The sequence below is a fragment of the Homalodisca vitripennis genome, chromosome 2 (assembly GCF_021130785.1).
Source record: "Homalodisca vitripennis isolate AUS2020 chromosome 2, UT_GWSS_2.1, whole genome shotgun sequence".
Classification (NCBI taxonomy): domain Eukaryota; kingdom Metazoa; phylum Arthropoda; class Insecta; order Hemiptera; family Cicadellidae; genus Homalodisca; species Homalodisca vitripennis.
Genome location: NC_060208.1, coordinates 69256081 through 69400259, shown reverse-complemented (window position 1 = coordinate 69400259; position 144179 = coordinate 69256081).

Below are 144179 nucleotides of genomic sequence, written 5' to 3'. Positions count from 1 at the left end.
TAAGAGCCAAATGGGGCAATCCGTATCCCCGATCCCACAACAATATGGCCACCATGAGCTAACTAGTCATATTCTAGTAACACGTGCACTTACGGTATCGGCAGTTTGAAATAAATATGACATAATATTTCCCTGTGCATTAGTATAAATATTATTTTAGGATGAGTAAAATAATTTGGCAACCTGAGCCCCACTAGATGAAAGAAAATACAGTGTGACTGCCGGGAACTGGACGTATTTTAAATGAATAGTACAACCTTATTTTATATAGTAAAATTATTTAATTGTGGAATATATATTGGTGAAAACATACCATTTCAAAAAACATATGTTTTATGGAACCTTTTATCCTAGTTTGGGTTTATTTCTTAAAGATGATATCATGCACGTGATGGCCGTTAACCTGGATACAGGTTTCCAACCTCTGGAGAAAATCATTACGCACTCTCATCAACATGTCTTGTCCAATCAAATTCACCTCTTCGGTGATTGCATCTTTCAGCTGCAATAATGTTCGTGGTTTGTGAACATAGACACGAGCTTTCAAATACCCCCATAAGAAATAGTCACAGGGCGACAAATCTGGTGACCTCGGTGGCCACGGCACGTCACCAAAACGTGAAATCAACTTGCCAGGGAACATCTTCTACACAACTCGCATCGATGCAGCGGCAGTATGCGCTGTAGCCCCATCTTGTTGGAAGTAAACATTTTTCACGTTTATTCCTCGCCTCCGAAGTTGTAGCTTGAGATATGTTTCCAACATGTGAACATAGCGTGCAGAATTCACTGTCACTGTGACTCCATTTTCCTCAAAAAAATACGGACCAATTATCCCAAAGTGGCCTACAGCACACCAAACCGTTACTTTTGGGGAGTGGAGTGGTTTTTCATGAAAGTTACATGGATTTTCAGGAGCCCAATATCGTAAGTTTTGTTTGTTCACTGAACCGTTTAAGTGGAAGTGAGCTTCGTCGCTCATTAACATCATTACATCAGGATTATCAGTAAACAACACCTGCATACGTACTGCGAAATCTTCTCTTTGTCCATAGTCCCTCTCTTTCAGTTGCTGTACCACCTGTATTTTATAGGGATGAAATTTCAAATCTGATTTTAAAATTATTCTGACAGAATCGCGCTTCATGCGTAGCTCTTGTGCGTGTCTTCGTGCAGAGCGACCCGGGCTCCTCATCAAAGCAGTTCTCACTCTAGCGATGTTGTCTGGTGTTCTCACTGTTCTTGGTGGACCGGGTGGCTTTTTCTTTGATACTGTTCCTGTTGTTCTGAACTTGTGCACCCATCTTAGCAATGTATTCCGGCTTGGAACCGTGTCATTTCGCGCAATATTAAAGTGGCGTCGGAAGATACGCTGTGTTTTGATAACGGATTCGCCATTTTTAATAAATGTGTCATATGCAAAAACACGATGCTGAACTGACCACTGATCCATCGTGACTAAAATGGTAAAGCTCACTCAAAACAATGACATAACCTCAATCTCCCTAGAACGTGTAACAACAATGTAACAGCTGTTGCAAATTCGTCCGGTTCCCGGCAGTCACCCTGTATTTAAAACTAAACAAAATATTATTATTTACTAATTTGCTCATTAAAATTAATATTTTAAAAATAAGCATGGTTAAGCCCACTCTATAAGAAAAGTTCATAAACGGCTTTTGTAGTAAATTTTAGAATAATTTTAGTTAAATTTTCACCTCTCGGTATGTTATTGAAGAACATAAAAATAATTTATTGGATAAAAATACCCTCAATACTGTATAAAAAAATGGCAGACAAAAGATAAACCTAAGAAATAGGTACTATTGATTGTTTGGCAGTGGTTTCCAGCCTCCTTCATATTCTGTCAAGTTCACAAACCGAAAAAATTTAAACTTTTAAATATTTCGTGTTTTCAAACTTTCAATAATGGACATCAAAATTCTCTTCAACAAACTTTTGTTATGACATTCTATCTTCGATCTTATTTTTTTTTTTATTGAAATCACATTAAGACAAAAATAAGTGCTTTATAAATTGGTATTATCAAGATAACCACGGAGGTCTGATACTGTAAAGAAATACTTTTTCAATGTACGTTGGACCTACTTATCTAAAATATGGCCAAAGATCTTAGATAGGTTCTTTAAAAGCACTATATGTACCAGTTTGCGAAGAAAACAAGAGCAGTAACTTCCAGAGTAAAAGTATTGTTATACATAGTTGGCACCATGCTCAATAAAGGGTTCTTGCACCCTACGTAATCAGGATTGTCAGTTATAAGAAAATCCCAAACACCTATTTTGAGAATTTAATGACCAACACAAATTAATTTTGGTGACCGCGACCATAGATCATTATTATTGAAAGAATTATTTCGACATAACTTTTTTCCCCTACAGGCATTTCTGAAATACAGTCTTTTTGGAAAATTTTCTGTACATTGGCTTGATTTTTTTCCCCCATAAGTTCTAAAGTGAGTTAAGAGCAGCATAGCCGATATAAAATATCAAACATTTCAAAAGGTATATTAGTATAACAATAAAAAATAGAAACATAGACCATGTGCAATTTTATAGTGTATAATTTATTTTTGTAGCTTAATAAATTGAAATACACGTGTATTATTTATATATCACAGTATAAAACAACAAAAAAACAACAAAATTATAACATCAGAAAGTGACTCCCCAAGTCTGGTCATCTGCCATTATCATGTGTGACAAAAAACACACACACACACACACACACACATATATATATATATATATATATATATATATATATATATATATATATATATATAAACACTGATGACAGCTATAAATAACCCAGTTCAGGGCAATAAAATTATTTTCTTAAGGTTTAAATATTAAATAAAACAATTACCATAATCAAACTGGGATTATGTTCCTAGTATTTCATCTTTAGTACAACACAGTCATCAATTCATATCTGAAACTACACGACTACCGGTATATTCCAGTATCATACTTATGTTCAGGAGTAATTGAGACATGTTTCCCTTAACACTATCAAATCTTGTGGGAAACCCCGGTTCGTGTAACCGGCCGGATAAAGACCTACGTTCGTGGCTGATAGTGCCATAATCCTCAAGTGGAGTCGAGATCCGCACGAGGGCGATACTAGCGGACATAATCGCAAATAACTTACTCTGCTTCGTGATCTTCTGATGTTTTGGCATTTCGATAAACGTGGTGGAAACACGAAAGTCACTTGCAGGGGCACTTTTACTGTGGGAGCTCTAGGTATCGGGGTGATCCCGTTCTGCACTTACCACTGGGATACTCTGCGACACTCCTCTATTACCTCAGTAGAGGCGATGTATTGTGAAGTACGTGATTCGTGAATTCTGAACTTAGAGCGATTGGAAGGACCAATTTCTTTTAACCATGGGTAAAGTTGGGATAGCAACCCATAAATCACATCTTTTAAGGAGTTAGCACATTCACCCGCAAGTGAGAGATCCGAGTTCGAGCCACGGCGGAGCAGGTACTTTTTGTGATACAATGTGATTGTGATATATATATATATATATATATATATATATATATATATATATATATGATATATATATATATATATATATATATATTATTGGGAATATTGTTTATTTATTTATACGGCAATGAACTATTTCACATACGTATTTTATATTAATTGAGCTAAGTAGAAAAAAATTCGAAAAAAAGACAAAATAACAATTAAAATCATAAAAATAATAAATAACAGAGAAAAATAACACAACTAAAACTATTGTAATCTATCAACAACAGCAACAATCACAAGTGTATATAAATAAATATATGTGTAATAAAAATAACAGCAATAATAATAATAAGTATGGAATAACAACGATGATAGTAATAGACATAAAAATTTTGTGGAAATTTGTTATTACGATCAATGTAATAACAATAGTAATTTTGTAATAATAATAATAAGGTAAAAAAACAAAAAGAATGAAAATAGTGATAATAATATTATAATATTAATTTGTAACAACTAAAGTGATAACAGCAATGATCGTAATAATAGTAAAATTACCTTGTAACAAACATAAATAAGTAACTGTTAGAAATAGGTCAGTTAATTAGTTGAATTAGTTATTTACGGTATTTTCAGCAGTAGAATCGTGTCATCCACAAACATTAGTAATAGTAGTAACAGTAGTCTTCAAGATACATATTAATGATCGTTAAAATAGAAAGAAAAATATCGAGTGCCGAGACTTGAGTTACACTCCGATAGCTTGACAGGGATCTGAACTGAATCCTTTTGTTGTTCTGAGTACATTTGTCTTAGTTCTACAATTTTTATTTTCCTTCGACTTAGCTTTTTGACCGGCTTGATCTATTATGCCCAATTTGAACAGCTTGGACTGGATTAAATCAAACACCTCAGTGAAATCTGGCATAGTACTCGTAGTTGTTACCAAGTGTGTTGTCCAACATTGTTAATAATAAATCAACTGATTTAAAAATTGTTTTCTTAGTAGATTTATCTTTAAAAAAACTAAGTGGTAAGAATTAAAATTAATTGCAGTATTATCGCTCATGTAACAAGTATGACCTGTGTGTGTCAAAATGACTTATATCGAGCTATTTGGACAACTTAAAACATTTTTCATATGAAATTTATCATAAATTACCATAAATGACACTCATAAAAGTAATGTGTGTCCAATGAAAGGATCGGTGGATACAAGTAAGTTGAATTGATGGTATACTACTGCCATTACATAAATATTATCCGCTAAGTTAAAGTGAAACATCTCAATTACAGGCATTAAAGATATTTTCTCTTTTTGTAAATACAAAACTGAAATTTAATTATTCGTCTGGCATAGAAACAATTTAAATCTATAAATATATTACCACTTTTAAATAAACTATGATTGCTAAGAAACTTAGTAAGAATCTAATAAACTAATTGGTAACATTAACAGTTATAATAACGAGAAATGCCTCACTACAAATACGTTAAGGATGACTGTTTTGGTTTTTAATGAAAAATGTTTTAAAGGTCAAACGTTTAGAATGATACGATTACTTTGTGAAGAATTAAATCTGATGAGAAACGAAAATGACTACAAGCATTGTCGCAAAATTGTTTTGCCAAAAATCCAGACAGTTCTAAATGGGAGTAAAAATGCCGTGCTCTAATGGTAAATTAACCGTTTAATGCCCACATTTGTTCATAGAAATATTTATTTTCATATAAAAGATATATAAAATAATATTAAGGCATAGTACAGTTTTTCAAAACTGTATAAGATAAAATGGGTTAAGTCTTGTACCCAGAATCAGTCGGTAGTATTCGATAATGATATCATAGGTCCTGTCAGTGGTAGTTCTTAGGTCTGGCCGTTGGATCGTGCTGTGAATAGTGTTCCAGTGAGACAGTATATGATCTCATCAGTTCTATTATAAAGACAACGTAAACTGTATTGTTACTTTACTACTTTTTTTACGTTTTATTATTTACGTTATTACTTTTATCGTGAAAATCAACAGTTTCTATTGAGTTTTTGACATTTAAATCGACCATTAAATCATATTATTAACGATGGACATGTTACATTTTCTAATAATTTAAAATATTCTAGCTTTAAGAAAATATAAATGAGTGTGCGTAATGTTTATACACATTTAAGCGACATTATGGAACAAAATTGCACTGGTAAAAAGTCAAAAGACAAAAACCCCTTACTTTTTAACATAATATTGAGTTTTTCAGAGGAAAATAAACACTTTTCTCAGCTACAATATTTTATATCACTTATAACAGAATATTTTTATTTTTATGATATTTTTTATTATTTGTCCAATCAGCAGTTAGAATACACATTGTAACTTAATGTATAAAGTTAATCAAAGCAGTAGTTATTGAGTACTGCAACGCTCATACAAGAATATTGATACAAATTACAGTATCTAAATCAATATATCGTCTGATTTCAAACAGTCATCTCTTTATCTCTCTCCATCATAGCACAGCTGGTTTATATTATAAATGAAAACTAAGTTTTTATACAACGTTTCGGAAGTAAGTATGAGAACATTATTTTTACTAATCAGCCACCTTAAAATTACGTCATATTTACACCGCCAACTACAAAACACTTTTGCACCAAATTTAAATCAACTCGATATTGATGTATTATTTATCACAGTATGGCCCAACGCGGCTCTAAGTGCCGCTTACGATAATAATGGGATCAAAAAGTAAGTGTAAGTTAATTGGTACTGAATTTACTATTTTATGGTGAATTTGTATAAAATAAAAAATATTGTTCATTAGACTAGTCCTAAAATAATAATTTATATATATATATATTTTATATATATATATATATATATATATATATATATATATATATATATAGACTCCCGGCGGAGCAAGTACTTTTTGTGATTCAATGTTTATTGAATTTATATATATATATATATATATATATATATATATATATATAATTTCAATAAACATTGAATCACAAAAAGTACTTGCTCCGCCGGGAGTCTATATATATATATATATTATATTTATATATATATATATATATATATATAAAATATATATATATATAAATTATTATTTTAGGACTAGTCTAATGAACAATATTTTTTATTTTATACAAATTCACTATAAATAGTAAATTCAGTACCAATTAACTTACACTTACTTTTTGATCCCATTATTATCGTAAGCGGCACTTAGAGCCGCGTTGGGCCATACTGTGATAAATAATAAATCAACATCGAGTTGATTTAAATTTGGTGCAAAAGTGTTTTGTAGTTGGCGGTGTAAAATATGACGTAATTGTAAGGTGGCTGATTAGTAAAAATAATGTTCTCATACTTACTTCCGAAACGTTTGTATAAAAAACTTCATATAATATAAACCAGCTGTGCTAAGATGGAGAGAGATAAAGAGATGACTGTTTGAAATCAGACGATATATTGATTTAGATACTGTAATTTGTATCAATATTCTTGTATGAGCGTTGCAGTACTTAATAACTACTGCTTTGATTAACTTTATACATTAAGTTACAAATTGTATTCTAACTGCTGATTGGACAAATAAAAAAAAATATCACAAAAAATAAAAATATTCTGTTATAAGTGATATAAAATATTGTAGCTGTGAAAAGTGTTTATTTTTCCTCTGAAAAAAAACTCAATATTATGTTAAAAAGTAAGGGGTTTTTTGTCTTTTGACTTTTTACCAGTGCAATTTTGTTCCATAATGTCGCTTAAATGTGTATAAAAATTACGCACACTCATTTTTTATTTTCTTAAAGCTAGAATATTTTAAATTATTAGAAAATGTAACATGTCCATCGTTAATAATATGATTTAATGGTCGATTTAAATGTCAAAAACTCAATAGAAACTGTTGATTTTCACGATAAAAGTAATAACGTAAATAATAAAACGTAAAAAAGTAGTAAAGTAACAATACAGTTTACGTTGTCTTTATAATAGAACTGATGAGATCATATATACTGTCTCACTGGAACACTATTCACAGCACGATCCAACGGCCAGACCTAAGAACTACCACTGACAGGACCTATGATATCATTATCGAATACTACCGACTGATTCTGGGTACAAGACTTAACCCATTTTATCTTATACAGTTTTGAAAAAACTGTACTATGCCTTAATATTATTTTATATATCTTTTATATGAAAATAAATATTTCTATGAACAAATGTGGGCATTAAACGGTTAATTTACCATTAGAGGTATTTTTACTCCCATTTAGAACTGTCTGGATTTTTGGCAAAACAATTTTGAGACAATGCTTGTAGTCATTTTCGTTTTCTCATCAGATTTAATTCTTCACAAAGTAATCGTATCATTCTAAACATTTGACCTTTAAAAATATTTTTCATTAAAAACCAAAACAGTCATCCTTAACGTATTTGTAGTGAGGCATTTCTCGATATTATAACTGTTAATGTTACCAATTAGTTTATTAGATTCTTACTAAGTTTCTTAGCAATCATAGTTTATTTAAAAGTGGAAATATATTTATAGATTTAAATTGTTTTCTATGCCAGACGAATAATTAAATTTCAGTTTTGTATTTACAAAAGTAGAAAATATCTTTAATGCCTGTAATTGAGATGTTTCAACTTAACTTAGCGGATAATATTTATGTAATGGCAGTAGTATACAATCAATTCAACTTACTTGTATCCACGATACTTTCATTGGACACACATTACTTTTATGAGTGTCATTTATGGTAATTTATGATAAATTTCATATGAAAAATGTTTTTAAGTTGTCCAAATAGCTCGATTATAAGTCATTTTGACACACAGGTCATACTTGTTACATGAGCGATAATACTGCAATTAATTTTTAATTCTTACCACTTAGTTTTTTTAAAGATAGATCTACTAAGAAAACAATTTTTAAATCAGTTGATTTATTATTAACAATGTTGGACAACACACTTGGTAGCAACTACGAGTGCTATGCCAGATTTCACTAAGGTGTTTGATTTAATCCAGTCCAAGCTGTTTCAAATTGGGCCATAATAGATCAAGCCGGTCAAAAAGCTAAGTCGAAGGAAAATAAAAAATTGTAGAACTAAGACAAATGTACTCAAGAACAACAAAAGGATTCATTTCAGAATTCCCTGTCAAGCTATCGGAGTGTAACTCAAGTCTCGGCACTCGATATTGTTCTTTCTATTTTAACGATCAACGATATGTATCTTGAAGACTACTGCTACTACTATTACTAATGTTTGTGGATGACACGATTCTACTGCTGAAAATACCGTAAATAACTAATTCAACTAATTAACTGACCTATTTCTAACAGTTACTTATTTATGTTTGTTACAAGGTAATTTTACTATTATTACGATCATTGCTGTTATCACTTTAGTTGTTACAAAATTAATATTATAATATTATTATCACTATTTTCATTCTTTTTGTTTTTTATACCTTATTATTATTATTACAAAATTACTATTGTTATTACATTGATCGTAATAACAAATTTCCACAAAATTTTTATGTCTATTACTATCCATCGTTGTTATTCCATACTTATTATTATTATTGCTGTTATTTTTATTACACATATTTTATTTATATACACTTGTGATTGTTGCTGTTGTCGATAGATTACAATAGTTTTAGTTGTGTTGTTTTTCTCTGTTATTTATTATTTTTATGATTTTAATTGCTATTTTGTCTTTTTTTCGAATTTTTTTCTACTTAGCTCAATTAATATAAAATACGTATGTGAAATAGTTCATTGCCGTATAAATAAATAAGAAATATTCCCAATAATATATATATATATCATTATATATATATCACAATCACATTGTATCACAAAAAGTACCTGCTCCGCCGTGGCTCGAACTCGGATCTCTCACTTGCGGGTGAATGTGCTAACTCCTTAAAAGATGTGATTTATGGTTGCTATTCCCAACTTTACCTATGGTTAAAGAAATTGGGTCCTTCCAATCGCTCTAAGTTCAGAATTCACGAATCACGTACTTCACAATACATCGCCTCTACTGAGGTAATAGAGGAGTGTCGCAGAGTATCCCAGTGGTAAGTGCAGAACGGGATCACCCCGATACCTAGAGCTCCCACAGTAAAAGTGCCCCTGCAAGTGACTTTCGTGTTTCCACCACGTTTATCGAAATGCCAAAACATCAGAAGATCACGAAGCAGAGTAAGTTATTTGCGATTATGTCCGCTAGTATCGCCCTCGTGCGGATCTCGACTCCACTTGAGGATTATGGCACTATCAGCCACGAACGTTAGGTCTTTATCCGGCCGGTTACACGAACCGGGGTTTCCCACAAGATTTGATAGTGTTAAGGGAAACATGTCTCAATTACTCCTGAACATAAGTATGATACTGGAATATACCGGTAGTCGTGTAGTTTCAGATATGAATTGATGACTGTGTTGTACTAAAGATGAAATACTAGGAACATAATCCCAGTTTGATTATGGTAATTGTTTTATTTAATATTTAAACCTTAAGAAAATAATTTTATTGCCCTGAACTGGGTTATTTATAGCTGTCATCAGTGTTATATATATGTTTTTGTCACACATGATAATGGCAGATGACCAGACTTGGGGAGTCACTTTCTGATGTTATAATTTTGTTGTGTTTTGTTTGTTTTATACTGTGATATATAAATAAATACACGTGTATTTCAATTTATTAAGAGCTACAAAAATAAATTATACACTATAAAATTGCACATGGTCTATGTTTCTATTTTTTATTGTTATACTAATATACCTTTTGAAATGTTTAATATTTTATATCGGCTATGCTGCTCTTAACTCTCACTTTAGAACTTATGGGGGGGAAAAAATCAAGCCAATTGTACAGAAAATTTTCCAAAAAGACTGTATTTCAGAAATGCCTGTAGGGGAAAAAAAGTTATGTCGAAATAATTCTTTCAATAATAATGATCTGTGGTCGCGGTCATCAAAATTAATTTGTGTTGGTCATTAAATTCTCAAAATAGGTGTTTGGGATTTTCTTATAACTGACAATCCTGATTACGTAGGGTGCAAGAACCCTTTATTGAGCATGGTGCCAACTATGTATACACAATAATTTTACTCTGGAAGTTACTGCTCTTGTTTTCTTCGCAAACTGGTACATATAGTGCTTTTAAAGAACCTATCTAAGATCTTTGGCCATATTTTAGATAAGTAGGTCCAACGTACATTGAAAAAGTATTTCTTTACAGTATCAGACCTCCGTGGTTATCTTGATAATACCAATTTATAAAGCACTTATTTTTGTCTTAATGTGATTTCAATAAAAAAAAAATAAGATCGAAGATAGAATGTCATAACAAAAGTTTGTTGAATATTATATATATATATATTTATATATAATATATATATATATATATATATATATATATATATATAATTTCAATAAACATTGAATTAACAATGAATAAACATAATTTATTGACAATGATATTGATATATATATATATATCAATATCATTGTCAATAAACTTTGAGCAATAGACAAAAAGTTACGATTCGTATTGGAATAAACAAGTTAGGATTGGTATTGATTCCTATGTTTACGACATTAAAGTAAATGAAAAAGTTTTGGACATTACGAGCGGGATTGAGTTATTAGAAGAGTACGGTTTGCTGGTAAAACCATTTGAACGTTTTGGAAGTTGGAACAGCGTTAGGATTAAGACCACCGAAAGTAGATGGAGAAATAAGGTGGGCTATAGACAAATTACTTGACCCTTTGGAAGATATAAAAACAAAGAGAGACAATTTTAATTGTGTGGAGAGTTAATTGGACCATTTTCCTGTAGCAAGTTGGCTCCGGCTTCTTGTAGCTTTGTTAAGAGATATCTGCCTGAAATAGGATGGGAGGATAAATTTGAGAAACAAGCCTGAGATATCTCGTTACTCAAAGTATGGTCAACATACCACACTGTCTGTCCACCTCCCAGAGTTTAACCCTTTATATAATCTAAGATAAACTTAATTTGTCCAACGCTTTGAGCGCCGTCTTGGTCAACTCGCGGTTCATAGTTGTGACGCATACAGCTTTAATTTGTTTGTTTTTGCTGTAGTCATCCCATGTTAAATAGCAATAAAAATTGATGTGGCTAGCAAGAAATAGACAGACGTAACAGCTTTCTCCTCCTAGAAGATATAGTGGCTATACTGCAGGCTATTTCAAAATCCATTTGTCATATATATATGTTTTCCACAAAATGATCCTCTTTTTGGGTATATAGATAATATTCATGGTGAAGGCTTGTTAGTAGAAGGAAAACTAGGAAAGGATGATGAGAAAAGTTTCTTTGTAATATATCCGATTCCCACATATGTCACAGTACCTGACCCCATTAGCCACCAGTTTTGATTATTGCCTTGTTCTACCTATACGTGTTATCCATATGAACATACAGGAGAATCCGCATCCCGATTCCCCGAACAAATTATAAATGAAGTCAAATCATTAAAACCCCAAGAAGTTACGGTTGAAAATTGGCAGTTTCATAACATTACTCGATCATGTGATCCTATACATTCATGTGATCAATGATGCTATAGATTTTTCTGGAACGTTAATAATGTTTAATGGTCCAAAGAAAGATACACAACAAACTAAATCAGTACTCTAAGTTGAAACGCTATTTTCAAATTTCTAACAACAGCAATTGTTAATAAACAAATGTCAAAGACAACCATTTTTAGTATAAATTAAGATAAGCATTTTACAATTTTATATTAACTCATACAAATTTAGTTTGATACAAACATAGTAATAGTACAATTATAAAAGAATCTGTTATGAGTACTGTTCTAGTGTTGTACAGTTTTGTACCGAATTGCTGTATACAAACATACAACGGTATTGATATTGCAATATTCAACAGATTTCTCATAATACGAATACATTCGCGTTGTAGCAGATTGAAGGATATGGAAGAGATGGGTGGGTGTAGCACGATCCGAAGACAAAGTAGACCACTATAAAGCGCAGAGGAGCTGATAGAGATAGAGAGTGCCGCTATTAGGAAATGATGGCAGGCGAGGATGATGTGACCACCGTCGTTATCCTAGAGAAAGGACAAGGATGCAGGATGGGCGGTGGAGAAAGGATTCTTCAGTCGGCGCCTAAGGACTGGACGCCCACGCCAGCTTAAAGTCACTAATTATAGGCAACATTAAACACGGGTTCACGAGATCAAACTATATAATTTTGCAATAATAAAGAGAATTTATGTTTAAGAGCTGGATAGATATAAATAAATCCCTGCCCTCGAGAGAGTTTGACCCTGGAGTCTGTCAACTACACTAATTTATTATACGTTGCATAATTTCATTTACTTCCACAATAATTAAATTTATGAAATCAGACCAAATCTACATTGTATTTTATAAGTGTTGGATTTTTACTTTCATCCTTGCTGCTTCTGTCAAAGTTATAAAAAGATTTCTTAGAATTTTTGTAAGCTTAAAGAATGAAATTGTCATTTGTTTCATGAGAATATTGAGGTATTTTGACCTATTGCAAATAGCAGCTGATTTGTAAGTGATATTTAATTATCAAGTATATTGATTTATATACTTCTTACTCGAATGTTATGTGTACAAAATGAATATTTCCACAGAGAGTTCTTTTACGGCCTCTACTAATTAAAGCATAGGGAGATAGTGCTATGGATTGAGCTATGCTGTGTTGATTACCCTAGTATTGTAACATAACGGATGTGTCAAAAACTGTCTTTGAAAAATGTAACAGCAAGCGGATATATCCTCAACTGTCCGCGATGCTTTTTCACACATTTTTCACACGAATTTTGCAACATGGCTGGATCATTTATATTGTTAGAGAACAGTATCCATGATGCAATATCGATACTTAATGGATGTATCGAAAAGTCGGAGCAAAACTTTATAGTTTATTTCTTTATGCAAAACTGTTTCACACGTATTTATCACAAGTAATTTACAAAAATATTTCAAATGTTCTTGAAACATGAGCTGAATGATTATTATTGAGGTTTTTGTGTTGGCAGCACTGCAGTCTTATTCCGCAAGTCTTTTTGCCAGTAAAAATGCAAAAACATTTTTGTTGCAAATTTACTATCACACTCCTAGACTTATATAAAAGTGTGTCAAAAAAAAAAACGTGCATAAATAAAAAAAAACTTTTGCCTCTATCTAAAAATTTTTTTGTATTTTGCCGATTTAGGCTTAAAACTATGATTTTATCTAGAACAATTACAAACCATTGATTATTAATTCTTACAATATTATTGATTATTAAGGTAATAATCGTTCATAGCCGTATCAAGGATGACCTAATGGGTGGGGGGTTGCCACTAAAACTTTTCCGTACCTTCCAGTCACGCTGAGATACGGAAGCACCCCCCCCCCAACCCGGTATACTCGTATGTTAAATGCTAATACAATTTACAAAAACTTTTTAAGTTTGACAGGCAGCCGTCTGCCAATATTATTCTTATTACTTTATGCACTACAAACCGACAATAACATAAGCGAAAATATACCCTTTTGGAGACCGCCGATAACAAAAAAGAATTTCATGAAAATTACGCTGAATTAATAAGAATAACAGAGACTTAGGAAAATGTCTTTAAGAAATATAAGACAAGTCCTCCACCTAGAATTTATACATTCTAATTTGAGCTTCCAGGATACATATCTTTTATATATTTTTTTACATGAAAGTATGGGCGTGTATTTGCTTTACGTAATTAATATGTATTTAGATTTAAATGTTTCATTTTTATTTCGAACCTTGTCAATCCCGATAAAAATATTGGGACATAAATTGATATGTATTTTTTTATATAGGTTATATTATCCGTGTATACAACTACACAAATTTTGAGACATGAGAATAGTAATTGTTTCTTTTTACCGCAGCTGAGCGGATGACGTTCACTGCGTGCATTGCACATAGACTTTAGACATGAACTTTAAGTTAGATATTATTTACAGAGAACGATTTTCGTTATTTTGGTTCTGTAATTGTGGGTTTTCATACACGAAGTGTGACATAAACACATTATAGTGATCGGTTAATAAATATCGTAATAATTGATGAAAGAACAAGCCTGTAAATCGGCAAAAAATATATATATTTTTATTTCTTTTTAAATTTTAATGTTATCATACTAATGATGATAAAGACTATTGCTATATTAGACATTCTTTTGGGTTACAGCTTTAGACAAACCATTGCAGGCACCAACCTGAGATCTGACAGTGGAGCGCGGTGTAGAACATGAAAATTGGAATAAAGTGTTCAGTGAAAGAGATGTTAAAAGACAAATGAAAATTTTTATATTCAAAGTTTTTGAATAAAAACATTTAAATTAACAGACGAGAACTTCAAGATGCTTATATTTTATACATCAATGGCTGAAAAATTAATAGTTTTGATAAATTAAAGAAGTTTTAACATAAACATTATTGCTATTGCAAAAATGTTATCAAGCTAGAGGCTTGATTGTTGCTATTAAATTATAAAGCCTTTTAAATTATAAATTATTTATTTTTATATTTTATTCCTGAAATTTATGTAAACAAAACATGTTTTAGTGTGTAAAATAAAACATTACAACATTACCAACTTCTACTCAGATAGTAATTAAAAGACCATAATCTTTCTTTACTTTGACTGTGAGTTTTGGTGAAAATTTTATTAAAATAAACGAAATGGGTTATTACATAACCTCAGATGTATCAGAAGTTCACCACCAAAGGGTTGAAAGTTCATTATTTTATTTTTATATATAGGTCAACTAAACACGTTTTGATAATCTAATTTTATATGCGTCTTACAAAATTTTGGTTGAACAATACCGTAGAAGTGTAACAGTAACAGGAAATATAATTTAATCACTTTTAGGAATTATAATATTTTTAAATGGGAAAAAACAGCAATCTAGACGTTTTGAACTGTTATAGTATTTTTGTTAGCAAACACTATCGGCATTCGTTAATAACACGTCACTAATACATGACTAGCGCCAACAACGACAGCGTTGAGAACTACCTGTACGTTAAGGTTATAATAATTAGCCGTTCAAAGAGATGACTGGAAGACTTTCATAGCCATTGCTCGCTGTCGCTTTCGCCCAAAGCGCGGGAAGTGAAGTATGTATTATATTTTTAACCCCCCCCCCCAGGTCGCAAACGGACTCGTAATTCTGAAAAATGAGTATGAGTCTTGTGTTCTACTATATGTCAGCTGTTATAATAAAAATATAAAAACAAAACTGAACGATGATATATTGTTCGACTACAAGTATAATACTTTCAGTTTAAGGTAAGAGAAAATATACCTTGAATATTTGTATCAAAGGGGGGGGGGGGTTTGCAACCTCCCAATCCCCTCCCCCCTAGATACGCCTCTGGAATCGTTAAACTAAGAGGCCTACTACTCGTACAACCAAAAAGCGTCTACATCCAAGCTTCTATTTCAATTCAAGAATTAGAGCTAGAATGAAAAATGTTTTGGGTGTCATGCTGTTCGACAGATCTACATTGATGCTAAGTCTCCTTGACATATGTTACATTTTCGGTTTTATGTTCGACATACTATCTCGGTTTTCGAGAGTATGTGTGGAAAAACCAATTTGTCACACACACTTTGCACACAAACACATAAAATTATTAAACAGTCCAGTTTATTCTCTCCCTTCAATTCATGTTCGTTACATATTCTATTTCCTTGGTTTAGTCAAGGCATTAATCAATATTTGTATACCTACTCAGTATTACAAGCCTCATCAGTGAGAAACAGATGCGGTATCCCCTTAACGATTTTCTTTCATAAGAAGTTGTATACAGTGCCTGGTGTATTGCTTTGTGGTTTCATTTGATATGGTCACAGGTCCGTTCAGATACTGTAAATATGCAGTCCCACAAAGTGAACAATGTCATAGGAAACCCATTTTTAGGAAAATAAAATCAAATTGAAATTCCATCAAATAAATATGTAGTTATCTAACCTGTAAGTTATCATAAAATAAATTTAATTGTAACATGTCATAAAAATAAAGACAAGCCAGTCATATGTTATAAAAGTGGTAGCAAACGCTACCATTCGACGGACTGGAAAAATTTCATTTCAGTCTGTCTATTAGTCTGTTTGTCCGCACGATATCTGTAGACTAGAAATTGTGCACCAACCTCATTTCTACGTGACTAACACTGAGTGAATGATGCTTGTCGCAAAATAGGATTTGGCTGAGCGTCAGCGAAACTTTTACATTGGTATTATAGCTAACCATGTACATCCATACGTGATTTTTACATGTGACATATTACCGCATGAAGCCTTACTATCCCAACACGTATAACATAGTTTTATGGTTACTTGGTGAGCAGGCTTATTATTTACAAATTGATATGATGCTCAATTTAATCCGTAAATGTTCATGTAACATGTTCCAAGAAACAAGAAAGGTTTCATCTTTAGACTTTACATTTTGTATTAAACTACATCTTTACATAGACAATAATTTGGCTGAGCGTCGTTGAAGCCTATCACTCAGTAGATTGTGTTCTGCGGTTAGATATACAGACAATTATACAAAAAGGGAGAAGACAAAAATATAACGCAATATAAAAGTGATTCTTGTAGAAATGAATTTTCATACATCATTTGAAGTATATATAAATAAATCTTTCTCGACATATTTCGTCACATGATACATTCAGAGTGTTATATCAGAATCATATCTGTGTTTAAATTATAAAGGTCTACACACTAAGTTGCTATGAAATTATGATGCATTTGTTGGGAGAGTAGAGCTCATGAGTTAATAGTTGACATGTTTGAACTTTAATGGTTGTATTGAGTTGGTTTTACATTTTTTTTATTTTGCTATTTTTACATTGCCGTCATTGATACTCATAAGATTTATGTAAAAATATTCACTGACGCTCAGCCAAATGAAACGGAGTGATAAGCACCATCACAGAACTCATATATAATTGTTTGTTCCACACATAGAAAATAAATTTTGTTCACAATTTCAAGCTTATAGATCAGTTTGTTTCCGAGATGTCGTGGGGACAGATATACAACAGGTAAATAGATAAACAGACAGACATGAAATTGTTTTAGGTCCACGATTGAAATGCTTCGCTAAAGTTCAGCCCATTCGCTATTCCATTGAATAAGGTACAGGCTTAGAATTTTTCATTGTACCTGAGCTAAGCCTGTTATATGGCACGTTGTGTGCCCTTCTCCTACTTTGTATATTATAATCAGTACCAAAGTTCATGAGTCCAGCGCCAACAGAATTATCTCGCTTAAATATAAAAAGGCTTTAATAACATCAGACGCTGTATAAACAACTTACAAAACGTATTTATTGTAATTTTACGTTTCTCAATTTCAATACGAATTTACATTTGATATCTAGTTTTGTGTTAAATATGAAATTATTGTAAAATATGTTAGTCAAAATATGAATATATTTTATGTGTTTCATAAAATACCAATCGAGTTTGGTAGGGTGTAACGCAAATTTAGATTTTTCTTCTATATACCTCTCTCAAGATTTTATAATTTATGAAAAATGTACGTATATTAATATAATATTAGTAAAATGTTCTGTGATCACATTGGATTCTTTTCTGCATACTATTGCTATTGCAGTAACTCTTATAACCCTGTAGAGTAGCAAAAGTTCTATTTTCCATTCCTCATCAGATGATTTTCAGCCTAATTATTTTCAGATAATTGTATAGCGGTTGTCAAATTTCCTCACCATGTGGCAATAAAAATATATTACTCAGTATATTCGGATTTACACGATTCCAATAAAATTTACTATCGTGATAATTTAAAGACAATAGTAAAAATGTCCAGGCACCCATACAGATTAGCTCTGGATTGACATCCGACTATAAAAATACATCTAGAGAGGTAGGCAGGTCCCGACTCTAAAGAGCCGCATCTTCAAGAAACTTAAGGAGCCACTAAAATAAATATTACCTCGTAAATACCTGAATCGTTACTAAAGTCCTGGGAGTCAATAAGGGTGAAGGTCAGTAACTAACTGGAGTCCTGGACTGACAAGTCCAGCTAGAGACGGTGAGACCAGAGTTAATTGGTTGGCAAGGTCAATCTCATATTGCAGGCCACTAGCCACTGCATGTTTATTTCTATAAATATCCACTCTAGAGCAATAAACTATGAAGTATCCTGTTAGAGTCCGGTCTTAGTCAGTTCCGGTATTTCGCGTTGGCATTTCCGTCAATGATTTTTCTGGGTTATAGTGGACTTATATACGGTCTACTTTAAAGGTATCGCAATAGGTTTTCAACTAGTTCTGGTTTTGTATTACAGAGAATCGATGAATTTGTCAAGTTTTGGTTTGCTATTTAAGAACATTAATACTTTCAAAAGTTTCAGTACCTTATTATTGTGTTTATCGCAATCATTTTATAGTAACTTAGTGCGTAGGTGTTTACAATTTAAACACTGATATGACTCCCTTATATCACTCTGAATGTATCATGTGACAAAATATGTCGAAAAATATTTATTTAGATAGACTTTAAATGTTGAATGAAACTGCATTTCTACAAGTATGTGTTCTATGATGCGTTATTTTTGTGTTTACTCCTTTTTTGTATGATTGTATGTCTATCTGACCGCAGGACATATCGAGGATGGAATGAGATGTAGATTTGAAAACTCATGCGGCGAAGCCTGTTACGACGTGGCGTACTTCTACGTTGTTATTGACAGATAACCATACGCCAAAAGAAGTATTACATATCTTTACATCTCCCAGCAAACAAAAGAAAAATTGTATTAACCTACTGAGTGATAGGCTTCAACGACGCTCAGCCACATTTTTGTCTATGTAAAAATAAAGTTTCAGGCAAAATGTTAACTGTACAGATGAAATCTTTCTTGAGAATCTTTGAAGTGTTTGAATCTGTTTACGACCGTTTGGTTTATTTATGAATGTTTCCAAATGCTCTGCGTACAAAAGTACAATTGTTTCATAGCCACTATGATTTACTGCGTTTCAGATCTAACTACAGATATGTCTGTAATAGTTATTCAGTATGATTAAAATCAGCATTAAAAGCATTGTGTCTTTCGTGTGTTTCCATGATTGCATTGCTAAACTTTCAAAATTGCTTTTAGTGATTCCATAAAATAAGGTAAATTATATTCCTTATTTTAGTCCTCAGCACGTAATATTCACCAAAACTCATCATAATCCAATAAGTGATTGCAATTCCGCTTTGCGAACGTTTCTGTGATCAGTTATTAATATATGGTAAAATGGCATGAACATATTATAAAATTCTACAGCTTGTTAAGATGTCAAAAGTGACAAGATAACGTAATCTGTGGTTAAAATCCACTACGAGATTCACGTATATAGAAATGTATAATATTATATACCAGACATAATAGCGCCTATCTAAGGTTGAGAGTGTCACTCAATAACGTAAAACTACTAGACCGATTGTACTTAAATTTTACATGGACATTCGCAGGGTCCCTAGTTAACATGTAGGTCTAATCCTATTGAGCTACACTCTTATTGAAAACTCCCTTTTTGGCTTAATCAGCAGAGAGAAAATGATTTTTTTAATCACATGTCAAAGTCAAGAATAGAAATATAATAATTGATGCAGATGTAAACAGATGTTTCATCTGTTTCATCAAGTCAGTTACACATTACATATTCCACGTTACGTGCAGAAGCTTTTCTTTGCCTGGGGGTCTTTAATAGCATTTTAATCAGCTACGATAAATTGCCATTATTATACTTACTTTATAAGTGAAGTTATCTGTAAAGCTAAGGACAAAATTGTTCAAGTTGTTTACTGAAATTGTTGGAGCTATTCAATAAATATAATGAAACATAGAAGAGAAATTGGAAAATTTTAAAGCCAGATATAGATTTATATTTTTACTCTTCGACTTCAGAGCTCCATCTTTAATCTTAAATATAAAATAAATCTATAAAAAGATATCTTTAAGTGAAAATCATTGATGTCAAGATTAAATGGAATGATATTTAAAAAGAATATGGTCATAGTCTATCTGTTTTTCAAAATTCAATTGCGTTTAAAACCACACATATATAATAAATTATACATATATATATATAAAAGTACAGTATATATATATATATATATATATATATATATATACATATACATATGTGTGTGTGTGTGTGTGTGTGTGTGTGTGTGTGTGTGTGTGTGTGTGTGTGTGTGTGTGTGTGTGTGTGTGTGTGTGTGTGTGTGTGTGTGTGTGTGTGTGTGTGTGTGTGTAATAAAGTTAGTGTATAGTAAAATTAAAATAATAAGGATTTAAATAAATTTCTAATCTACATAAATATAGCAGGTACTACTTTAAATTAGCTGAAGACCTTTCAATTGTAGCAAATAATAATGACTATCATTAATTTATCTGCGGAAAGTTGGAAATCTTGAACAACATTGCAGTTTTCATGCATATGAAAAGTAGTGTGTTATCCAAGCAAAAGTCAATGTTTTTTAATCTTGCTGCATATTATAGGTACTGTATGAAAGGAATAATCGTGCAATATATCATATTCACAAGCGGGCATAACGAGAAAAAGCTAACAGTTTATTTTTACTATTTGGAAGAAAACCATTGTCTTAATCCTTAAATCCAGCTTTATTTTACATATGGGCAAAAGAGAAACTACCGTGCAAAATTATAGCTTCATAGGCATTGTAATTCTGAATATTTTAAATATTTTCTTTAAGTTTTTTTCTCTTATTTAAAAAAGTTCTGTTTATAAAATTAACGCAAATTTAAAAATTAGAGTGTTTCTGGCCCTTTTGATCCGTGTCTTGCAGTAATAATACTGCAATGTACAAAGATTTTTTATGTTTTTTCCCATAGAGCCACATTTTCCAATATATGTATGAGATCAATCAAATAAATAATTATACTTAATAGTAACTAAAGTAGCGTAATTGAGTCTGTCAAAAGTTACCAATAAATTGACCAAAATCGAACCAATAATTACATTAGAGATTTATAGAATATACAAACTTATTTCGTATGTACTGCATGTAAAGAACCGCAATGGCAGATTTAAGCACCACATGCATTGCGTTCTTCATTTTGGAAAAGATGGATACGTCTCATCATTGAACAATAAGGCATAGCCAAGTGTAGCGACAACAGTATTTCTATGTTCAGTTGTATACAAATTACAGACAATACTTTTCTGTCTGCGTAAAAATGGGGCAGTTGGTAAGTTGGGATTTAGATTTTTATATAATACATCTCTTTATACAAATTATATAGCATTAAAATCTCTTAGTACACCAATTACTTTCGGAACTGGTGCCATATATTTACCAATTCAAAGCCTATTCCAACCGATGCTTCAATTAGTCATACATTCCATCGGTCGATGTAGGACTACGGAGTACTTCGAAATGGGCTGCGATCGAGGAGTAATTGTTATTTATTATAATTGCCCTCTATCGGGAGGCAGATGGGCCATCTAAATGCAATCACTACCCAAATCCAATCGGCCAATTTTGACCTTTACAGGGCCAGCTGGCGGGCCGACGCGACGTTGGTGGCAGGAACGTTGCCGCACCAACATTTGAGATCTACCAACTCTATTACTCTGGCAATAAATTAAACAGCTGATTACTATTTCCAAATTGGTAACTTCTCGTTGCGTAACTACCGTGTTTAATTGCCCGGCGAAGATCTTCAGGCCGGGATTGAGACCGCAGGGTATCGGGTATCCTGAAAGGATTAAGGGACGAATTTCATAATTACGGCTAATACAGACATCTGAGAGAACATCGCCGGTTAGATCTGCCTTGATGTTTCTATTTGCGTATCAATCCTAGAAAACGACTTCCATTAGATGGTTTATTGCTATGAGTGATAAAATAGGAAATGAGTTAGGTTGGCCTGTCTAATGGATTGGTTTGTTTTGAAATATTTAGTATGTGCGTAATTGTTGGTTTTGGTTATTTAAAAGGAAAATTATATTTTGTACACATATAATCAAACAAATTGAAACTCTCTGAGAACAACTTAATTGCTGTTTTCTATCTGGTCTACAACATTGAATCTACGATCTCGTATAATATTAAACGAATCAATTAACTTTGGTAGGGTGGTTCTAGATAAATCTATTATTTTATATACATGTTTGGAACACATCCCCTTACAGTTCTTACATTCTATATGTGAACTTAAAATACATGCGACTACAGGGCTCTGCTCCACGGGCTTCCAAAGTTCCTATGTTAATCTTATGATAATATTTTTTTACGTTTAAAGTGGCTTATTACTAAAACTCATATATTACGCAGTTAATCTCAACCCATTAACTAAACGAACATCAGCTTATTTTGTTATAAAAACTAAATAACATTTGAAAATCAAAATTTCCCCTTTTTACAATTTGTTTTAGGAAAATTATTAAAAACATATCAGTGCTCTGTGTACAGGTACTGTTTAAGGATAAGGCCTACGGTTAGATAAGGGGATAATTTAGCTACAGTAAAATATAAATTAATAAGTAAGATCACACAGAGTAAAATTTTAAAAGAATTATCAAATGCTAGTGCTATCACTGGTTGAGTTTAATTCTAAAGCACTGCTCATAATTCACAATATTTATAGTATTGTATAAAAATCAAATAACGTAGCTATAGTTGGAAGGGTTGATTCAATTGATCTTTGAGTTTAGCTCTAGTTCACCTTCCTTTCATTGCAGCGTCTGGTATCTGTCATTGTCTCAGACTTGAGTGTACCTGATGAGACGACGAGACTACCACTTCACATATTTATAGGTGTCTCTGATGTCGAAACAATGTAGATGTTCCGTTTTGAGCTTCTTCGTCACGAATTTCTTAGGATCTTTCCAGACGATCGTGACTCCAGATTCCAGAAGTCAAGTATGGGACAGTGTCAGATACCAGACACTGTAATGAAAGGAAGGTGAACTGGAGCTAAACTCAAAATTCAAAAAGAAAATGATATCTCTTTGTGAGTTTGTGTGTATTACTTAATCAAATAAACCTATTGAACCGACTGTACTGAACGATTACATATACATTCTCAGAGTCCCTTGTTAACATATAGGCTTATTACTATTTCGAAAATCCCTCCGGGCTACGCCCACCTAGCCTCTAAAGTTGCGAAGTATCCCATCTTTGTCTATTTAAAGTTAGGTCCCATAAGACATACATTATAGCTAAAACATGTTATTAATTAAAAGATCCTGTTAGATGTAATCAACTGTACTGTGTAAATTGCTTATGGCAGCACAACCATACGTTTAATGAATTTAACCATATTTTAAATATGTTAACATTTATAGTCTTAATTAGTACTACAGAAATATCTCTGAATGTATCTGAAAATAGTGGTTTTATGTTTTTACACTGTATACATAAAAAGTGTATGAAATGTATTTATTTAAAACAAAAATCTAGTTTTCTTAAGTAAAATATTAGTACAGTGAAAAACGTCAGTTAATAAAATTGTATTAAAAATAAAGTAAAGTATTTTTCATAAAGTAAAAAATAATTAAACTAATTAGCATTAATTTTGCATGAAGCTTCATTTCTACATAGGCAAAATTGCGTTCTTTGATGTTTATTTGGGTGTGGCTAAGTGTTAGTGAACATGTTTACAATGGTCTTATTGTTAACGATTAATCCAGCAATAAATTTACAGAATAAATAAATTTACAAACAAACTATGTACACTCGAATGAAATGTCAACATGCGACATAGTATAACAGACTTTATTAAGACTTTACATTAAGAAGGGCAATCTCAGAAAAGCAAGTTACGCGACATCTGAAGTGACACACAGGCAACGTCTACCTTGTTGGTTTAGCGTTAGCAAACCATCACTTGAACAGCTGAAAGATTTCATTTCTATCATTCTGTATATCTATTTGTTCACGTATTATATCGAGAACGAACTGACTGTAGTGTACATCAGTGTAAGTGTATATTTCTCTGAATTTTAACGTTTCAGATGGGGAATTTTCTCAAAAATCTACGTTTAAAAAGGAAAGATTAAGTTTTTGTAGGAAAAATTTGCACCGATTATTCATGGATTATATAAATACTGAAGGCCTTTTAATCATTCAGATCCCCTATTTACTTACGGAGTAAGAATTTGTGAATCAGATAAACTGAATTTGTGTTTATAAATTAGTGTACTGAAGGGAATTTTGGAGTTAGATGAATTTTTGAAAATGTCCAAAAAGTAGTGCAAGTATGGTCGAGGAGTGTAATATTCTTTTTGATCTACTAACTGCATTGATACAAATCTGAGCAAGTAAATTCAAATATCCAGAAAGGCTTTTGAAATATTTCCTTGGTAAACCAAAGTTACAATCGTAAACACAATGTCAGCAGGTTCTCTCTCAATCCTGCAATCGTATCCCTCTTTATGCACTTTAAAGTCAATTAAATCTATACCTGAATAAGGCCAAGCCATATGTAGGAATGCTTTTCGCAATTCAACAATTTAAAATACGTTAACAAGCATAATCTCATTTTCGTAGCTCAGTCATCAAAAGCTCGGAATGTTCAGTACAACTACAGAAATTTGAGATGATTTGGAAGAAAAGTAATCACAAAATATTGAAAATGGATGTCTTTTGAATCCTTTGGTTGGAGTATGGTGAATCTATTTTTTCAGATTAAGCCCTTCATTGAATATTGTAGTTTAATGAAGATTTTTTTAAGGTGTTGGTTTTGGTTCTTCTGTTACTTGCCACTACAGTATTGTATTTAAATATTTTATACAATAAGAATTAGTCATCTTGTTTAACATCAATAACATCATTCCGTCTTGTAGAGTTAATATTGTAAAATAACAGTATGAAATTAAAATAACTATGACTGCAGCTATTATGTAACCGAAGACGTGTTGCCGTGTAGAAAAGAGCATGAGCTTGTGCATGACTGGCCGACATGACCACAACAATTATCAGTGATATCGGGTAGCCTGACGAAGGTTGAGTCGTGTCTAGGGGAAACCCTTCCCGGATCTGAGGCACATCTTCCGCCTGCAGCGACCTTGTAACACTGACTTGTCCGCGGTCAGTTGCCCAACAGCTACTAAACACTCTACGGTGCTAATTGGGCAGTAAATGCTAAATGTTAGAGTTTAGACAGATGAGAGATAATGGATTTTTAGATTGTGAAATAAACCCACAAATATTGCTCAAATGTTATCAACGCAATTAATACAAATTATGACTAGTCTCTACTCACAAGTTACAATTAGTGACCTACAATCCTTAGAGGAGGAACTTGAAAAGAATGATTTGTCTTCTTAATTTTAACGTTTTATATAATTATTGCCTCGTCAATTGTTATAATACCTTAACATAAACCAAATACTAAGAGCAATTGAAACTTCTATTATTTAATTGATTTTACGCTTAGTACAGTAACTTACCTATACCTAAAGAAGTAAAAAATATTGTGTGTATATTAAAATTATGTTTTAGATTAAGGTTTTGTTAGTTTAAATTTATCCCGATTAAGGGATTGCTTTCCTAACAATAGTCCTTCTTCCTATTCCTACATATTTGGTTCGGTAAGTTCTTCGGGAATTCCACGATAAAGGAAGAATGGTTTGTGATATTTTGCCTTAGCAATATGGAGATTCCTCTAACCCTTGACATATTTGGGTGGTATTTCCTGACAAGGAAGCATCTATCCTCAATTTATTGTCTTAGTGACAAGCAAAAATCTCAACTTAACGCTATTTCCTTGTTTTAAACAAACAGCAAGCATTGAACACTAGCCAACGATTATCAGAGAGAGATCTGTGCACATTAATTGTTTTTCCTTCCACAATGAGCTACTGTTAAATTCTACAGCTTTTCATCGCTTATCCTTATAATATTAAATAATCAAGGTAAGATCACTTCTGATTGTGTAGTGATGAAAAGGATACAGAATTTGGATGATTTTTGAGAAACAAAATGACGCGGAGGAGGTCCTGAGTTACTGTGAGGTAAGTGTGTCAGGACCGCTATTGTCGTGTCGGGCGTAGGGTGCTCCCGCAGTATCTGATCATGTCCGGCCTAACTTAGGGTGGACAAGTGCCACAAACCTTAGCTGAGATACGAGCTCACTCCTTACTCCACACTCACGTCTCTACAACAGGGTTATCACTTGTGTTAATTACTGTTCACTACCTCTGTAACCTCTCCTGTCACTGTTATTTATTACTTCAGCTTCTCAACTTTGATTTTTCCAAGACACCCGCTTAAAACTGGGCAGGAGGTGTTTTTATTTCTTTAGTTCGATAGAAAAGCTACTAGCAACTAGAATGGCTTTACACAAGTTGAGATGCAATAATGTGACACATTCTGGCTTACTTTAAGATGCATCTTCCATATCTCTGTGCTCGATTGATTTATAACCACTAGCAATTTAGTCGTTACATACAATGTAATCAAATAGGCTTTCATTATTTACATTTTTAATGGATTTTGCACTGTGGAACGAAGAGTAGCTTGTGAACAAATACTATCGAGATTGGACCAAGCGTATTTCATCATTTCGGGAAAAGAGTATTTTGTTATGAGTGAATTTTGGTGCAATCTAAGTTTAATTTAAACTACATTTTATATCGTAGCATAGAGGTACTTCGAGACCTACTTCAATTTTCATAGTTTATTAGATTCATGATGTCTTAATTTACAGTTTTAATATTTATTGGTGACAAATGTTGAGTGACATTTTATTGTGAATATGTAATATGAAAATATCAGGACAGAAAGCTTTAATCTATCTCTGCTAAAGCTCTCTCATTCATGACTAACAGTTACTATCTCAGAAAAGTTAAATTTGTTACTTGCATGACTCATGACTTCAAAGGAAAAAGTAAAACAATTTCGTGAATATCAAACATCTATATGGGTTGAAATATGGTTCCAACTCATAGAAGAATATTATTATACTTCCCTGAAGTCCTAGAAAGATGAAACTTAACACACGTTTTTGTGCTTTCTAAAGAAACTCACATTTTTCATGTACAACATCAACTACCCGCAGAGTTCGAAATGGAGTTACAGCCCCTAAGAAGACAATATTTCTTTATAAATTTCTTGATGGCCTAGAACGATTAAATTTTAAATACATGTGTTTTATGTTCGCAACAGAAAGTAAAGAAAGATCTTTCAAAACCATTAACCTTCCTTATGGTCTGAAATAAGGTTGCACGCGCTAGAAGAATTATATTTGTTTTTCAACTTCCCGATGCCCTATTAAAGTGAAATTTGGCAAAGATTTGAATTATACTATAGAATTTTGGTGACATAAATACTTTATACCATAAGTAGATTGTAATGGCCGGAGGTAGACGATTTTTTACCAAAGAAGACATTTCAGACTTATGAATGTATACCTATTCTTGACCGGGATAAGACAAGCGCTATTGCGGCACTGGAATACTTTTGACAGGGAATAGATTAAAATGGTCGGAAATATTAGTTTTTTGGCCAAATTAGATTTTTCAGACCAACCTATTTACATACCTACAATCTGGCCTAAAATAGCTCAATTGTTATTGAAATTCTTAGGCAATCCATTAAAATATTACGAAATATTGCAGATAAATGTGTGTATTTAATTCGTTTCACTCTCAGACTGCAGGTCTTCAAAACATTGCTCTTTAAACGAAAAGTTCAATTATTCCGAATTGAACAAGGGAATTAGAATATATTTCAGTGCTCGTATTTTATTTTCAGGATTTCTAGTTATGCCATTTAAAACATATAATTATGCCTATGACGTACCTCTAATTCAATAGTGCCCAAAGCCGTTGTTAACTGCTAGTTAACATATAAAATACAATGATTTCGTGGATTAATTTTTAGTTAATAAACCCTGGTAAAAGAGTGATCCATTAAAACATTTTGTGGTCACGTTTAAAAGTGTATCTCTGTGTTTCGTATTAAGTGTGTTTTAAATTATTTATGATAGCCATTGGTTTAAGTGATTATTTACGTTTCCTTTATAAAATACTACCTTCCTCTAGGTTAATTTTTGCATCAGATTTCGGTGTGGTACTCCATTTCTAAACCCAAAAATATCAATTAAAAGTATTTTTCAAATGTTGTTACTATAATACACGTCACTGTTGAACGTAAGAACAAAATTAATTGTGAAACGATTTTTTGAGTGATAGGGCAGAGTTTTACCGATAGATAGGATAGAAGGATAGGTAGATATAATTGATGAAATTATATTGACTATAAACTTATTAAGGAACAAACATCTGATATTTTCCCCTTATTTCATAGTGGAGAGAATCAAAAGCAAGAGGTGAAACTCGATCCTATTCAAAGTTTTCATCCAATAAAAACATGAAATGGTGTGAGAAAGTGACGATATGCAATCGGGTTCCAAGTACGGTCTGGACACCAACAATTCTTGGGAATAAACAAGTACTTTCTGAATGAGCCCAGGAATGTAATCTTTATTGCTCCAGTATACAACCGGTCTGATGGTCAATGAAGTTTCTCGCTATTCTGTATCTTCAAATCTTTGCGACATGTTGCCTTAAAAGGATTTTTGACGAAGTACCCTTCATGCTCCCGCGATACCAGTGATGGTTATAACATGATCCAGTGCATCGTCTGATACCGAGAATCTTGTACCTTCACTTGGCTGGATGATGTAAAACCTATCTGCCTCCTGGGAAAGTTTCACGTCGCGCTAACCTCCTTTACGAGCAAAATCGTAACGTTTTACTGCCTGACCAAATGAAATTGGCATTTCATCCGTTTATGTGGGAGCTGGCATTACAAGTACGATACTATTGTTGCTATACTAAGGAATAAGTAATTCGCTTGAAATTGTTTTGTCGGATGGCAAGTATTTCAAGTTGGTATGGTATATGGTGCTTAGTTAGATTATTTCGCTTCGTTACACATATTTTATAGAATAATGGGTAAAGTTGTATATTTTCCCAGGAATATTAAAACACATATTGGAACCAAAATAAATATGTTCAACGACACATCATTTATACCCTGACCACTTGATAGACTCCTAGAAAGCAGAAATGTCAGCTAGAAGTGTTGGTTGTAGATAGGCAAGAAATTAATAGAAATTTGTGGTATTTTTTTTTTTTTTTAATTTGTACAATTATTGCAAATTATGGTTATGTTTGTTTGTTTGGATATATTTCGTAATTTAAGGGAGTTTTATCGTGAATATCTCCGATTATCAATGCATGCTGTGAAAGACAATTTCAGAGAGCAAACAAACACAGTAAGCCCACTTAACTACAGCTTAATTGCATACAGAATATTTAAAAATTGTTAGTATAGATTTCATTAATGTCATAAATCTGCAAAAATAACCTAACTTAACTTCCTACGTCTTTCTTATGTACATGCAACCAAGTAAACATGTGTGTTATAACACATAAGTATAGATTTTCCTTGCGAATTAACGTCCTTATGATGTAATGGCCCTTTAAAATTAACGTACCGTAACTAATAAAGTAACAAGCATTGATTAGCTGCCAGTAACGGGATATATTAAGTGTGGATACAGAGTGATTTCATTATTTAATGACTACACTATATGGCCCATGGGTGACGTCTTGTGGGAAAAAACCTCCTCCAATTGCGTATTGGGATGTCTATGCAAATTATAAAAACTTTAATTGGAAATCTTATTTATTCCATTTTGTAAACCATCTGACTTTCCTTTCTCAACTAAATGACAGAAAAATCACTGACAATCTGGTTGTAACTTGGAACCTTTGGAAGTTCAACCAGCTCACAGCTGCTCAACAGTTCACCGTCATGGGCCCCTTTACGGTTTGCCTTACTTTCAGCCCAGTTTCACGATCTCCAGAAGTACCGCATACATTTTAGGGCATGAGGACCCTGAACAGTTAATATTTGTCAGGATAGTGTTATTTGTTTCAGCATAACCAAAGTTGGATCATGAAGTTTTCCATGCTTGCTTTAACATAGCAAGAGAGTTTGATGGATTAAGATGAATGCCATGTTCAAGTAATCCAAATCTTGGTTTTTGTAGGCAACCGTTCAAAGCTTACTTTTACAAAAGAAAAGGTTTTTTCAGTGAGATATTGAATAATCCAAAATTCACGAGTAATGGTAAGGAGAGGAAAGAAAGAGAGACTTCCAATATCATGCCCTGTCCGTGGTAAAATGTTTTAAGTGCTCAATAGGCACTTTAATCATCATAGATAATATTTTTAATACCACAAGCTATTCATGAGTTAAGATACTTCATCCTTGATAAGAATTTGAAAAACTGACTTGTGTTTTGCATAGGATTATACGCAAGTAAACAATACAATCAATATTAAGTTAGCAGCAATCAAACTTAAGCCACTTGGCTGTTTGGGAAACAAGAATTTTAATTAATGTGCCTAATTCAATCATTCATATACGGGTGATTCAAAACTCGCTGCAAGTTTTAAATTAACGTTATCTGGGCAAAAAACAAATAAAAGTTATGTTGAAGTCGTCCAAAAGTCTCCAATTATACATCACTCGCCATCGTTTCTTTATACTTTTAACTCTGCATATATTTGTTAAATTTTTAAATATTATTTTATTTTCTATTAATAATACTTAACGGCAGATATTTATGTACATAGTCACACGTAAAAAGGTTCGACTGATTGAGCACTTTAGTTTTTATTTTTTATTTAGTTAGAAATGATCAAACTGGTTATAGAAATTGATAAATAGTAACTAACTAACTAACTAGTAAATACTTGTTTACTGAGCACAGACGAATATGGATGCTACGAATCTCAATCGTTAACTAGAAACATAGTAGTTAATAAAATAAAATTATCTATACGAGTTGACAATGTAGTAACTAACTCGTAAACAAACATGTTTACTACCCTTAGACCATATTATGACCATATATCAGAAGAGAGTGAGTGTGTGGAGTAGTAAGATTAAAGATTTCTATACCTTGATAGGTTTTTATACCTTAACTATATTGCGCAGACATAAAAACGTTAAAAGGATATGTGTATTTAGCGTATCAATAACCGCTTTAACAAACCTTGAAAAGTAAACGTAGCTCGTGCACTTTCCACTCTTACTTTAGGAACAAAATTCAATGAAAGAGATACCAGAAACTTTGCAGTACTACAAGACGAACTAGAATATTAGAACGGGGAGCTGCAAAATAAAACGTTACATCTCTAGACACGTTTTTGCGTCTTTCCATCGCACCCAATAATTTTGTGCCAGTGCGCGGCGGATTGGCTCTTATCAGAACACAACAAAGGTCTCTCCTCGAAATTGCGCCGAGATCGCGGAACTAAATCAGGCCAGGTTTACGAGCCGGTCCGATCAGATAGAGTGTTACCGTTTGCCGTGCAGTACCACTCTCCCGACACCTAGCATTAGCTGTGCGCACGATCCGCAATGACACGCCACTCCGGGAATCAATTCTCAGCCACCCCGCTAAGCGCCGTGCCGTAGATCCAGTGCGGATAGACGAGATTGGCGCTGAATTATTTTATAATTCGTGTAATAAGAGGGAGTCGGTGTGAAGAGGAGATCGGACGATTGTTTACAATCGTGTACTGGAAAATTTAGACCGGTCGGTGCGGTGTTTCAAGGGCCCACCTACACAGCTGCGCTGATACCACACTCAGAGTCCTGCATCTTCTCTAGAGAAACCAAAGAAGTGTGTGTGATAAACCACATTAATTTACTTAAAAACAAGGCAAGTTGTGTTTTACATTGTCAAAAACATAAATAAAATTGACGTAAGAAAGAAAGCGATGTGAAAGGAAAGGGGTAAGATAGACTAGTGTGACATAAATTATAAATGCGAAAGTTTGTAAAGATATTTTGGTGTTTGATAATCAATCACGCAAAACCTAGTGGACACATGTTTACATCAGTCAGACCTAGAAATTAAATGGCAGCGTGGCGAATTCAAACCTAATTCTTGATTTTTGAATGTGCATTAAAGGGTACATAAATTTGATTTTCTCAGACATTGTAAGATGTCATGGGAGGCATTAAGATTATTCAACATTATATTTGTCCGTGAATACGGTTTAAATAAACAATGAGTTCATAACTATAGCAAATGGAATAACAAATGCACCATACACTAAATGCAATTTTGATGACTGGGGACAACGCGTTCCCTTATGCGAGATACGATTCTGATTATGTATATAGATTAATTTAATGCCTTGACTTAACCAAGTAAATAAAATGGTATGGTGAAAATAGACTGGAAAGCAACAACACATGTTATGTTTATAGATATTCATTCTTTCGAAAAATGAATACCGAGGTTACAAAGGTGAGGAAGTGTTTGAGGTTAGGGAACCCCGGGATGGTTTTGCACCTTTTGAACCTTTTTAACTAAGTAAGCCTCTATGATGTCTGGCTTAGGCTCTAAGATCAGGCGAACCCCCCTCCCCCCATACTGTACCCAATCTGAATGTCAGACCGGTCAGCAGCAGGCGCAACTTAATGTGCGCCGAACCACCCCCAAAACACAGGCAGTCCGATGAGCCGTGTCCTCGGCAGATCCTCCCTCCCCCTAGGTCGCAGCATGGTCCTTTTCCGGTCACCAACCGGCACTACTACGACCAAAGGGATTTTCGCCGGCTGACAGGGCAGCCAGGTAATTGCTGGCTAAGCTGACCCGGGCCCCTGTAGCATCCTGTTAGTAGCATCCTCAAAGAAGCAGAAAAATCAATAAACCAAATTGAATTGCCCTAAAAACTTGAGGTTAAGTAGAATAGAGAATCGACATAACCAGTATTATCAGTAAAGTATCAGGATTCACGTCAGTCGAGTCTCACTGGAACACTGGAGATTCCAGCATGCTCTCATGATGATTCCACAAGATCTGAGATTGATAGATTGTGCAAGAGTTGCAAGAGATTCTGAGAAGTCCAACACCTCAAGATTCTGTTGACTCTCTTGCTAACGTGGCTCAGAAGTTGGGTGCGTCTAAAAAGCCTAATCTCAGAATGGGTCACCGAAAAAAGGCCATTAGACCATGCTCTGTGAGAGAGGTGGAGAGTGGGACCCGGCCAAATGATGAATAGACCAAAATAGGAAAAGACTTAAGACGCCCTAGAAGCGATCAGGCCATATCTAAAGTACACTTGTGGAGCTCTAGGCTATAAAATGCTGTATGGTCGACATTGTGTTACGAAACACATCCGAGAAAATCAAGTGAGCCCTAATTCCACCACCTGAAAAGCTGGAATGAATAAGAACAAAATAAATAGCGCAAAAAGTAAATTTTAAATCTGTTTGGATAAAATACAGTTAAACGTAAAGTATAAATTCATAATATAGTAATTTGAAGGACCTATAACGTTAAAAATCCTTTCGTCGATGTAAAATCTGGAATGTACTTGGTTGCAGGCATGTCGAATATTCTCAGCTACTAATAAATCAGTTGCTTAGCTATCGCGGCTGCACACTTGTAGATTTGCTACGTTAACTACCTCGACCTTGATGTCACCTGCTATTAGTATCAATAAGGAAGAAGTTACCGGTGGATGGCAAGGTCGGGTCGGGGTGGGAGGGCCACACATAAGGCAGTTGCCGTTTTGCGTGCCACCTCTGAAGGCCGTACATAATCCAAATGTTTAGAAGTGCACGATCTCTTGCCTACTCGAATTACTTGAGAACCTACGCTTCCATCTTTCCGTGCTCCCGGCTGTATAACTGTCTTACTTTCAGATATTACCATGAGAAACTCTCGTCTGTGCTGACATAAACATGGTCTTGAAGGACTGAATAATAATAGATTTTACATTAGACTTGAAGTCTAGTCAAAGTGAGGTCAGTTTTGACAAAATCTTCAGTGCCTGTGTTCGTCATAATGAGATAAACAGGACTATTGCATCAGCAAACAAATCATTCCCATAGCCATAATGTTTAAGGAAAAACGTTATCTATGACATTTTCCATTTGCCGGTTATATTTTCCTTAAGATCAGGAAATATACGAGAAAATTTGGCTCATTGTGTCAGAGTACTTATTTTTATACTTATGTATATAAACAAGCTATCAGCTCTCAAAGGCTGGCTGAAAAGAAAGTAAAAACTTTTCTGAAAGTTTTTATGAGATATTTTATCCCAAATTATAAGATATAGACTTTATCCCTGATTCAGTGTTTACATTTTAGTAAGTGGGGAAGGTGAGATGTGACTCAACATTTTTAAATTAGACTAATATAAATGTTTAATACTAAATAATATTTATGTACAAGAGAGGAGAACATCACACCACGTGTCACGTAACAGTAAAATACATATGCTCATGTTATTCTTGAGTTGTGCTGCAGACAAAAATCGGATAGGAAAGAAATGTTTATTTCCTCAGACTGAGAGAAGGGAACTTTTGCTAGCCTACTCAGTGGCATACTTCAATGACGGTCAATCAGATTCCATGGATGGACATTTGCCTTCATCAAACTCATTCTTTCCTTTGTAGAAATGAAGTTTCATGCAACGTTTAAAGTCTACAGATGAAATATCTGAGCAGAGCTAAACCCAGCGGGAACTATAACATTTCATAAACTAAAACATTTCAGTACAAACATTTAAGAGTACAAAACTACTTAAGAACAAACTGATAACTGATGAAGACCAACTTTTAATCAAACCTTTAGACTTGCATTGCGTGCCGAAAATGATTTGAGCAGTCAGTGTTATGAACTACTGTAAATGTTTTAACAGAAAGGAGTGACCTGTTAGGAAAAGAATTTTCCATACACACTTCCAACCTCTTTAGCATTATATTCAGCAAATAAATACACGTAATGAGTGTCCTAGTCGTCTACAGAACTTATTATGCACCTGTTATTGAAATGCATCAAGAAACAACAGAAGTCTATTTAATGATTGTTTGAAAAGTTACTTGATTAAAGCCTCAGCTTATTTAATAATAAGACTCAACGGTTTTTGAATGTTTCATGCTTGCTCGAAAGGACGAAAAATGACCGTGGAATGGTACACAAACATCACTTTAAATGATATGTTTCTTATTTGATTAAAAAAACATGTTTCGTAATTTACATTAAAAACACTAACTTTTATCTTTCTTTGTATTTTCATCCAACTGTTCCTTTTAATGTATTTAAATTTTTTAAATGTTTGAGAAGACTAAAATAAGTAAAGGAAATTAAACAAAGCTTTGTATTAGTAGGCAATACAAATTTAAAGGGTTAATTAAAATATATTCTTAATGAGTACAGTAATAAAACAAAATATATTTCTGTAAATCATCAAATTAAATTCATCTAATGAAAGTTTTTGACGACTTAGAAAGTGGTTCATATTTGAGTTCATCTTATTTAATTATTTAATTTTGTAGTTCACCTGTGTTTAGCTGGGCACAGCCATTTCTGAACATTAAAGAAATAACAACAGAGAATGTATTGCCATTTTACCAATACGTACCTCCAAAAACAAAAACGTTTTTAAAAATTTCAATGCAAAGTTCATGAGTTTAAAAAAGTCATATTGAAAATAACAGGATGCATTCCATTATAGCAGTAAAAGTGCGTGGACTTTGATTCCATACCGTAAAATCACTCACCCGGTAATCACTCCCGGCGAAGAAAAGTCGAAAAGGAGTGAAACCAATTCTCCATCGGAAATGAGAGAAGTAGGAAATGAGTAACTGGAGTGCTGCTGTATAATCTGAGACAATTAGAAGAGTTACAGTTTAGAGGTGGCGGGCGCACAGAAGCCGGGCGACGCGACGTACTGACTCCGCCGAGAGATGAGCTAGCTCTTGGGTAATGTCCATTGCGGTTTGGGAAATTTAATCAAAACCGATACGTGTTCAGATTTCATTCCGACCGATCCCCGGTATAATCGCAGCCGACGTCGCCGATGAAACGGAATCCAGTTCTCTTTGTTTACCGAGACTCGCCCCTTTGTTCCCTCGGGGGGCTCGGTGTAGTGCGGTTTACGATGAGAATGGGCTTGATTGGAATTGCACGAAATTACGGAGAGAAGTGGCCAACAATTTGTGGGCTACGGCGGCTCAAATTAGATTAGTTCTGGACAAATCCACGCGATAGACGCGGCCCGCCGGCCACTGATCCGAAAAATGAAATTCAATTTCGTCTGTGTGTTCTCTTGTGGCCACTGCGTTTGTTTTCAATTTGTTCGCTCGGACAGTTCTTTACGGTCGATTTGGAATCGAACGTGCCCTGTATCGAGTTTGACTCCCGATCTTCTCAGGTCGGGATGTGATAGTGCAAGGATAATATTTAGACCACGTTAAATGTTTTTAAGCATGAAATGTCTTTGTTCTTGGCTGATATTTAATAGTGGGTTTAGGTATACACTTTAAATTGACTTAATTATTAGTAAAACGCTATTAATAAGTAACATTTTTAATGTACTAAAGTAGTGTCATTGTCATAATAAAATCACTCTCTCGCGCTCTTGTCATTACGGCGACTCCATTCTCATAAACGCGTTTTTCGGGTGTGTTAAACTTGCGCTTTCCGAAAAACTGGCTTAGGCTGTGACTTATGTACGCATGGCCACGCTTCGCTCTATACTCCCGTGCTACTCTGGATTGTTCGTGAATGTATTTTTGTAAGTATCTCCATGGAAATTTAAAATCAAGCAAAGATGTCAATTACGAAAATCAAACCACGAATAAGTGTTCGCAGACTGATAAAATATTTTAATAATGAGCAGGAAATATAACAGTGGTTAAGATTATACCAATTTCATGTCATAAATGAAATTAAATTAAGTTTAATAGTTAAATGATTTATTTATTGGGAATTTTCACATTATATCAGTGTTGCAGTGAGAGCAACAAAGAGATTAAAGCTTAACGATATTTATAGACCAATTCAGTGATGAACAAAAGACTAGTTTCCGGACCTGAAATCTGATGCTGTTGCAGACTTTACTAAAGGGATCCAAAACTATTAGTAAAGATGAACCAAGAAGTAAAAAAAAAAACGATTCCCCCGCATTTTTTCGACACCAGAGACACCCAGACTACAAAACTTAGTGCATTCTAGGTGAAGAGCCATTCTCAATTGTGCACCTAATATGTATGATATGATTATATATGAGATATTCAGTCAATATGCGGGAGTATATTTAATCCAGAATTAAGGGTAATCTACTTGTCTGGTCAATTTTAAAGAAATATAATTTAAAAACTTACTATCGATGAACTCTTGGTCCGATTAATCTGTAGAATGACCATAAAATAGAATCAAAATGTACTGTAGAAAACGGGATTTATGATTTTCCGTCAATGTTTGCTAAATACTAGCTTTACTTCAGGGAGAACCTCAATGAAATTAATTTATTGACATATAATACAGCTCTGCAATGGTGGGAAGGGTTGAGTTCAATGGGAGCGTTGATTTTAACTTCATTTTGGTGCAGCATCTGACATCTACAACCGTTAAAGACTTGACTTCAGGAATCTAGAGTCTACGTCTGTCTGAAGGAATCCACCAAGACTGAAAAATTTGAGTACTTACTACTATTTATGATTTTGGAAATATACTTGTTTATGTTGTAGATGGAGCTTATATTGGTACTGATAACTTACTTATATGATGTGTCTGAAGAAGATATCCTTGATATCGAAAGGCCTCACAAAATAATAAAAGTATTAAATATTGGTTTTACGTTTTCATATAAGTAAATACTTGTTTATATTTATTTAGTTGTTTTCTGTCATCCAGAAACTTAAAAGCGTATTCAATTGAATCCAGGAAATAAGGTCTAAAATATTTACGGATTCGACATCTTTACCAATGCAGCAAAGTTTAGATCTTCCGTCTAAAACGTTGAAGTATCTAAAGACTAATACAGAACGCCAGGTCGAGTGAATTAGCAAGGCAACACAACAAAATTTGAGTCACACAACAAAAAACGTTTGCAAATGAGCCCCACTCATTTTTATAGATAGTACAATTGAATAAATTATACATACTGTACTGTTACAGTTAGTAAAACTTGTTATTTTTTATTGTTAAAATATCTATTTTTTCATATAAAAATTTTTAATTTGAAAATACTTATTTAAAAAAAGCTCTAAACATTTTGGATTAAATTTAAACCATTTATAATCTCTGTCAGGAATAACATTGTACATATCATACGGAATCTAATGGATAAGAACGACTAACAGATTAAAAATCTCCGAAAATAATTACTCAGTATTAAGATATATTGTATTTGAACCCTGATATGCATTTTATTACATTTTAGTGACATTAAACGGATGAATTTAAATCGTCAATATTTCTAGAAAATCTGTTTTATATATCAATAATTTTCAAAATCATAAAATCTTATGGGTGTTGGCGTTAGAAATAAAGTAATATAAAGGTTGAAATATTATAAAACCTTCTGCGTGCAAATTACCGCTTTAGTTTTGATTTTGAATTATCTGCAAGTAGAAGTAAGGACGCGAAATGCAGACCGAATACATTTATCTTATCAGTATCGTATAAATGGCACGTTTAGACAATAGTTATCTCTTAAACTACCTCTATAGAGAGTAGAGAGATAAATAATAATTGCTTACCCTTAAAATAGTCTATTACAATAATTGGACTAAACTATTATTTGACAAACTACAAACCCGACAATTATACTATTTATAAAATTAAAGCAAACTATAAGTTCTCAAATGAGACGAGAGTAAGTCATTAGGTCAGACAGTGCCTACACGTATTGTTCAGTTGCAACAACATCATCTGGTGAACCGCCTGTCAGGTGTCGCTCCACAAATAAAATTATAGTTCCCACGCAATGATTAATGACTGTTGGAATTATGTCGCTATGTAATAAGTTGAGGTCCATCCATCTTTGTTCCCGCCAAATATCAGGCAATTAAACCGACTTAGCCCTGCTTTACGCTCGGTCCGAATTCTGCCAGAGCTTGTGATTAATGCCTTTTGATTGCGCATGAGGAGGTTTACATGTTGAGAGTTGCTGATTAGACAGACTCTTTTCATGGATATCAAGCCCGGTTCGGCCATATCGGCTTCTCGTCGTTTGTCCCGTAGAGAGATTTCGTTAAGCGTTTATAGAACTCGTCAGTGGTTAAATATTCTTGTACCGTTGTTGAGGAATTGTTTTCCTAGAAGTAGAGTAATGGGGCAAGTGAATCATCGTAATTTAATTGCATATAGATTACAAGATTTTCTTCATCTCATAAAGTTGAAATCTTTTTATATTCTGGTCTTTACTCTTGGAGGCTTAGGAGAATGAATACTAAGGTTTCGCCATTTCAGTTGTACGGATTTTAAGTGGCGCGAAATGAGAAAGAGGAGATATGAGGATGAGAGTTAGCTCTTCATTCCATTCCATGAAGAAGAGTCAAGTAAATATATTTGTAAAGAACTAAATTTCAAAATATAGAGAAACAGCCAGAGCCTCTAGCCTTTGTATAATCTGCTCTCACTTCTGTTGTCTTTCCTGTTTCTGAAAAATATAAAATATTTATACTAATAGTTATTGCTACTGTGGCGTACCACAAAGTGATGCAATATTCCCTTTGATTTCCTCGTCTACAGAACTGAATCTTTCAAATCTAATAAATGAACAAGTAATTTAATCTGTAATGACACTCAATTTGCAATGTTTACACGAGTATCTGAACATCCTCTGCAACTGTTCTAGACGAACACAAAAGAAGTCGTGAACTCGTCATTTTGTGGATTGTCCTGCCCGGAGCAGACAGGAGCTCTTGTGAACGGACCATTACGACAAAATGAGCCCGGCCCCTATCATTACCCTAATACATACAGACGGACAGACAGACAGACCGGCCGGCGCTCGTTCCATACAGCACAGTCTACTCTGACCCCGTGATGATTGGCCTACTCTCTGTTTGTTGGTCCATCGCGTACACGTCTTCGGTTCACACAGATAGGCGCGGCCGCGGCGCGTCGTTGCGGTCGTGAGGTGTGTTCTGGGTTCGAAGCAAACGAAAAGGAAAAGTGTTTGTTCTCAAGAACGACTGGACGAGTGGCTTCTATTTGAGATAGTCGGTTTGATATATCATGCGGAAAAACTAAATTAGATATAATTTACGTTTTGCCTCATTGGTATTTTTGATATTTTAAAACTGAGGTATTGTTTTACTGTTCACAAATAAAAGGTTAAGTACTATCATTCTTTGGTATAGCTTTGTTTTCAGTTAATCTGTTTATGCAAATTTATGTTTGAGCCACATACAACCATGCAATAGAATATCACAAAAGCATTATTAATTTTGTAATTTTGGTGGTTCTGCTGCAAAGTAACAGCTTTTCATTTCAAAAAGGACGTACACGACGTTTCCACAACAGTTAAACAATGGAACATTGTAAATAAATGAACGCATTGAAATTCATTTTTTAGCTGTTATTTGTTTATTTTCTAAACTGTTACCTGTTAGATTGGATATGCAAGATTGGATATTCGGACTATACTTGTAATAAGTTTCATATCTAAAATAAGTTATTTTTGTAAAATTAGTGCTTTATCAAATTTTAAGGCCACCATTTTAAAGATAATTTGCAAATTATTCTAAACTTTTTATTTTTAGATACCGTCTAGAGAAAGACGTTTACAAAATTAAGCTAAAAGTTTATGAATTAATTTTAAAACAATGATTAAAAAAAACATTTAATCAGCCAGACTGTGAATGTAAAGCAATAGATCATTGGTTGAATTTAGTTTGTGCCTCCACTTAGTCCATGGAACAATTTCCTAATGTTTTAATAAGTCTTAAACACAAAAAAAAAACTGTCTGAAAACGAAATTTAAAATAAAATAATTTCAATTTAACAACATAAATACGTTATTATGTTTACATTTGTGGCCGTTTGTTTTTCTAATTGTTGACATACTATTAAATGTCCAGTATTTAATGAAGAAGTTTGAAGTCATTATATTTTATCTTAACCATTATAAATCGGGCTAACAATACAAGGATTCACATATGGATATGTACAACCATATTTTTAATATTAATCTACAGAGAATTAGTATATTTCTGTATTTAAAATGTTTATTGGTTATGACTTACACAATAGCCTCTTAAAGAGTTTATAGACTTTTCTTGACATTGGTATTTTCCGTGTGATAGAAATTGATTATCAGACGTGTTTGTTTTTGGTGTAGGTCAAAAACCATTTCGGGTGGGGTATCAAAAGGGTTAAAAATTATTTTTGTCTGAGGTCTTATTTTTTGGCACTGTCAAAAACCAACATTGACATGTAAAAATAAATGTTAAATCATCGTCACCTAGCTAGATTCAGATCCTTAAAGTGACGACTTTCAGTTCTTTTCCTAGTTTTATAATAATGATATAACTGTTGTTTCTGTGTCTGACAGCCGATTTTAAGTGTATATGTGCGTAGACATATAACTCTTTCGTTGCCAACCCAATTTAATAAACTCCAAAACTACCATGGCTGACGATCGTTCTTTTGTTAGGAAAACTTTCTCTATCGATTCCGAAAAAACCATGCTTATGCAGTGCAATCCTAAACTTTTTGTCGGAGAGCTTCTCTTCTAGATTTCTGGTGGAATTATAAAAAAGTTTAATGAGTCCCTACTTAGAATAATACACTTAGTCAAGGAACCGATTCGGGTCAGATGTCATGTCCTCCAGCGTTAACCCCTAGCTTTACCCCTGAAGGCGTGTACAGAGTCTATTTGAAAAGGTAATTCAAGTTTTCAGAATTTCACTAGCGGATGCTAGATCGGGTCGTAGAATGCGGTAGTTTGCCTTATTCGCACACAATGATGGGAGAGTATTAGGCCTACTTGTCTCACTTTGCATAGTGGCGCTACCTGCTCACCAGCTACTGTACTACTGGCTCTTCCCTTGCCGTTGACCTCTTCTCTATTATCCTGTCTCTCTCTGTCTCTCCCTCTCTCTCGCTCTCCGTAGATTTTCACTCCTTCGACATACTGTGCAATAGGAATGAGACTTGGAAATGTATTGGTCAGAAATTTTCTCTTTAAACGCTAGAGAACATCGCGACTGTAGAATTACATACTTAAAAATGTCAAACATTACGTGCTCTTTCTCTAATTTGTCTGCCATCGGAAGTAAATTAGACGTTGTCAAGAAGGTAGCATATCACAAATGTAAAGCGCCACACTGTAAATTATGCCGAGTAAGTGTTGAAAGTAGAAATAATATGATTATTCCGCAGTACTGAAATTGTTGTACTGAAGAATTAGAAATGAGTGACACCCAAAAGCTTTTGAAATGATAGACCGAATTGAAAATAGCATCACTTATACTGACTATGCAACTTATTTTAAGTGAGTTTTAGGCTAACATCTCCAGTTCGAAGACGGATCTCCACAGTGAAACCTATATAAAAGGTCCACACCTAAAAACCGCAGGAAAAAACCAAATATATAAAAAGATGCTTGGGTATTGTATTTCGTGCCGGATGGCATTGATGTCCTCTGCACGACCAAATTTGGATGTCTGAGTTGGTGTATTGGTGGTTACATTATTACCAATATTTTGATATTTTGTGAACCAAAACGTCTAGAACACACTCATATTGCTTTTTTTACCAAAAACACCTTTAAATACATACCTTACAGACCACAATAAAAATTGTATAGCTTATTTAAAGTCTGATTTACCTCTACTTTATAAATATTTTCCTACTTGCGGCTACAATGTCTCTCGAGTATCTTTGACACTATTCAGAAAATACAGATTAGTGCTGTAAGTTGTTTTAACATAAGAAGACAAGATAATTGGACCACCTGTCATGTTGCTGCCAATCTGTTTCTGCTACTCGGCTAACTGAATGACGAAGGATAGACAACGCGAGTACAAATTTGCAAATACTAATTTTCGGAAGAGGGGAAGCTCCATATGGAACTCGACAAGTTAAACCAAACTTACAAAGCGTATACCAGTCCGTAAAACTTGTGTGAAGTTGTATTGGCGAAATTTAAAGTAAAAGCAAATAAGTAATAAACTAAATTCAAGGTAAATATTCATATCAACTCTTACAAATTATGAAACGTACTCTTTTATTATCAATAGCCTAATTTGTACTCGAAAGGATACCTTTACAGCAAAATTGTGTAATAATTTGAAATTTCATATTTCAAGTAACAGCCTGGATTTCAATGCAACGAGTGCGGTTTGAATACTGATCGCTGTGGATTTTAATTAGTATTAATATTGCTTGCTTATGCTATTAATTAAAAGTAATAATTACTAACACAAAATTTGTTGCAGTGAATTTTGACATTAAAAAAGAAAATGCATTATTTTGTATCTAAATCCATTATTGCACTGCAGTAGAGACTTTGTTGAGACTTTTTAACTTTGCAGTGTAAAAGTTTTAAGTTGTAGTCATAATAGATTTATCAGCACATAAGCTACGGTTACAGTTACAAGCTTCAAATCAATTTCAATGTTCGCATACCCCAACAAGTGCCTAAAGTCTCCAAAAACATTGTAAGATAAAAGTCTAAATATTTTAAAAACAATTTGTAAATTTGTTTAATCAAATTTGAAAAAGTCTTGCATAGTCTATGGTTGATGCATATGCTTAAATTTTTTATTTTTACAACAAGGAAACAGCAACACAAACTTTACATATTGATATCACTAATGGTGTTATATAATGAAAAATATACAGTACTTTATTTTATTTATAGCATAAAGTTATGAACATTAAATTGTCAATATATATATACGATAATCGTAACAAATTACATTTGTGAAAACAATTTATAGGAATTACAAACTCAATGTAAAAAAAAAATTGACATGTAACTTTGTAACAATGTATCACTCATCAAAAAGTTCCCCCACTCAATCTCCCAAGAACAAGAACTTAATGCTAAAGGATGAGAACCCTTTTCGACACTGATCGAGCGTCAGAACTCATTATCCTCGGCCCATATCCTAAACAAGATTTAATAATAGCAAAATAAATAGCTTTTTGCAAGAAAACAATGCGAAATTAAAAAATTTGGTATATGACATTTGTTGATCACAAAGATTGGCAAATCTGATTAGTACGCTATCGCCATCATCGCCTAAAATCACCGTTAATGTTTATAGCACATTATTTAGGGGTTGCTTTTTCATACAAACATGGCTCTGCCAGACATTTTTGCTAAATATTATAAAATCAATAGGTAAAGTGTTGTTAAATAAAGATATATATAAAATCTCCATACACACATACACAAACGCGCGCGCGCGTTTGTGTGTGTGTGTATGGAGATTTCTTTATATTAGAAAAGTTTAGACCGAAAAATAAACAAAGGTTATTCATTCAATATCCTTAATCTGATCCAAGAAGAAATTATTGAAATATCGTCTGCATACAAAACGAACTCTGTATAGAAATTGAATATTATACATACATAGTATGTACAGAGATCTTAAAAACATACAAACTGGTCCGTGTATCGATATCTGTGACCTACCAAACTCAACCTGGACCCATGATGTTCCTGCTATCTCCACACATCATCCCACTATGTGTTTGTTAAGTATTGTTTCAGGAAACAGGATTTTTCCGGACATTTGCCATAGTTCAGTGAAACAAGAAATCAGTAACACTACGTTCGAGATCTGCAATCTGACCTCTTCTTCAGGTAAAGAACTAACCTAATACATAATTACAAACTAGGTTAAAATAAACAAATCTTACCAAAGCGTTGTGGCACGCCTGACAGGAATCACAACCTGCATGTTGTTTGTCAACTTCACTAACTCTATAAACATGCACTTAATAAAAAAACTATACAAATCACTAATCATTAAAACTTAACTACGGAATATAGGTCACAATACGTCTTCATTCGTCTACTAACCACCTACGACTGAACAGAGGGACTAGCCAATGGTAATCGTCACGGCAGGCTAAAACAAGATGGAAACGTAGTGTTACTGATTTCTTGTTTCTCTGAACAATGGCAAAAGTCCGGAAAAATCCTGTTTCCTTCACAATCCTTCCATCGTCAAAAATAACCTTCAAACAAATTATTGTTTCAGGTGCAAAATCTTCTTTATAAAAGTACGGGGTAGCACAAATTCATTTGCCAAATCTATCACCGTCTCGACTAATTTTTGTGTCTTGTTCAGTCAAAGATAACATTCTATATGAAAGGGCCAAGAGCTTCATTAATTGATCTGCTTTTAAGAAACCCAACTTATAAATAAAATAAAATATTGTTATAATTTAACAAAGTCAAGAGAGATCTTCAAATATCACATAGTTTATTTCAACACGATATCAAGGAAATTATAATAGTTAACTGACTAAACATTACTACCCTTGAAAATGGATCGTCAGTACTCCTTTAAATGATGCTTTAAACGATCCTTGATGAAAAGAGGCTGAAATACATTTGATCAAAATTTTATGTTTTTAGTCTAAACAAGGGTTTATTATCTTACTCCAAACACAACCTAGACCCGATAAAGCTTTGCTTTTTAATGATTGGATGGAATTGATATCCTCTAAACGGTGAAAGATCCCTTGTCAAAAGGTACTCCTGTTGGATTGCAGATAGGAGCAAATCCGGCCATCTATGGTTCGTTTCATTCCCTTAACCTTAAAAAACGAGCATTGAAAACTGCAAAAGGAGTACAATTTATTACACTGCTATTATCACCACCATATACCTGCGTACAAGGTTTTCACGGGGATTTTGAGACAACGCTGTCACTCAGACGGACCGCGAAGCATCGTGCCAATCAGAACGATAACGGTAAGGAGACTAATTAAGTCACGTGGTTACTCAACTAATGATTGGCACCATTTAAGGCAATGCCATTAACAGAGATCTCACTGTCACTGTCTGCACCCTGAGATCATTCGCAGCCAGGAGAGTGGTTAATTAGGTCCTGAGACTACCGAGTCATCTTTGTGGCCAAATAACGTTCGGGTGGCTGTCTCATCTGAGACAGGTAAAAGATAGTTGGCCTTCTCATACCGGAATATCTCAACAATTACAGAAGCTAGAATATTTCTTATATGATCAAAATAAATACTCCATTCTTCCCAAAGAATTGCTCTACATAGACGTGCTTATTCCGATTTAGCTCAATAAATAAGGTATACGGTATTTTTACGAATAAAACGTTTAAGTAACAATAGTCTTACACAAATGGAGCGCCCCGAAAAACGATGGCGAGTTTTTTAAAGATTTGGATAACAAACCATATTTTCTGCTTATACTTACCTACAGACTGAGTTCAAACTGGATGATGTAAGATAATAAGAGTTGAAAAATTTAAATATTTTTTTAAGATAAAGATATTTTTTTAAGTAGAGTGTAAATATTTTTAAGTTTCCTGATGCAGTATAAGAGTGTTGTAAAACCGCGTTTTTAGAATATCTCTTCATTTGTATGTACGTAGCTTCTTATAACCAAAAGGTTTTTGGTAATTCCAATTTAATGTTAAAATTCTTTGTTCTAGATAAATGTTAATTATAACTACTTGTTACATTCTCTTTTTATACACGCAGGATTTTCATAAATTACTACATCAAAAATCACCATATGATATTAAGGTGAAAATAATTAAGAAATGTCATATAACGCAAGGATCTACAGAAGCGAAATTAAGGTCTTTTAAATGCATATTTATTACCATAACGTACTGGTAATATTGAAAATTCATTCAGAGTGACAAATATTTAAAAATTGTTTTATAAAATTTCACAAAATCCAATTTAAGAACAACAAATTGAACTTAAAAATGATCGTATACAAAAATACCGTAAAATGGTGAAATGCTACATTTATTAACCTAAGGTCATTGATAACTGAAAAAATACGTATGTTATTGTCATATTGACGGGGAATTACGTGTAATTTAACTTTAAAATTTAATTTTTCCAATTATTTGTGATCCAATCGTGAAAATATGGTATTTACAATTGACTTGTATATGGACAACAAAATTTGTTAAATCTCTGGATATTTTGAAATTTGGCATGGCAATTTTTTTTAACTTAATGTAATTGGAGGTTATACAATTCCTAAGCTAATCTACAACTTCAAAGAAAAACACATGCAGACAGAAAACTAAGCAAAACAGAACCATACATTGTATCACTGTTTTGTTAGTGTTTACGAAGATGGGTATGTGTCCAAGAAACCATAACTTATATCAGGAATGCATTGTAACCGGTTTAAAGGAGGTTAGCCATGAATCCTGTGTTATTTTGTGTGAAATCGCACATAACATTTATTCCACTACACTCTCAGGGAAAGGTCAAACAAGTCACCTGTAACTTCTAAGGTGACTTGGGGTGACGATATGGTGAAGGGAGAGAGGATACGCTTAGGTGGTCTCTGCCGCGGAAACCGAAGATAATCAACAGTTTCCTGACAATCGTAATCACTCGGTAGCTGATTACAGGGTTGTGTTTCCGCTAAGGGAGGGTTCGGGTTCCAATCACACTCGTTAAATACTTGGTGGAGAAGTGGGGTTGTTTCCTGTCTTGTTTGGGTGGTATACGGACGTTTGCTTTTGAAAGGATTTATTAACTTTAAAATGTATTGCGTTGTTCAGAGCTTTAATGTAAAGAAGCGATCCATTAATATATAGGTAGAACCTTGCTATATCACATTCAGTAACATAAGTATTATTGTAATTTATCTCAGAATATTCCTTTTACAAACATCGTGAGATATATCCTAGCCTCTCAACCTATTTCTTATCGCCCTTATCGTGGATGCCATCGATGTTTGGTTGGTTATTTTGGGTTTAATTCAGCCGTTACAGTGTTTTCCTGTAAATACCAAAAATATGGAAACACAATTCTTTGCCACTTCATGACGAATTATAGGCATTTGAAGTTTGGTAAATGTTGTAACCAGACCTACAGAAAAACCTCTGAAGCTATGGAAGGATATGTGTGTTTTTACACGATGTATAATGAAATATTAATGAAGGTATGTTTGTACATACAATGCGTCATGTTCTCAGTCATATTCCCCATATTATATCGCAGGCTACTGTAAAAATTTCATATCTTTATAAATTTTGTATAGTCCTTGATTTCAAGCTGTTACAAAGAATTACTTATTAATTTTCCATGTAGACAAGTAGCTATCATTACATCTCAGTTTGATTCATCAGTGTTAGATCCTCAAGATCATAGTAAATGTGAAGAGTGCATTTAATTTTAAGATCAAAAACTGAATAGATACTGTCATTCGATAAAATAAACGACAGGGTATTACAAAACCACAAATTCTAATGATAAGACTAAGTTTTAATGTTTTCTTCGACTATAAAAATATTATATCGAAATATAAAAATTGATACGTGCTTTCAAAAATTATTTCATAAAACTACGTTAAATATTGGAAGGGAGTAAAAGAGTATTTTCACAACTTGAATAATTCAGCTGTTTTCCTAACGTTGAATTTGTAAAATTATCCGTGTACTCGGAAAGCTGAAATCAATGTCTGAGCAGTAGTTGAACTTCCGATCCGACCCCATTAGCGACAGGAAACTGCGACCGTTTAGCGTGGAACATCCAGAAAGCCGGAGGACAATTACTACCGGGCCGAGAGGGGATCAACCCACTCATCTAAAACCCGGCCATCAATTAAAGGTAATCGCGGAAAGAGGGAAATTGCTGCCGATGCCCAGAGCCCTGAGCGTCGTAGGATTACATACTTCTGGAAATGGCAGTAGAGACTGGACGTAGTGAATGAAACAATTAGGTGGTGCCAGTGTAAACAGTCAGTGCGCACGCGCGTGTGGTCCCCTTCTCATTAGGCCTAAATCACGACCCAATTACGCAGCACGTTGCCCAGCCATTGATCCAGTTAGCTGCTATTGTCGGGGGCGGGTACCCGCCGCGGTGATCTCGTTTACCGTCGTGCCCTTCTGTTATTATTTGGCTCGGTCGGGCTCGTTTGGACGCGTTTGATAAGCAGATGGCATCGGTCAATTTGGGACACAATGGGGAACCCGCGGTGGTCTCTAAGTGTTCCTTATTAGTATCTGTCAGTGAGGTCTGTCGAGTAAAGGTGGTCCTTTCACTGTTATTTCTAAATTATTTTGTTCCGAATACCTGTACTTATTGGTTAATGTGGTTCTGTTGATTTTTGGTTCGGAAAATATATTTTTATTTAAATTAATATCCTTTTAAGTATCTTTATTAAAGAGAGAAAATGTAGAGAAATGTATCACTTCATGAGGAATTGCAGACATTTTAAATACGAAATGTAGTTAATTGTATAACTAGCTTGAAGGAGTGAAGCGTTTAATTAATTTATCATGTAGGAGAGTTATATATTTTTAATTGAATATAATGCAAGAAAACTAAAATTTTCAAGGAATTTTTAATAAATATAATAAAAATCTCTTACTTTGATCATATTAGAACATGAATTTGTTAAATGAGCGTCAATCCATTTTCTGTGAAATTAATCTTTATTAGTCTTAGAAATGTTATACATTTAAATACATTCAAAGGGCTTCAAAAACATTATTATTCCCATAGATTTTACAGCCACATTTATATTTTGGATTTTGTTAAAGGAGGCCCAATTTAGAATTGTTGGCGTTTTAACAAAACGCAGCGGGATTTTGCCTGCAAGCTGGTTTTTAGCACAAAGAAGAGTACTGGTTCCAATGACTTATATTACGTATTGCCCATTTAACAATCTATGGTTTGAAAAAAGAAACGTTCTTCATATCATGGAAACCAATACTCCTCTATGTGCTCCAAATCAGTTTGCATACTCAAGAGGCAAAATCCTGGCTGAAAGATGGAAAGATACAATTAGAAAGTCACTACAGTATGTACCAGCCAAACACTTTGAGTGTTGTAATGGAATATTTGAAGGTCCATGTGGCGATGTAGATGAAAAAGATTTAACTCTATAAAAGTGATAAAGCTAAGACTACTTAACGGGATTTTAAGTTTATAACTAAAAATTGTGTTCAAAATGACAATGTCTTGTTTCTTAAATGATATTATTATATTTTAACTACTATAAGAAAGTGTGCATTAATTCGTTCTGAATTATTTATAAAAAATAAAAAAAAACTATTCTAATCTCATTTATTGTTGAATTTTGTTTATAAAGGGATCAATCCACAACATAAGAAATTTTTTTTTACACCACAAAATTTTGTTTCTTAACAAAAGTGTTATACAGAAGTGTAGGAACATCATAAAGCTATATAAAACATGCTACATACAAAACACTTTGCTTCCTTCAAATACTTTTTTGTTGTTTTAGAAGTTTAGATTTAAGAGCTCATGTCCTTTTGACAGATCCCTATACTTTCCAATCTAAAATGTTTTTCTGGTTTTACATTTATATAATAATCATTAAAAACACAAATACCAATATACATTCAATTTGGAATTTAATTTTGTGACAGATAAAATAGAATATTTACTTAGGATATCTAATTAAAGAATATCAGGGAAATGTTTTCAAATATTTTTTTTAAAAATATGAAAGAAAAGAAAACTTATTACTTATTAGTAGAAATTGAGCACTATCAATAAATAGTCTGGAAAAAAATTTAATAAAAGTCGCTACACATGCAAATACGAGATAATAACAAGAAAAAAATTGAACATTAATTCATGGCGTAGTAATATTTGTAATATTTCATTTATTTAAAAACACAATTTCAATAATCAGTGGTAGATAAAACAGAAACAAAGCTCACATATACAAATATATATGTATGTATACCTGAACTTTAATTCTATTTCTAAATAAATAATGATCATCATACATAATATTTTAAACGTAAACAATTCTACCTCGAAAAGTTTTTCCTTAAGGATATCAGTACACCTCACATATTTGTCCTGACTTGTGAAAAAAACTATTTGTTGGTTAAGCGATATCAAAGGCCATCAGTTATTGAAATTTTGCATGAAGCTTCATTTATACATATGTGTGTTATGGTTGTGTGATTTGGCAGAACGTTAGCGAAGCATTTTAGTTAGGGAGATATCTCAAGAAAGGGTTGAGCTACAGACTTAAAGTTTTGCGATATACTTAGTTTTTACTTGAGCAAAATAACCCTTATATAAATAGAGAGGACAACATAATATTAGATCACGTACATAATACATTTTTTATCACCTACATAGAAGGTCCATAATTATCTTAAGTAAGTTGAATATATATGCTTGAAATTTATTTATTACCATACCGCAATTTCAAAACCATCCAAATAAGAAACGGTGAAAATTTCTTAAAGCTGGGTAATCTTTCTAAGTAGGTAGCTTTTCTTAAAGCTTCATACTCTTCAGAAAGTATTCAGTATTCCCTGTATATGAAAGTATTGGTCACCTTTATTTCTGTTACAAAAGCAAGTTTTCACTCGCAAGGTTACTTAAGTCTTTATTGACACCATTACAATTTCGATGAGCTAACCTGCAGTAGAATTATGTTCACAGTTGATTTACTGTATTTGATCATGCTACTTTGCCATACCCGTTATTGCGACCTCGGTATTCTGAACAAATTAAAATAATAAACCAAAAACAATAAGTAATGGTTTGGGATTCCTGACGTGTACAGTAAACATAACTCACGGACGTCTCCACTGGCAGTGACCCTCTTTATTGCTTGTGATTCTGTAACAACCCGCAGTAAAACCCGCCCGGACACACGCTGTGAATCCAGATCGGCGCGAAGACAAAGCCTCCCGGATCCGCCTCGGCTATAAAATCCGACTCCGAGAGTGATATAAGTTTCCAGATTTTTTACCGATCCCGAGGCATCAAAACTATAATCACGTCAGACCGAGGGCAGCCCCATAAAGAGAGCGAAGGTTGACGGTGCTTTTGTGATCGCATAACTGGGACATATTTCAGGTCGGCTATCATAGCAACTAATGGATCCACCTGCACCCTCCAGCATACCTGTGGATCAAAGTCACCCCCACCCCCACCCGTGAGAACTGTAACGCGACCTGTGATGTCAACGGCAAAAACTGATCCACACGAGGAATGCACCATTGCTTTATCATCTTGCACCTGACCTGTCAGGGCAGTCTAGATTTTAAAAGTCATTCTGTGCTTATATTTTACTCGCTGTTGACACTGTAAGTAGACTTTATCAATTAAAACTTCTTAGAAGATCTTAATAAATGGGTTAATAATATGGGTAAATTAGTTAATTCCTAAATGTTATAGATGACGAGTTATAGTTTGAAAACACAAGAGAGGAAGGAAATATTAACCAAGTCGAAGTTACAAAATGTGTCATCAACAAACTTCAAACTCCAATGAGGAGAGGTTAATGGGTGAATGACAACTCGGTAAACATTTATAATTGCATAACAAATCCCTAAAATGTATTCTTACCTTAATGGAAAACGCCCTTGAAACCATCATAGAAGACGTGAATATTACATAAACCATCTTGATCCTGCACCAAATGATTCTGCTGAGTTGATGAAGTCACTGGTCATTACTCACAGCGATTACGCATAATTACAACATCTTGTCACTCTTGTCAAGTTTGCTCAAAGTGACTAATGTTCGCTGTTAGCTGAGTTCTAGTAAATGAAGTCATCGAATCAGTATGAGTTCATAGGCGTTCTTAAAGTTTGTGGTCGAAGAGGATCATCATGATGCAACTTTTATATTACTAAGATACAGGTAAATCCGAATTAGCAGTAAATACAGATTGTCTTGATTAAAGTCTCCAATACTAAAAATCATCGATTTAGACCAAAAGGTTTTTTAATGGCAAGAATGATAATTTAACATTTCTTAATTTTATGACTATAAAGAAAAAATAAAAATTTGTCCATAACGAGACTCATAATGATAGTATTCCAAGATTATATGTGAGTTGCGTTCAGCTATTGCTTCGAAAAAAGTAAATAATAAGAATATTTTTGTATACATAACTGACAAAAGTATTAAATATAAAACAAAAATCAACCTAAATAAACCCAAACCTACCTCTAAACACGTATGTATATTTTTAAGATGTGTGTGTTTATGTTTGTTGTTTAACACTAATTTAAAGAAAGCAGTTTGAAAAACCTTTCAAAATAAAAAAAACATTAGTTTCAAAACAAGAAATTACACATTTAAATTAATTGAAAAAAGTAAAAATATATACCAAAAAGGTATATAAAAAACAATAGAGTTTACAAAATTATCTAAAGTGACTGTGACATGTGTTGTATTGGACAAGCGTGTACGAGTTTTGGAAGATTTCACGACTTACAAACGCACTAAGAAAACTTATATCTACAATCAATTCATATTTTCATGAACTTGTATTAGAAACATCAACATTTACTATGCAAGTACTTTCTACGTCTTAACTACGTCTAGTATTTTCTTACATATTTTTAATACATTATAGGAACTATTAGTGCTTTAAAACTATAACTAGTTCTCATTTTTGTGACAATATGATATGTTAAAAAAAGTTATGAGTACATGATACTTAAACATAAGTGGCAAATATTCAAGTTACTTTACTGAATATTGCGATAGTTATTTGCTTTTTACTTCGGTCCCAAGAGTACAAGGTAGGATTACACCATACAACATGTTGGGCGACAAGCTTCACTGTGGTTGAATGTAAAATTTCAAGTATATAGCTAGTTTCATTAGCTACATCTCTCACTACGTCACAGGTTGAAATGATCTCGTATTTGTACTCAATAGTTTACAAAATGTATTTATTCTACGAATCCTCAATGCCATCATGTTTCCCTGTAAGACCAATGTAAAATATTGGCTAACGGTCATCCAAATCCCATGGAGTGACATGCGCCTCATCAAAAACTAAATATTGCTCCTTGTATAAAATATACAGCTCCATGAAAAATTTCAAGTCTACATTACTGTTCGTTTTCGAGATGTCGTGCAGAAAGATAAACTTACAGATGGACAGATTCATGTCCATATAGAAGCTTTTTCCAGTCCCTCAAGGTATAAGCTTCGCTAACACTCAGCCAATAACGACGGAACTGCAAGAGTGCATGTAATTGCCACGTTATGCCTTACAAAGCAAAATATATTGCATTAAATTTGGCACAAGCCTCAGTGCGTGCTACGAACTTCAAAAAGCTTGTTAGTTCATCAGTCCTTGCGCCAATACTGAAAGTGATTTTTGTCTTTTATAAAAACATCCGCACTGCAGTGTAAGGACACGTTTACAATTGTTTAGCTTTTCCTCATATTATGTACTACGCTGGATTAAAACGTTATAAATCATTACATATGCTAAAAGAAACCATCATTATGATTGTCAAACTATATAGTGGAATATATTACACAAGACATTCAATTCACCCCCAAAAGTAGATTCAGATAACGGAACGAATGAAGTGGCAGTGATTGGGATAACAAATGAACCCAAGCGGCTCGGAGCGGTGTTGTGGTGGTGTAACAGAGTACATCTGTGGCCAAGGGCCTATCTAACATCTAGGGGTGCAGCGGCAGAGGCTTGCCCACTGTACAAGAGATGACAAATGTGATACCGATACCCCAGGTGGCCTGATCCCTCGGATAGGCGGGCAGCTCAACCATTTTTTGCCCTGCGTGATTTGCAATAGTAGGCCCTGATTTTTGGGGTGGTATCAAATCTGACAGACTTCTCTCGTGTCCTTTTTTAGATCCCGTTTCTTTCTTCTTGATTAGGGTCAGCAGCAAGTGATCTGGAATGGTAAAATACTGCCATTCTGCTGGATTAGCGCTAAACTTCTCCAGTTCAAAATCTATTGGAATGATAAGGTTCCTTGGAACTTTAAACGAGGTCTAAGTGAATTTCATATTTAAAGCTTCAATAATATGAATTATTTTCTCATTGATTTATTAGTGAAAGTCTGCTTAAAAAATATTTAAAAAATGATGAATTTATTTTGAATAACAAAATGAAATCGGTCATTCATACAAATTAACAAGGTTTAAAATAGTTAATTCTATTTAAAACTAGTTATGTATTTCTTTGTAATCTATAGTTAGGGGTTTTAATTGCATAATATTGTTAATCCTGTTTAAAATGTAATTGGGCATGTAAAATTTAACAATAATGTACAGCAAAAACTATTCATTAAATATTTGTTCTTTGAAAATGTAGACGAAACGGGTTGAAGTAAAAACCACCCTTTATCTTAAAACGTTCATACGGCTCGTTATTTTATTATTTTAGTGTATGGGACTGAAAAATATAACATATTGTTCAAAGAAGTAAAGTTTTATCTTAAGAAATCCATTCCTGAACTATTCTAAAAGTTCAAACTAATTTCGTTTGTTGAAAAATTGACTTTTCTTACTTTCTCTTCAAAACTTTTGGATGAAAGTTTTATATTTCTACTTTGAGTTGTGACTACTACAAAAAATATTAACACTCTTATCTGTAGTTTGGTTTTACCTTCGCTTCCCCACCTTGAGGAACTGTTTTACTTTTCTTCGGAATGGAAATATACCGGGATTTGAGATTCTTTCCAAAAATGCTCGATACCTAGTCTAAGTAATTCTTCAAAGATCAAAGCAAGGAATGTAAGATTTTGGCTTCAACGCCTCTTCCGAGGCTATTAAACGACTACACAGATCCTGCTCTTGTCTATCAAGATGAAAGCATCAGATGACCATCGGGGTGTTTTGGACGGCGTACAAAAAGTCACCTCTGTTATATACAGGGTAATGCGTGGAAAGTCACGGGTAACAGCTAGTAATAAATTATCCTACGCGACCACACATCTCACCCAGATGGCGAAGTTAAGTGCCCAGTAATCCTCGACTTCTCATCCTCTGCACTCCTAATTCCTAGCGCCTACCTCCTCCTAGGAGTGGCCCATTTGGCAAACGCTGCCGGGATGTTTTATACGGGCCCGTAGATCCGCGAGATAGTCCGCTAGTTGCCGATAAAGCAGTTCAGGACTAGTTGATTGAAATTGGAACGCATATTAACACCTGCCACCGGGATAGTGCAGATCCTACGATATCGGAGTGTTACGATTATAGATCCAGATTCCAGTCCATGCTGGCTGCAATGGTTTTATATCAGGTGATAAACAAGTAGGTCTTTCAATTAATTGTTGAAGAGTTGCCGATGAATGTAGGATTGGCTTGTGTCAACTAGGTATATACGACTTTTAAATGATACATTCTCCGCACTAAATCTTAATTCTTAATAAAAATAACTGACATGAACAATAATTCTACTTATAATCAAGATTAATTTAATTTTATAGAGTTTTACAATATTTCAAGCCATTACAATTTTAGTTTTATCACTTTATATTGAAATATATTATTTATGAAGGTCATAAATATGCATTTACATTTACACTAGTTTAAAAGTTCTCAACTTCGCCGATTTTAACTCTAAGGAAGCAAACCTTAATCCCCATTCCGATATTCATGACACATAGTCTATGCAATATGCCGCGGACCTGTGAACATACTCGTATTACCTTATACAGATTGATATCAGACTTGGTATGGGAATAGCCTAGTCCTTGTTCGAACCTCAGATAAATTCGAAAAATAGTCTCAGTATATGTAAATTTTTAAGGTTCTGAATCTATTCACACATTTGGTCCAAAATGTTGGAAACGGGTAATATTGTGTGGAGGAAAATAATGATGTAGAAAGTTTATGCGATTTCTTTTATTTAACACACTGTTAAATTGATTTTATTACAATTTCGGATGGGTATAATCAACTTAGGAAGAACACGGAGAGAGTTTTACAGTTCTACATCCACCCACAACAACTCTACAACCTTTCGTTATCCAAAACTTTATTGGCCGAGATTTAGCAAAGCCTATCACTCGTGGAGCAGGAAAGATTTCAGTTCTGTTTTTCTGCCTGTCTGTATGTCTTTCCGCACGATATCTCTAAAATAAACTGACCTATAGACTTGAAAGTGTACATGAAGTTTTATTTCTAGATGTGGAACACTGAATTCGATAATGGTGTATACGACTCCATGGCGTGTAGCTGAGCGTTAGCGAATATTTCAACATTGGTCATATTGGTAAATATGATGGCAGCGAGAGAATTAAGAGTAAATAAATTTTGAAACAAACTGCATACACCTATAACAGATTCAAACATGTGACAAACTGTTACTTGTAGTGTAAATATTACAACATATACCACATTATTTTATAGTGAGTTGGTGTGAATACTATTATTATTTGTACACTTATATGGAAACCAAGCACCCTGTAGATAGAGATGTCAAGATAGATTCCATATGTAGAATTAAAGTGTTGCTTTAAAATTAACTGATAATCGTCCGGTGTAAAACCCATGTTGGGGTTCAGGCAGGATATTTTAATGTACAACTAGACATTGTCCAAGACGAAGGATTCAAACACTTCAGCTAAAGTATTCTGTAAAGCTATTGACGTATAGTTCGTTACCGCCTCAGAGCCATCTGACTTAAACATTGACACCACAAAACCTTTATTGAGGATATTTATAAATATTATCTTGGAGAGAATTTTATTGAAAAGTCCCGTGCAATTGTATAGCATCCAAGCTTGAGTACTGAAGGTGGTTTACCATCGGGCCAATATACTTTTGAGGCATCCAGTTTAACCAATTTGAACAAGACTTCATCAAGTGTTATAAAGCAATTAGATAAGACGTCGTGCACATAATAATTGTACTTAGAAAGTTCTACATAAGCAGCTGCAAAAAAGGAAGCGACAAAGTAAGCGAAAATTCACACTTTTATGATCATCAGTAGTGCTTCCACTGTAAGTCAACTTACTTGGAATACTGGAAGATCTGTTTAATTTGTTAACATAACTCCAGAATATACTCGTAATTTGGTTTGCGGGAAGAACGGTCTCAACGTAATAGAAATAACCCATGTAACAGGAATCACTAAGCTCCCCGCATCTTTGCCTCAATGTCTGAAAGTTTAAGGGATGATATTCAGCCTTACAACTGTTACAAGGCACAGAGTTCAAGGCAGTTTTGTACAATCTGACAAGTTTTCTTCTTTACGATTAGTCTATTATCTCCACTAAACCAACTGAGAAATCTAGTATTACCTAAATGTCTCATAGTCGTATAATTGCTGACTAGTGTGCCCAGGATACTACAAAACTCCGCAAAATCTTTTTCAATATACATAAGCTAGAACGGGAAGACAAAGTATCATACAAAGAATTTAGTATACAACATCACACCTTCTGTAATCAGGAACAAAGTTATTTTATTCATACCTACTCTGATTAGCATGAGTGGTAGCGATGAACAGAGAGCAGGAAGATCAACATCCGCTGGAACGAGCATATCTATGGTGGGTATACAACCATTTAATGAACAGTAGGAACAACCCAGGTTCAATATTGTTCCTCCAATATTGGAGAAGATTGAAGAGGTCGGACGATTCTCTAAAGATACCTCATCGAAGAAACACTATAGTCAGGGGAAGTCCAGTTTACATTGGGAAGATTGAAATCGCCAATTAACGTTCCAGAGCCGTCTCCATGGTGAGATAACATAACTTCATCAAAAATGCCATAGTAGAGCATGTACGTTGCAGAGGGTGAAGAGGGTGGAAAATATACAACACTAAAGACATGTTTAAATAAGAACACCCCTACCGCTAGATATTTGTACTAGCTTAGGCAGACCTGTCCATCCGACTTTGTAGGAGGAAAATCCAAGTTCAGTATTTTAAATTTCAGAGGAAAGGTTACTCTCCGTGAGGTATATCATATTATAAATACAGGAAAACAGAGATTTTTTCAATATGTCAATCATTGTGCAGAGCTTTTTTTAATTCTGACATTACAATAAGACGTTTGGTTGACAGTTGAATTTAACTAGTTTTCTTTTGCTTACAATTTTACTAGCTGTTAATTAGAATATTGGTGTGTGTCGACAAAGAAATAAAATTTATTAAGGAGGAATAGGAGACGTTCTAACTTTCTCTAACGTTTAAATGTGCCAGTTTAACATTCCTTAAATTTATTGGATTTAAATTTGGTTGAAGAAATTTTAGAAATAATTCAGGTTACTGATAAACATATGCAGATAGTGGTCTCTCAGAATTTTGGTGAACAATATCAAACCAATTACTACTTATTTCTACTAGTAAAAGAGTTATTGTTTTGCCAATATAATCTATGTGACAAATTTTACTGGTATTTATAGATATACACATTGAACTAAGCAGCCTAATACGGTCAAAGAGCATCCATTTCCCGTGCTCATATTCCACTCAGGAACAAGGGGCAAACTGAAAGATCCTAACTACATTACTATTCAATGGACTTACATTGGTGGAACATATCTTCACAGTGGGTACTTACATGACCCGAATTTTCAAACTGTCTTGATATACTCAAAGTATTTCCGAATAATTGCATTGCATCAAAAAGGAAATATGTACATTCTCTGAGGGATACTCGGCTGGGTGCTTCTGTTTTTAAATTATATTTAAATGTTCTCGCTGTCCAATCCCTGTTCTCTATATCATCCTTTTTGCTTGGGCCAGTCTTAAAATTATATCAATATTTATAAACCTAATCAGAATCATATCCCTTATTACTGAAAACAGGATATAAAATAATATAAAATTCTTCTTCCGGTCTAATATAAAATTAAATTAGTGACTGATGTATTGCTTGAGATTTTATTTTCTATGGTCACGTGCCTACTACACTCGATTGTTATCTCGAATGTTAGTTACGAACCTAACCTAATCTGAGCACCTAACCTGGTTCATTGGATCATGTATTGCCCGATCCATTCGTTTTTATTCCTTGACATATTGTAAAGAGATCCTACAATGTCAAACAAAACCAATTTCGAGTACCCTATATATACAATTTTATCCATTAAATAAACATTAAAAGTAACTAATTGATTAGAACTCTCCATTACTGCTGTCTATAATAAAGTTAAATAGTCTCACTTGTCGCAATGCATTACACAACTGATATTTATTCATTCGAACATGTACAAAGTATTGGGATACAAGGCAGCATGTTGCGTTCTGTGATTCGATCACGTGTAATAAATATTGCCTATCTTTACAGTGATTAAATTTACATTAAAATACTGGGTGGTGCATTGGAATACAAATATTCCTAAGTTTTATTTTGTTATCAAAGTAATGTACATGTCAAACTGAATTAGAATATCTTTTGGGAAAGTAACTATCGAAGACAAACATTAACAATCTGCTAAGCCAGAAGTGGTAAAATCTCTTTATATACATTTCTAATTTACCCAGAGTACCTCAGAATAACATCTGGGACACTTATCCATCGGCAGTGAACACCTAAAGGTCGATGGTTTAACCACAGTAAACATCAGATGAAGTGAAATCAGCCGATAGCCAATATGCATTAATAAGCATTAATACAAACTACATTTTCGTGAAAGCATTTGATGCATATAAAATAAAGAAATACATTTATAGACACTTTAGTATGGGTAGGGATGAAGATAAGAGTGTATCAAAAGAGTAAAAATTACTAAACGATAATTTTCTTCATAATAAATATTTTTAAGCGGTATACTTGGTCCTTGCCACCCAGTTACGTCAGAGTCAGTCAACGAGGTAACGAGTCTAAAAGTCTTAGTGGCTGACGATCATTTATCTTATATTTACTTGTGAGACGATTGATTGAAGTTTTGGTAAAACTAAAATTATTTACATATATATTGCAAAAGGGATTTGTTTCATATTTTTATTCTTTATTAAATCATTTCAGAACCAACCTATTTCCCTTAGACCATATTTCGTTTCCTTATTTCGGTCGCCACCAGAACTTCCATAACAAATAATCAAATTGACTCAAATCATTTACTTGAAACCTATAGTATGCATTGCATAGCAAACTTCTTTTGTTAAATCTAATATTTTTTCTCTTCCCGTAGCAAATCCACATTATATCACGCCCCATTTATCGCCCTGCCAATTAAAAATAACTTCCATCGCTAACTATTGAAATCAAGAATAAAATTAAACCCCCAGTTCTGTTATACAATTAAATAGCAATAACTGCAATGGAACTGTATATTATTATGAATGTACTTGACGCATGCATGCAATGTAATAATTGTTGACGCAATAAAGATTATTATTATTATCGCTGGAGTCACCTTCCTCATTGCGTGGTTTTCCAGTCAAATTCAGAAAATTGGCCAACACTGTAAAAAGCGTCTAACGCCAAGCAGAATTTGAGGCGAGTTAAAACACCTTGGGTGTTGAGGCATTTTAATTGAGCTTGGTAATCTGTTTATAAAATGAACACCTGTCTGTGAAGCCAAATGTTTATAAACCACAGTCTCTGCGTCTTCGTACGGTAGTTATCTCTGCTTCTTGCGTTATATTCATGGTTAAGGTACATTTACACATTAGGGTTAGACAAAAAATATTAGGGTATTTGTAGATAAAGAGGTATGGCAAAGTCGAAATTGACCATTTATATACTCTACTGCACGATTCTCTGAAGGTCAAATTTGCGATAATGCTAATAGGTATTTTTGGAATCGATATTTTTAGTGGCAATGCCTGTATGGATTAATCGAAAGTTAGCTTGTTTGCTTATACGATGTGATTGTTTCTCGGCTTTAGAATTACATTAAAAGCCATACTACTCAGTGGCGTAGCAAAGGGGGGGGGGCGAGGACGGGCCGCACCGGGTGTCACCTTTTTTGGGGTGACACCTACCCGGTCTCTAAACTTTACTAACAATGTACAAACAAACAAAAAATAAATCGCTAGCACAAAAATTTCTTTTCCGGGGATTCCTCCACTAGCACTAGCTCAGCTCTATGTATAATTCAGGGAATTCCCGCAAAAGAGCCTGACGCTGTCGTGGGGGATTCCCTGTCCCATACTCGTGATCTTTGACGTTTCAGTTGCAATATTTCTCATTTGTTTCGTGAAGTGTGTTGTGTTTGGTTGGCGTGAATTGTTAAAAGTGTATTATTCTATAGTGATAGATAATAATAATAAAAAAAAACAAATATATTATATCCATGACCTTTATCATATAAATGTTTTATACTTTTTTATGCTTTTTACTTTCGATGAGGTGACACCACCAACTTCCGCACCGGGTGCCATCCAAGGTAGCTACGCCACTGATACTACTGTACTGGTTTTCTATTATAATATGTGCGACGTTTTATTAGAAAATTACAGTTTTTAAATTGAACTTAAATTGAACTGTTTTAAGCCGAGCATTTTGTATTAATGTTTTTATTTCGTAAAACCAAGACTAAACATAATTCTAAAACTTTGTCAATGTAGCTCAACCACAATCACGGTAAAGTCGCCTGACTTATTTATGAAGAAAATGAAAGAATAAGATTACGTATGAAGTCTGCGCAATCAGGCACCCACTGTGACGCCGTCGCGACAAGGCGGTCCTCACCCATTATTGTAATCAGAGACCAACTACTGGTGCTGTTAATAGTATCAAGTTTTTGTCGGTCTCTGGCCGCTGCGCTGCGCTGCCCGACGCCCGCCGCCAGGCCCGTACGTGCCGCTAAACGCCGCCTTTGAGTCCCCGGTAGCCGCCAAATATTTGTTCAGTACCGCAGACGTTTCCGGGGAAGGATCCGGCCTCCCAATTTGTCGGTGTAATTGAATCCGGGATCGGTCAACTACCCCAGGAAATCTATCAGGAAATCGCTACCCTCGACTTTTTGTGGAAAATGTAATGGTTTGTTCTAATAAGTTTAAAATTTACCGGATGTCGTTCCGTGTGTCCAGCCCCAGAATCCGATAATCTGTTCTTTTCTGAGTGTATGTATACAAAGTCATAGACGTGCCCTTCATTGTAGGTTAGTTAAGGGACTTTAATCCCTATTGAATCACTCAATATATTTTGTATACATTTAAAGATTTAAGTAACGTTTTAAAATTGAGACCAGTCTCATCTTTGAACGTCTCAGTTGCGAAGTGTATGTGTTCTGAAAAATTAAATGTATCAAGCGTGTTATCCTCCATTTTACACAGTTCATTGTTTGTATATCAGGAATATTAAACCTAAATCCTTTTGTGGCTTTTATGCGGTGACTGTCAAAAATACAAAAATGATTTATCTTAAGAATTTTTTTTAATACACGATGTTATAAAAAAGTAATACGTATTGAACAAAACATCTCCCTTAAAATACTAAACTTAGTATTTTGTTATTTCCTGTTTATTGTAGTAGATAATAATTGTATGTGTGGGGGCATCGCAGTCTTTTCCACCAATAAGCATAGTATTTTACTTATACCGGGTGAGTTTTTTAAAGTGATCCAATAGCTAACTTTTTAATTACACGACTTAGCACCACACTTTAAATTTGGAACTTGCTCAATTTTAAGTTTCACTCAGGGATACACTTTCAAATTTTTTGAAGATGGCCACCATTTTCCAATATGGCGGCCAACTTTAAAATCTTTTATGGAACACCCTGTATTTTATGTTGTTTTTAGATTCTACTCTACAAAATAAGACATTTTTGCTTTTGAGAGTTTTTCAATATCTCTAATGGTTCAGGAGCTACGTGGACTGGAAGTTTTCATCATTGTTTCCATTATGGCGGCCAACTTTAAAATCTTGTATGGAACACCCTGTATTTTATGTTATTTTCAGATTCTACTCTACAAAATAAGACATTTTTGCTCTTAAAAGTTTTTCAATATCTCTAATGGTTCAGGAGCTACGTGGACTGTAAGTTTTCATCATCAGTGGTTCATCATCATCATCAGCTTCCAGTCCACGTAGCTCCTGAACCATTAGAGATATTGAAAAACTCTCAAAAGATACTACAAAGCCGAAACATTTATTTCGATCACGCAACACCACTCTTGTCCCATCATCAGGATCATATTAAAAGTTTTAATTTGTTCTATTACAATATTGTTTTCTCACGCTCATTACTGTGTAGATGTAAGGGTAGTTGAAGCGTTATCGATAGCTTAAGTCTATGTTTGAAAATTATCTGAGTCTAGGTTTAAGGTTGAGTTCTTGATTCTAGGTTAGATTTAAGGACATTTTTCTAGATGTTTAGAAGTTAAGTTTTAGGTCCGATCTACAAAATGATACTAGGTTTGAGGCTAAGTTTGGGATGTTACGAGTTGCGGTTAATCGATGGATTGAGCCTACATTTGAAGATAATCTAGACAATAAATTAATTTTTTGAAAGGATTTTGTATCAAACTGGTTTAGAAACTACAAATAAAACCCTTCTTGTTGTTATTAATTCCAAGATCTACCTCGTATATTATTTTTCATTGGCTTAGAAAACTGGCTAGCAAACCCACCAATACTTGTAACGATCTAATTAATCTTATATCTCTCATCCAGCAATTTAAATGACAGATATAAAACCACCACTCCCACAGATTAAAATTTTATATTTTAAAAGATGTTTACTTATTTTATGTACTTGAAGAACTAAATGAATAATATGATAATAATATCATGTCTGCCATTGTTTAAATCATAAGTATGGTGACTGAAATAAAAGTGTAATACGATTCTGTTCCTGAATAGTTTTAAGAGTGCACTATAAAGAAGACAAAGAACCGCAAAGTGTCCAAGTACAAATAAAAAGACGCGAGTAATCTAGTGGCTCAGCCTAGGCGCCCGCGGCTGCCTCGTAGGCTGTTGGTAATTCTGAAACCATAATCTGTAATTTCCTCAGATTAAATTCCCGCGTTGCTCCGGGCTCCCTAGATGTGTGGCACCGCTCTGACCGCAACAAATAATTAAATAATTTATTGTTACCTTTGGTCTGTTTTCGAATCTCATCTCGCTGCGACCGGGAGCCGAGATGGTTTAACCCCTGTGTTTACAGCGACTAATCCAATCAATGGGAGGCACGCACGCACGCACTACGACGTGCACACCGAGCTGCGATGGATTCAATTTCTATCTGTTTGCAGTGGAATTCGGTTCCGAACCGAATCGAGGACTGCAGTCGAACAGGGCGCCTCACGAGTTGGCGTTACCATGTTTATCAGTGCCTCAACAGGAACAACCCCAAAATATCACAATTACTTCACTTAATACAAGTCCTGTGCTTTATTAACTGACATTGCCTAACTGACTATAGTTGTCAATATGAACCCTTTAAGTATCAAGCGCAAAAGTGTGGACCATCAACTCATCTTTAAGTGCTGTAAGATAACTATCTGGTACTCAAGTAATAAATGGTTATTTGTTGCTTATTAAGTTATTTGGTCGTGATAGGTTATTAGATTATTTTAGTGGTTACTGTTTGAACAAATATATTAATACAAATTTGTTTTGATAGTTAATAATTCTAAGGAAGGCGATCTGTTTTTATGGAATATTGTTTTTATATTTTAAAGTTAAAATTTCGTCCTGATTGAAATATGTTTCAAAATGTTGCTTGAAACGCCTAAAGATCCTTTGGGAATTATCAAAGAGAATTATCCAAACCAAAAACTGATCACACCACCTTAAGCGTACTGTTGGTGTAGAAACATTACCTAAGGTACTTTGTTTGAAGATTATTTTTGACGATGGAAGGATTGTGAATGAAAAAGGGCGTTTCCGGACATTTGCCATCGTTCAGTGAAACAACAAATCAGTAACACTACGTTTCGAGATCTGCAAGCTGATCTTTTCTTAAAGTAAATAACTAACCTAATACATAATTACAAACTTTGTTAAAATAAACAAATCATAACAAAGCGTTGTGACACGCCTAAGTCAGGAATCACAACCACCATGTTGTGTGTCAGCTTCACTAACTCTAAAAAATGCACTTAATAACTATAAACAACTCTAATCATTAAAACTGAACTACAGAAGAACCTAAGGTAAGCTATGTAAGGAAAAACATGTCTTTATACAGTTTAGTTCAGACATCCATGAAGGGACACGGTAATGATGTTAACACATGATCAAATATTCAGGTCCATAATTATAATTTTATAAGTATTTGCCATTGAAATTTAACGTGGTCTAAAGCAAAACCAGAATTACTATCACAGTTCACAATTTGAGGATTTAGCATTTTTCATTACCAAGTGGCACGGTAACCCAAAGGCTACCGAGACGTATCCCAGAGTCGGCATCACGATTGTGGAATACCAGAAGAAATAATCGGTACTAAAGGCGAGATATTGAAGCTCAACACCTCCAAGTGATAGCGTAATAGCAAGAAGTTGAGCACGATAGCGTTTTGTTATGAAGTCATTATTCATAACGACGCAGGTCCATAGAGCTCTAATGGTCTTTGCACCATGAGGTGCCGTGGCCATTGACGCCTGTTACCTTCATAAATATTTACCAGCCCTGGAGCGATTGGTGCCAATGATCAATTACTAGATAATGAGAGGGTTTTGGAGACATAACCTGATGAGTTGTCGTTCCATTACTGGATACATTACCAGGCCGTGCAGCCACCGGCCTTCAATCTTGCAAAACTGGCTGATGATGGCGGTCCCAACGCTTTGACCCAACTTGTTTGGGGCTATGCCTAGGATTCCAGAAAACGCTTGTACTTTTATAACGCTCAGGATATTCCAAAAGATTAATTACTTCGTATACGGTGAAAAACTCTCATACATTTTTAACTATTTTATTTCATAAAATTAAACATTTAAATACACAGCTCTTGGCATCACACCAGAGACATTTTCTCACTGTGGTGACGTTACTTTCACCTATACCACTCCTTGTTCACAACACAATTAATTGTCACAAACTATTGCTGTTTTAACTCTTCTTGATAATTGAGTAGTTAATCTGTTGATCAACATGTTTGGACCTCTCAAGCAAACGCAGTCTCTCTGTAAAACTTCAAAATCCAACGACCGATAAATATAACTGAACCTCAGTCAATTACAGATAAAATTATAATTTTTAAATTAGTAGGCAATGTTATTGGAAACTATATCTTGGATTGTGAACTGATTTGTGTATTCAAATAACCGATGGGAATTTGTATTTTATATAATAACTTATGATAATGAGCGTAATATTTTTCCTTTACAATATTTATATACCGTAAATGTACAGAGAACTACATAATAAACCAAAATATATCTTTACAGTTAAATACTAACATTCAGTATTTAGTAATACAACGAGAATTATGGGAATCCACTCTAGTTAACAAAGACTATTTGCATGTTTAGTGTTTATTAGTACTTTTAGCTCTATAAAGATGTATAAAATAAATACTATTTCAACTACAGTCTAAAGATAATAATAAGTATGTATAATAGAGTTAAACATTTTGTATCGTATTATTTTTACCTTCTGAAGTAGTAGTGAATAGTCTTACATGAATTAATTTTTATCTGGGGTTGATAATGGCTTATCTCAAAATGTTTGGGTAGTATCTGTCACAAAGTACTATAAATTAGAGGTTTTTAATATCATAACAGGAACCATTGGATCTGTAAGCGGAAAAGATCAGGAAGCGTGGACAAACTTTTAGATCGGTATGAAGATTTTCAAAAATCTAGTTACGGATTATAGCTTAAAAATGTAGAAACCAAGAACCAAATTTCCCTTTTCTTAAATTCCACTAAATTTTTTTTAAGTCAACAAAGGAATTTCCAATATCCAAGAAGAAAGTTGATCTTCAGCCGTGATACATTTTAGAACATGGAAAGGGCAGGGTATCATAGGGTAAAATAAATCAAGGAATAAAATTTTATAGGTATTATCGCCTATTTCTGACTTAAACCAAAAGGAATTTCTTAGAATTGAGCTGTAAAATATAACTTTTACCCTTGCGAATTTATAGATATCATAATACAAAAGAAATTACACCTCAGTTATTGGACTTCATAGAGAAAACATAGAGTGTGCTACAATTTTATGAAAATTTAAAAGTGTCGGAAATAAAGTGTATGTATGCATAGTGTTTATAAAACCCTTCAGGACTATTGGTTATGATTTCCTACTTAAAAAGCGTAGTGCAGTTAAACTATTTTTTATGTGTCTATCTACCGGTCAGCATGTATTTCTTAACTGCCAATAACTCGTAACTTAATAATTATTTTCAGCTAATCAAAAGGAAATATACAAAAATTGGGTGGATATTATTAATTTCCTTTCCCAATAACAGCATTTAAAATTTTTTTAAACTAAATACCTTGAAAACCATTAGTCTTACGACAGTTTTGCAAGAATTCTGTTTTATTGTAAATAAAAAGATAAATACAACGATATTTTAGGTTTTTAATTGGTCGGTGTACGTTATTTCTTACAGATAGAAAATATGCTCTTAATTCCTAAAGCTGATTCTGTAAATACAATTATTTTACCACAATCAACAACTGCTTGTAATTACAATATACAATTTTCATCCAGCAAAAACTTATTACGTTGATCCAGACATTTATTACATTGGTATAGGTAACATCGGTTCACTACCAGTTACATTTATACACATAATTACACTACATTTATAAACATAATTTTTTTATTTGTTGTCACCATGCAAAGTCCATGATTTCAGAACCGTATTGACAGTGTATGTTTATAACTACTATTTATATTCAATCTTATAAAGGTTAAAGGTTTATGAATTTTTGAAAGTGTCACGAATATATACACACTGAGAACTATTAAACAGTTATTATCAGTCTTGTGCAGATTTTACCTTCATAAGTAATAACGTATCTTCCCTTATTTCCGTTATTATTAGACAATAGAAGTGCATAAAATGTACCTGTGTTTTGTTTTTGATAGAGATGATGTTTTTACCTTATACTCGTATAATTATAAACAACCACCTGACCTAAATAATAGTTGCATCAGCAACATATATAAATATTAAGTTTTTAGCCAAATAGTTACTTTCTTGTAGCATATATAAATATTATTTTCACTAAAAAACAGAACATTTCCGATTTCAATTTTCATTTAACCTCACGTGATATGGCCAAGTATCTTGCCCACAGTATATCTCACCCACATGTTAGTTGGTTAATTTAATTAAAGTCTAACATTAAGATAGCGATGTTTATCTAAGAGCTAACTGATTACATAATAAGATTAAGTATAGAATAAACAAGGTGAAAACAAGTTCTATTCTTTAAATTTTCTACTTATAAAATAATTTATTTTAGATTTGTCCTCTAGGCGGATTTTCTTTGTAAACTTACATTATGTAAACTAACACACGTATAAAAATAAAATATATTTCAAATTAATAAATGTGTTTTTTTAACCGTCTTACATTTTACGTTACATGTTTTTAAATTATCAATTTCAAATTCTCTTGCCAAATATTTATATAGAGAAACTTTTTATATATGTACATTGTCAGTGTCAAAATACGTTAACATGTTACTTAAATCTCCTCTTAACTATTTAGCTCGCCTTCCCGGTGTATAGAAAATTATCTGGGTGATTTAAAAAAATTATAAATTGTATTATTAACACGATACACGACCCGATAATAGGTCGGGACCGTTACCAGCAACGTGGAACAGCTTCCGGCCTCATTTTTGTTTATGTGTTGCAAATAATTCCTGTATATTAAATCTGGAATCAGTCTACTCAATCCTCATGGACTTTCCTCTTATCGAAAAAAGTGTTAACTCCAGTAATACCAGTTTCCGGACAGCCGTCAGATTCCGCACTAATCATATGCATCTGAATATTTAGTTTGCCAACTACACTAACTTCTTCGATTATAATCCGGTTTTGCTGTAAAAATTAGCAATCAATGAATAAATTGGAACAACATTTAAACCAATACGATTAAGCTGAACTAACTTAAGTTTTTTATTTCAAGGTATTTTCCTATTTAAATCCTTTCAAATATGTAATACAAATTCCTGTCAATGACACTGAACATCTTTAAATACCTTATAAAAAAACACCACAGAAATAATTATAACAAGTAAAATTCAACTGTATTTCCACAAATATTTAACATATTTCCTGCACCAAATATCAGCAGTTTAGTTTTTATATCTCGGTTAAAATTATAAAGCACCTTCTAATTATTTTAAAATCATATTTATTGTAGTTTTAAACAAAAGGAATGAAAAATTATCACTCTACTGAGTTGAGCTTAGAATAAAATTTACTCTTTGTAAAATAGTGTGTATTTTTCATTTATAATAAGTATATAAATCCTTAAATGACATACAAAGTGTTATCAAAAAACAATAGTAGGTTCAGATTAGCTTTTTGGTGAAGCCGATTTGGATTTAGTTTCATATGTTTCTTCTTCTGATGGTTACTGGTTACGGAATGGGATTTTATTACAAAATTGATTTTAATCCTGTTAAAATGTTGAATGATGCGCAAAACAATAGTAATAAAAAATATTTCCAATCATTCCCTGTAATGAAGATCCTAATATTTTCATTAATCTATCAGTCTAAACCGAAGTGAATGTGTAAACCGTGGCACATTAAATTAAATATTAAATTTTAATTCACTTTAATTTATAAGAAGAAAAGAATGTAATAGAAGTTACAGCATGCAAGCAAGAAACAAGTTACAGCAAAATAATTACGAAGGAGGTACCGTTAAGTATTAGTTTATCTAAGGTAGTTTCTACTTAAACATTTACATCCACAGCCTTTGACCTTTACAATCGTGTGTTATACTTGACACTTACACCCAGTTCCATTCGAAAGCCAGTCCGCTCGCTGGCTGTGGCCAACAAACAAGAAAATTGTTTTATTTTTGGAATGGAGTATTTTTGAAATTAAATATCGTGACTAGAGTTCCCTTTCACGTTGGGTACCGATTTCTGTCCTCGGTTTTCATCCACAAGTGCGGTTTAAAAATCGGCCTCCCACGTGAGTTCTTGGCGATTTTCATATTTCAGAAGAATAAAAAACTATGTATTTTCACGGTTAGAAATGTGCACGAAATTTACGATAGGTAACCAAAGTCTCTTATAAGTCCAAATTAAAATGTTCTTTAGGCATACTAATTGTCTTCTTGAAGAGACCAAGTTTGAGTAGTTCAGTCTAGAGAGTACGTTATGAAAAGTTGCTCAGACACTAATCTGGCATCCGCATGTGCCGTACCAACGTGGCATGGACAAAAAGGATTATGAAAGGACGGGGAAACAAGGACAAAAAGTAACTCCCGAGGCACGACACCACGCGATATAGGACAGTTGACATTCTGGCTGTGGAAAGCGTGGACAGCAGTAGCGGTAGTGATGTGAGACAGATGAAAGCAGAGTGGGGTGTGAAGAAGTTGTGTCCCGACATTTAATGATAATCATCACGCCAGCGCTGGGCTGATGAAGATTGAAGAGGTCGCTGACTGGAGACTTGCGGTGAGAAGTTCTCCCCCCCCCCCTTGCACCAACCCGCCCAGCATTATCTTCTCTTAACTCATGTCAAAACAATGGACCAGATCTGCTGTCCTGAAGATCTTGAAAATATCCTACATGTAGTGAGGTGATTTGAACAATAATGTTAACTTAACAGTATTTTAGAATTTTTTTTTCTTATTCTATTATATTGTATTCTACAATCCATAAAAAAATTCCAAAAATTTATATTTGTTCTGTTGTGAATTATATTAACACCTTCAATTTGGCTCTATAGTGATTGGATAGCGAAGATATATATGCTCGTAAGACAGCAAGCCCACTGTCGCGCAGATAAAAACATTCAGACAACATGCCGTAAAATAAACAGGCTAATCTCTATAATCTATATTTTTTATAGATTTGTCTCTAGTTTTATTACAGTGATGAGACTCATGTCCTTTGAATTTACTTTCTTGTGACAGATTAGTAAAATGACAAATGTATTAAGATATAAGATAAAACTTGAAAGTAACATATTCAAATAATCCTAAAAAATGTTTTATTGGTAGGAATAATTTTAGATATCTTTTAGTACTTTTAATGTTTTGTTTGTTGTACTACTGTACAATAAGTGTTCAGCTATAATCAAGTAGTTAAACCGGGAATCTCTATCAATAATCTGCTCACGTTCGTCTTAGATTTTGGTCGGTAGAGTGAAAGGTTTAGATTTATATTCTTCATTTGATGACTATATTACAATATATACAAGCGCCTCAATTATTTTTGCATTTAAAATTATGATAACCAAACATAAGTTTTATATTATAAGGCATTTCACTATTTCCAGTTTGGTAAAATATTTTTATTTATATAATTTTAAAATGACTGTGGGCACATTCCCGCACTTTTGAATACTAGCAATAGTTTACAAATTTCAAATTTAGACATCTGTGAGGAAAATGTCCAAGTGTGATACTGTGACACACATACTGTACAATTCATGTGTTGGTTATAGCAATAGTTTACAAATTTCAAATTTAGACATCGGTACATCTGTGAGGAAAATGTCCAAGTGTGATACTGTGACACACATACTGTACAATTCATGTGTTGGTTATAGCAATAGTTTACAAATTTCAAATTTAGACATCGGTACATCTGTGAGGAAAATGTCCAAGTGTGATACTGTGACACACATACTGTACAATTCATGTGTTGGTTATAGCAATAGTTTACAAATTTCAAATTTAGACATCGGTACACCTGTGAGGAAAATGTCCAAGTGTGATACTGTGACACACATACTGTACAATCCATGTGTTGGTTATAGCAATAGTTTACAAATTTCAAATTTAGACATCGGTACATCTGTGAGGAAAATGTCCAAGTGTGATACTGTGACACACATACTGTACAATTCATGTGTTGGTTATAGCAATAATTTACAAATTTCAAATTTAGACATCGGTACATCTGTGAGGAAAATGTCCAAGTGTGATACTGTGACACACATACTGTACAATTCATGTGTTGGTTATAGCAATAGTTTACAAATTTCAAATTTAGACATCGGTACATCTGTGAGGAAAATGTCCAAGTGTGATACTGTGACACACATACTGTACAATTCATGTGTTGGTTATAGCAATAGTTTACAAATTTCAAATTTAGACATCGGTACACCTGTGAGGAAAATGTCCAAGTGTGATACTGTGACACACATACTGTACAATTCATGTGTTGGTTATAGCAATAGTTTACAAATTTCAAATTTAGACATCGGTACATCTGTGAGGAAAATGTCCAAGTGTGATACTGTGACACACATACTGTACAATTCATGTGTTGGTTATAGCAATAGTTTACAAATTTCAAATTTAGACATCGGTACATCTGTGAGGAAAATGTCCAAGTGTGATACTGTGACACACATACTGTACAATTCATGTGTTGGTTATAGCAATAGTTTACAAATTTCAAATTTAGACATCGGTACATCCTGTGAGGAAAATGTCCAAGTGTGATACTGTGACACACATACTGTACAATTCATGTGTTGGTTACGTTCTTCTCTTAATAAACATGGAAGTGTATAGGTATATATTGGGGGATACTTAATGCAGCAATGCCCCAAGCTACAAGTTTGGCTTGAGTCTTGGTTTATATGCATATCCTTCATAATATCAAGTCGTATTTTGTTTTCATGTACTGTTTTCATTATAACAGATAAATTAGCATTCCAAATCCATCAGTCTCTGATAACAATACGTTACCGGTCCATTCATTAGATAATTCATAGGTTCACAATTACAAAAAACCAGATTTTTATTTAAGAACTCATTACTAAGAACAAATATATTGTCAGCTCCTGACAAATATATTTATACATACTCGAACTCACACCAAATATCCAAATATCTGTAATGACGAAAAAAATTAATGCACTGCCATATCTTAAAATTTAAGATTTATTCAGACTAACCATAACCATTTCTTATATTATATATCAAGATTATGTGCTCACTGCAACTTACAATAACCATTGGCCTGCCAACTGGAGGGCAGTCACATAAACAGAGCAAGGTCCAGAGATCAGGGCCACACGTACTCTTATTTGGTCCGGGCGTTAATTACTAAACCAGATATATCATGCAAGGGACGTCCCTCCACTTTTAATTGGAACACATTTCAATTTGCCCTCATATTTCCTGATGGAGGTTAAAAAATTAATTACACATCGCAGTACATCTCAATTCGACAGAGTAATTAGTTTTGGCTGTCATAAGGTTGTGTCTAAATGAAGAATCGAATTTGAAACGAGGGCGTAAATAAGTTGTTCTTTTGTACATGTTGAAGTTTAATCTTGTTTTGTTTCGCTTAAGTGATAAAATATTGTTCCAAACAAATTGGACAATGTTATCATAATTTTAAAATATATCTTTAAATTTTCCATACCCAAGCGAGGATTTTCTGACGCTTCAACTTAAATAAGCAAAATTATTTTAAACTAATTGCTTAGAAGCATGCAAAAATTCGATACTTCAAATTGAGGACTAAAATTCAAAAACCAATTTCTTCTTTTGGCAATGATGTTTTTAGTGACAAATCTCAGTAAATTGCGTTAAGACAGTCATCCAAGTTTTAAGTATGGCACTTACACGTTTTTATTTAAAATTTACTATAAAATAGGTTTCAGTTTGTCCAACGTACAAAATTTACTATGGACTTACTTACACTTGTTCTGTCAAGTAAAACCTTCATATTTTACTGAGCTTTATGAACAGGTCAGAGAAGTTCCACAGCCCTAACCTTGAATATAATTCTAGAGTTAGATTATTACGGCCTATATATTTTCATTGGTTTTTAACTCAACAACTTCTTGTACACAATATTTCTTAACACTACTTAGTTAACTCAAACAACACTATAATGCAGTACTTTTTTTTAATAACTCTCTTCATATTAAAAAACCATTACCATTTTCTTTCTACGATTCTACATCTGCCAGTTGAACAAGTGTATAAAGCACTCAGATCTGTGAGCAAACAGACCGCTCTGCCCCTGTAGGTCGGGGAGACGAAGTGGAGCGACCAACCCAGAAACCGAAGTCGGCCCTCAAGAGCTGGGGGAGAGCAGAGCACACAGTTTAATATACCGGAGCGCGTTTGTTCACACGAAGAACAAATAATTGTTATGTAAACCGAGGCGGAGACCTATGCATAATGTAGGGCCAGAGCAGGCCCGGTCGGCCCGGCGTGGCGGGCGAGGCGAATTGTGACCGGGCCCTAATTAAATACGTCACACACTCGAGTACATTCTCTATGCTTCTCAAGAGACAATCGTTCCATTCAGATGTGGTTGCTGATTAATTGGTCTGTCTGGACTCGAGTGTTCGTCCCGTGTTGTTGAGATCGCATCTCTTCAAGTGAACTTCACTTGAGCCTTGGATACCTGAAATCAAACACCGATTTAAGACTAACACACTGACTTCGATAGATGCGATATTGCATAAGGCTCAGAAACTATACTCAATTCAGTCATTATAAACCCGCAGTGAAGGTGTTAATAACATACTTAATAGCTAGATAGTTATTGTATAATAATTTAACTACGTGTATTTAATAGCTAAACAGTTATTGTACAGTAGTTTAACTACAACCTTCAACTTAGCGTTATCTTCGAGTAATTTATAGCGTTGTATTTATTAGTTCTATCCTTTTTGATGAAAAAACACATCTTCCTTATAAAGATTAGAGTTTTAAATATTACCATCAATTCGTTACATTATTAGAATAAGCTATAAATTGATTAGTTGGTAAAGAAAACATTTATCTTGGTTTAATAATACAATACCACAATTGAAACTAAATATTTAAAGATTTAAATAATACGAATAAAATTAGGCTTAAGTAAAAAAAACCGGAAATTAAAATAGTCACACCGTCTAAGAATTTTATTTTATACAACATGAGTAATTTTTGACGGCACTGTTTTATACAAACTCAATTAAAGTTTTAAACACTTCAGTATTTTATGCCTGTATTAACAAAGTTGCTTATTTCGCACGAAACATGTAAATCCTGCACCCTTTATATAACAAAATTAACAAGGAAACATAGTAACTATATACTCGTAGAGAATTTATTTAAGGTTAGTCAAGAACTTTGACTGATGTATACGTATTCGAGATAACCCTTAATCATTTTGATTAATTTGGATACAAAACACGAATATTTTTATCAATTTTATTTTTGTATAGATTTATCTGTAGTTTTATTACAGTGTTGAGATTCATATCCCTTTGTTATTATATAATGGAACAGTATCGTAGAAAGGTTAATAAAATCAAAAAAGCTGCTTATTTTTTACCCAAATGTTACGTACACTGAAGGGATCTTGGAAACATAATAAATATAGCAAAGCTTAAACGGCACAAATTGTGCGTAATAACAAAGCTAACAAATCTATGTGGATAAGTTAATTATTGTTTGTGTCGTTCACTCGCTGACCTCAATAACTAACTGTTTTAGGTAAAACTTTTCAAACTCTTCAAACTGCTCTCTTATAGGACGTTTTTATGAGAAATTTAGTAGGCATGTTGTGTATGGTTAAAGTCACATTTTAAAATGCAATGACTTACTTTTCATCCAAGCAAAAGAAATTTCTAATAATTTCAAAAATACCATCCATACATATTTCCTTGTGGGTTTCGTCAATAATTCATAAATCCCGTTATTTGTCTGATTGTCTGAAGGGAATAAATTGTTATTATAATATTAGGATAGGTTGGTAAACCTAACTGATTTTCACTGCACGTAGTGTTGGAATCAGCTATTTAGTAAAACACAGAAATCACATGAAAAGGTGGGCCTAAAAATGACTTTTACTGACTTTCTTGTGAATGATTACCACAATAACAAATGTATATAAGATTATAATGTATGATACAGATTGAAACTAACATATTCAAATAATCCTAAAGCCTTTTTATTGGTGACAATAGTTTTAGATAACTTTCAGTATTCTAGAAAGATTAATTAACTTAATAAAGTAAAATTTAGCTATATACAATTTTATTCGCATTGCGTCCGACCAAGAGAAACTCTACTGAACAAACCATATAATCAACTTAATAAATCAGTTTTAAGTAAAATATTAACAATCGTCTCTTTAGTAATCATTATTAGTAAACAATGCCGTAGAAATTCAATCGCCAATATTCATAAGCCGCGGTGAAAGCCTGCCGCCGATGATCTTATATTCCATTGTGACAGAGCGGGAGCACCGGTATTAGGAGACGTAAAACCGCGGATAGCAGACAAAGGAGGGTAAAAGTCTAGGGGATAATTGTACGTGCATAAAATCTGGATCATGTAAGGCGACTTTCTAAAACAAACACAGAGGCCGATTACGGTGGCGAATGGCGGGCAACCGGGGCCAGAAGACGATAGGATGGCCGGGTAATTATTGGTCTGAACCCTCATTACGGGGCAATTGCGGTACAGACTGTCCGTAAAATGAAAACCACAATAGCTACCGGGCAGCGACAACGGGGTACATTTGGTTTCACGGTCAATTCTAGTGAACAGTAAAGTTCAACAGCCGTATTGTCGGCAAATGTTAATTACCCTTTATGATTGTATAATGTTACCGAAGTCGTGCCTGGGTAATGTTTTCCAATAGCGCGTATTGCATTGCAGCACATGCTACTCCTTGCTCTCGACCCGGACAATTGCACAACTCGTGTTTCAACCACGGATCATGCATGATCAATCACATACTCCAGATCATGTATTATCAGTTCCTAACAACAGATCATACATGATTGATTACATACTACGTATTATGCATGAGAAATCACTGAAGCGGTCCATCCATTGTCAATCAATTACGACAGATCATGCATGATTAATGACTTACAACGGATCATCCATGATCAGTCACTTACATTGGGTGATTTATTATCAATCCCTAACAATAGATCATGCATGATTGATTATTTACTACGCATTATGCATGGGGGATCACTAACAGCGTGCTATCCATGATTAATCAACTAGCTCAGATCATGCATGATTAATCACTTACAACGGATCATGCATGATCACTCACTTACATTGGATAATTTATTATTAGTCCCTAATAACAGAGCATGCATGATCAATTACTTACTAAATGTTGTGCATGAGAAGTCGTTGACAACGGACCATCCATGATCAATAAATTACGAGAAATCATGCATGATTAACCGCTTACAACGGATAATGCATTATCAATCTCTTACAACGGACCGGGCATGAACAATATCAATAAGTTTTCGAATTCTCCGGGTAATGTAACTGAATGATTGACTGAGGGTATTTAGATTTCGCTACGAAACCTTTTTAAAAGCATTATGAGTTTCGTTAGTATTAAAGACTTGACAATATTGCTCACAATCGAAATTATGTTTAATGGGTTTCCTCAGCTTGTAACTATTATTCTCCAATAACAGTATTCACGATTCGTATAGCACTAACTAGATAACAACAATATTATTATTATTACTCCTTTCTTGTATGTATTCTCCCCTCCTTAATATCGTAGATAACAACAATCTTATTTTTATTATTACTCCTTTCTTTTGTATTATTCCCTCCTTCGTCTATGTACGTGTTTACCCTAAGAAATAATACGTTGTGCCTATAACTATGTAGAGAAATGCGCGTGAGGAAAAAGGTTTAGAGTAATAAGTATAATAATTACAAAGAAACATTTACTACAGTATTTAGGCCCAACTTCTGAATTGTATTAAAAGAAATAGATTCCCATTGCTTTATACTTAAATGAAAAGGTTAACTTATAATACTTCAAATCAAACATTACATCTCTAACAAAATATTTTGAGGTTGTTAGCTATAAAATTCAGCTAATCATTGATAAAAAATATTTTCCTAGTGCGTGGAACTAACATTTCTTAGTTTTTATTCAATAAAAGTTTTTTGAAAATTTGTATCTAAACCTAGATGATAAACGAATGGTGAATAATATAAATTGATGAATTTGAATATTATTTAATGGAACTAAACTACAAAAGTAGTATTGAAAAAAGATTTTCTAAAAAATGTCTTAAGGCACAAATGTTCATTATCGATGTTAATAAAACATACTTATTTTAAGCTCGGTCATTGGTGCACGTTAATGAGGCTCAAATCCATCCTCTTCTCAAAGAAAAATAGGAAAACGAATGCAGTACTGTGAATTTCATAAGAATATAAAAACAGCCTACCGTGATAGTAGGAAGTAATTGTAGCCATAATTCTGTCAAAAAGTTCATTAAAATAGCATATTTTCCATACAAGCACTTGTTCTGAATGCCTCAATATATATCTTTAAATACAAATTGTAATAAGAGATACTAAATTGCAACACTAAGAAATTATTTTTAAATGTTATTTTTCTTATAAATGTAGGACTAATACAATCAAACAAATAAAAACTTTTGCATGAGACGAATATAGGTTATTTTGAAGATACACCGGATTCTTAGTGAACTGTGCATACTAGAAAAACTCTCTTCTCTTAGTAATAATTAAAATGTATTTATTTCCTTTCCCATACGCACAGCCAATTATGGGAAACAGGCCTTTCACTTAGCTGTCGCCATAAGTAATGCTGCAAACTCAGAATGGGCACCAAAACGGAAAACCAGGTCCAACAACACAAGTTACGTAGAACAGATTTCAATTGATGTTTAGCAAGTTGAACTGATTGAAACATTCCGTTTTTGTTTCCCGCGTCGTCTCGTCTGTTTTCACGCTCGAGATTGCCTCAGTGTTGACAGTAACGAGCGTTTGTCTGCGACAGTTGTCTCAGACAACTTGTCTGTTGTCATGGAGATTCACTCGTTTGTTGTCTTCGGTCCAGACTCCTCTATGGCTCTTGGTCTCTCGCCTGATTGTCTCTAATCAATCAATATTCCCACTGTTATGACGTGTATGGCGCCTCCGTTTCGTGCCCTGCGTATTAATTACCTCGCGTTGCAACCTCTACACGTCTCTTTGGACTACCTTCCAAGAAGCAGCATTTGATCTAATTTTTTACCTCTAAATAATGATGTGCTTATTTATCCACCTTAGCCTCTGCTCTGTAACGTGAGGCACTGCTCCAAAACATATATCTAAGATGAACCCTTACAGAGCGTTTGACTCATTATTTCCACATATTTCACTGATTTGCTTTACTTATGCAGTTTATGTCAGAAACAGTGTAAAAAACTTACTGAATCTTGGCGGTAAAATAGGTTGTTTAGTGAATTTCGTTTGGCCATTTACCTATGAAATAGTTTTCTTTCCACACCATAAGTGAATAAATTGCCGTCCAACTGAACCTAAAATATTCATAATGATTATCGTATGAGCTTTGACTTATGTCTTCAATTTACTGCGAGCACGTTTAAGCTGTTAGGAGGTTACGGTGATAGAAACAATCAACACTCCTTGTGAGAAATAGTTTTCTTTCCACACCATAAGTGAATAAATTGCCGTCCAACTGAACCTAAAATATTCATAATGATTATCGTATGAGCTTTGACTTATGTCTTCAATTTACTGCGAGCACGTTTAAGCTGTTAGGAGGTTACGGTGATAGAAACAATCAACACTCCTTGTGAGAAATAGTTTTCTTTCCACACCATAAGTGAATAAATTGCCGTCCAACTGAACCTAAAATATTCATAATGATTATCGTATGAGCTTTGACTTATGTCTTCAGTTTACTGCGAGCACGTTTAAGCTGTTAGGAGGTTACGGTGATAGAAACAATCAACACTCCTTGTGAGAAATAGTTTTCTTTCCACACCATAAGTGAATAAATTGCCGTCCAACTGAACCTAAAATATTCATAATGATTATCGTATGAGCTTTGACTTATGTCTTCAGTTTACTGCGAGCACGTTTAAGCTGTTAGGAGGTTACGGTGATAGAAACAATCAACACTCCTTGTGAGAAATAGTTTTCTTTCCACACCATAAGTGAATAAATTGCCGTCCAACTGAACCTAAAATATTCATAATGATTATCGTATGAGCTTTGACTTATGTCTTCAGTTTACTGCGAGCACGTTTAAGCTGTTAGGAGGTTACGGTGATAGAAACAATCAACACTCCTTGTGAGAAATAGTTTTCTTTCCACACCATAAGTGAATAAATTGCCGTCCAACTGAACCTAAAATATTCATAATGATTATCGTATGAGCTTTGACTTATGTCTTCAGTTTACTGCGAGCACGTTTAAGCTGTTAGGAGGTTACGGTGATAGAAACAATCAACACTCCTTGTGAGAAATAGTTTTTCTTTCCACACCATAAGTGAATAAATTGCCGTCCAACTGAACCTAAAATATTCATAATGATTATCGTATGAGCTTTGACTTATGTCTTCAGTTTACTGCGAGCACGTTTAAGCTGTTAGGAGGTTACGGTGATAGAAACAATCAACACTCCTTGTGAGAAATAGTTTTCTTTCCACACCATAAGTGAATAAATTGCCGTCCAACTGAACCTAAAATATTCATAATGATTATCGTATGAGCTTTGACTTATGTCTTCAGTTTACTGCGAGCACGTTTAAGCTGTTAGGAGGTTACGGTGATAGAAACAATCAACACTCCTTGTGAGAAATAGTTTTCTTTCCACACCATAAGTGAATAAATTGCCGTCCAACTGAACCTAAAATATTCATAATGATTATCGTATGAGCTTTGACTTATGTCTTCAATTTACTGCGAGCACGTTTAAGCTGTTAGGAGGTTACGGTGATAGAAACAATCAACACTCCTTGTGAGAAATAGTTTAGTGATCCACCATAAGGAAAGTAAGATTCCATTAGGCGGGGAAATACTTAAGCGTGGACACAGCGGTTGGACTATACTAGACATTCTGGTCACTTTAGAGAAGTTAGATCGATAATATCCAACATAGAATATCCAAAGTAGAATTTGGCAATTCAGCTACGAAATGTGAATTGATATATCAAAACATCCTAGTAACATACCAAATACACTGTCAAGAAAATTATTTACTCCAAAATAGTAGCGTTTTGGGTATAAATATAAGTACAGTGAAGTTTTAGTTGAACAAATATTAAAATAATCAAATTTTGTATGAGAACTTTGGAAAATCAAAATCAAATCTACATGTAACTGCAATTAAAACTTAACTACAACTATAATTATTTAAATTTTATTTGAATTGAATAGTTAAACAATCTAAATACTAAATCACACATGCCGTTTAATTCTAGAAACTTAATCATGGTTATATGCAATTGTTCGAGCCAGTCGTAAATGTACATGATGAAATTGAAATCTGAGTACAAGCATCAAGAAGAAATATGTTTAAACATTAAAAATTAAAAAATGATGTCATAAGTTGACAAAGGAATACTGCAGCTTTAAATATGACAAAGAGAAAGAAACAAAACAGTATCCGAAAGAGGCCAGGAAAAGGTAGCGAGGAAATAGTGATACGACATAAGCTATTCACTGACAAAACTTGGCAGATGATAATGTAACAGTTTCAATATAAAAACCTTTTGGTCGTACAGTGAATGGAAATTTGATATTTAGACTGACCATATACGATAGCATTACAACTCTGAATAAAGCATTTTACTGACTATACACAGTTTTACAATGGACATTATTTTATTTATGATACATTTCCAGAGAAAACTATTTTTGATTAAAATCGAATTGCATCCTTCTGTAATTAGATTTCATATGGAGTGCTTAATTATAACCAATACAACTTCAAAACCCTATAAAACGTTAGTTAAAATGAACGCTTGCACAAAAACGTTTTCCGGCGGGTTTTCACTTTGCATAAATCGCTTGCAAATCCATTTGTGTGTAAATAATCTCAAACTTGTGTTTATAGTTCACAATAACATGACCAAAATGTTGTCTAATATGTCTTTTATCTTCTATATTTGTGAGAATCATATACTACTTCCATCACTACTTCCTTCTCAAACAAATATTCATAGTATAAGAGACTATAGTATTTTCCTTTGAATGAACCATTGATAAACTGGATTTGTAAAGTGCTCTACAAACAGTACAAAAACAAATAGCGTATAAAAATAAATACTTTTTTATATTCTTAAAATATTTGGAGGCAATTCTGATTGTGATATAAAATACCTGCATCAGAATGGGGAAATGACTGTAGTATACATTAAAAATGAGCATTATGCTGTAATAGAACAAAAACCAAGATTATGTTGATAATTGTATGGCAAGTGACGTCACGTGTGGCGAGCGGTTGTGTAACCGCTGCTGACTACGCGGATACGGCTGCGACCGGCTGGCTAGGCGATGCGATGCGATGCACATATCAATTATAATAAATCCCTGTATTCATTAGAAGGACTGCGGACGCGACATTAGTGCCGGGTATGATCCTATCGTCGACACATCGCGGAGATATTGAGGACTCCAATCAGTGGAAATTGAATCCCGCAGTGACATTATAATATTATCTTGTCCGCATGCAAATGTCCACGGCTACACAATACCATTATCATAATTACGGCAACTGCCACACCGCGCGGTCGCTTCGCTCGCTGAGACAAACCCTCCTAAATGCCGCAATAAATCCTCGCGACACAAGTAACCAGATTGTGACGGGACGCTGTGACGAAATGAGCGCCTCGGGTTCTCACGGGAGACGAGCCGGTGTTCGGTAAACATTTTCATCCTGTTCGACACACGGATTACACCTTGTAACTGTGCTCACTGAAATCCCGTTAACACTTACACAGTTTGAGTCTTTATCAATGGAAGGATTGGTGAAACACGGCAGCTTATGTGTAACATTTCTTAATAAATCTGTATCGCCTTATTTTAAAATAGAATTCCCATCGGCGTAATATTATTTTTACAGTAAATTATATTAATATTTTATACCAATATAAATAAATATTTTACCAATTTAAATGAACAATTATCACTTTGGATATATTAGTGTGATCGCGTCATTTCTTGCTAAAGATATTATAGGAATTAAAATTGACATTAATTTAATCTTAATTCGTGTTATTGTTAAAAATTAATCTAGGTAATTTGCAACAGAGAAGGTATTAAAAAAGCCAATTTGTGGGTTATTATACAGTCAACTAGTAAAATTTCTTGCTGGTAGTTTACAATTAATACTCACATTCTCCCGCTAAGGTTTTGTACTTACATGGGCCTTTCCAGCTAATAAAGATATTAAAGCTTGTCATCTACACTATTACGTATCATAATTTCTTAAATGATTTAAAATGCTTTGTCAAAAGACTCATATACAAGCAAGAGCTTTAAACTAAAAATGCTTGATGTACACTAAAATTGTTTATACAGTAACCGGTCAATATTGAGCTAGTACATAGTCAACAGTTACTCGTTGATACTTATAATAATGGGACCTACTATAGTAAGTCCAAAAAGAGATTGAATTTTGGTAAATAATTATTGAATACTTTTTTCCATTAAAAATATACAAGGTAAAAGTATTTACATACTAAGTGTAGTGTAACGAAATTTGCAAGTTACATTCAAAGTTCCAAATCTGAAGCTCATTTCAGTAGGGTGAATTGATTACTATGTCACGGAAAAAAAGTCGATATGACTAACTCAGTTTTTATAAAAATGTATTTATTCGGAAATTTTCTTGTTTTGACCATGATTACCCATAAGACCGATATCAAATGTTCACTAACGCCCAGAAAAATTCCATAAAGTTACATACACCATCATCAAAATCGATATTGCTTATATGGAAATGAACCTTTATTCGAATTTCCAAGCCTATATATTAGTTCGCTTTCAAGATATTATACAGCTGTCTGTATATAAATAATCGAGTCTGTACTCGACAATTTTTTACCCCGTCGAGTACTAATCTTTTATAGTTATAGTACACGATTAAATTATTGACATATATAATTTAAGGCATTATTCATTTTCACACGATATAGCTTGTAAAAATATTTTCTTTGCCTATCAAATATTTTTTAAATATAAATTGCGAGTACATAAATTATAATTTATTATATTTATCTTCATAGCTACTCGTACATAGCATAATGGCGTCGACTGTCACATCACTGAACACATTCTTTCCTAGCTTCATGTAGTTCTCATGAAACACAAAGTCGGTAAAATAACGATCCACAATAAATACTATTACAATACTTTGGAGCTTTATTTAACTCTTGTTTCACGTTTAAACTATTGTCTTAACAATTCATAGACTTCCAGGCAGGTAGTTGTACATGTTCAAGCCTGAATTTAGACATATTTTCCATAACACTTAAAGGAGGCTGTCATTCGAGTCCCGCATTCTTAAATTGAACCTTCTTTCGCAGCTACTTAATTTAATAATGTGATACTCAAGCCGTGGTGTTATACAAATAATAACTTTGTTAACAAATAATAATAATATTTATGAAGTCTTTGAACCCATGGATTCGCGTGTCTAGGAATTTTTACACAGACAAATAGGTTAGAAAAGTAATTTCAATTTAGGACTAGAGACAAGAAACTACTGTTTAGCAGGATGTAGAAAGATCCATCTAAACAGTCTTGCATTCATCTCAGACCTGTCATAGGTTATTGATTACTGCAAGTTCAATGTTCAGATAGACAGATCTTACTGAACCATCGAGACTAATCGGCTAAATTGTTCGCTTCTGTCCTCCACAGGTTTAGAGGTACCACTTGGGGTACCGGCGCAATTATACTTCTTAATACGTGCCAATTTTCCGCAAACCATGGAGAAATGAAAGTACGACTAACTTGGATAAAATGTGTATGATAGTAGTAACTAGAAGTAACGTGTTATTCTCGTGATCTGTATAAGTTCAGTTAATGCTAAATATTTAGAGAATGTCCATAAATAATTCTAACAAACTTTACCATTTGACTTTTCAGTTCAAAATAAAAAAAGTTAAAAATGTAATATAAATAGACATATACATATTATATCTTCAAATTGAATTAAGTATAAGTAAGTTCAAACTTTGACAAATTTTCAGCCAAACCTGCATTAAAAAAAGGTTTTACACACGCTCAATAATAGGTCAGTGTAAGGAGGTTTATTATGTTTAAAATGTTTTTGTATAAGACAAAGTATTTAAAACTATATCTTTTATGTGTAAAGGCTTATGAGCAGTGGGGGTTATTTTTTACGTTAATAGTAGATTATTACCAATAATTATCGGGTGAACGTTAGTAAAACCTATTACCCGAAAGGCTGGGTTTTTTTCTGTCCGCGTAAGTCCAAGATATCTCGAAAGTTGGGATGAGACACACCTTTAAGAGAGATAATGATCTGAGCTGAAAAAATATTTCTAACAGAAATTTAGAAACCTTTAAGAATGATAAATTGGAATGAAATGCAATGTCAAAAGGATTGTATTATTCAATATCAACACCGCTTAAAATAGGCGTCACCTCACTCTGTAATGCTGATTAATGAATGTCCCTTGCCAAATTGGATAAGTCCAAACACCTGGGAGCCTCGTTCTCCCGAATTGCAACCTGTTTCAATTCTAGAATTCAATTCAGGCTCTAGTGTTGACTCGTTTGTATAAGCCTCTTGCAGTTCAAGGACATAGCTTTGTCGGTATATGTGATATTCAGGAAGCAAAGAATATTAAAATCTCAAACCCAGATGTGTACGTTATAGGGGAGATCATTAATTAAACAAAGACCGCAAACCAGTTTTTATCTTGTCTTCAATAAATCATTCATCATTACCGCAGTTTGAGACCAACATTTTCTTTCAGATGAAGCACAGTAGAACCAGCCGTTGTTCATGTTTACAAAATCATTGAACAGAGTGCTATGACTAACGTGACCTATGGTTTGGATGTAAACAATAGAACTACCTGAATAAGCATATAAGCAACTTCAAGTTTTATCATTGTATTTACATGTAGATTTCGTAGCACTTAAATTGTCTTTTATTTCCTTAATTGACTTTTATTATTGATTATCGATTAAATTATTAATATTTAGATTTTTATTATTTTTATTTTATTTTATTAATTTTCGACTCTGGGTTACCTTAAAACTTTACGGACATTGTTATAGATGTGTTTTAGAACAAAAACAATAGGAAATGTCGTGTACTGGTATCAGATTCTTCGTTTTTAAGTACTAAATGGTGGATTTATTAACAGCATCAGTCTCAACTTTCCTGATATAATTCGTGTATTATGTATTCTTATTTCAGTGACACATATGTGTTTTTCGTGATTTTTCTTTTGATCCTACTCAATTCTGACTTGGAGTGAACGTGGACACATTTAGACAGATTGAGAGATATCTCTGAGTATTCAGACACTGGAGAGGCCCACCAGCCGTGTAATCCATCTCGTCTTAAATTATCAGTCCCGGAAGGGTGGGAACTGAATAAGATGCATAATCAGAAATCTCGGTAACATTTCCACCACCGGTTTTGCAGTCGGAACACTTGAGGAACGAATGTGTAAAGTTGCGTAACTTTATGTAGCCGGTATCGGGTTGCACAGTCTAAAACACACACTCAAACTTATCAGGATCGATTACATAAGCCCACCTGTTAGGTAGTTCTGGATAAGTAGTAAATACTCCTTCTGACTACAGAGAATATTTCTTTTAATTTTTTACTGTATTAACACTTTTCTGTATTTAGTAATTGCATGTCCTCTCTTCTACCGTCACGTGATAATACAAAACCTCGTTCATTTCTTTTCACAGCGCAGCTGTATAGAATAGGAATTTACTAATAATTATCCCCATGTAAACTTTTAATTACTGAAATTATAACAGGATTTTTGACATTTGCCATTGTTATACGTTAGAAAAACCTTAATTACTACTTTCACGTACTAATTTCTTATATTTTTGATATTTTGGGTGCATGTTTCGATTGCATACAGAAACATGAATAGTTTTAGATCTTAATAAGTAAAGATGTAACGAGATAATGACTATGATACTTCTAGCCTATCTTGTAAAATATATTTTAGCTCATTTAAAATTTATTTTCTCATGAAAGATTGATCCATGTATTCTGTGAGATAGGTTAATTTGTCTTTTAAATTAGTGCGACTTAATGACACCAAGTATAAAAGTGAGAGTTAGTACAGTACAAAATCATTGCACTGCTAGGAAGGACTTTGGTCCAATACTGGTGTTCATTGTTACTAGTAAACAGAGGAAATCCAGATACCGCTACCTATCCCATAACTTCACAAATAAAAGGTTTCCAGAGTTCTCATGACTAAGTCACGAGTTCTAAAACATGAAATAACTATTACTTTTTATTAATCATAAGTCTTGAATATGACATACCCGGTAATGTACATCTTCTCTTTCATATTTTGGAATTGTTAGTTTATATGCGTCATCTGACGTAGTTACTAACTCTTTCCTACCTAAATTGTGTTACTTTGTTGTTTGGAGCCTTTCATACAAAATTTTTTTATTGAGATTGCACATAAAAATCACATCGGGTACCAAGATTTTAATTACTTTATATAGATGGCAGTATGTCTGAAAATCCATTTTCTAAAAAAATGTTTGTCCCAAAAGCTCAGAAACAAGCTTTAAAATCCGCAGCAATAAGTAAATATGAACTAATAGACGTATATGTCTCTGTCGTTTTCACTAAAATAATACATAACAAATTTATCTTGGATTCATAACGTGTCCCGAATATATAAGTAAGGTCTTATCTCATTATTGACGTTTAAGACTCCTGATATTGCAAATCTTTGGCTACTGTAATAACTATTACCCCTCCGGTTTTCCATGCGTTAAAGTCACTCGATATACCTAGAGTTGCACAATGAATTATAAGGTGTATGTTGTGAAAGAACAAATTTTACGAGGGAAGTAAAAGAAACAGTTTCCCCACGAGACAAGCCTTTGAGAAGAGTTTAAACATGTTTTCAGAAGTTTGTAATTACAAGATCTTGTAAGGTTTCAATTTCAAGTTCTGGGTTCAATTTCAAAGGGCTTAAAATGTGAAAATGAATGCTATGCCAACAGTTTACAGAAAACCAAAGTAAATAATTTTCAAAAAAAGATGGTGGATACAAATTTGTTAGTGGTCAATTTTACGTATATTTTTGATCTGCTACTGTTACATACGAGATAATTCTGGAAGTGGAGAGAATTCGAGTGTATTGTGGAAGCAAATATGAAAAAAATATTCTTTATTACAAAACTGCACTCCGGCGCAGAGTGTCTGGTAATAACAGTGAAAATATATTTATACTTCAATTAATTACTAATGATTGTTTGCTTTAGCTAAGGTTGATTTTAATATGTTTTAATTATTCTGATTTTGAAGAAATTTTATAACGTTTAATTATTAATGGAAACATGTTAGTATAGTAATAACTTCACCTTTAATAAATTAATTTTTAGATTTCAGTCAATGTCTGCCATAGCAGTTTATATATGATGTAGTTTCGTTTTGGCCAGAGTTGTATCAATTACAAAAATTAAAAAAAAAATTGTATGACATTAGATAAGCATTCATTAGAGAAACTTTGGATTTGAACACCAGACTTCCAGATTTTAACACACATTGAACTAAAAAAGGTTGGCACATATTTGTAAACTGCACTTAAGAGTTGATTTTGTTGGGAAATATTTTAGTTACTACTTACTTTTAGTTAATACTTAGTAACAACTTACAATTATCTCATTGATTGAGGGTTAGTGAGTACTACTCGTGGGACTGCAAAACTTCATTTCTGTCTGTCTGTCTGCCTGCCTGTCTCTCTGTATGCCTTTCCACACGATATCTCTCGAAACACATTAACGATATTTTGCTTCAAGCTTCTTCATTTATATATGAGGGAAACTGAGTTAAATAATGGTGCATGTCACTCAATTTGTTTTGGCTGAGCGTTAGTGAATACTTTTATATCATTGTAATTTACCATAAAGGCAACGAAAAAAAGCAGAGTAAATAAATTTGTAAATGACATGTAACACATGTAGCCCAACTGTAACAACGGATACAACATCATATTATAGTGACTTGGAATTAACCTGTATTAAAAAACACTTATATGAAACCAAATTTAGTGAACGAGACTCTGACTGAATTATGTGGCAAGTAATGGCAAGAGAGATTATACATGTAGACTTTATATTTTGCTAGAAATTTTATTTCTAGCAAACTAGAATAGGTTCTATGGTGCTTCATTTTGGTGTCAACTTCTTTGTTGTATGATTTTTGTTGTTTTAATTTGTCCATCTGTCCACACGACATCTTGAAAATGTTATGAGCTATATATTTAAAATTTTGCATTCAACCTCAACGAAACCTGTTACGACACGTTGTCTGGCGTATACTGTGTCAGTGCGTTAAAGTCATTTTTAAGCCACAATTATCAACATACAATGAGTACTCCATAAAAAAGTGATGAAATATGTTGAATGTTATTATTACGATATTATATTATATGAGTATATTATGAGCCATATGATCAAAAATATCAGGTTAAGTAAAGGATTACACATATCATGAACTACTACATAATCACAACGTCTAATGAAGGCAGGGCATAACAACTTACATACATACTCAAACTATATTTTCTGTGTCGGTATTGAGAAAAGCAATTTAAAGTCGGCTATAGACCGTGCACGGTGACCGAACAGTACTTGATAAATGAGATTGATAGAGAGTGAGCGAGAGAGCTGAGCAGAAGCCGATTTATTTAGAGCAATAAGAGAAAGAGAGAGGATGAAGGGGACAAGGGGCCCACCCACGTGGTGCGAACCTCTTCAATCAGCCCCGCCTTTTAAATTCATTCCAAACAAAGCAGATCACTTCTGCCTCCGATTCTTTATTCAAACCTATCCTGAAAAAATATTTGTTTAAGTACCTCACTTATTACAAGGTAAGAGTATACCACAGGACGTGTCACTAACCGGCATAGCGTAGGTAGCTTGCAAAACTTCAAATCTGAAGCTGATTTCGTTCTGAAGATGAGTTATTTACAGATAGACAGACAATCATACGGGGAATGAATTGAAACATGGTTACTCATAACGAATGTAAACTTATCACCCAAATCTCATGGGGGAGCATCATTATCGAACTATGTTGTATATGTAGAAATCAAGCGTCATGCAAAATTTCAAGTCCATACTTAAAATCACTTTTGAGATATCTTGTGGACAGAGAGACGGATAGACAAACAAGCAGAAATAAATTTGTGCAGCTCCTCGAGTTCGTTGACGCTCAGCCAATTATTATATGTGTGTTTTTTATTAACTTAGTTTACTTTGTACAACATGATTATGTTATCCCCTAACAAGCTTTGCTAAGGGTCCATGCAACATTTCTAATCTATAATAACTCAAGTAGTTCTTGATAGGTCCTGCAAGTAGATAGACAGACAGAAAATAATGTGGAAAGTTACATAAAAATTACGGTCATCAAATTCTATGGTTAGACATGCACCATTACAAAACACAATTCCTGTCTATGTAGAAATGAAATGTTATGCAAAATGTAAAGCCTAAGGATTACATCTTTCTCGCGATATCTTTGTACATAATACATTCTAAATTTCTTAAATTAATTTCGGTGTCATAGAAATGTTTAAATAATAAATTTCCGGTGACGTAGGGAGGGTACTACAAAGCAAGAGTACCCTGAAAAATTTTGCTTTTAATAGTGACTCCATACTGTTATTTTTTAAGTTTAGTCTATGAATAAAAATGACACATGTTCAAATCACATATTGCTGTGCGCAGTTTGTTTAAAAATGTATTTATTCTGCTGTTTCCTCGTTGCCATTATGGTTATACATAACACCAATGTATAAAAATTTACTCTGGCAAAACCTATCGGGTGACATGCACCGTAATGGATCTCAGTGTGTCTTATATAGAAATGAAGCTCAATGCAAAGTTTCAAACCATTACGTAATGTTTTTAGGTATCGTGCGGACATACAGATAATTATGGCTGGCTTATACTTTCTAGATGAACCTACACGCTGGGTACAGCAAAAACCGATGTGTCACTTAAATATGTGTAACCCAATCAATGTCCTGGAGCACCACTAATCACAAATGTCGAAAAAAGAGTGGCTTAATAGATCTAGTCTACTTCAGAGCATATTGATGTGGGTGGAGCTTCTGTGTTAAAGGTTGTTGCTAATCTGGATATGAAGAAGTACTATATTCTGCTCGCTGTAACTTGAAGAGGCTTGTACATAACTAATTTCCCCTTCTTACAAGGTCAAAGACTGACATATAGAACACTCTACCCATTCATGGGATTTAAGGGAGGCGGCCCCAACCACCAACGTTGCTGATCCTGAAAATCATATCGCTCCGTAATCAAGAGCAAAGGTCCTTATAGAAATAAGTGCAAAGAGGTGTTTACTCAGTTTCTTGTCGTAAGTGAAAAGATGTTACTAAGTGAAAATGACGACATCCTGTTTGAAAGTAAGGTTAGGAGACTATACATGTGAATCGATACCTAGATATGGAAATTACCGTATTATTATTTTCAATAATACTTAAATTTTGATAAGGAAATGACAAATGTGTTGGAAATTAAAGTGTGCTTATTTGGAAAGTGAAAATTATTATCTAGACAAAGATCCATTTGTCTATTATAAAGATCCGATTGCATTATTATAAATTACTTAGAATTTCAAAATGCTTCAAGCTACGCTTCTGTTGGATGGCAATTGATACAGTACCTGGTGCTTGGAGTTGTTATGAATGCGTGGAGAGACTTGTCTCCCAGGGGCTAAAACAGACTTGGTCCCCACTTTAGGACACATTGAAAATATTCCTAAGCAGTGATGCAAGATGGTACAGACATGAGGATTTCTAACCCAATAACAATTATAGTTTCCTTATTTAGATTAACGTGTTTTGCCTTAAGAACCAAGTTGTATCAACCAGGTTAAATGTGAAGATAATGCCAAGATAGGATACACTACTGCGCTAACATCTTTATTCTACTAACGTGCGACCAGTCGGTTTAGCCAGGCTTGCACAATACTGGTTAATTGTTTGTGAACGGGACATAAGTGGAAACCAGTCGTAAAAGAGAGGTGGAACCAGGTGATTTATTGTCGAAGAGGTGCGTCGTTTAGTGGGTCAGTGAGCCTATGTACGTACGCGTGACCACACACATAGTGTGACAGGTTGGCCACACTAGAACTCTCTTCCTGTGTTTTAAAGAACAGACTCAATGTTAGACAAAGTCCATTCAGAACAATTTAATCATAAGTGGCAATTATGATCAGATTGAAGTTATAGCCAGATGGAATATATAGTTATTATGGAGCAAAATGTTAATAAATTGGTAAAGACGTCCTAAATTGTCTCGGATGTTCTATTATAATAGCCACTGAAATATAAGTAATAATTTATTTTCCTTTTATGGTTTACAAGGTTATACTATAGTACTTTTTATGAATAAAATACTGCCCAATTATCCAGTATTCGGACAGCAATATCAAGTATACAACATAGCTGTAACTACATAACAATAATATAATTGTCGTATGTGTGTGTGTATGTGTGTGCGTGCCCGCGCGCGCGTTTGTGTGCGTTTTTATGTGTGTTTAAATCCTCAATAAAAGTAAAAAAAATATAATTAATATAGATAATATCGCTAAGGAAGGATATTTCTCTTTTACTTCAGGGGTCAACTCCACTCGTCTCTAAAATTGCAAAAATTCCTCTTTAACAGCAAATTTAAATAATTAAATATTTTTTCTATGGTTTTGCATATATTTATGTTTTTTCTGTGAAGTACAGAGTTACGGAAATGCGTAGGATTTTATACATGTGAGAAAAAGTCATAAAAGTTTCACTTTTACATCTTTTAAAGTTTTTCAAAATTATAATTTTTCATTTAAGAAAACAAAAAACTTTGTTATAATAGCAAGAACGCAACTATTACCGAAATCGAGAAAATATTTTTAACTCTAACTTTCGATTGAATTCACATCCCAAGCTAAAACAAAAGCTTGTGTGCATTAAACTTAATTCTCTAATTAATAGTTTTCTTTTTACAATTAATGATGTTAATTCATATCCAAGTTTATTGAGTTTGAAATAGGTTTTAGAAAGCAAAACAAGTTTCTCTTAATGTACAACCAGATTGAAAATATTTCATGTTTTTTGGATAACTTCTATAGCAAATACGAAAATGCACTCTTTCGCTTTTTAAATAAAGATTAGAGAAACGACCATGGATTTCTTATTTTCTGTTTCTCGTATCAAAATAAGAAACATAAGTTCTAATAACCACTGCTACTTTCGGATTATACAATTATTCATTGAAACACATAGTGTGTTTCGTCATATACTTATTTCAAATTGTATTAATTTTAATGTCTGTAAATTTTGAAATTATAGCTAGAGATAGTTGTATAAGACTCCTAACACCACGTGGTTCAAGGAATAAGCGATTATAGAGAATTTCACGAATATTTTCTCGATTAATCAAATGAAAGCCTGAGTTTTACGGTGTACATTCCTGCATACCCCTCTAATGCTCGGTACTTGGCCGGATAACTGGGTTATTTAACGATCAGATAGGAGAGGTGGATCAGCATTGACCGATGCATGTGGTGTGCGAGGCAGTAAACCTCGCGGTGCTCTCTAGGAGGCCGCGATACGGGCTTCGCGGATACGGGCGGCTATAACCAGGATTCAATTGTGAGAATTACTGCTCGTGGGTTTAGTACGTCACATATATTCGTAAAGTGATTGTACATTCATATCTATACGTGGTAATAACCGGCGTTGTAATTTTATTTATTTTAGTATATCACCCGTTCTATTCAGTATCTCCAAATACAGGAAGCTATTTAATTAGTGGCGATATCGGTTTAATGATGTCTGGTGCTCAGGTTTAATGGAACTTCTATAACTACTGATTTGTAGGAGAATAAACGTAACCAGTATATGCAATGCTATTTAATGTAATGTATTTCGAGTAAACGCAATTAACCTAATTAGTTGAGAGGCTAACGGCTTATTTAGTCCCAGCCTAGAGGTTTCGCTCACATTCCATAAAGGACATAATTATAATCGCTTCAATCACGTTTAAAGCTGCGATATTACAGAGTATTTAGTTATATAACGTAGGTAAAGCAAGAGAGAAAAATGAAACAAAATGGAAGAATGTTGTAAAGTTATTGGATCGATCACAAAAAGAATAAAATTAACATAGACCTGGAGAGATGGTGTGGAGTGGAGGGAAACACCCGAGAGCACACGCTGGTCTACCTAAGTAGAAGGGTGAGGAGAAGGGGTGGCTAATTTATCAAATGAAGACGTACGATGGTAACAAAGCGTACGATGAAATAACTGACGTGATTGTGAAATCAACTCCAGCATAAACCGGCAGGTAGTGAATTGTACAGAAAAGAGTGGAAGGCAATATAGAGTAGTATAGGCATGTGGAATAGTAAGAAAATGTAAATAAGGAAATTATGTCGGTGTTGAAATGATGAACATGAAAGATTGAGCAAAGAATGAATGGTATCAATGCAAAGAAGAGGAATTATGCCAAGAGATATTGAAGGATAACTATAGAGGCATATGAAATTGTGATAAAACGTAGATAAAGTAGCCTTATTGATTATTCAAAGTGACATTAAGGAAACCATACACTCAAATCGGTAGCAAAAGAGAAATATCTAGGAAAGTAAAAGCATGCTGAACAGCCAGGGCACTGTGAAGGGCATTCTATAAGCTGGCGAAAGGATAGAGAAAGAAAGAATAAGTTATAAAATGACAATAAAATAAAATTCTTTAATCATCTTTAAAATTTATTATGGAAATATATAATCCATAAAAATATAGAATAGGAATTTTGGAATTGATACTCAAAATGGTAGCAAAGTGTAGAAAAGAGTTATATCGAAGTGAACAAGGTCATAACGAGGGCAAAATGTATGCAATGGGAGAGAATATAAAACGCAAAAAAAGTAGTTTACACAGATTTGAAGAAGCGATACATTCTGGAGTTGCATAAATGTCAGAAGGGGGTGCATTTATGGAATTTATATTTTTTATGTGATTAATTTTTCACTATAGTGTCTGTATTAACACGGTGGTTAATGCTCGAATATAGAGGATTTAAAAACAGATACAAGATAATCTTTTAGATTCGTGATCAAATTATCGATAGCGGTGCTCGAAGTTTTGGTTAGTTTACTGACCATTTCAAATTATGCGACTCAAGTACGTCACAAAATCGCTGAATTTAGTTGAAGCTTTGATTTTCGGTGAATATATGGATACAATCCCCCTTGTATCCATATAGAGATTATGTGACAGGCATATTCGGTTAAACTTGTTCTGTTTATTTAAGCATATACAGCGCCATAATAACTTAAATATTTTGTTCAGAGTTTTAATTACCTCATTTTGTGAATTATAATAACATTTTTTTAATATTTATACAATTTTTTTATTATTTTTAAAGTTTGCTCAGTATTAAAATATTTTTAATACCGATGTCTCTTTTGTTTGCCGCTACATAGCACTCAACAACAAAGTTTTTAGTGACAGGTGATGTTAGCATTGGATGCAATATCTTCTCAAATGCTAATACTTAATCAAATTTTTTGTATGAAGAATAGATTTTGCACAACATATAAGGTTATAGTTTGTATTAAAACTATCATACGTAACGTACAATTAGGTCTGTATACGTCTGTAACTTATGACTATAATATTTATAATCCTGTAGAAACTTCATTTAATATTTGTGTAGTTTATAAACTATGTAGCCTCGCATACCTATAGTAATGGTATACCGTTCTGTAAGCGGATACTCCGGCGGTACCATCAAGGCTTTAGAGGAGACCTTTTAAACACATAATTAGTCAGATACAGTTCATTAATAATGCTTGATGAATGGAGCAGGCTGAACGCTGAGCAGATCAGTTACTGTTTCGGCCAATTAGTTTCAGATAGTTGAAACCCGCATTCTTAACCTCTACTAGCAGCAGTCTCGTCAAACCTCTCGTCGATTTCTTGAATCCATCCCATCATAGTTTACGTGACTCACGTTACTTTGTATTCTTTGAGCAGATCAGTTACTGTTTCGGTTCAGATAATATAAACCTTTCTTTGTTTATTTTCTTATAAATTGAATGACTCGTATTATTTTATTTCTCAAAAATGGGTTAAAGTTGGTTGTTTCCCCTTAAAGAAGGTTTCCTTGTATATGTTATTGAAATTTGCTTACTTTGACTCAGTTCGTAGACTAATTCAGTAATGTACCACTTTTCGTGCTGTACACCACGTTATAGTATTACAGAACAGAAATTAAAAATTAATATATTATATTTTACTAAAGATATTTAAAAATAGATAATGCAAAGACAGGAAGTCATATTCGTAAAAATATATGATTACATTGATTGTAATGCAATTTAATTCACTATATATACTGCAGAATGTTATGTAGTTTACTTTAAATAATTAATTTTTGAAAAGTTAAGAGAAAATGAATATTTTTAGTTGAATTTATCTTCTTTTCAGTAGAATAAAACGCACTGTAGTGTTTTCACAAAGAGCATTTATTTGTTGGATTCACAAAAAGTCCTGCTAGAAAGTCAACGAGGATAAAACGAGATGAGGACTATTAAGGAAGCAAGAAGTGGTGACAAGACTGTGTCAGAATGGGACTATCACCATCCGCACTGGTTTCCCAGGTCGTGCGGCACGCCTGCTGAAAAACCTCGCGGAACATTTCAGCTAACGGACGAGTCATTCTGATTTCTTTAAAAAGGAAATTCATTTCAAAGAAAAATGACATTTATTAGACGCGGCTTGTCTCTGTTTGGCGGCTACAAGTCACTCGGGTAATTTGGTCATTATTTGAGTAGCCGGATGGTCGAGATTCCCACGGCAGACGGTAACGATCTAGCGGCTCCCCGCTTCTCACCAGGTCGGCGCGGCGCTCCTCTCGCAGACGTGTTGTCAGTCACTCCTGAGGATGACGTATCTGGAGTACTCGAAAATATGTTCCTTCCTCGTGTCGGAAAATAGTTGATATTCCAGGGAAATAAAACACTGATTGATTTTTAACATTTTTAAAGTTTGTAAGAATGTTTTTTGCAGAAAACAAAAATTATAAAATTGTGTGTGGGAAATATAATAAAAATTAGAGAAAAATACATAAACGTACATGTTGTTTACAAATAATTAACAGTAAAATAGTTTTATGATACAAAATAAAATTCTGAAATGTTGGCATATCTCGAAGATTTTGCAATGTTCTCGAGGGAAAATGTCAATAATGTAGTCGTCTTATTTTTCCCTTTAAGCAAAACTTATACAAAACGAAGGGTAAATAGTTACGGTTATATATATATTTTTCTACACTATATATAATTCTTATACCGCCTATGAAAAATGTTATTTCAGGGCACTCTTGCGTTGTAATATCCTACACCTTCCCCTTCCTACCTCACTGGAACTTAATATAAAAAAACAAACTTAAAAAGTATGATGTGAGAAGATAACTGAATAAATATCATTTTTATGGTTAAAATATTGCATGGAACTCAGTTTCTTTATACACAAAAATTACTTTTATGACAGTGCATGTTCAACCATGGAATTTGGTTGACAATAATTAAAGCTAAATGGGCTAACACAATTTCACTTTTGACTGACTGGGTGATGTAAACAGTTATTTTTACACATTATGATATTATGATTGTCTGCAGGACATATCAAGATTGAAAAGCGCCGTAGACTTGAAATAGCGTGTGCAATCTGAGTGACACCTGTGAGCCTGTGACGCGACACGGGCGTGGCGTACTCCAACCTTGTAATAATTAGTGTTAGTTGTAGTGTATGGTAGTGCATGTTTTACAGATTGGGATGTATAGAGGTGACATACAGCATGGTTTTTGTTATTCTGACTTCCGCGTGTAACAAGGATTTGTTATGATTTTTTTACCGTTTACTGTAGTTATGTTGTTAAGTGTTAAGTTAGTTAACACCTGAGGACGATATAAGATTGCAGATCTCGAGAAGTAGTTTTGTATCATGTTACGGTAGCAGATGGCCGAAACAATCCTGTCAGTGCTTTATAATCTTAAACAGCGTTCTTAACGTCAAAACCAACCTTAAACAAAGAAATATTTAGTATTGTTATTACTTCAAATTGGAATGTTCAAAACCTTCAAACGTTTAAACAAAACCCTTCAATATTTACGTGACGAGATTACATAAACTGCCTTTCTTTAAACTGCTGTAAAAGAAATCAGTGGGTAAACCAGTAATCTCTTGATAGTCAAACAGACTCAGACTCTCAGACTACATTTTCCGATGAACTATTGAAGGGACTTACTTTATGTTTATTTAACAGAGTTATACAATAACTGTATGCATATTTCCTTCAGGATAGGCTTTTTCCCCTCAAATAGTAAATCTATCGATGCGACCAGTCACACTTTCCAAATCGCGTGGGATTTAACCCCTGCTGGTGAGTAGGAAACAATGAAATCAGAGTAATCATCAGTAATCAGTGCTCTGCCTCGTCTTCATCGACTGGGAAACAGCATACTAAAACAACATCGACCTGTTTCAGTGCTGTGAGACTCGCCTTAAGGAGGAGCTTGCCAACTTTTACACGTTAGAGGAGCATGCGCATAGTTAATGTGCTTTTTTCAGTTTTCTTTTTCTTTTTTTAGTTTATTTTCTATTCCTAATATTGTTCTTTAACCATTAGTTTGTATTTAAATATTGAGAGTGTTGTGATATAGTGTTGGGCCCGTCGACTCTCCTCACTTCATGTGAGATGCATGTCTTTCTCGTTAGGAGTGTTGAGATATGGTGCGATACAAAGTATTGATTTTTTATCATATATTATTTTTAAGTATTGTAAATTATTGGATTAACTTATATATTGTTATGCTATTTTTATTTATTGATATTATTTCTCTCTTGAATGTCGTTATTAGCTATATTTTGCCTCCTTGTTGAGGCATTGTTCTTTTTTGTTCTTATTGGCCATCAGCTTTTACTCAAATTTATTTAAAATGGTGTTTACCGTGTAATAAATAAATAATAATAGTACTCTGGCATTAAAGAGTTATCTATAAACACTAAAAGTTACAATACTGTAACAGATCTTCTTCTAATAGAAGCGATCAGATTGAAACGGCACAAAACACAGAACCTTTTCGTCGTGCCAGCTCGGCAATAAAAGTTCGCCAACGGGAACAAATGTGCCTACCCCGCTAATACATATTTCATAGCGACAAGTGCCCGGCAAGGTGGCAGCGACGCGCTGCGCTGATGCTCTGGACCATTTCGCCGTTATTGCCTACCTTAAAAGCACACCTAATGACAACGTGCCATTCACGGAAAGGTTAGTCTGCACGGAGTGCGGCGTGAAGACGCGTGAGAATCCTGGATATCGCGCATGTGTGTGGTCCACGTACCGAGAGTTCCCACAAATGAATCAAAATTTTGACGAACCATTCATGGATAAGGTAACTGTACAATGTGAGAAGAGCTCGACATATCTTTTTGTCGAGGGTAAAGATTTATATGGAAAAAAATATGAAAATTTACATTAGAGAAAGTTTAAAAATCAATTAAAATTTGTAGGCCTTCTTAAAATATGTAGGTGTCTGACGGTTTGTCTCGTACTGCGATAACTCTTAACAGAAAAATATTTCTAGTTTCAAGGTACATAGGTTGTTCTTGTTCAACGAAAGAACTTTATTAATTTTGTTGTCAGAAGGCAAAAATGTTTATGAATTTAATTTCCGTAAATAACCGAGCCCAATTTTATATATTTTATTTAACACCGAACGAAGATTTAATTAGAATTTCAAATACGAAAAGAATACTTAAACTTAGTTTAAATTTGAAATTTAGCTTTTAAATTTGAGATAAAATAAGAAACTTATTATTTATGTAAATGAAACGACGGGTTTAGCCTGTACACTTGGACACTGTACACTAACTTTTCTAGATAAAACAATTATTTCGTAAACACAATAATAACAGCGGATAATGATAAGCATTAAAGTTTAAGAGCATAACTATACCTACATACTATACCTGTAAGTTTACTTTTTCTAAGTATTGTAGGCGTGACTCTCCCCTGGCATGACCTTTTTGGGTTAACTCTATATAACCATGAACATTGCAGAGTCAGCTTCATTGAGAATGACATTATTCACCATGATTGTAGCTCATACAGCGTGTTAACACAGGAAAACTATAAACTGAAGCCATTATAATTCTGCAAGCTCAACACAGTAACTGTTTCGATAATTGCTCTGTATGAAATATTCTTACAACGAATAAAAATAATCTGAACATCTCAATTCGTGGTAGATTTGTCGTACTTTCCAACAAATTTGATATCACGGTTGAATTTATTACGTTCTCAACTTTTCTATAACGGAGACCTAAGCAGCCGGTTGAAATATTACGCACTTGCACTACTGTGCAGGCCTCTCAGGTCTCAGGAATGCCTCCAAAGGATGACAATAACTCAGTAAATCAGAGTCAGGTCAGGAGGCTAGCCGTTGTGGTGTGGTGCGGCAGCCGAGATCAATGTATCGATTCCGGTACGAGTAGCAAGTGGTTGAATGGCGGTAGGAATGTTCCGGTCTCTTGTCAGCTTACGACCGCGACGCGACGCCAGATACCGCGCCGCCGCACCACTCCTGCCGACGCCTCTCCGGGTATAATTGGAGATATCAATGCGGGTGATACTATCTTCCGGCATGTGACCCCACCGCCCTATCTAAACATCAATCTACTACTTACAGTGCTGTAACCGATAGATTTATGCAGCTTTCTTCCTTCACTTATAAGGCAGGAGAGTATTTGCTCATGGGAAAGTACTCGTTTGCTCATGGCGTCACGTTCTTTTGATCATTTAGCGTCGCAGGAACAGACGGCAATGATATCTCAAGCTGGGCGACAAAACCTGGCTGTCCTAAATTACCGTTTACACTCTACTCTTTATATATATGTCTATAGAAGGTGCATTGTAACAATAACGATCATGTTCAATAAAAGTATTTTATCCACACCATATGGATTTTTCGAAAACCACCTGATGATAAGCGAAATCCTTAACCTTGGCGAAATTAACTAAGCAATTTGAATAGTCTAGGCACGTTGGGACAGCGACGGATATTCAATTACCTATTTTCCTGCATAAAAAATGTTTAAAACTTGTAGGCTAAACTTATTAAGGTTTTTAATCATAGTCCTATGTAATATTTTGGTTAGTTAAGTTTAGGACATAATTGAGTAACTATTATTAAATTTGACATTTCTAGCAATCGAATTAGGTACGTCATACAAATTGCATAAGAATTATCTCAAATATTGGCTTGTATTACTATCCTCCTTAATTTTCAAGTTAAAAATCTTACAGCCTTTGAGAGCTTCTAATCCCTCTAACTCCTGTACTTTGGCAATTCCCACTGTCTAGAATCTTCCATCGCCCATGAGTTCCCACGCATCTGTAAGTTCCCTGCTTTGAGAATCCTACTTTCATTGAGCAGAAACTTCCAATCTGTGGGTTCTCTGGCTGTCCGAATTCCAGACCTTTGGTATATTTTGTAGTAGATTATGTCTGTATATTAACTATGCTTTGAATCACAAAATTGTTAACTTTATTACGTGCCTTTATTACGTTAAATTTAGAAACTGTCATGAAAGCAAGTTATAACTGACAATGGATGGCCTGTTAAATATATCTCATTTAAACTGAAGTCTGTCAATGAGTAAACTGATATGATTTACTGTGGGAGAAAATAATTCCCGTTATTAACTGAATAAATAACTGTTAACTTATTATGTTTCATTTCGCGAGATTTAATATAACGAAATAACGAGACTGCAAAAATAACACTGGCTGAACTATTATTTACGGTTGCGAAGCTTTGGGTTACGGAGCAAAACCATATGAGCTGCAGAAAATTATCTAACTGATATTTAAAAAAATGTTCTGCCTTTTTATTTTGACCAATATAAGTGGGTCACGATCGGTTTTTGCTCAAAAGAAATTCCCCTGGAGATTTCACGAGAATTGGGGTTGTGTTGTTGTACAATGAAAATTTCCCTGGCCTTGATGACTGTAGAAGTAAAATAAGATCAGTAATACTTTCCAATTGACCCTTAAATATTTTTAACTTTATTTATAACTATCTTTGGAATCACATTTTACAAGCACAGCTGCTCTTCCGTTACGGTCTCACAAAAAGAGAACATACGGTTTCACATGAATGGAGGTGACAAAAGTTGCCGGAAATGGAAGGGCGGGTCCGAGAATGACTTCTCGGTTTGTGTGAGAAATGACGCCAATGTTGATCGAGACATTACCATACTACAAGTCACTGAGATCGCATCAACCACAATACGTGAAACTCGTCAACCTCGGGACAGCGTGTACAATGTGGAGCAACGTGGGTGTGATTGATTCTATTCAGTATTAGCGAATTCGCATTGAGAAACTGGGCTACTGCGGCCGCCCCCTCCCTCCCACGCATTACCCACGCCTGGAAGGGTGAAATATATACGTACTTCCGTTATTAAACCACTTTATTCAACCATTTTTCGAAGCGATCTTCCTTTACGTGGAGTGTACAGCGTAACATAGAATTTATAATATAACATAATGTTTTTTATATATATATATATATATATATATATATATATATATATATATACTAGCACGTCTCTAAAAGTGTGTATTGATGTTTAAGATAATCATTTCTCTTTACTACATTCCGTGCCTTACGAAATACAGTATTGTAATGTGTAATCATGCACTGAGACATTACCAACTTCCAACATGACTTCCTAATAGTATCATCACATTCACTTGTTTTGATATTATAAAGACAAAATGTCGTTTTAATAAAAATATTCAATGATATTATACAGCTTTCAGTGTTTTCTCTGAAAACTAAACTATACAGTAACAGTGATAGTAAATATAAATGCTGTTTCTTTCTTCTTTATTAATCATATCAATACATTATTGAAATTTTATCGTTATCAATAGTGGGACGACTGAAATACGTGTTTTTGATTTGCGAAGTATATTCGCACTTGCATAAGTAAATTGACGATTAAATGTATACAGTGAATACTTTCTCGAAACTTCGTAAATAAAGTCTTAACGACCTGTTGTTATTTCGGGGAGTTTTATTTTTTGTTAACACAATATTGTTCAATTAACTTCCTACGCTTGTAACAACTGTATTTTTACTAGAATTATGCCTAGAAATTATGGTTTCTACAAAGTCTACATAACATCTTGAGAATTAATCAAAACTTGCTATGGAGATTAATATCGGTACACATTTCTCTCTTGCAGGCTAGGCAACACATACTACTACTATGAATACAAAGAAAAGCATCCGTTTTCTTTATGACAGTCGTCTACTGTAAAGGAGACAAATCCATACATCATATGGAACATTATTTAAGTTTTTTTTTTACCGGGAGTAGACGTTGTTTATAACTTCAAATGTGTCCTCTTGAGAACTTCATAAGTAATAATCAAAAATCCACAAACTACCTTGAGATTTTAATTGAGACTACGAGTTAGGAACGGTATATATTGACGATGGTTTCTATTTTAGATTCGTATGTTTTATAAATCGTCAACTTTTGCTTGTTTGATTTTTAAATCTTAAAACGGATTCAAACCACAACGTTCATGTTTAAGACTTTCCTGAAAAATACGATCCAGTGGTCAGTTTGATAAATAAAAAAAAAAATAGTAGTTTTTTATCAACTGTCCTTAAAACATTATAATTTTGACTGATATAGAGGTTAAACTACACCGCAGTTTACGTGGTTAGGAATCCAAATAAACTATATTTAAATAGAAATATTTCTGAATACATATAAATCAGAATCAGATGTGGCAGCATGATTCAGCTCATTCAGCATAAAACATTTTTTTATGTATAGCGCTAAGATAGCGCCGGTACCCTCTTGCATGTCGGCGTAACAAGTTTTTTTTTTGAAAATAAACTATTGAAATATACGCGCAACATGTTCAAATGTCATAATGTCAAAAATATTTGTACTAATTACTCATGTTGATCCATTTCTGCACATATGTTGCAGCCACGCCTATTAAATGTGGAATCAACGTTTTGTAAATAACAGTTACTGGCTCCGGACACATAAGTTTGGATTAGGTATTTACGCAATTTCCGCGTGACAATATCATAAAAAAGCGGCCGAGTTAGGTGTTAATGGGCGGAGAATTAACAATTTCGTGCCGCGGACGGTGTTCGGTCGATAATAAGACAACAAATTCTAATATCTGGCACGATGTTAGCCTGTGTATAATAGGTTGTTAGTGGCCCAATAGCCGCGATCCTCTGATACCCTAATTCGCTCTGACTAATAAACATAAACATCAGATAACCTAAATGGAAACTAAATTTCCACAAGTTTCACTTCACTATATTTTATAACATGGACTTTGTTTAACTATTGCCATCGCCATTAAAATGTTCCATTTTGCACATGCTAAAATAAACCGTTTCTCACATTAATTATAAGCTGTGTTTTACTTGAAAACTTGTCTTTAACTATCAATAACAGCTTTGTACATAAGATAAATAAAACTATTATTTGACTTAACTTATTATTATTCCCTAGTCATCTGGGAAAGCATAGGCCTACGCTAAAAATGGTACACATTTTCTTCAAATCTGCAATATTAATTTATTTTATTGTCGAAATTACGTAATGGTTGTACAAAATGTTTTGTTTTTCTATTAGACCTTTAGAATTACATGTCGTAAGATAGGGGTAGCAATTAGAAAATTTAAAGTTACCCCCTCTTTAACAACTTTGATATATTTTTACCCTCCCAAAAAATTCAAAAAATATTTTTATTAATTACAGTGAAGATTGTACATTGATATTTGCATATCTGAATCCGTTTGGAATATATATATATATATATATATATATATATATATATATATTTGGTCTTCCGATCATATGTTAGTTTTCCTTATTTAAACACATATGTGACAGATACGGCCAAATACAAAATAATTGAATCGGAAAAAGTAAGCGCTCTGTGGTGTAATGGTAGCACATTCACCCGGCAAGTGAGAGATCCGGGTTCGACTCCCGGCGGAGCAAGTACTTTTTGTGATTCAATGTTTATTTAAATTATATATATATATATATATATATATATATATATATATGCGCATCAGGACTTAATTTACACTCTGTATAAATAAGTGTATATATATATATATATATATATATATATATATATATATAATACACATATAGGGTGTTGTGTATCGAAAACCCACATATACCAAACTGCATTAAAAACTTCCCCATTCGAATGGCCTTTCCAAAATTCACAAACCTAAAATCCCTCTCCGGCCTACCATTAGTTCTCGTCACCTTTAGACCTTGCAGGGAATTGTCTGAAGTCCTTTTGGACATTTAATAGCCATTGGTTGGAAAAACTCGCCCTTGTATCAACAATTCCAGGGATTTTGTAGAGACGTCAAAATCCCTGAAGTTGGCTGAAACTGACAAACTGGTAAGTTTTGACGTATAAATTCTATTCACAAACATACCAGTTCTAGAAACTCTAGAAATCATCGAATCACGTCTCAAAGAAGACCAAACATTAAAGGAAAGAACTAAACTTATTTAGAACTATGCATTCTATGCAATTATTTTAAGTTAGAGGGTCAAACTGAGTCAAGATTGAGGGAATGGCAATGGGTTCTCCACTCTCTTCTATTTTCGCCAATATACGTATTTATTAAATAATTTGAGCAAAATGCCTTGGCTTCAGCTCAGTTCAAACCGAAGATTTGGTGGAGGTATGTGGATGATACCTTTGTTGTTTTACTCATGGAGATACTGAATTGAATGAGTTTTTTAATCACATTAATAATATTTCTCCTTCCATCCGCCTCACAATGGAAGTGGAAGTCCAAAACAAACTTCCTTGTTTGGATGTGTATGTTTTAAGAGATAGGGATGTCCTTAAGACTAATGTTTTTTGAAAGAAAACACACAAAGGAAAATATTTAAATCATCAATCAAAACATCAATAATCTGTCAAAGGAGTGGTATAATTATTTGATAGAGCAAAGAGCTTATGATCAGCTGAAGATGGATTAAATGAGGGATTTTAAAAGTTGAATAGGACCTTAGACGCAAGGGATACTCTCAATTAGTAATAAATAAGTGCGAACGAACCTGTAGATTAATTCCTGTGTCAGAAAAACAGAACATTGATAAATTTAAATTTATGTCAATGTGCCCGGGATCACCGGAGAAAATTAGAAGAGTAGATAGAAAGGACATCATTAGAACCGAGTTTAAAACACACAACACTCTTAGACAAAGTTTCATAAAAACAAAATAAAAAAATGGAACACAGGACTCCAAAAACTGTGCTTATAGTATAAAATGTAGTTGCTGTAGGGAATAGATAGGCAAGATAAAAAGGCCATTAAACGTAAGGATAAAAGAGCACAAGGAAAACATAAGAAAGGGTCTAACAGGAAAGTAAAAAATTGCACACTATTGTTGGTACAAAGATCATCATATGGATTGGGATGAAGCCAACATAATACATCGGGAACCTCATTTCTTTACAAGGAAATTAATCGAGGCTACATACATTAAATTGACAGACCAACAAATCAATCAATCATCAGTCGATATTATGCTGCTTTGGTTGCCAATTCTGAAAAATGAACTAAAAAGAAAACCAAAAGTATCTAACAGATTAGATAGTTTTAATAAACTAATGCGGAGTCACAGTATGGTTTTAAGGAGTTCATCTAGCATGAACAAATAATAAAAAATTGGTGAGTTAAACATTCCAAACACTTGTATTGTGCGATCCAGAAAAAGTGAAAAGAGACAAAACACATTATAACAACGGTAGTCTCATCTCATGATTTCTAATGAAATGTATTTTACATAGCATTTTCTAAGTGGGGTTTCAGTTTAAATGACCTTTGACTCCTACTGTAGAAATACACCTCAAATGCTCATACTCGAGGACACCATAACAGAAACAATAACAGTCACACAAACGCTACCGATAGTGTAAGTACAATCGTAAACTGTATTTATTGAGACATCTCGTTGCTCATCCTTGACGCGTCATTTTCTTTAAGCCATTAACGTGCTTTTAAAAGCGCAATAACGGTGGAACTCGGCCGCACGGTTCATATTGCTTCAGCACTTTTGTAATAACTACTAATGTTTTTGTAATAACATCTAATGAGTTCCTTTGGCTTTATTTTAGGTCGTGTGTATCATTTCCTTCGCAAGAAAATTGTATGGATTTTAACAGAACTAAACACTTTATATGATATGAATTATGTGGGGATTTTCAGTGATCCACAGTTTGAAAATTAAAAATGTTGCTGTATCATTTTTTCATAAATCTATACTCCCGTTTTTCATAAATTTGGTCCGTTATAAAAAATGCATTGAAATTGTATCTTGCTATCACGACAAAAATGGTTTCTAAATTTAACATAATACAGTCATAAATTTAATGTTAACAGTTTTGTTATTCAAAACTAAATTAATTTATAGACCCAAATATTTACAGAATATTGATTATCATAATAACCTTTATTTAGTTATTTGTTGTAAAAGTCAGCGATAAATTCTATTTAAAAGAGAAATTAGTAAACAATAAAATTGGGTTCAATAAATATTATTACAAAATTATACAAAACACTTACTTCAACATCATTGAGAAAGTCTCTCCTGATCACTTAGTACGAGTTTTAATTAAACGTTAAGTCGCGACTGCTAAATAATATGTTTACTGCTCTTTTGGACCAGACCAGATCATTACCGTCTTGGCTTTCAGATTACAGTCTTGCCAATCTTAAGATTTAAAGTAAAACATTATTTTAAAAGTAACCCTTCCCTTTGATTACTCTCATTTGTTTGCCCAGTCTCCAACTCTACCCATCTTAGTCTCCCCTGCTGATACCAAATCACGAGGTTTTGGTTTTACGGCCTCATATCTATGTAAATGTTCATTTTATAAGTACGATATCTTAAGATTTGTTTTTCTCATCAAATTCCGAAGTCAGTTTAATCGCTTTGTCAAAATTTCTTGTTTCAATGGATAATATCCAAAACATTACCATTTTATAATTTCATATTTCATTTTGTTGTGAAAAACAAATTTATTTATTTTACAAAATGTACTATAAAAAACCTAAATGATATTTTGAGAGTATTTTATGGATTCCTTATACTTATAAATATAAAATTGATATCGTTTTATGTAGTAAATGTTGAGTTTAGTTCCAGTTCACCTCCTCTTAATGCAGCAGCGTCTGAAAGCTGACAGTGTCGTAGATTGATTCCTGGAATTCTCTAGCCCACAAAATATCGTGTAATACAGGTAAAGATGTATTCTCATTGCCTCATCAGGTGCACAAACATACGCTGCACTGAATAGAATGTGAACTGGAGCAAACACAATGTTTGAATTGAATCAAACCTTCCAACCATTGTTACGTTAAATATATTGTAAAGGTAGAAAAGGAACAATATATGATAGATGGCGTGTCAAAATCACGCTGTTTTTGTTTAATATCATAGATAATTATTTATTATGATTTAATTTATTGTTTTAGCTCCTAACGCTAACATTCCACCTATAGGACTATTATATTGCTCTTTAACAATAGTGTTATTTGTACCTGATATTTTGTGTCCATGGTGATTCTTTATGTAATCATCCTTGATAGTTTTTTAGTTAGTTAATGCAATCAAATTATTTAAAATAATATATTGACTACTACTATCAAGAAAATAATGTTAACCTTACACCGAAAATTGATTGCATAATAAATAATGTATTATAGTATATAATCACTTAGAGACCCGGATATGAATCTTCCTTCTAGCTACAACTTTTTGTACAATAATAAATATAGTATAGCTTAAAGCAATAAATAAACGATTGCGGGACATAGCTTCAGATCAAGTTTGACAATACGAGTAATGCCTTCTATTCAATCAAATTCCAAAATGACTTGGATTGCACCCGGACCTGACAGCCGATGTGAGATTACCTTAGATAAACTATTACTTAAGTTTTTCAGATACCTAGATCAAGAAGAAATCGTCTTGACATATAGATAAGCAAAATCGCCCCAGTTGAATTATAAAAATACTCGAAATAGGCTCATTTATGTACTTACGAGTACAACAATTTATATAATGAAGTCCCATTGTCCCACTCTTCACTTTATCGCATGTGAAATGGGTCGTTCCAAATGTATCTTTTCTCAGTTTTTGAAAATATTGTCAAAAACGTGAATTAAACAATATTTTGGTCAATTTTTTAAAATTAAATCAAAGATTAAAGGTAATTGAAAATAATACTTACTAAATGGTATATTAGTATTTCTTCACATTGTATTTATTTAGTTTCGGATATATATATATATATATATATATATATATATATATATATACATGTTGATGAAAATAAAAAAAATTTAGAATTGTGTAATTTTGCATCAGGGTATTTGTCAAATTTGACATTTTTGTTTCTCTATCCTCAATGTATGTTTTTTTTTTTTTTTAAATGGTTTTATCTTATGGGAAGAAACAGAAATTTTGTACTTTACATGGAATAATAAAAACAAAACGGCATATTCGCACAATTGATTAAATTGCAGTTTTTTTTCAACCATAAAAACACATTAACGGCCATACTAACTAAATATAGAAAAAGATCCTCGCATGGGTCGTGCGCGGTAATCCAGTCTGATCAGTCCACGTCCAGTCAACTAATTGATACATATATAAAATAATTTAAAACATGTTTAAACATTCATTGTTTTTAAAATGGAATTAACAGTAGCAATATATCTGGCTGTACAGACTGTGGCTCTAACCATAGAAAGGTACAAAAAAGTAGTAAAATTATAAGCCATTAAGGGCATAAATAGTTTTGCCCTGCTTAACTCATTTCTAAATAGCAAATTTATCATATAATATAAGGATATATCGGATATATTAAAACTCTTACAATAAACATGCTTGATGCATTCTATATAATGCCATATAGACATATAAAGGTCTAGAAATGTTGTGTTTAATACCCATGACAAATTGCACAGAAAGAAACTGCCAAGAAAGGCTAATAAGACTTTATTGAGTTCACGGAAATACAATTATTTTAATAGGATTTGCTTCTTGTCACTTTTATAAATGGAAACACGACCTCTGAGTACTGCGGTTCAGAATCAGAATCAGAATCAGAAATAATTTATTTCGTTAATAACATAAAGTTACATGAAATAAGTCATAGATAAAATAGTAGATAAATATAATAATAACAATTAAATAAAATCAACAATCAAATAGTCAACATAGGTTATTTCACATGTTTGTGCAATCTGACAGGAATTCTTGAACAAAATATGGGCATTTTTCAAGCAAAATAGTTTTAACGTTTTTTAGAAAAATTTGTGAGCTGGTTATGTTTTTCAGGTGCCGAGGCAGCGCGTTATAGAGCCGTAGAGCTGAATAGTGCACGCCCCTTTCAAAAATTGTCAATCTGATTCTGAAAATTCTAAATCATAGCATAAAAACCTCTAGTCTAGCATTGTCAAGAGTATACGACTTTAACAGTATTTACGCTATTATCAATCATGCGAATAAAATATTATTGTACGAGAAAGAACTTGACATCATTACCAATCTTAGTAGTTAATGCTGCTTCATCACCATCGAATTTCACATAGGTCGTTGGATCTTGTCTTTTATGAAGGTGAATTGTATCACAGCAAATATCAACACTGGCCGAGTAGAGAAAAGCATCAGGAACCGAAATCGACTACATTTGAATTATCGATCGCAGGCACAAAACAGTAAGTCACTCTTCCAGTGGGCCGAGAAGAAAGTGCGAGTGACAATATAATCGAAATAGTGCCATTAAACTTCTTGCGTGGTCAGCAGAACTCTCACGTCATGTGGGTTGTTAGCGGATTGCACTTCTCTTTGTTTATAGTTTCCTGCATTGTACTTTCAAATATAAAAACATATCCACCTTTCCCCTTGGATATGAATTTTTAATCTCTTTACTATTCAACAATTTCTTCATAAGAATATTGTCATATATTAAAAAATTAAAATTTTTAATTTACAAATTTTGATATTAAAGAGATCATAATCATGTGCAAACATCGCGCTAAACAAAACAAATATTAACTGAAATAAGTCTATGTTTATGATAGCTTACTTTCGTGGCTAAGTTTTATATTTAATTTATCTAAAATTAATTTGTAATATTATTTAATTAGATACAATAACAATTTCGGTGGTGTAATTAATACACGATTAGTCAAACCTTTTTATAAATATTTTAAAGATTAAATTTCCTTTTCTGAAGATAGACAGATAATTATTTGTCATTTCATGACGAATTTTATTTATATAAAGCAATATTTAGAGGAAATCATTGTCGAAAATAAGGTCCATATTTTTAAACATATTTAAGTACGTGAAAATGACTATATGGAATGGAATAATACAAATTTCTAAAATATGTTTTTTAACCATTATTTGACTACACAAGTGCACTTAAAAATTATATTTATTTAAAAAACGTAATTTTTCAGCAATAAGCCATTACAAAAAGTGTGACTCTCTGTAACTATTACATAATTATACTCGTATATGTATTGCAAAAATGTTATAGTTGGACACATTTCTGCATTTAGGGAAGAAAACTGGCTTAATGGATGTTAATTAAATTAATAATAATCTAAATAAAAACCGATAACTAGAACACACACACACACACACACACACACACACACACACAAATTTGAAGACCTGTCAGTGGATCAAGATGGAAAAGAATACGTTCAACTCACTCATATGGAGCAGCATCATGCAATTCTTGAAGGATAAGGACGTGCCGAATTATCTCGTGGCGATAATCTCCAGCTACTCCACGGATAGGATGCTGATCTACTCGACGGACGAAGGACAAGCGATACAAAGTATAAGCAGGAGTGCCGCAGGAATCTATAATTGGACCACTCTTGTGGAACGTGATTTACTGTTACGAGTTTGTTTAAATCAAACATGGCGAATATTGAATCCACTAAATATTTATTGGTTTTAAAAATAAATCTAAATATAACATATACTTAACACTAGGCTGGCTTAAAATAAACTATTTTTTTTACAAAACTCACTGTCATTAATTTACTCTGTCACAATCCACTATTAACTAAATTAACTATCGGTATTGAACAACCTTCTTTTTTACTCAGAAGTAATATTTAAGTATAGGCATTTCCATTAGATAATAAATACGTCTAATTTCAATTATAAAAAGCTATTTTTCATTTAGTAATCTTTAATACAGTATAAGTGTATTCTAGGATGATGTTTACATGAAATGTTGTTTTTTCAATGGTTAGAATGCATAATTTTATTTTCTCTCAGATATTTGGAAACAATCTGTAAAAGGAAAAGCAATTTCAACGTGACATTTAAAACCTATTGTCAGCGTATTATGGAGTGATCTGCAGAAAGACGAAATTCCCTGACAATCTTTCTTGTGGAACTATGACATTCGAATTCCGCCAGCATTGTCTGCTTACTCTTGTGATACGTAGTAATCAGCCGCTTTCAAGCAAAGAGCATTTCACCAAATAGTTGGACGCGAATTAAAACAGCTTTTGGCGGCACAATCAGGAGCATTAGGCGCGCCCTTTGAACAAATGGGAATTAGAGGCGCTAGTCCTGCCATATAAGGGATTCGCGTAATGAGTACCATTCATTGCATGGATCTGTCTCGCCTTCCTTGTTCGATATGGGCTACAACTCCCACTCTGCCTGCTCTTCCTCGCCGCGCCGACCTGAGATCATCCTGTTGTTATTCAGGTCCTCGGTACGATCTTTAGTAAAACCTTGAATTGATTCACCTTCCTAGTTCTATATGGGCTACAACTCCCACTCTGCCTGCTCCTCCTCGCCGCGCCGACCTGAGATCATACTGTTGTTATTCAGGTCCTCGGTACGATCTTTAGTAAAAACCTTGAATTGATTCACCTTCCTAGTTCTATATGGGCTACAACTCCCACTCTGCCTGCTCTTCCTCGCCACGCCGACCTGAGATCATCCTGTTGTTATTCAGGTCCTCGGTACGATCTTTAGTAAAAACCTTGAATTGATTCACCTTCCTAGTTCTATATGGGCTACAACTCCCCACTCTGCCTGCTCCTCCTCGCCGTGCCGCCTATGATCATCCTGTTGTTATTCAGGTCCTCGGTACGATCTTTAGTAAAAACCTTGAATTGATTCACCTTCCTAGTTCTATATGGGCTACAACTCCCACTCTGCCTGCTCCTCCTCGCCGTGCCGCCTATGATCATTCTGTTGTTAGTCAGGTCCTCGGTACGATATTTAGTAAAACCTTGAGTTGATTCACCTTCCTTGTTCGATACGGGCTACAACTCCCACTCTGCCTGCTCCTCCTCGCCGTGCCGACCTACGATCATTCTGTTGTTAGTCACGTCCTCGGTACGATCTTTAGTAAAACCTTGAGTTGATTCACCTTCCTTGTTCGATATGGGCTACAACTCCCACTCTGCCTGCTCCTCCTCGCCGTGCTGACCTACGATCATTCTGTTGTTAGTCAGGTCCTCGGTACGATATTTAGTAAAACCTTGAGTTGATTCACCTTCCTTGTTCGATACGGGCTACAACTCCCACTCTGCCTGCTCCTCCTCGCCGTGCCGACCTACGATCATTCTGTTGTTAGTCACGTCCTCGGTACGATCTTTAGTAAAACCTTGAGTTGATTCACCTTCCTTGTTCGATATGGGCTACAACTCCCACTCTGCCTGCTCCTCCTCGCCGTGCTGACCTACGATCATTCTGTTGTTAGTCAGGTCCTCGGTACGATATTTAGTAAATACCTTGAGTTGATTCACCTTCCTTGTTCGATACGGGCTACAACTCCCACTCTGCCTGCTCCTCCTCGCCGTGCCGACCTACGATCATTCTGTTGTTAGTCACGTCCTCGGTACGATCTTTAGTAAAACCTTGAGTTGATTTCACCTTCCTTGTTCGATATGGGCTACAACTCCCACTCTGCCTGCTCCTCCTCGCCGTGCTGACCTACGATCATTCTGTTGTTAGTCAGGTCCTCGGTACGATATTTAGTAAAACCTTGAGTTGATTCACCTTCCTTGTTCGATACGGGCTACATCTCCCACTCTGCCTGCTCCTCCTCGCCGTGCCGACCTACGATCATCCTTTTGTTAGTCTGGTCCTCGTTACACTCTTTAGTAACCTTGATGAGTTGATTCACCTTCCGCTTTATAACTTCTTACTCCTGGAGTGTATAAGATATCCCTGTATTACGGACCTCTTTTGGTGTGTTATAGGCTTTAATATTGCGAGAAAATATAATTTTCAAACTTTTAAAAATATAATGCCCCCATGTAAATCTAGATTCACCCTTTAATTCCAACCAGTTACAACTGCTGAGTGTAATTTGTTATACATTGAAAGTGAAAATGTATTCCGGTATCCCACTCTTCCTTTATAGTTCAGGAGCTGAGCGCCAATTTGCTTTATAGTTTTCTTTAAAATCGACAGACGAATGTCCCCTAAGAAATTGATCGTCAACCGCAATCTCTTGTAAGTCTCTTAGAAACTAGCAAGTTTCAGTCTCTTTATCTAGTTGTCTGTATGTTATATAACTATTATTTAACTGGCTGACAGTCGGTTTAAGTTCACACATTATAATTACTATTTATTACATTCATGCAATATATTAATAAGTTTAATTTATATTTAATATATTCATTCAGGGTGCAGTTGGGTATTAGAGTGTTCGTAGTGAAGATACTAACGCTCCAAATTACTATTGAATACGATTGCTGTATGTATTATTCAATGTAAATGTTAGATCTCGTACTTTTAGAATGAAGGGAGAAAATTATTATATTCCTTATATAGGTATACAGTCTGTGAGTAAATAATGCTTCTTGAGCATTTATTGGATTGACCCATTCCTCACAATCCATTCATCAACTCGTGCTTTATATATCTTGCTTTTATTGAAAAACTATTCAATGATAAATATCGGTGTATATTTTTTTATAATAGGAAACAAATCACAATTAGTGTAATGAATAAATAATATAAATACGAATGTGAGTTTATTGTTTCTTACGTTTTCTCGCATAAAATATGTAACCGGTTGTATTTTAATTTTACACGGACATTAGGATCCCTGGTATAAATATAGGTTTATTCTAATGTCGAAAATCCCTCCAGGTTATGTCGGGCTACTAACTTTCGTGTCTAACGTTGCGACAAGCACCATATTAGTATTTAAACTTGCAACATTACAACAAACAAATATTATTGATTGAAACAGCTTGTTAAATGTAATTAATGTTTTATGTAAACATTGTTTTTTAACAGGTCAAACAAATGTTTGATTAATTTAACTACAATTTGTTTAAATTTATAGTCTTGAAAGCGTAGAGTAAGCTTGATAGTAACACAACTTCTTATTTCGCTTTTCTGCAACCGCTGTTGAGTACAGAGTGACAATATAGACAAGACAACAACATTAAAATATTTAGTAAAAATATACTTGTAACAGCTCATTTTTGCAAATATTATGTATGCAGTGCTTGGTCAGTACTGTAAGGCAGATATCAAAGAAAACATTACTATCTACCTGTTACTAAACAATTAAGGACTGTTATAAAACCCACCTCATTTGTCTTTTGGGAATAACGAGTCTGAAGGCAGAAGTAGGCTTGACAGACTATGTATGTACGAATAAATGTCTATTTCTTTGCGCGGAAAACAAGGCAAAATAAACTATCGAACAAAAATTACTATCGGAATAATTTACAATGTCCATAAGTATACATTTTTTTTGCATAGTATGCTATTGTGTTAAATAGGAAAACTCAACATTGACGTCGGAAATGCAATTCACTTTAACCAGAATTGCTCACACATATTCATAGTCTACAAAATTGTTTGCGAGGCCGATGGAAACTGCTAGTTAATTATATTTGTGTAACTAATATAACAAAGTTGAGTTAAAACATACCTTTGGTCAATGAAGTGGTAATTTGTTTTGTCTCAACAAAACCTTTGAATTATATTAGCTACTTATATACGGGTACTAGAGACATTTTTGACGGATTGGGAACATTTAAGAGGGATGTGAACTATTTCTGTGTTTATATCACTTTAATCAAACTGGTACAGTTCATGTTAAAAACTCCAAACGTCTCAGTTGTAGATAGGATAAAACGTAGAAGTGTTCCGCCGTTTGAGGCACGTGAGACTCCAGAGAGGTGTCAAGAAGGACAAATAGTCCGGTACCTTAGCCGAAGAAACTCGAGCCAGAAGTGGGTGGCGGTCGGCCGAGAAAAGGCACCTTAACCCGGGCATCGAGCAGATATAGAGCGGCGGCCCAAGATAAACAACCCGAGGCAAATGGAGAACAGGGCGGTCTGATTCACACCGAATTCCTTTTAATCATTCAGAGGTCGGCTGTTGCGGCTCGCCGTGGAGTGCTCGGCGGTAACTCACGGGTGTCGAGAGCTTATCGGAGCCATGGATGGAGGCGGAGGCGACAAACTGGTCTCGTCTGGTGACCGAAATCAATAAAACGTTGAAGCGCATGTCTCGGCAGTTAGGTGATAGAACTGGTTCAGTTAAGTGGCGTCGTTCGGTCGGACCTTAGCGAACTTTTAGCGGGGCCCATCTGAACTTCAAGCTCGTTTTCAATTTAAGAAAAATCGCAAAAATAAACGATAAAAAAGGGTTTTTGTGAATTATTTGATGAAAACCACAGTGAAAGTATAACATATATCGTATTTTTTAAATCAGTAAAGAAACCAATTTCTTTTGATTATGTAAAAATTGTGTCGTTGCATTAAAAGAATCACTCTAACCTCAAAGTTCCTGCTTGCTTCTCTTGAAAAATGATTCATTATAATATTTGAAAGCTAGAAGAAATTTCATGTGAAAAACGTTGCGATATAGCTTCTAATAAGAGAGCTGTGAGAGTTTGAAAATTTTGATTAAAAACCGTATTTTGAGTGTAGTTAGTGAACGACGCAACTAATAATCAACTTGACCACATTATTTTGATTTTCTTTTATCATGCACAACTTTGTCCATTTAATCTGTGCTGTAACTCCAGCAAAAAACTATTTCAGCCCTTATCGAGCGTAACTTATACTTCACTTTGAATAACTTGTTACAAGAGTTCATTTTATTAATATATTAGGATTCTACTTTTCATGTTTATCATTTAAACATTTGATAGGTAAACTTTATTTCATCATACTTAAACAATACGAAAATGTATCATTGGTAATGACCAGTACTTTTAATATGAACATAAAGGAGAACCTCTTTTTGACAATGTTTAACTATGTTTCTACAAGACAAGAACATATTTAAAAGTTTGGATGTTATCAGTTATTAGTGAAGATTTTTGTGTCTTTCATCTTCAATCTGCTCTCAATTCTGACTATTATTCATTCATTATTTAACTTTCTTCATATGTTTTTCACCAAGATGCTATTTTTGAAAATTAAGGTACCTCTCCCTCCTTATATTTTAGCTTGTTTTCAAAGTCAGACAGAAGAATAACACCTTATAGTTTATCTCTGGGCCTTGTTGGTCAAAAAGCTCTTGATGGCATGGTTTCAGAGACCTTGTCGCACTCAAAATTTGGCAAATTAGGAGACCTGACCAGTAAATGATTGCCACACTCAACATCCGGCAAATGGGAGACCCGACCAGTAAAGGAGTCGGACTTTCGCGGAAAAAAGGGAGAGACATATCTTTCCTGTCAATCAATGCAATTCAGAAGTAAAGCTAGAACGCCCCCAGTGTATGTGATGGAAAGGAGGCTAATATTGAGAGCTGAGGTTTGCAGACCCCACACGAAGAGATCGCACTCAAGTGGCTCTAACCTAACCTAACCTGGACGGCTGGTGTATAAACAGCTGATGTCTGTCCCAGCTGTTCAGTTGGCGTGGAGGTGGAGCCGTGTCACCGAGACAGTTTCGGCGCCAAATAAAACAAGATGTTGTCACACAGCCGCGCCGCGCCGCTGTCACTGACGTAACGTGCTATTCTTGTTTTGTTTTGCATATCTTCTTCGCCGCTCCGCCGCGGCCACCTGACATGCTTGGCACTTCCTTGCACTTCCGGGATCTTCTCAGATTGCTTGAGAATTGATGCAATTAAAATTTTGTTTGAGGTGAAATTTTGTTGACCCTTTACTAAATGTAACAAATATACCATGTGAAATTCAAAACGTAAACACTATATCCTCGCCAACTCTGCAGCACTTTTACAGTTAATGAAAACTGCCAACAACGATTATGCAGATACTAATCGTACGTATAAAGATTTATAGACAGGTACAGATGTACAACCAAGATATAAATTCCCTGAAAATGTAACCGAACAGCAGATTTTCCAGATGTGAACTTAACGCGAGCCGATTAAGGTTAGTACTTTTACAATTCCAATCGCCTTGCGTCCACAATACACAACTCAATACTATTGTTGCGTTTCTATAGTAAAATTACATTTTACATTCACAGTTTATTGGACAGTATAATAAAGTTTGTCGGTATACATGTGGCTAATACTCTGATTGTGCTTGCAGTAGTTGGTAGGGGAAATTTAGCATAGAATCACTATGTTTTTTGAAGGAATATTCTTGTAAATTTGGAATTCTAAATCGAATGCTACTAGTAAACAATCGTTTCGTAACGTACTTATTATTGGTTATGGTGTCCTCTGAGGTGATATATTTCTACAAATGTACGTAGATGTTTTAATATATACTGAGAACAATAACGAGGGAAATTATTTAAAAAGTAAAGTAAGCAAGGAAATTTAGGAAGACGGGGGTGCCTCCTCTTTGTGAACACAGGTTGGATCGATTTAGTCTTGCGCTATGTCTAACTATGTCTAAGGTGTGGTCCCTAAGATTATCCGATTCCTGGTAATTTAATTATTCTTTATAGCAAAGATATGTCGTTCTTTAGTAGTAAGAAGACTGCACAGGACATCCGCAATCGTTTTACGCATGATTTATCTCAAAAGCAAGTAAATATACGATCGACTTGTAAAAAAATATATTAAATGTAATTAAATAGAAACGCGAGTAATTTTCTAAGAGACGTTTAACAATATCGATTCAAATTCAAAATTTAAATTATTATATATAAACATTGACTTCTCAAAGAATGGCGAGTTGTCCCCATAAACAATGCTGTATTATACCCGGCCGGCCGTTGTGGGAGGCGGAATTCCAATACACTAATAACAACCGTTCGGCTAAACACATGTTCTACAAAAATTCATAATTCACGCGAGTGTGAGAGCGACCCGAGAGTAAATAAGTTATAAACGACGTTGGAGGGGTGGGGAGGGGGAGCGGGAAGCCCGCCCCCTGAATGAAGCGAGTTCACCACCCTTTCCCACGAGCTCGGGCAGGCCGCGAGTATACAGTACATTGTCCAGGCCATATAGTAATTTAATTATATCACGCACCGATATGTAACTTACCCGGCCAATAATTAGGGGCCGGAAAGTGGATCGACGAAATATTACCGATTTGGACAATGGGGCGTTATATCAGCTGGAATAATAATCGGGACTCACCGATCGGCGCGGAGCGGACGGCGCGGCGGGCCCTCTCTGTTTCGCACACATAGCGCCGGCGCGGCGCACAACGATCGCAGAGCGCATGCGTTATTGTCTGGTTTATTGGTTACTTTATTCCGCCCCCGGACCGTTTGTGTGGGTGCAAAGTGTCGTACACTCCATCAATGAGTTCTGGAATAAATTTACTTCCAAATCCGTATCAACTTAGAAGTTTTTACAATTAGGCTATATGCGATCAATTGGAATAATAAATTTGTAGGATATATACGAATTACTAACGGGAAAGTATGCCTGAATTGAAATTGTTGTAAAATGATAAGCATATGGTTCAAGTACGAATGTAATCTAGCTTCAAAGTTTATTTTAAACTCTTGTGAACAATCCTAATTTTTACACACACTCGTGATCTACAAGACTACTGAAAGTCATTAGCATTACAATTATTTCTATTGCAAAGAAATGCGTTTGTATTGGATTTGGTAGTAGTTTTTGGTACTATACGAGGAGATGGTACACCAACCACGATAGGTTCGATCAACTAAATATTGCTGGGTAATACATCGCTCAGCCAATAAAACTAAGCATATTTACACTTTTGAATTCAACATTTTGTTTGCGAACTACCGTTCCTTCTTTGCTACAAGTTCAGCAAAGAATTACACTAAAGTAGTACGTTTTATCTAAATTGTACGTAAATAATTTAGGATTGATCCTAAAATGTTAACTATTGAGAGTTTATATTGACTATAATAAATTGACTTAGATTGGTCGAATTACTACTGAATGGAGGCGTTTTGAGCCTCATGATTTGGTTGCAAGTAGATCGCCGATACGGAATAAGTTAAAATAAATAGCAAACTATAAATGCAAATAAATTGTTTTGAAAAACAAATCATACAGCAGAACCAAGAATTCTAGGAATAAATAAAATGTATATGTAATGTCTATATAATTTCTTATTAACTTTAACTTTCAACATAACCTAAAGTCCCTCATACGTATATCGAAGTTCGATATTCTTAATACTTACACAATTAAAATACAGCGCACGAATGTTTACTTTGTTTTTAAATTTTGCACATTAATTATTAATAAAGGAATCCATTGTATACTGACATTAAACATTTTTTTAACCATTCAAATTTATAATGTTAATTTTTCAATTTTATAATTTTAAATCATTGATTTTATAAGCAATACCTGTTTTATTCTTTTTTTTACAATTTTGGTAGTCAACAAAATGAGATAATTAGAGTAAGAATTTCTTTCCCTATTTCAGTCCTCACTGTTATAAAAAATCTGGCACTACCGTATGAGGTTCTTGAATAAAATAAATAATGAAGCTTATTTCACGGTGCTCACAATGCATCTTTAACAGATATTCCAGAAAACACCAAAACCACAATTAAGAGATGTGCCAAACTCATCATGAATGCAGGGACACGCATTTTCCCAGGTGGTCTGCAAGAGTCGATGTCGACTCCATGAATGAGCTCGGGTTGAATAGTAATTATCGCTGAGATGTTAATCGTGTAATTACACAGGCGAATACGAAGCGAGTCTGGTGGTTATAAATCCAAAACTGCCCCTCCTGGACGAAACCGATTCACTTAACACAACGCCAGATCACCCCCGATAACCCCGGGGCCAACTACAATAAAACTACAGTGAAAACCAAGCCTCCTTTCAATTAGAACAGGATATCTTGATCTCTGTACACGGTTTGTCATAACTCAAGCGGGCGGCCAGGACGCTACGCCCCAGTGTACACTTGGGTAAACATACGCGGAGATAAACCAGATTGGAGAAGGTACGCCAGACCTGTAAGCTTAGCTACACGAGTACGCGAGGTATTTGCAACAATCTGCCAATGCAGGATTAACGCAACAAAGTAATCTAAGTCCACTGTCATTTTCCAATAACTGAATCCAATACTATTATAATGTCGTTTGGTCATTGCCTTTTAGACTGTTTTTCATAACTCCTGTTAAAGAGATAGATTTATATTGTGTTGTGTGCCGTAAAATAAATAATAGTTCTTTAACTGGGTATTTCGATTTGTTTTATAATTTCGCAAAATACCATCAAGTTAACAAAATTTATATTGCATACATTTTAGATATGTAAAATTATAAGTAAATATCTTTAATTGAGTATAAAAACCTGTCCTGTATGAGTTTTTTCTTGTTTCAGTAGATAACTAAATAAATAATAACATGTATGAAATGTAAATTCTTAAAACGTTACTTGTACATAATACCAAATTTAGAAGCAATGAAATGCATTTATAATAAACAAGATATTTAGTAACGAACAGCTTTAAGAGTAAAAGTTAGTTAATTTGGAGAAAGAATTTCTTGGAGTGCAATGGAAACGGAATAACGCCCAATTGAAGCAATGAAGATGGCACGTCTTGCATGACTTTTGAATTAGGTCGTATAATGAGTTCAGTAAATAATGCGAGCAAAGACTGTTGCTGGGGTACAAACCACATAATATAGCCCACGTATGTATGTAGCGAGTACTACGGATTGACACATTTTCATAATGTGTTTCACATAGTGAAATCGTAGCATATCATCGATGAAAGTCAAATAAGGATTTCTATACTAAGAGAATAAGAAAAATATATATATATTGTTATCCTACATAATAATGTGTAGATATGTAGATGGCCCTTTTCAACTGTCAAATTATGTAATACTACTAGGTGAAATTCACAAGATTCCTTTAGAAATACCAGCAAGTGGACATGCTCATAACGTACATCTTGTTTTTTCCATAGTAAAAATTAGTTCGTTGGATTGCGAATGGATTAAGTGTTTAAGCAACCAATATTCTTCACGGACTATAAATTCTCAGGATTAGGAAGTTGTTGTTAATAGCTACTGTTGACCACCAATAGGAGTATTTGGTCCATAGAAACTTCCTTTTCAACCTTTTCGTAAGAAGTTACACTATAAATACCGAGGTTATGCTGACTTATATAAGCCTTGAAATCTGATTAACATTTAATCAAGAATGTGGAAACCATTATGTTTACTAAAATACGGTCCAAAGTCCTGCACAGTAAGAAATCAAATCAGTCCTGAGGTAGTTGGTAAAATACTTGTTACAAGCGTTGTGGAGGTTAGTGATTTAGCACCAATACGACGTCTTATTAGAGTGAAAAGTGGTTTGTTAGTTATCATACTGTACAAACCTTGCAGTATCGTAATCTTTGACTGAGTTAATACGAGTATTTAGGAAACAGATATCACTGCTGGCAACTGTCCAATTTTTATTTTGGTGACCAACATATTATACAGTATGTGTTGTAAATATTGGTACAAATAAAATGTAGTAAAATTTAAATTTGTTTTCGGCGACCCTAAAGAGAATAATTTGTTTCGTAAACTTAAATTTAAAAAATTAAAATAACAGGCCATTTCCATACGACCCCCTACTAATACCAAAATGATAATTCTATGTTCGTGGATTATATAAACCTATTTAGGATCTTGATTTCAAACAAACCTTATCCGAACTATTCACATGCAAAGTGGGAGAGATAATGTTGGGATATAAGCATACATTTTGTGTTTCCAATTTCACAGTTATTGATCACTAGTGTCACACATAAAACGTAATGGTTTATAAATTATTTATATTAACAATACCTTGAATGCATTTAATAAATTTAACAACTACGAATAAAGAAAAATAAATATTGTTACTTTACTGTTTAACTTTTTAACAGTTGTTTTCCTAAATGAGAACTTTTTATGGTTACACGTGTTTAGAGTTATGTTTTGAATGGAGGTTTATAAGGTGGTTGCGTTAACTCTCTTGAATGGATCTTCACACGAGTTATCTGCTAAGAAATATACATTGAATCGTTTTAAAGTAGAGTTGTATTTAGCCTTTAAAACATTCTTTTTGGAAAAACTTATAGGGGTTGTATATGCAAGATTCAATAAGATTGCACATACAAGGTAGTTTATGCTCCTAGTTACTGGATAATTTGTAACTTTATTTAGATTCTTTTTAAATGGAATGTTAATAACAATTTTAGATCTGTATTATTAAGAGACAATATTACATTTCAAATGAGACATGCATAGATATACAGTCAAAATATTCAATACTTTACTAAATAATAATGATACTGCCGACTGAATCCTTAGTATTAGATTCTTTAATAGAGTCCTTTACCACAAATTAAAATCTCTCTCTATTAATTATTTTCAAATAAACCTTAACATTTGGGATAAAATACTCCATTTTCAAATGTTTAAACTGACGGAACCTTATCATATATTATTTCTAATTCTATTTACTGTTTTTAATCGATAGAGCAAAGATAGAGGTTTGTTTACAAAATGTTTTACAAAAGGCTACAACATTCCCAACAGCATATTTTAAACAGAGTATGAATGTAAAATGAGTGTCCTCATTGTACAGTGTATATATTATCCTATTCGAAAATTACAGAATACTGTCTAAAAGTAGGGACTTACCATGGGAATTCAGTTACCTGTGTTGTTGGGCTTTTTAAATCGAAAGTTAAGTGACATAATCACTTCATTCCCTATCTTCGCTACAAATGTATCCATTTATACACTTATAAAGTGTCAAGCCAAGGAAGTTTCCTAAATATTCTTAAAAACATTTCATCACACTTAATTGCTGAAATAAATAGCCTTGCAAGTTGCTTTCTCTGTTGATTTATGCACTGAAAGTTCTTCCTCGCACAATAACTTTGGCGGAGACGTCAATGATACACTGGTCGTTGCCTGTTGAACAGAATGTATTGGGCCTATCATATCCGTCATCAGTGCTGAAATGCTTTTATTAATTGTGCAACCAGCATTGAATATCACCGCAAAAAATATATTACACAAACACGGTGTTTGAGACGACACCATCGGTTTTATCGTAAGTACAAAACACACCTCATGAGGGTTCGCTTTATACTTTCAAGTTAAACTTACGCTAGGCGCAGCAAAACTGATGTGTTACTTATAATTGGACATCACTATGGATTTCAAAAAGCGGAACATTACTGACCAAAGATTTCGAAAAATTGGGATGAAAATTCAAATTTCCCTAGTCTCTAGTCTGGACACCAGGAAGTACTGTCCCCTGTGTACTTTGACTCGAGAGGCCAGAGCTGGCCTTCTTTTTTCCAAGGTGACATCGCTGAAACATAATTGCTATCCATGCTCTTGAAATTCGTCAGGAGATGGCCTCTGCTCCAACCTTAGCCATCCTAAATATTCTGTCACTTCGAATCAAGGTTCTTTTAAAACTGGTTGCAATGACAGATTTCTTGGCTTCTTGTCCTAAGTGATTAAAAATTGTAACGTGTAAGAGATACTTAAAGTTAATTTTACACGTAGTTACTGCAAGTCAGATCCATTTCAGTGAGTACCATTATTAATTATAATTGATTAATCCAACCGGTACGTAATAACAGGTTTGGCACGAGTTTGGGGGTTGTGGAAGAGAAGGGGGAGGGGCGTGATCAACAATTAAAACAGGGTCAGCGTAGCCCGTGGCGATTCAGCGCTCTCATTTAAATATCTCCCTTACAGTGAATAAATTATCGAAACCGAAAGTGGCGTGCGGTTGTTCGCTCCCTGGGGTGATGTCGGATTCAATTTTGAAATAGTATGTGGTTTCCAGATCGTTTCCCGACCTCTGTGGAGCGATTTATCTTAGCTGCGGTTATCGCCATAGCGAGTTTCTTTTTACGGTTTAAACATTGTATTTCAAGCTGAAGTCGTTTGATCCTTCCATAAGTTTTAAGGCGGCTAAATTGCAAATTTTTATTTATATATATTTTTTATTTATGCCTAAAAATTGCAAAAAATACAAAAGGATTTTTTGAATTTTAAGTTTAGCTTCAGTTCATGCAGTGTCTAGAATATGACGTCATAGACTTGACTCCTGGAATCTAGAGTCATTTCCGTCTGAAGAGATGCAAACATATTAGACCACGAAAAAGCTCAGAACGAATAATTTACATCGTTTCGATATGGAGTCACCTAGTTTACTATAAGGAAGGTGAACTGGAGCTAAACTCAACATTCATATTGAATTAAACCTTCCCACTATAACCTACGTTACGTGTAGATATGGCTTGTACTACAGTTCTATTTGGTCAGGCCTATACATATGTTATATGCTACGTTTAAATTTTCAATACCAATAATTAGATAATTAAATTATTATTTTCGCAACAATTGCAGAACCCAATAAAGTCTTTTAAACTGACATATAGCGTCACTTAAAGTAGTTTTACTTTACCAAAAGACAACACAGTCTTATAAAACTGTATAATGTTTTAATAAGAGAACGGAAACTATCGCGTAAGTATTGAGAATCTAGGACTAAGACCATCAAATTTAATGAATATGCAGATCTTTAAGTATCCTAAATTGTAAGTTCAGATTTGCAAGTACGACCAGTTCGTATGTTAACGTAAATAGGAGCAAACAAATGTAAAAACACCCAACTAAACTGGTTTGCGCAAAAATTAATTTACTCTAAGTGACATTTAACGAAGTGTATCATAAGGCCTCACATGCAAGCCAAACATTGGCTAACCCCCACTTACCCATTACCACAGTCAATTAACTGTAGTACCCCGTCGGCACGTGGGAAGCCTCATGTTTTATTCAGTCGCCGATAAATACTGGAGTCAAGTGCCATGAAAGTTCTAGTCCGATCTCGATTGTCCTTTCCCAGGCTCGCTCGACGTTTCCCCGCTTCTACTCTCATCCTGGCGCCCGCTCAAGTCGCTGTTTGTATGTTAATCGCAACTAAAATGCGTCACACTATTACCGGTAATAGGCGAGACAAAGTTTCCGCTTGCCGCTTATACTGGTACAGTTTAAAGTACGTTGCTCAGCGTGACGCCCTTGAGAAATTACGTCGCCTTTTGACGTCCACAAGTTGATCTGAATCTTTTCCAACTATACGTGTAATTAATCATGTGTTACATTTATAATGACGGCTGTCTATAAGGTGAATGGAGGATAAATACTAAGAAGCATCAACGACTAAATATAAATAAGTTTCTGTTATAGTATAGGAATTCTTTTAACACTACGTCATGTGTATATTCAGGTTTTATTTTATTGACATTTTTACCATACAAGAAAATATTTTTGAGACACAATGGTGCAAAAGTACTTGATTGATTGTGAAACAACACATTAACTTCTATGAGTTACCATTATTACCATCATTAGTTAATGATAGCAGAAATGTTTAATAACGTGTTACCATGTACATGAGATCCAGATACAAGAAACCCACGGTGATGCGTAAAATAGCTAGTAACTAAGATATGAGTCTTAACGATAATCTTCTTGAAGCTTACGAGTTTCTGGTTTTGGTGTAGTAAGAAAGAATAGATTGTGGAAAGTACATACTTATCATGATAATAATTACGGTTTAAAAGGATTATTGTTTAATCAAACCTTCTTGGGCTGGAGCAACGGGGAGATATCGGGGAGATATCACTAAGAGGTGAATTGGATATCCGTTCTAACAATGAATCTAAATTTGTCATGAGGAAGTATCATGATATGTCATGTTTTCTACCACGCCTCTGATCTGGAGGACTGGTATTTCAAGTCCAGAACAGTGGGTTGTAATTGTATGGAGAGGTAAGGAATTCTACTAATAACCATTGTTGATTTCAAGGTACTTATGATTACATTGATGGAGGCCACGAGTTTTCCACCAATCACAGTAACTGACATATATTTTTGGGGGAATATCACTGTCTAGTTAATTGTCCTAATTTTCATTCATGTAGGCATGGAGATCTGAGATTTGTAGAGTTAGGTAGATTCAGATATAGAATTAAAGATTCCTAGCTTTATTTTTATTTTTTAGATAGATTCTGAGGATCATAAAATTTATTGGAAGGGTTGTCCTACCAAGTAAGCGTTCAGTTATTGTTATAGTAAGATTAACTGGCTAAGGTTCCTCTAAAAACCATTGGAACCACTGGAGCCTTTTTCTCAACTATATGTGATATTGTCTTCAAAACCCAATTTGGTGGCCATAGTGTAAGGTCCTCTAACATGGTGGAAAAATATTCAAATTGACGAACTTTTTGTAGGGTAGAAAAGAACATAAGGAACGTAAAGCCAAATTGTACTATTTTCGTATAATACTATATTAATATTGGGTTTATGAATAATATTATAGACAAAAATTAGATAAACAGCTTATGAAAAAAATTAGATAAAACACTTTGGGAAAAATATTTTAAAACTAGTATGTGATAAGTATTATATCTGTAGTAACAACTATAGTGGAAGCCTCCAATGATTTTAGCTAATATTAACAATTATAAACCTTTTAGATGTTAATTCTTGCTTAATAAGCTTTAGATAAACTGATACTAGCTGTTCTTGACAACGTTTAAATGAGATAAATAATACTTATTACACTCATAACACATGTAACATATGCCAAGAATAATGGTAAAGTCCAACATTCATATACAATATGGTTCAATGTCAGTAGTTATTAGTTAAGATTATCGTTAGTTGTAGTATAATTTACTAGTTTTATTGTTTTGAAGATAAATTTAAGGACTCAATGACACGAATAGAATTGACATAGCCTATGTGGGTCAATTCCAAGTACATTGTTGACGTGGCAATTTCGTAATTTGTGGAGTAAAGTATTTTAGTTTGAGTTTCTTAGATGGCATCGCTTATGAATTCTTTAGTTAGTAATTGTTTTGTAGAGCATTAAACTGTTAAAATCTTTAAATGTTAATGACTTATGCAATACTGCAATACAACATTCACTATGAGGATTTATAAAAATAATTAAAAAAAATATGGTACTGAGTTTACAGTGAATCTAGTCTTTCTGGATAAATACTGGTTATAAAATTCCGAGGTAAAAGTCCAACGTGCTTTGCTATAGAGGGCCAGGGCAGAGCGGCGGCGCGGCGTGCTCCGCTCACGTTGAGTCATATTTCCCTGTTATCAGCAAACAGGGCGGGACAGGCAGTCAGGGAGGCTTCACGGTCCGTGGTGCTGAGAGGTTCAACAGAAAATTAAATGGAAAACCAACAGAACAAAGAGTAATGAATACTGGATCAGCCTTATGGGGCGGCGGGTAGCGGGCGATGACAGATTTACAGTGTAGAGCCCGCCCACACTCATCTGATAGCCGTAGACTGATTATCTGGAGGCATAAATACGCGGTCGTGAACCGAGCCTGCGCTTATATATCCATTTGTCGAGGGTGAGAACACTCAGTCACGACCGAATTGGATCAGTTCGTGTTGCCCGGTGTGGGGACCGGAGAGACCTCTCGGAGATACCCTGGCTGGGGAGCTGAGGCGACCACTCCAGAAGCGGGTTTCACATGGTGCAGTGATCTTTTTTCAAATTTTATCCTGTTCTGAAACTGTAATTATTCAACATTTATGATTAATAAAATTCTTTCCTAATACTTTCTGCTATACAATTTCATGTAATCTACTTTCCTAAAAATAGTTCTTTTTCAAGTTTGTTTTTGACGACGGAAGGATTGAGAAGGAAACAAGATTTTCCCGGATATTTGCCATCGTTCAGTGATACACAAAATCAATAACACTGTAAAAATAAAACATAAAAATAAAAATATTTTATTTTAAATGTTTTTCAGTTAAGCCTGAAAGTCTCGCCCAGACTTCAAGTGAATATTAAATAAATTATATGTAGAATAAATGTGGGTGCTCTATGTAGTTTTGTATGAAAACCAACAGGTCCTTAAAAAGAAGAACTAAATTATATTCCAGTAATTCATTAGAGACAATCATATGCTCCAAATAGCTTAGATCTACTATACCAGTTCCTCACGCATTAGGTCATGTTGGGACTATTCCAACCGTAAGGGAGAGTCGGGAGCCACATGATCTAAGATGACTATCTCTACGTGCAGGTTCAAATCTTTCCTGTTGAAATTGTATCCTCTTTTTTTGTTTCAAACTAGCGTCACACAGCACAGGGTCACATGGGGATGAGCCAAATAAACGAGAATAAACAACCTGTTATAAATGTAAATAACATAAAAAGTAGGGCAAGTTATGATTATTCACAACAATTATAATTAATATCATCATTATAAGAATAATTTGTGAATCTTGTGAATTTTAAAACAGTAATAAATATTTACCGCTTGTTGTAATACAGTACTTAGTTTAGGAGTCCCGTTTAAAATATAGTTTTAATATTTAGAGTTGGACCTATATTGTTCTCGATTACACTTATATTTAATAAATTAATTAAAGAAGACTATAGACTAAATTCTTTGTATAGAATAATACACAATCACTCAATCACAGAATGATCATCTCTGAATGCCACAATTTAGAATGAACCAGAGGTGCAATGTTATGGTGAGGCATACCTAGAACATACATGACATAGGAAGTGTTCCTCAGGTTTTATGAGAAAAACCGTTAGCAATATAGAGAAGTCTTACGTTAATTTAGTGCAATTGAATTTAAAATTAAAAGCAAGGATAAATCAAAATAAATTAGTACAATTAGAAATTAAAAAAAAAAATTGTCTTGATGCCTATGTTTTATGAACAATAACTCGTAATTCAATAACGGAGACTCCAAGAAGCCCCCCCCCCACCCGCGGTCAAGTAGTTACGGCACTGAGCAGAGGAAAGTGAAAGGCCGATTTATCTATTCCAAGCAAGGATGAGCCAGAACCGATTAGTGCGATTACAACGTTTTGAAAACTCGTATAGACCATGATCGGTAAACTAATTCCATGCCAGAGATTCCTCGAGTAAACAGAGGTTACCGGATAACCGGCAGGGTTGTAATTGTGATCCATCGGCGATTGCCGGTTTGCAAGCAATTAGGAAACAATCTGCCCAGTGCGGGGCACACACGGATGACCCAGACTCGACTGGTTGCGATCGTATACAAATACTTTCCAATCATCTTCGAGATCGAAATGTGAAATACAATGGTTGATTCGGAAATCAAGATTGGCTAACCGACCTGCCATTTGGGTGGCTCGCGATTAACCGTAAACGATAAGGCTTACCGGACTCATACGAATAGATATGGGGAGTTCATGTTCTTCACCTAATAACGGGACGACCTTTCCAACTAAAAATACAACATTGTTTTCGATAATATCTTGGTTATTAGTGCTCATTGCTAAACAACATAGTGTAATAGGTAAAATGACACACTGTAGTATTCTACTCGTGTATAGTGATTGTGATAGGTAATTCTTTCTAAATTTAATATTTTCTCTCTTATACTATTTTTAGCCAAAATTATGAAAATGATTTCTCTCTCGCAGTGAAATTGGGAGTCATTAGCGTACGACGCGTTCTCACAATAATGGATGACTCGTAATCAAGAATGGCTCCTGACGAAAGGGATGACGTTATCTTCTATCGTCAAAATCCCGGTCGGAAGGCGCACGAGCGTGTGAAAGCTTGCCGTGACGTCACGTGGTAGCGGGTATTGTGTGGGCAGGTCTGATCTTTGACTCGTTCCCGATAACTACGTGCATTCGTGATCAACCGGTGTTGACTTTTCATATTATATGTGGAGATAATCTGTGGGAGGCCACTGATTAAGAAATTCCCCTTTTCTGGATCAAGGCGATGGGAAAGTACGGACTGTTTCTGGGATTTGCGTGAGGTATGGGCCGCTCGGGCCGCGAAATGGCAAAGGTGCCCTGCTGCCCCACCCACGGCCGAGCCATACACGGATGTCGTTTGAGTGCTCTGGCCGTCAAGATAAGATTTGAATTGGATCTTAGAAAAACGAGTGTAAAGTAAAACTTCATGGGCAGTCAAGAAAACTATAAATGATTGCGAACAGTATATACGAGTATTAAATTTACCTTATTCTTGCTAGTAGTTTCGCAATAGGCTAATTGATTTCCATTTAGTTATTTCGAAACATTCTTAATACATATTTCCGGACATCACATTTTTAACGGAAACCAATGAAAATTCAACAGAAAGACCAACGTCTGCTATTATTTATAGTACCGTGACCAGAAGGTGGTCCTATAGCACACATTTATACTTTACATATATTTATATAATTAAGAAAAGCGACGGTGCAATTATTAACGATGATGGCCTGTGAGGTATTGATAACAGTGGCGTAAGCTGCATTTCCAAATAGGGCTGAGTTTACCAGAACAAAGTATAAATTTGCTATTTGGCAACTGTTTAATTGGTACACCATGAATGGACTTTTATTTCCAAAACGTATCTTTTCAATTATATTTTAGTCCCGTATGGAACGTCTGGAGGATAGTAAATCCCAAAATGATACTTTAGCTATGCGAGTAGTTATCAATAATACATAATAAATTATACACAATTTTATAAAGTTTAATATATTAATATCATAAATAGACATATAGGTAGTGTGAGATTTATTTATAAGCAATTGGGATATGAGACAGATAAAGTTTGAACGCGTACAACAAAACATAACAGGTCATATAAATTAATTGCGTAAATAGTAAATACAACTTGCAGTATTGCAAGCTAGGCAATTAGAGCCCCTAATGTAGCGCAGATATTCTATTCTACATAGCTAATTGTTTACCTTTCAAAATAATTTTTAATCTCCTAATATGTCTTGCATATTAATGTCCTTTTTATTTTATCCCTTGTTAAATACCTTATTACAAAACACTTAGCAATAGTTATCAAAGTGATTTTGACTAGTATTTCGCTTTGTTGTACACCTGCCTATATGTACAATAGCCTTTGAAATATGCAATGTAAAAGGTTTAATATCAGCAATCACAATTTAATTCCACAATTTCTATTGTTAACAACTAATCACCGTTAACAAGTAATCAAGAACTTTAAATTAAGGCTAAGGCCCAAATGGCCCATAGCAGCGTAAGTCTCATTATATAAAGCAGCGCCAAAATATTTGAACAACTGATGTGCATTACGGATGAGTTTCGGCTGATTGACCCTGATCCATGTGCTACATCTTTGGTTACCACCTAGCATTACCATTCATCTTTACTTAGGTGATAAAAATCATTGCCTTGTGTCAGTGTTGATTTTATGATGTCTGTACTGGTAATGCCATAGTCTTAAACATTATCTTCAGTCAAAATTGTGTTAACTTGACATAATGAACCAATTTGTAATCTGTAATGTTTTTGGTAATTTGAGATTGCCAAATTGGGTTTTGAGAGATCATGATTACTCTTTATGAGAGGACATTCAATGCTGTTTAGAGTGTAAGGAGTGGGTAGGCTAGTGGGTCGGTGGAGTTTTATGGCGTTGGATGTAATGTAGTGTAGAGTGATCGACGCTATAAATTTGGATTTTTCTTGGTGTTTTAAGGATCCAGTATTGAAATATGAGTTTATGACTGGTATTAGAGTTGAAAAACTGTTTATGTTTACTAATGATTTTGTCTTGCCTGATGAATCAATTTGGGTTCATCCGGCAGTTCAAAATTGGCGAAGCACACGTAGTGAATGCAGGAGCTAGCTTCTGGTCAAGTTTACATAATTTCCCCTCTTGTCTCAACCAAGCTATTTTCTTGCTAAAGATTTCAACATGATAAAATAATATTTGGGAAAATTGATTTATAATTATTTATTCTTCACAAATTTCCAACAGTAAGTTATTACGGGAAAAAATTCTCTCTACAAACCACAAAAATGTTAGTAATTGAAAGTATCGTAAAAAATTTAAATTACTACAAATAGTTGTAATAATAAATTGTGTAATGTATATTTTATCTGATTTTAATTAAATTCTCGATAAAATGACATATTTTAAATGCACGTGTATACTTGTTATTATAATATTTGATATAAAACGTCTGCTAAGTTTAAGAAACCTGGTATGTTTCTTCAGTACTCTTCTGGGGATTTTGTTAAATATATTGTATTAGCAGTTACTCGCGGCCTTGCACTCAATTTCAAGAATTTTTAACGTTTATAAGAATTTCTGGTTCGATGAATTATATTTCCGACGTTACATTGATTTTACTTTTTTCTCGACCAAGAAAATATACATACTCATACATATACAGGTCTGAGAAGCCTACCACTAAGATGGGTTTTATTAGAATCTTTAAATTTATAGTAAAATTTAGATAGTAAGCATTTTTATATCTGATACTTATTTGCTACAAATTGACAGTTAATCAACAGGGGTTGCAGAAAATATAAGAAGTGTTGTTACTATAAAGCTTATTCCATGATTTTACACTATAAATTAGAATAAATTAAAAATACTGGTTAAATTAATTAAACATATGGTTGTGCTGACATAAACAATGTTTATACAGAGAAGATGATTAAATATAGCAGGTTATTTCAATTAATATTTCACAACTTTAGAGACCAAGATAGGATATTTCGCTACTTTACAGACCAGTGGGGCGTAACCCGGAGGGCCTCATCCCAGGAACAGTTAGAATGCCCATGTGAAATTTCAGCACAATCGGTTGTGTAGTTTACGCGAGAAAACAAAACAAAAAAATACAGACACTTTAGCATTTATAATATTATCAGGTTTATGATTTTTATTCAGCTGTCAACTGTGATACTGTGTGTACTTTAATATTTTAATGCCGTTTTAAGACGAATTTGGACTACTTAATTTATTCTCATGCCAGAATTCTAGTGATCAATACAAAATCATTCAAAGCCCGCTTTATAGTGCGATCTGCTTCCACGCCAATTAAACGCATCGGCAACCTAGTAATTAACCGGGTCGTCTGGCCGCATTTAAATAACAGACATCGCTGCAGCATCGGTTGACTGGCCAATGCGATTTAAGCCGTGTGAGATTTGCATAGAAGTGAACACAGTTCGGTCTCAGAATGGGGAATATATCTTCTATTGCTTCTAATTACTTCTAATTGTATAGTACCTCGCGTGTCGTTGAAACCCTTTCAGCCGTCAGTGCTCCGGAGGGCTCGGGAGTTACTCGCGTCAGCGTCTCTAGAAGTGTTTAACTGGTGAATCATGTTTCCTGGATAATTTAGCGATTTAGGATTTTAACTTAGTTTGATAGCTTCCAAAAGCAAAATTACACTCACTTAGAGGTACAACTTGGTATCGAGCGCTACAACCCTACAGAGCGCTTGAGCAGGACGAATATCTCAGACGATTAGACAGACGATCGGAATTCCATTTGACTTTTTGAGCTCAAAAGCAATGGGGTTCTTCCTTGGATTAAGAGAACCTATGTTCCAAGTTTTGTCTCTATGATATTTTTATCAAAAGTTATCGCACAGACCATCTACCCTTTGACCTTTCGACAGCAAAATGAGTAGAATTATTCCGTAGACCAAGTGGAAACCTGTGTATCTAGGAAAAGTCGTTAATATCACTTACTTCAATTAGGGTTTAAGATATTGATGATACTAGGTCCTTAGTTTCTTTGAGAACTGCAGATCTCATGCTTCATCTGGATACTGATTAATATCTTTTCTTAAAATCAACCAATAACAGGTCTTTATAGATAGTTTGGAACATCTCTAAAACGTTATATTGTTTTTAAAAACACAGTCATAAGTCATAAAGTAGAAGTGATCATGAAGGAATAAAAAATCAGAACCTTATACTAGCAATCGCTACTCCAATTAGAAGCGATCTTGAAGGGATAAATAATTAGAACCTTATATTAATAATTACTACTTCAAGTGGAAATGATCTTGAAGGGATAAATAATCACAACCTTATAATAACAATCGCTGCTTCAAGTGGTAGTGATCTTGAAAGGATAGATATCAGATCCTTATACTAACAATCGCTACTTCAAGTGGACGTGATCTTGAAGGGATTGATATCAGATCCTTATACTAACAATCGCTACTTCAAGTGATCCTGAAGGAATAAATATCATATCATTATACTAACAATCGCTACTTCAAGTGGAAGTGATCTTGAAAGGATAGATATCAGATCCTTGTACTAACAATCGCTACTTCAAGTGGTAGTGATCTTGAAGGAATAGATATCAGATCCTTATACTAACAATCGCTACTTCAAGTGGAAGTGATCTTGAAGGGATTGATATCAGATCCTTATACTAACAATCGCTACTTCAAGTGATCCTGAAGGAATAAATATCATATCCTTATACTAACAATCTCTACTTCAAGTGGTAGTGATCTTGAAGGAACAGATAATCAGAACCTCGTACTAACAATCGCTACCTATTTTTCCCGACTAATCAGTATGTAAACAAGGGCATCCAATAACTCTTTTTATCACATTATGTTAGATTGAATTTTTACGCTCCAACCCAAACAATATATCATTACTTATTATCAAAACGTGTCAAGTTTAAACTTATTTGAAGGTTATATAGCTCTGGTAAATGCAGATTGGATATAATCCTGCGAATAAACTCTGAGATGACTCTAAAATTCCTTAAACACGGCATAAAAAGAGGCCATTACAGTACGAGGATGACTAAGTGGTGAGCAGGTACATATCTCAGTCCGGGAAGGATGAGACGAGAGGTCAAATAGCCTTACAGGGGGTGATGTAAATAAAGGTACAGGTGCCTGACTTCACCGTGCGGCATACGACTCACCTAACCCTATATTTAAGTTTTATATACGGTTTGACCCAATAGGATTTACAAACTGGTAACGACCGCTGGTGTATAAACTATAGATACTTCATGTTCCCCTGCGCACAAAAGGTATACCTTAAACGCACCCTCATAGTCTTTTTTGTTTTATGTTATTTCGGCAATAGTAATTTCTACAATGAAATTTTCTGATATCTTATTTCTCTTTGGTGGCTCAGCAGAAAACGAATGGCCCAGATTTGTTGGAACCTCCTGTATCATTAACTGAGTAGCAAATGTATGCTTTCTGATTTGCTGAAACCTTCTGTCTCGTTGGTAGATCAACAGCCAAGGAATTACATAGATTTATTGGAACCTCCTGTCCCGTCGTCAACTGAGAAGTAAATGTATGATTTCTTATTTGCTGAAACCTTCTGTCTGTTGATGGCTAGCAGCCAAGCAATTACATAGATTTATTTGAAACTCCTGTCTTGTCGACAAGTATGCAGCAAATGTATGCCTTCTGATTTGCGGAGACATTCTGTCTCTTTGGTGATTCAGCAGCAAAGGAATTACCTAGATTTTTTAGAACCTTCTGTCTCATCAGCGACTGAGTAGCAAATGTAAACCGTTTCATTTGCTGAGGCATTCTGTCTCTTTGGTAATTCAGCAGCAAAGGAATGACCTACATGTTTTAGAACCTTCTGTCTCGTCAGTGACGGAGTAGCGAATGTATGCCTTCTAATTTGTTGAGACATTCTGTCTAATTGGTGGCTCAACAGCAAAGGAATTACCTAGATTTGCTACAAAATTTATGCCTTCTGATTTTGTGAAACCTTCGCTTCCATTAAGAAACTTAAAAGTTTAAATGCCTGGGAGCAAACTTCAATCCTTAAATTTTTTAAAGGAAGACAGTCAAGGGTTCCGAGACTAATGAACCAGAAACTCCAGGAAACAACAAAGATCTCCAGTACAACACTGTACAAGGAGTGCCATATGGATTGCATTGTGCTATGTTACGGTGAACAATCTGATCGCAGCTTGTGATCAGCTGGATCAGCGGGCCGCGCACGGATATCATAAATAAGCATGCAACAGGCATCCTTAAATATTCTCATACCTGGACAGCATCCTTAACAAGATTCCCAGGACCTAATTATACTTCGCTTGTTTATTCGCTCATCTCATTAATTCCCTATCGGATTTCTTAAATCGCTGTAATTTGAGTGATTTTTTAATTACAAAGCTGGCCTCACCACGGGTCGAACTTGTGACCATATTTATTACTCCTGGCTGGTCTCGGACGATAAATAAACTCCATAGAGCGAGCGTTTTGGTGTTTGAATGGATAATTTATACGCGCTCGGACCTCCCATAGCGCACAGGCCAGGGCGAGTGTTTATGGTCTTTAGAGTATTCTAATATAGCTTAAGTCCCCCATACCATTTTGCTCGGACTTACATATAGGCTACGGTTGGTAATGCGCTATTTAAGAGTTTGTTTGTTTGTTCGCATAAAAATACAATCGTATACATGCTATTACAAAAATGTAGAAGTGGTTTATAAATTTCCAGATTCTACAACTAACTTGGACCAAGTATTCATCGGGTAGTTGTTAAATTTTAGCCAATTCCTCTATTACTTGTAAATTACAAAACTATGCCTTATCCGATTATCAGCAACGTTGCGAAATTTATTTTTAGGCTTTAGATTATAAACATTTTACTGTGTTCCACCTTTTAGAAGTTGCTGTAAACTGAAATACATTAAGCTATAATTACAAATATCGTAAGAAATATGAATCGCAACATTTAATACTAAAACAACACGTAACATCGTATAATAACATATTCGTATTTGATCATAGTTTTCACACGTGTATTAGTCAAATTAGTGTCAGCCAACGGAATAAGAGAATAAAAGTTACATATTAAGTTAAATAGTTGCTCATTTATTTATGCTGATTTAAGTTCATGTACTTAAACGCTGGCTTTTAAGATCTGTGAAAAACATAGTTTGACATTTTCACCATTTTGGCAACCTACGATTTAGATTTTTTTGGGAGAAATTGCCTTTTGAATTTCATTTAAAACTATGTTGTTTGTTTGTACAATGTATAAAACCAATATTTCATTATACGATATTATCTGCCAGTAATAATTTGCCCAAGTTTTACTGATAAATTATCTAAAATTAGTCATCCTTGTATTAATGGTTTTGCATATTTTTAAAGTATCAAATCATTGATTATCTTTGCCGTTCTTAATACCTTCACTGCTGATCTATACTGAGTGACATATAATATATTATTATTAATAGTGCCGCAGTCAGCGAGTTAAACTCTGTTTAAGATATTTAAAATATATAACCAATATAACTTTGTTTACATATTGACTATGCAAAAAGCAGTCAAATTAACGTCTAACCAATTAACGGTTTTTTTCATAGACTTCATTTAAAGCCACTCGTGAGATTTTAAGATTTCTCTCTTTTTTCAATTTTCTAAAAGAGGGGTATTACGATATCTTAAAATAAAGCGTATCATATTATTAGCAATACATAATAACATTTAAAATTATTGTATCCAGCTTGTTTACTAATCTGTATATGCTGTGAATATCTCTTGCCACCATGGTAACCGATAAGAGTAATGTAAAAATAATATTAATTTTTAATTTTAATTTAAAATTGTTAACCTCAAATGGGTTTCTTTGAAACAAGCGGAATCCAACTGTCAAATCTGTAGAACCATCCCATCAGAGGAATTTGTCATGGCTTTAAGAAGACCCCGACTAATTACGTTTTTTATTACAATTAGGTGTTACATAGTTTTCATTTATAACCGTATTATATAGTAAAATATACCAAGCTCTGAATGCTGAAATTATGTAAAAAAATAAATTGTATGATTCAATAAATTGAATTCACAGTTATAACATACAAATTTTTAACCTTTTTTAAATAAACGTTTGGTATATCTTACAGTTCTAAATTGAAATTTAAACATCGAAGTTTAAGCCCTTAAGTAATAAATTTGAAAAATCTAACAAGTCCTAATTGTTTTAATTACCGAATTCAATTGAGCTTCAGGGTGCATTCGATGGACAAAGGAATGTTTTCAACAAATCTGATTTAAGTTTTTGCTTCGTTACCTTAGGAGATGAAAGTCTTCTCTGGTCGTATAACACCTTTCTCTGGTTTTCTTTGGTTACAAATATTTTTGTTTTATATTTGTAACGCTGTAAACTTCACGGTACATCAAGTTTTCTGATCCGACAACCTTGTTAAAGAATGCCCACCAGAGACCTCCGTGCTGTAGTGTCCGACCGTCCGATCTGGGGCGAGTCGTGCTCCCGCTTGGCTTGCACCTAGCTATAGACAGAGGGGATCCACATGCCGAGCAAACACTCGAACCAGAGCCGCTTGCGTAACTGGAGTGGCGGCTGTGAATGCCCTGAGAGGGTTTGCTTTAGTTTTCAATAAAATGGCGCAGAGCTCACGAAGTTTGGCGCACAATAAGGCTGAAGTAGAGGATAAACATGGCGCGGCGTGGGTGGCCGATGCTCTACCAGTCAGCTTGGTCTAATTGATCTGAGTATAGCAATACAGTGGCGATACACTTCAAAGTCATCCGGGTTCCGTGTGATCCAATTATAGCAGTACAGTGGCGATACTCATGGAAGTCCTCCGGGTTCCATGTGATCCAAATATAGCAATACAGTGGCGACACACTTCAAAGTCATCCGGGTTCCGTGTGATCCAATTATAGCAGTACAGTGGCGATACTCATGGAAGTCATCCGGGTTCCATGTGATCCAAATATAGCAATACAGTGGCGACACACTTCAAAGTCATCCGGGTTCCGTGTGATCCAATTATAGCAGTACAGTGGCGATACTCATGGAAGTCATCCGGGTTCCATGTGATCCAATTAGAGCAATACAGTGGCGATACACTTCAAAGTCATCCGGGTTCCGTGTGATCCAATTATAGCAGTACAGTGGCGATACTCATGGAAGTCCAAATATAGCGGCGATCCAGGTTAGAGGTAAGTTATGATCGAATTAAGACGAAATCATCTTTAGATTAGTCGTTGATGATGCATCGTTGACAATTTTTCACTCGGTATGACATAATTAATTATCGCAATCACAGTGAATCTTAAGGCCGCTTTTAGCCCTGAACCACTATTGGTACATCTCATTGTATCACCAGTATGTTGATTAGCAAACTTTGGTCCGGTCAACCAATTTTACAACAGCATAGTTTGAACCTATTTCAGTAAGGAAAAGAGCAGCTGATTGAGCAGAACAATGTACGATTTGAGTGCTTTAGACTGCATAATATACAGAAATGCCCCCCTACCCAACTGAGACACAAAAAGTTAACGGACATGTTAAAGGATCCGGACGCCATCGTCAAATAGTCGTAGAACTATTTTTAGTTCAACAACCGATCTTCCACGGATAATAGCTCTAATCTGGTTCAATAAGCGTAACACCACGTCAACCGGTAATACAACTGGTTGTACCACTAGTTGTCCACTGATAATATCAGCCTAATTACGTTTTTATAAAAACAAATACGTAGATCGATGGGAGAAGTCCGTGATAAAAACAAATTAAATTTTGATAGAGCGACATCTGTGGTAAATCTCAGAGCTAACTGCTAATTCCAGTGTCGATGGCCCTTTTCATACGTGATACTGGCCATGGTGGCTGGTGAAAGAATATTATTCTTATTTATTCTTATTTATTCTTATCTTAGTTCATTTCCGAGAAGAATTTCCGGTACTCATCAACAAAACCATTCCAGAATAAACAGTTGCCATCTGAAATGTGTATTAACACGCAATGGCAGTGAACGCCAATAACTCTGCACGTATCAGATACCGACAGTCATGAAATACGGTACATTCCGTGCTAGGGCAACTCCAAACAGTGTTAATTGGCATCGGTGTCAGTGGGCGAGCCGCGGTGCTGGACGCGTTTAACAATTAATCAGCTGACAGTTGAGCTCGCGGCCCGCGGAACAGCTGATATACAGCCAGCCGCGTAACAGCTGCGACATGGAGGAATAAACTCGGTACCATAGAGTAGTGCAAACGTCCCCATTAGCGATTCTGGAGCAACTGTTGATCAGTTTGCGTGTTTAATGTATACAATAGAGTTGTGACATGCCAGAGGTGTCGAAACAGGCCGATTCATGTTGAAATAGTCAAGTTAAACTTTCAGAACTTAACAAATTTGTGCTTTTTGCATTTAAGTATGATGTATCCCTAGCTATATTATATGTTATGAATGTGAACTTGTGAAACTATAAAATTATATGGTTATGTTTTATTTCACAAAATACAGGTTAAAGGATTACTTTTACCAACATATGTGTTTGGCCGAGATAGCTCCTCATCACTTTTGTAGAGGAATTGTAGAGGTTGTATTTTTTGCAATAAAACTAGCCCCATATAAATTTTATTCATTTTATTGACATCTAAATTTAGTTTATAAATATAGCAACTGTTAAGTATTACATAACTGATGGGTTTATACATGATTTACGTACTCAATAAAAAGTTTTAAAAGTATTTAAAATTAGTGCAATATTACAAGAAAACTGCATATGCTTTCTACACTGAAGGAAAATACTTATGAGATATATCTCACGATTAAAAACTATACGGAAATATAGTTGTTGTTTCTCATCTATTGATGAATTCATGTATTACTGTATTGTTCAAGTTCAAGTTCAAGTTCAAAAACGTTTATTTTCTTGTAATATAGAAAGACATACATATTCCATGAGTTCTGTTGAACTCGCGCGGAATAATTTTTATACTAAAACATACTTAAGAAACAATCAGTTGGCATGTGATTTATGCTATGTAGCCATTCTTCTATACAACTAACATAATTCACAAATGTTCTTAAATTTTATCTTTTTAAAATTGTAATGAGCAATTACAAATAGCATAGTACAACTATGAACCAGCCAATATTACCAATGTTATTCAATATTAAATTTAAATATAATAGAAACTAAAATAACAATGACCAACTAATAAGAAATTTAAATATTCGAATTATCAAATAAATAAATAAGTATATATATATATATATATATATATATATATATATAATGTATATAAATAACAATAAAATAGAAATAACAAGAAACACATTACTTAAAATCCAGGAAATTCCAGCAATAGGGCTGGACACCGGTCTGGGCACACAAACCCGAACACACGTTACCCAATCCCAATTACTCGGTTACAAATAACAGCGGAACATAATGAAAGCAACAACAATAAAAAATACCTAAATAACGACAACAAAACAGCTGAATGAAACAACAAGTAATAGAACAATGAAACATAAAAAATAAACACATTACCAACGTTATAGTTGTTACCGCAACAGTTACAAAATGTACTGTATCAAGCAATACTAGAATGGGACAACAAGAAA